General features: G+C 49.1%; 1 protein-coding gene across 3 annotated transcripts; it reads left to right on the forward strand.

The window, feature by feature from the left end:
• Positions 1-14149: 14149 nt before the first annotated feature.
• LOC137564253 (aldose reductase-related protein 2-like) lies at positions 14150-90363 on the forward strand. 3 transcript variants are annotated; one of them, XM_068277898.1, is made up of 10 exons: positions 14150-14240; positions 25546-25713; positions 41705-41821; positions 51834-51911; positions 53333-53455; positions 53559-53665; positions 56199-56280; positions 58471-58554; positions 66458-66540; positions 87191-90363. In XM_068277898.1, exons 1-10 carry the CDS (start codon positions 14169-14171, stop codon positions 87231-87233), a joined length of 957 nt encoding a protein of 318 aa, XP_068133999.1. In that variant the 5' UTR covers positions 14150-14168; the 3' UTR covers positions 87234-90363. The 3 variants fall into 3 exon arrangements, with proteins under 3 accessions (XP_068133999.1, XP_068133998.1, XP_068134000.1); XM_068277897.1 differs by lacking the exon at positions 14150-14240 and adding an exon at positions 17181-17255; XM_068277899.1 differs by lacking the exons at positions 14150-14240; positions 25546-25713; positions 41705-41821 and adding an exon at positions 49861-49961.
• Positions 90364-144179: the final 53816 nt, after the last annotated feature.

Here is a 144179-nt window from a genome sequence, read left to right on the forward strand (position 1 = left end):
TTTTGAAGCATTTGTTTTCTAGACTACTCCTCGCGGTTTAGGGCCCCTAAAATGCCAGGGCAGTATAGGAACCCCACAAGTGACCCCATTTTAGAAAGAAGACACCCCAAGGTATTCCGTTAGGTGTATGGCGAGTTCATAGAAGATTTTATTTTTTGTCACAAGTTAGTGAAAAATGACACTTTGTGAAAAAAAACCAATAAAAATTAATTTCCGCTAACTTTTGACAAAAAATAAAATCTTCTATGAACTCGTCATACACCTAACATAATACCTTGGGGTGTCTTTTTTTTCTAAAATGGGGTCACTTGTGGGGTTCCTATACCGCCCTGGCATTTTACAGGCCCAAAACCGTGAGTAGTCTGGAAACCAAATGTCTCAAAATGACTGTTCAGGGGTATAAGCATCTGCAAATTTTGATGACAGGTGGTCTATGAGGGGGCGAATTTTGTGGAACCGGTCATAAGCAGGGTGGCCTTTTAGATGACAGGTTGTATTGGGCCTGATCTGATGGATAGGAGTGCTAGGGGGGTGACAGGAGGTGATTGATGGGTGTCTCTGGGGGTGGTTAGAGGGGAAAATAGATGCAATCCATGCACTGGGGAGGTGATCGGAAGGGGGTCTGAGGGTTTGGCCGAGTGATCAGGAGCCCACACGGGGCAAATTGGGGCCTGATCTGATGGGTAGGTGTGCTAGGGGGTGACAGGAGGTGATTGATGGGTGTCTCAAGGTGTGATTAGAGGGGGGAATGGATGCAAGCAATGCACTGGCGAGGTGATCAGGGCTGGGGTCTGAGGGCATTCTGAGGGTGTGGGCGGGTGATTGAGTGCCCTAGGGGCAGATAGGGGTCTAATCTGATAGGTAGCAGTGACAGGGGGTGATTGATGGGTAATTAGTGGGTGTTTAGGGTAGAGAATAGATGGAAACACTGCGCTTGGGTGGTGATCTGATGTCGGATCTGCGGGCGATCTATTGGTGTGGGTGGGTGATCAGTTTGCCCGCAAGGGGCAGGTTAGGGGCTGATTGATGGGTGGCAGTGACAGCGGGTGATTGATGGGTGGCAGTGACAGGGGGTGATTGATGGGTGGCAGTGACAGGGGGTGATTGATAGGTGATTGACAGGTAATCAGTGGGTTATTACAGGGGAGAACAGATGTAAATATTGCACTGGCGAATTGATAAGGGGGGGTCTGAGGGCAATCTGAGCGTGTAGGCGGTCGATTGGGTGCCCGCAAGGGGCAGATTAGGGTCTGATCTGATAGGTAACAGTGACAGGTGGTGATAGGGAGTGATTGATGGGTGATTGATGGGTAATTAGTGGGTGTTTAGAGGAGAGAATAGATGGAAACACTGCGCTTGGGTGGTGATCTGATGTCGGATCTGCGGGCGATCTATTGGTGTGGGTGGGTGATCAGATTGCCCGCAAGGGGCAGGTTAGGGGCTGATTGTTGGGTGGCAGTGACAGGGGGTGATTGATGGGTGATAGGTGATTGGCAGGTGATTGACAGGTGATCAGTGGGTTATTACAGGGAGGGACAGATGTAATTAATGCACTGGCGAATTGATAAGGGGGGGTCAGAGGGCAATCTGAGCGTGTGGGCGGGTGATTGGGTGCCCGCAAGGGGCAGATTAGGGTCTGATCTGATAGGTAACAGTGACAGGTGGTGATAGGGGGTGATTGATGGGTAATTAGTGGGTGTTTAGAGAAGATAACAGATGTAAACGATACATTTGGGAGGTAATCTGACGGCGGGTTTGCGGGCGATCTAATGGTGTGGGTGGGTGATCAGATTGCCCGCAAGGGGCAGGTTAGGGGCTGATTGATGGGTGGCAGTGACAGGGGGTGACAGGGGGTGATTGATGGGTGATAGGTGATTGGCAGGTGATTGACAGGTGATCAGTGGGTTATTACAGGGAAGAACAGATGTAATTAATGCACTGGTGAATTGATAAGGGGGGGTCAGAGGGCAATCTGAGCGTGTGGGCGGGTGATTGGGTGCCCGCAAGGGGCAGATTAGGGTCTGATCTGATAGGTAAAAGTGACAAGTGGTGATAGGGGGTGATTGATGGGTGATTGATGGGTAATTAGTGGGTGTTTAGAGGAGAGAATAGATGTAAACAATGGATTTGGGAGGTGATCTGATGTCGGATCTGTGGGCGATCTATTGGTGTGGGGGGGTGATCAGATTGCCCGCAAGGGGCAGGTTAGGGGCTGATTGATGGGTGGCAGTGACAGGGGGTGATTGACGGGTGATTGATGGGTGATTGACGGGTGATTGACAGGTGATTGACAGGTGATTGACAGGTGATCAGGGGGATAGATGCATACAGTAAACAGGGGGGGGGGGTCTGGGGGGGGGGTCTGGGGGGGGGGGTCTGGGGAGAATCTGAGGGGTGGGGGGTGATCAGGAGGGGGCAGGGAGCAGGGGGGGGATAAAAAAAAAATAGCGTTGACAGATAGTGACAGGGAGTGATTGATGGGTGATTAGGGGGGTGATTGGGTGCAAACAGGGGTCTGGGGGGTGGGCAGGGGGGGGGTCTGATGGGTGCTGTGGGCGATCTGGGGCAGGGGGGGGAGAAATCAGTGTGCTTGGGTGCAGACTAGGGTGGCTGCAGCCTGCCCTGGTGGTCCCTCGGACACTGGGACCACCAGGGCAGGAGGCAGCCTGTATAATACACTTTGTAAACATTACAAAGTGTATTATACACTTTGTATGCGGCGATCGCGGGGTTAACATCCCGCCGGCGCTTCCGTATAGCCGGCGGGATGTTGCGGCGAGCGAGCGGTGACAGGCGCCGGCGGAGGATCGCGTCACGGATGACGCGATCGCTCCGCCCATGCCCTTAAATGGACCGCCGCCTCTGTGGGTGAGGCCGTCCTGCAGGGCTCCACTTCCCCGCCGCCCCTGTGTAGTGGGCGGTCGGGAAGTGGTTAAAGTATTAGAGGCAGTGGATCAGAAGGATAGCCTCATTTATTTCATGATGGGGTTACCCTGTCCAAAAAGATTAGACAGGATGCTGTTGATTGTAGGTGTGTGTGTGTGTGTGTGTGTGTGTGTGTGTGTGGGGGGGGGGGGGGGGGGGCTGGGGGCGCAATTTTAGTATTTGCCATGGGCGCTGTCTTGCCTAGATACGCCACTGGCCACCACTCTCATATGAATGAAAGCAATGGAACATTTGCAGTGACAATTATAACATAATAAAAGTCTGACAACCTATTAAATATCAGTAGATAGGTACTGAGCTAGAAATATAATGCATTCTAACAACTGAGGTACACTGTACAAGAGAGAGGGTGTTAAATCTGGCCACAGAGATGCCAGCAGCGTAATGTTTAAAGTGCAGAGAGTGCCATAAATAAAAGTAAGTAAACAGCACTCTGAGATAAGGCTGAGGAATGTGTGAATGACAGAGCTGAATGGATGTGAGATCTTGTAACCTCCAGACCAGAAGCTTCTGCTGCTATCTCCGGGGACTGAGACATGGTCTGTATTAGGGAGTGAGGGAAAACTTCGGTGTTCACCTCTCAATAGCTTGTAATGTAGATATATGACAAAGGCTGAGAAGGGCAGGCTGCTGGATGATTGTTATTCCCTTAGACTCAGGAATGCTGTCAGCAGCACTGCGCCCCCCTGATGATTGAAGAGGGAGGTCGCCCCGGGCACGTGTCATGCCTGCATCCCTCCAGATACGCGTCTGGGCTTGAGAACAGGTGTGGGAACCACTGGACTAGAGTAGACCACTGCCACCTACTGGTAACATCAGACAGAAGCACCTCCCTTTCACCAAAGCCGCATCACTCCACATTCTGTTTTGTACTTAAATGTTTAACTTAAATGTTTAACTTTTGCATTTGTTGGTTTCAGAGGATTTTCTCTCTCTGCACTCCAGCCCACTGAATGTGCATAAAAAAGCACTTATTTGCAACACGCTGCTTATAAACACAGTTGTTTGTTTGCTTTTCTAATTATCTTTAATAAACCCATGTTTGCAGAAAAATGTGTTTGTCCAGCTTTGTGTTATTAAGTGAGCATTACTGAAAATGTATCTGGTGTAAGAGTGTTCTTTCCAGTTGCATCCAGGACCAGATTCTTCATAATTCCCACATATTGAAATGAAGGAGAGGTGATTACTGATCTGCAGGGTCTATGGAGGACAAAGAAAAAGTAACTGTAACAGTGTGTAACAACTAGGATCTAAGTACTGGTGATCTGCAGTATCACCAATAATACCGATACTATATCTGATTATCAGGTGATCTGCAGAATCACCGATAATACAGATATAGTGCAAAGTGTGATAAAGTTACCAACTTTATTGTACGTGTGTGGAGTGATTGGTGCACACAGTAGTACTCTGAATATTCCCACACTAACCTCCCAGGCGGGAGAGATCAGCTGAGGACCTCAGGAGTAACCTCACCAGTGGCAATCGGCCCACTGGTGAGTAGGAGAGTCAGGAAGAAAAAGGTCGGCAACATACAGGCAGATAAGATACAAAATTGGTTAGCAGAAATCGGAGTGAGGGGCAGGCGGAGACTCGGCAACAGAATCAGATGGCTGAAGTACAGAATCAGAAAGCAGGCTCAGAGTCAAAGGTCATGCAAGGTTCGGCAACAGTATCAGATTGGCGAATGTACAGAATCAGAGAGCGAGAGAATAGTCAGGAGCGAGCAAAGGTCAAACAGATAATAAATACAATACAATCAATATCCTAGACTAGGTGTGAAGTCCTTGGCATCAACACCTGGGATCTAGTCTATGGTCTGAGCGCTAACACACAAGTATTCACGACAACAGACAGCGAGCTACTGACAGCTCGCTGTCTTTATGCCGGCAGGGGAGCCCTCAGTCACGCCCCTGCCAGCCGGCCAATCAGGGGCGAGGAGTGCTCCCTGTGACGTCAGCTGACCTGCCGGCAGAAGATTTTATTTTTTGTCACAAGTTAGCGGAAATTGATTTTTATTGTTTTTTTTTTTCACGTGCCAATTTCCGCTAACTTGTGACAAAAAATAAAATCTTCTATGAACTCACCATACTCCTAACGGAATACCTTGGGGTGTCTTCTTTCTAAAATGGGGTCATTTGTGGGGTTCTTATACTGCCCTGGCATTCTAGGGGCCCTAAACCGTGAGGAGTAGTCTTGAAACCAAATGTCTCAAAATGACATGTGAAATCCTAAAGGTACTCATTGGACTTTGGGCCCCTTAGCGCAGTTAGAGTGCAAAAAAGTTCCACACATGTGGTACCGCCATACTCAGGAGAAGTAGTATACTCAGGAGAAGTAGCACCCCCCACATGCCAGGACAGTTAATAAACCCCACAAATGACCCCATTTTGGAAAGAAGACACCCCAAGGTATTCCATGAGGGGCATGGTGAGTTCATAGAAAATTGTATTTTTTGTCATAAGTTAGCGGAAAATGACACTTTGTGAAAAAAAAAAAAAAAAATTCTGCTAACTTGTGACAAAAAATAAAATCTTCTATGAACTCACCATGCACCTCACAGAATACTTTGTGATGTCTTCTTTCCAAAATGGCGTCATTCGTGGGGTCTGTCCTGGCATTTTAGGGTCTCCGCAATAATTACATGTATGGCCAGTATTAGGAGTTTCTGCTATACTCCTTATATTGGGCATACGGGTAATGCACTCTGGGCTGAAAGGAAAAATGAACTTCAAACAATCAATCAATCAATGTGGATGAAAAAATATCTACCAAAAAATGTGGAAGAAAAAAAAAGAGGGGAAGGCGTCTGCCAGGACATAGGAGCTGCCACCCAAAAACATCCACCCACTCAGCTCATATGCCCTGGCATACCCGATTTCTCTATTCACACCGAACGATGTGGATGAACAAATTATTGCCAGAGTTCTTTTTTGATACAAAGTGCTTGCCAAAGCATAGGAACTCCAACACCGTTACTCAGCTCATATGCCTCGGCAAACGTATTTTTTTACTGCGGAGGAGAAATCTCGTCCTGCAGCGCTGCATGCAACGACTTGTGTGTAATCTGACAGACGCACAATGCTTCTGTCAGGATGCACCATCAGTGCTGCAGCTGGTTGGTCAGTCGGTCCACCTGGAAGGGTAAAGGATGGAAAACAGAGAGAAGAAAAAAAATACAAAAAATGCAAGCAGCAAAGCAATAACTTCATTAACATTAACGTCAACTTTAATAAACTCTGTTGAACATTTTTAACTCAAACATTAACATTGGGAACCAAACATTAACTTTTTTGCTTACCTGTTTTTTTTTTCTTACCTTTTTTCAAACCTCTCCTCCCCATGGGACAATGTGCAAAGTGCAAATCGCACAGAGATGTGGCGAAGTACATTATGCGCTTTGTCCCAAGTGAAAGAAGAGGTTTCTGGCAGCACTGTGTATTAGGGTCTCTGGAAACCCGATGTCTGGGTCCACACTGCATATTGGCGTATCCGGTGAGTCGCGCGCACCGCATCGTCCAAGACAGACCTTCAGGAAATACCGCAAGAGAAGCATTCGACCTAGTACTCGCATTCGGCCTAGTAATTAAAGGACTTACGAGCCCAAACTGTCTAAAAAAGCAAAGTACCTGTAAGCTGTTTAAATGCACGGAGGACGCCGTCCGCGCCCTCCGTGCAGTTCCGCCGGGTCCCCTTCCTGAGATTGCCCCCCGCGCCGACCCCGACCCCCCAGGCCGGGTCGGGCTCTCGTGCCGCTCTCAATATGGCCGCTTCCATTGGCCGCGGCTGCGCAGTCCGCCTGGCCGCGAGTGCGGCTGCGCAGCTCTACGGCCAACCCCCCGAACCACGCACTGTAGCGTGGATCAGAGGGGTTGGCCGTAGAGCTGCGCAGCCGCACTCGCGGCCAGGCGGACTGCGCAGCCGCGGCCAATGGAAGCGGCCATATTGAGAGCGGCACGAGAGCCCGACCCGGCCTGGGGGGTCGGGGTCGGCGCGGGGGGCGATCTCAGGAAGGGGACCCGGCGGAACTGCACGGAGGGCGCGGACGGCGTCCTTGGTGCATTTAAACAGCTTACAGGTACTTTGCTTTTTTAGACATTTTGGGCTCGTAAGTCCTTTAACTGTGTCGCCGTAGACTAACATGACTTCCGGGTTGACCCAAATTGCCGCAGAAGCCACGCAGTAACGTAGGCATGCACTAGCGTTAAGTCAAGCACTTCCGGCGTAGGGGGGGGGGACCACAACGTGTGACTTTCGCTAGGCGATTTTCCCTAACACATCGCGTCAGTGTAAAATAGCACAGAGACCCTTGTGTGCCTATTGCTATGTCTGGAGTTCCCTACTCTCTAAAAGTGTATTTACTCATGATACCTCTGGAAACACTCCCCTAGGCATAGGCCAGGATGGTCAGGAGACATGGGACAGTAAACAGTGGTGTCACGCCTTATTCCAGCCCTGCTGCAGACACGACAACGTTTTCTTGGGATGCGTTGATTTAGGGCACTAGGAATGGGAAAGGCGTAGTGCCTTTCATGCAGCCAGCTAACTGCATTTTGGGGTTGGGCCCAGGGCCGGGCCGAGGCATAGGCTGGAGAGGCTCCAGCCTCGGGGCGCAGTGTAGGAGGGGGCGCACAATTCATTCAGCTGTCATTCCTAATTGTGTTTGAAGCAGAAAGAAATAAGAAAAGGGGATACATAGCAGTGACTGCAAGCCAGATAACTAGATATTAAGGTGTTGGGGAGGTTGTGGGCCCTGTGGCACCTCTTATTGTAATAGCAATGAGTGTGTGACAGCTGGGGTGGTAGGGATGGAGGGGCGCACTTTGGTGTCTCAGCCTTGGGTGCTGGAGGACCTTGTCCCGCCTCTGGCTTGGGCCACGGCACCTCCTGGATACAGGAGTTCCGAAACTATCTCTTCCTGGAATTTAAGGAAAGATCCAGTTCTCCCATCCTTACTGTAGAGAACAAAGCTGTTGTATATAGCCAATTGAATTAGATAAACAGACACTTTTTTATACCAGCGTCTGGTTTTGCAGGAAGCTAAATAGTGCCCTAACATTTGGTCATTGAAGTCCACCCCTCCCATGTTAGCATTATAGTCGCGGACGGCGAGGGGTTTTTCAGTGACCTCAGTTACCCTGTGAATTTGCACTGTCATGTCTGTGTGAATGGTGGACAGAAGGTAAACGTCCCTCTTGTCCTTCCATTTCACCGCGAGCAGGTCATCGGTACACAAGGCAGCCCTCTCCCCCCGTGCAAGTCGGGTACTAACAAGCCGTTGGGGGAAGCCCCGGCGACTAGGCCACACTGTGCCACAGCAGCGGATTCCTTCTATCTTTAAATGCTGATAGAGAGCCACACTTCTGTAAAAGTTGTCCACATAAAGATGGTACCCCTCCTGGAACAAAGGTGACACCAAGTCCCACACAATCTTGCCACTGCTCCCCAGGTAGTCAGGGCATCCGACCAGGGCCGGCGCTACCATAGAGGCAAAGGAGGCAGCTGCCCCAGGGCCCCAGAGGAAAGGAAAAAAAATACACATTTAAAAACCGGCCGACTTTAAAGGTTAATAGCAAATCCACCTTAAATGCTAGAAACTCTAAATTTGCAGGATATGTTAAGGAGATCATTAGGAATAAGAGGAAAAAAACAATTTTTCAAAAAGACCTTATAGTTTTTGAGAAAATCGATTTTAAAGTTTCAAAGGAAAAAAGTATACTTTTAAATGCGGTTAATGTCACTTTTAGTAGCAAACCTAACGGTAGTGTAATTTTACATGTATCAAACGAAAGCGCAATCAATTTCCTGACGGGGTTTCCAGGGGGTCTATAAGCAGCCGCATCGCTTTGGCCAGGGATCTCTATACAGCCGCAATATGGCTGTATGAAGATCCCTGGCATTTTCTCCTATTTTCCCAATTTTTTTTTTATGTTTAGAGTGTGGGAAATTTTTTTTTTAATTATATGGGGTCCCCCCTCCTGAAAGTTTTTAACCCCTTGTCCCCCATGCAGGCTGGGATAGCCAGAATGTGGAGCTCCGACCGATTGGGGCTTCACACCCTGACTAAACCAGCTGCAAAAAAGGTCCCCTAATGTCGATTTTTGTTCCGGGGTATATGTTGGGGGGGCCCCCCAGGTTTATTTTGCCCTGGGGCCCCATTGTTGCCTAAACCGGCCCTGCATCCGACCGACTCCAATTTTGAGTCTTTTCCCTCATAGACCCTAAAACCATAAGTATAGCCTGTGGCCCTTTCACAGAGCTTATACAGTTTCACCCCATACCAGGCGCGCTTGCATGGGATGTACCGTTTGATGCCAAGGCGCCCGGTACAATGTATGAGGGACTCGTCTACACAGATGTGCTTTTCAGGGGTATAAGTATCTGCAAATTTTGATGACATGTGGTCTATGAGGGGCCAAATTTTGTGGAGCCGGTCATAAGCAGGGTGGTCACTTTGATGACAGGTTGTGTTTTCATTGAAGTGCAGGAAGGGCAGGATCATCTCAAATCGTGTCCTGGACATGACAACAGAGAACATGGGCAGGTGATATATTGGGCGCGTAGACCAATAAAACTGCAATACATTCAATTTGACTAGAACCATGTTAAAGGGATACTTAAAGTGAACCTTAAGTGTCCCAAAAAAAATGAGTTTTACTCACCTGGGGCTTACCTCAGCCCCCTGCAGCTGATCGGTGCCCACGACGAGTCGCTCTGATGCTCCGGGTCCCGCTGGCGGCCACTTCCGGTTTCGCCGTCAGGACCCGTCAGGCTGGGGAACGCGGCTGATACTACGCGTTCCCAGCCAAAATAGCACCCCTATGCGGCCATATGTCCGCATACGGGTGCCTATGCGGACATATGGCCGCATAGGGGTGCTATTTTGGCTGGGAACGCGTAGTATCAGCCGCGTTCCCCAGCCTGACGGGTCCTGACGGCGAAACCGGAAGTGGCCGCCAGCGGGACCCGGAGCATCAGAGCGACTCGTCGTGGGCACCGATCAGCTGCAGGGGGCTGAGGTAAGCCCCAGGTGAGTAAAACTCATTTTTTTTGGAACACTTAAGGTTCACTTTAAGTCAAAGAAAAACAATGAGTTTTACTCACCTGGGGCTTCCCTCAGCCCTTTGCAGCTGTCCGGTGCCCTCGCAGCATCGCTCCGATCCTCCTGTCCCCGTCGGCGGCTGCTTCCGGTTTTGGCGACAGCCGCCGACAAGCTGGGAACGTGAGTGATTCTTCGCGTTCCCAGCCACAATAGCACCCTCTATGCTGTTTTTGAGGCCTTCTTGCCGCAGTAACAGCATAGAGGGCGCTATTGTGGCTGGGAACGCGAAGAATCACTCGCGTTCTCAGCCTGTCGGCAGCTGTCGCCGATACCGGAAGGAGCCGCCAGCGGGGTCAGGAGGATCGGAGCGATGCTGCGAGGGCACCGGACAGCTGCAAGGGGCTGAGGGAAGCCCCAGGTGAGTAAAACTCATTTTTTTTCTTTGACTTAAGTATCCCTTTAAGGAGAAGGCCCAAAAAAGTTTTAAGTTCGGAAACTTGGAGTGGTTTCCACCGGAAAGGCTGGGCATAGTACCTATCCGGGTTGTCGGTGATGTATTGTGTGGCATAACGGTTTGGTCTCAGCCACAATTAAGTCATAGAGATCCTCGGTGAAGAACAGGTGAAAAAAGTCTAGGGCCGTTCCTAGATTATCTATCTCCACCTGGACTCCAGACTGGGCGGTGAAAGGGGGCAGTACGGGTGCGGCGGAACCAGGGGATTGCCAATTGGGATTTGCCAGCACCTCTGGAAGACTATGGGTAGTACGGGCCCATTTTCTTGGTGGCTGCGACTCGGGTCCTAATGCACGTGCCACCGAACCAGTTTCAACTTCCATTCTGATGCTCACCACTTCACCAGGGTCTACGGAAGTACTGGTGCTAGGTCCAGGAGATGCTGTGCTGCTGGTGTATGCCTCACCATGAAACCTCAGACCAGCGCTAGCACCACTCTGCTGCCCTTGAGGCAGATCCTGCGCCACCTGCGGTCTAGTGACATGGGGTGTGGTACACCTGGCTCTAGCCGGGACCTCAACCTTGTCATTGCTATCGGTCAGCGAACCACTGCTGTCCACAGGTTCGTACTCTGACCCAGAAGATTTGATGGATGAGACATCCCAATCATCCTCATCCAACTGGGCCATGTACCTGTACACCTCATCATCGGAATACCCCTTTCTTGCCATGGTGGACTTCTAAATTTAGGGGGCATTCCTCTGAGACTACCCAGGAAAAAGAGCAGGGAGTACTTGTGGAGTAGAAAGAGAGGGAGTACTTGTGGAGTAGAAAGCTGTGGTCACTGAGTTTTGATAAAAAAAAAATAAAAACTGATCTTTACAGTGCCACAGCTATTGTACAGTGTTTTTAGCAGTTTTTAGCAGTGATCAGAAAAAAAATTTCTGTCACTGCGGTGGGCGGGCTGAACGCAAGTGCAGGCGAACGATCAGGCCTGATCGGGCAAACACTGCGTTTTTAGTGGATCCTAGTGACCCTAATATAGATCTGATTGCGATCAGTAATGATCACGCCACCTGACAATAACTGACAATAACACAGGGGCCTAGCTACCTGGCCTAACCGTTAACACTAGTGATACTAAAAAAGTGACAGTTTTCACTAATCACTGTTTTTAGATCACTAGGATAGTGACCCGGGGGGGGGGGGGGGTGGTGGTTAGGGGGCAATCAGCAATGGGGGCAATCAGAAACAATCACAGACAATCAAAGCCAATCAGAGGGCAATCAAGGAAATTACAACACAATTAGAGCCAATAAGAGTGATTATAGGCAATCAGACGGCAATCACAGCCAATCAGCGCAATCGAAGCCAATCACGGTACAATCAAAAACCAATCAAGGGACAATCAAAAACCAATCACGGTACAATCGAAAACCAATCACAGTACAATCGAAAACCAATCCCGGGACAATCAAAAACCAATCACGGGACAACCGAAGTCAATCACAGGGCAATTGAGCCAATCAGAGCCAATCAAAGCACAATCAAGCGTTACAGACCGGAGATTAGAGGTACACAATGGTGGGGGGGGGGGTGATCTCAGGGCAGGGGGGAGTGATCAGAGGGGGATCTAAGGGCAGGGGGGGGGATCAGGAGCCCGCAGTGACAGGTGGTGACGGGGTGATTGATAGGTGATCAGTAGGTAATTACAGAGGAGAATATATGCAAGCAATGCACTGGCGAAGTGATCAGGGGGCAGTTCTGTGGGCAATCTGAGGGTGTGGGCGGGTGATTGGGTGCAGGGCCGGAGCTACCATAGGAAAAAATGGGCAATTGCCCCAGGGCCCCAGAGCCTGTAGGGGCCCCCAAGGTGTCCCTCCCCCATCTTAACTGTTGCTCCCCAGGGACTCTGCAAAGTCTGTTAAGTTGGGAGGTGATTGGGGGAGGGTCATCAGCCAGCTCAGGGGCCTAGGAGGGAGATTTGGCTGCAAAAAAGGGCCTCTAATGACGCTTTTTGGTCGGGGGTGTCTGTTGGGGGGCCCCCAGGCTAATCTTGCCCTAGGGCCCAATTGTTACTTGAACCGGCCCTGCCCGCAAGGGGCAGATTAGGGTCTGATCTGATGGGTAGCAGTGACAGGTGGTGACAGGGGGTGACGGGGTGATTGATAGGTGAATACAGGGGAGAATATATGCAAGCAATGCACTGGCGAGTTGATCAGAGGGGGTCTCAGGGCAATCTGAGGGTGTGGGCGGGTGATTGGGTGCCTGCAAGGGGCAGATTAGGGTCTGATCTGATGGGTAGCAGTGACAGGTGGTGACAGTAAGTGTTTGGAGGAAAGAACAGATGTAAACAATGCACTTGGGAGGTGATCTGAGGGTGGGTGTGCAGGCGATCTGATGGTGTGGGTGGGTGATCAGATGCCCGCAAGGGGCAGGTTAGGGTCTGATCTGATGGGTGGCAGTGACAGGTGGTGACAGGGGGTGATTGATGGGTGATTGACAGGTGATCAGTGGGTGATTACAGAAGAGGATAGATGTATACAGTACACAGGGGGGAAGGGGTCTGGGGAGGATCTGAGATTATGGGGGGGTGTTCAGGAGCCCCCAGGGGGCAGATTAGGACCTGATCTAAAATATAGCGTTGACAGATAGTGACAGGGGGTGATTGATGGGTGATTATGGGGGTGATTGGGTGCAAATAGTGGTGTCAGGGGGTGATCAGGTGGGGGGTCTGATGGGTGCTGTGGGCGATCTATGAGCAGGGGGGGACAGGATCAGTGTGCTGTGTGCTTGCCTTACAGTGCTGCCTTCCTCTCTGGTGGTCGATCACACGCTGTGACCACCAGGGAGGAGGCAGTGTGTATAATTGTAGAATGTACTCTAGCTTATGAGACTTATTTCTATATTAATGACCAGACACTTGAGGTCGTTTCAAGGAGTTTAAATAAAAGGGGTTTTATTTACAAATATACATATGTACAAGTTAGAGCACACAAACTATGTGAGTCACATAATGGCTCTATATACCCTATGCACAGTCACACACTTTCATTAGCTGAGCCCCTTTCTGTCCCACAGTCCATGTCAGCATTCCAAGAGAGAGAGAGCTCCCCAAGCATTGTCTTATATCTGGATACCACAGGTATGTAGACCCCCCTCCTCTGTGTTATGCATCATAGTTCCTGCCCTTAGCAGCTGGGGGAGGAGAGGAACCTGTTGGGGTTGTTGTAGCCAGTCCACTTGCAGCAGTTAGCACAGCCCTTCGCCATTCCAGATTAACCAGCTCCTCAAACCTGGTTGTAGAAATTATTTGGTTTCAGTTGAAAGAGGACATGTCCTTCCCAGAAACTCTTGTGTTGACAAACCAGATAACTCAGTTTCCTCTCAGTTTGGGTAGCCATTTCCTCAATGGCCATTTGCAGGGGGCTGGGGTCAGTGTCTGAGGCCATTGACTTTGATTCGTGATACGTGTCATGAATACATGAATGTTTGGCATGATGTGTCACGATCTGGAAAAGGTTGGGAACCACTGCCATAGGTAATGCCAAGTCTCAGTAAACTCAAAAGCATAGCCACAGCCCAGAGCAGAGCAGAGCAGAGATGCCAGAGGCCACTTGTCTGAAACTCCGCCCACCTCAGCATGCCCCTCCCCGATCTCTGATGCAGTATATGAGTTGTGGCTGCATGCCAGGGAATCACAGTGACACAGGCACAGCTGCAGGGATGAAGGGACCAACTTACGTGGTGCTGAATACCGGAGCCCGCATGCCGAGCCTGGGCCTGGGGACATGGAAGGTGATGAGGGGGAATAGTTATATCCCTGTGTTTTATGTTATTTCTTTTTTTTTTTTTATGTCATTTCTGGTCTCCTCCCTCTGTGTGTTCTCTGTGTGCTCCTGTCACTGCCCTCTGAGGTGATCCAGATGGAAGCAGCAGATTTGGGCGCATGAGACATCTTAGGTTTAGGCACCAACAGGGAGGTCTTAGGTTTAGGCACCAACAGGGGGGTCTTAGGTTTAGGCACCAGCAGGGGGGTCTTAGGTTTAGGCACCAACAGGGGGGTCTTAGGTTTAGGCACCAACTGGGGGGTCTTAGGTTTAGGCACCAACAGGGGGGTCTTAGGTTTAGGCACCAACAGGGGGGTCTTAGGTTTAGGCACCAATAGGGGGGTCTTAGGTTTAGGCACCAACAGGGGGGTCTTAGGTTTAGGCACCAACAGGGGGGTCTTAGGTTTAGGCACCAACTGGGGGGTCTTAGGTTTAGGCACCAACAGGGGGGTCTTAGGTTTAGGCACCAATAGGGGGGTCTTAGGTTTAGGCACCAACAGGGGGGTCTTAGGTTTAGGCACCAACAGGGGGGTCTTAGGTTTAGGCACCAATAGGGGGGTCTTAGGTTTAGGCACCAACAGGGGGTCTAGGGGTTAGGGATAGGTACAGGGAGGGTTTTTAACAAACGTAAATATAAGTTTCAGTTTACAAACAGGGAAGATTAACGTTTTAAGAATTGCCGATCTCATACACATTATTTATTGATTTATAAATTTTTAAAACACTATTTCTAAACGAAATTTTACACAATATTTCTATAAACGATAATACTGTTTATCGTTTACACCACGCGCCCTTTTTTCCCGACGCCCTTTTTTGATGTACGCGATCCAGATAACTTTTCTCCTAGTTTTCTTAAAGTACCACTGTCGCGAAAAAAGTAGGCAGTTAAAATCTTACAGAACCGACAGGTTTTGGGCCAGTCCATCTCCTCTTGGTGGATTCTCAGGGTTTTCTTTGTTTTCCGCAGCGTTTCCTGAACAGCAGTTTAACTGCCAAAATAGTAGGATACCAGCCAGCCTCTCTACTCAATTGCACACTATTTTGTCAGTTAGACTTTGCAACTGCTGTTCAGAAATGCTGCTGAAAACAAAGATAACCCTGAGAATCCCCCATGAGAAGATGGACTGGCCCAAAACCTGTCGGTTCTGTCAGACTTTAACTGCCTAGTTTTTTTTTTTGCGATAGTGGTCCTTTAAGGCTTGTACACACGGGCAAAGTTTCCACTCAACCATTGTCCAAACTTGGTCTGTTGGATGATAGTGGGGCATGTGTGTGCGTGCCAAGTAGGGATGCTCATCACAAGTAATCATAAGTAACCATGAGTGGTTACTTGTGATTAGGGCTGTTCAAATCCGGATCCGGGAGATACCCGGATAGTTGCTATCCGGATATCTCCCAGTAAACCTGTGCGGGGTGGGGGTCAATCTTACCTGTCTGACGTCTTCTTCGTCCGTCCCTCGGCGCCTCCCACGATGCGCTCCACGCGCGTCACGTGATTGCAAACACTTCCTCCTTCAAGGAGGAAGTGTTTGTAATCAAGTGACCGCCGTTTGGACCGCATCTTGGGAGGCACCAAGGGACAGGCCGAAGAAGACGTCAGACAGGTAAGATAGTGTACAAGTCATTTGAACAACTTGTATTTGTTTTGAATTGCGCCCATATCGTGCAGTCTGTCGTTCCACTTGCATGCGCAGAATGGAGATGAGTTGGTGGTTCAGTTGGTTGGTCGTGTGATCAGGTGGGCCGTGCACTTTTGTTGGACGTGTGTATGAGCTTTCTTGTGGAATGTTTTCACACCTTTTGGAAGAATTTTTCAGCAAGTGAGTCCCTGTATGTGACCTCACAGTGTATCTGAGGGGGGGCGTTTGCAGAATGCGCAGCAGGAGTGGTTAAGTTAATTCACCTCTCTGGGATGCACATGCGCCATATCTCCTTCCCAGCCCTCAGTGTCCCGCTCACTGGTAACAGGGGGTGCTGTTACTAATGATAGGACGCCACGGACTAGGAAGGAGATGCAACACATGTGGATCCTGGAGAGGTAAGTTAACTTAAACACTCTTGCTGTGCGCCCTGCATGCGCTCCCCCCTCCATCGCTCTCTGGCTACCTAATCAGGGGTTCTCTGACTACATGGGGGCTCTCTGGCTACATGAGGTCTCTCTGGCTACATGGGAGCTCTCTGGCTACCTACATAGAGGACTCTCATGAAGCAAGGTGAAACTCTTGCATCAGGGGCAGAGATTACAGGGGCAGCATGTTTGTACTGTGTTTACACTTTCAGGATGCAGTCAGAGTAGGAAGAGAAGCGAGAGAAGAGTGAGCGAGGTGAAGAGGTTATCATTGGGGAAAAGTAGCTTGTTGTGCTGTGTGAGGACTCTGACAGCGTGTGTGTGTGTGTGGGGAGGGGGGGGGGGGGGAGAGCAGCAGTGTTTCATTTGACTTGCACAGCAGAAGGGAGGGGGTGGCGCTGCTGTCCTTACTGAGTACAGTATCCATTCCGCTTTTTAACGATAATGTGAACTGGGCCTAACCCATACTCAGGAGAAAAGTTATCTGGATCACATCAGAGAACAGTGACATACTGCGGGCAACTATACTGGCCACCTATACTGGGGGCACATATAACTGGCTTCCTACGCAGGGGCATCTATACCTGGTCACCAGCAGAGCAGCCACCAGGCCACTGCTCTGACATAACATCATCATTCTGACAGTGTGGTCTGTTTCTGCAGCCCTCTGTGCAGAAGTTTCCATAATTCCAAGTCTCAGTAAACTCAATAGCAGAGCCCCAGCCCAGAGTAGAGCTGCCAGAAGACACTTGTCACCTCAGCACGCCACTCCCCCGATCTCCAACACAGTATATGAGCTGAAGCTGCATGCCAGGGAATCACACAGTGACGGCTGCAGAGATGAAGGGTCCAACTTACGTGGTGCTGAATACCGCAGCCCGCATGCCAAGCCTGGGCCTGGGGACATGGAAGGTGATGAGGGGGAATAGTGAGATCCCTGTGTTTTATGTTATTTCTGGTCTCTCCTCCCTCTGTGAGTTCTCTGTGTGCCCGGTCACTGCTCTCTGATTTGATCCAGATAACTTTTCTCCTAGTTTTCTTAAAGTGGAAAAGAAAACTGTGTAAAAAATAAGAGTTTCACTCACCTGGGACTTCTGCCAGCCCCCTGCAGCCGACCTGTGCACGCGCAGTCTTGGACCGATCATCTGTCCCCCCGCCGTGGCTCACCATGCAGGCACAGTGCGCTCGAACTTTGCAAAGTGAAAGTGAGCCGCGGTGTAGGAGCAGAGCATCGGTGAGTGGCTGCATGGGAACAGGTCGGCTGCAGGGGGCTGGCAGAAGCCCCAGGTAAGTGAAACTCTTGTTTTTAAACAGTTTTCAGTTTTGCTTTAAGGCTCATACACACATGCAACTTTTCCATCCAAGCATTGTCCAAACTTGGTCTGTTGGACGATAGTTGGGTATGTGTATGCGTGACAAGTGTCTAGACGAGCAACTGATAACAGACGGGTTGCCTGATCTAACCGGTGTAATGAAAGATTTTGCAACCCATTATATTTTGCAATTTGCCATAGAGGACAATGTATAACTGCGTAGGCGTCGCTTCTCTCTGTTAACATGCCTGTAATTTTTTCCAACCACGGATCCCATTGAGCTAGAAGGGGGATTGTTCCCTCCAGGGGGGCTATTAGTGTTCAAATGATTTTGTTTTGAATTGTGGCTATATCGTGCAGTTGTTCCACTTGCGTGCGCACAATGGAAATGAGTTGGTGGTTCAGTTGGCTCGTCATATGATCAGGTTGGCCGTGCGCTTTTGTTGGACATGTGTATCAGGGCTGTGGAGTTGGAGCAATTTTTGGGTGCCTGGAGTCAATCTGGAAAAAAATGCACCGACTCCAACTCCTAATGAATTTAAACTGTAATTAAAATAGAAAACATTATAAAATGTTCTATTTCTCAGATAATAGTATTCATAAATTATATATACAGTAATAGCTGTGCTTAGCCCACAAAAATGAAATAAACAGATGAAAAATAGTTACTTGTGTTGCTTCAATAAATCAGTCCCCGTATTTTTTAAAGTCAGATATACGTATCTGATTGTGACTGTATGTATGATGTGTGCACAGGAATCTTTTATATATACTAAATAACATCTATGCTGTAAGAATAAAGCCTGATGTGTAGCTGTGTCACTAATAGAGAAATTCAATAAGATGCAAATAATTCTGCGTTGATGCTGGTTTATGCAAATGTATGCACTCTCTTTGCTCATGTAATCAAATAATTTGATATGTTAAAATTTGGTTTGGTGACTACAAATTAAAGGGTACTTGAGATGGATGAAAAGAAAAGTGTTATACATAACTGGGGCTTCTTCCAGCCTCCTTCAGGCTAATCAGTCCCTCGCTGTCCTCCTGGATCTTCTGCTATGAGTCTCGGTAATTCAGCCGCGTGCCGCTTCCACAGCCAGGAGCGTTCTGCACCTGCGCAACAGTGCTGTGCAGGTGTAGTATGTACCTGGCGGCGGAGTGTGTGCATGCGCACTACACCCGACTGGCTCAAGTACCTTGACCCATAGCAGAAGATCCAGGTGGCGGAGGAGGACAGCGAGGGACTGATTAGCCTGAAGGGGGCTGGAGGAAGCCCCAGGTATGTATAAAACTTTCATCTGTCTCAGGTTTATTTTAAGTTACACAGTAGTACTATACTGTACATATGCACTCCCCACAGAGCTGCAGGGAATCCACTGAGAATGTTGTGCACACAGAGGTGTTGTCTATTACCCATAAACCAGGTTCATATTGTACATGAAGAATGTGTAATAGAAGAAGAATCTCCTCATTCCCCCATCTTCCCTGTCAAATGCATATAAAATAATATAAATGTTAGCATAAACTACTGCCCAAAGAAAGCCTAGTTTGTCCCGCAAAAAATAATACCGTATATTCCGGCGTATAAGACGACTGGGCGTATAAGACGACCCTCCAACTTTTCCAGTTAAAATATAGAGTTTGGGATATACTCACCGTATAAGACTACCCCTCCTCCAATGCCCACCAAATAAAAATAAAAACATCATATACTGGTGCTATGTATGATTAACATATCTTGGTGCTGTACTGTATGTGGTTGCCAGTATATAACAGCATATAGGCGACTAGTTGTATTGGTCAACTCTCCCTAATGGTGCCCATACACGATACAATAAAAACGTTCGATTTTCCCGTTTATTCAATCTAAATGATCGAATTGAATGAAAGTTGAAAATATTTTTTTTTTCGATCAAGAAATTCGAACGATTATCCCGTTTTTTCGGGAAAAATGATCGGACATGCTGGAAAAATCTTTATATTCGATCTAACAGAATAATCAAACTAAATTATCTAATTGGAAAATTGTACCATGTATGGCCACCTTAAAGGGATACTGTAGGCGGGTCGGGGGAAAATGAGCTGAACTTACCCGGGGCTTCTAATGGTCCCCGCAGACATCCTTTGGCCACGCAGCCACTCACCGATGCTCCGGCCCCGCCTCCGGTTCACTTCTGGAATTTCTGACTTTAAAGTCAGAAAACCACTGCGCCTGCGTTGCCGTGTCCTCGCTCCCGCTGATGTCACCAGGAGTGTACTGCGCAGACACAGACCATACTGGGCCTGCGCTGTGCGCTCTTGATGACATCAGCGGGATCGAGGACACGGCAACGCAGGCGCAGTGGTTTTCTGACTTTAAAGTCAGAAATTCCAGAAGTGAACCGGAGGCGGGGCCAGAGCATCGGTGAACGGCTGCGCGGGCACAGGATGTCTGCGGGGGACCATTAGAAGCCCCGGGTAAGTTCAGCTCGTTTTCCCCCGACCCCCCTACAGTATCCCTTTAAGTGTATTGGTCAGCTCTCCTTGTCTACCTGTTTCTCAGAGCGGTATGGAAGAATAGATTGCGCTGTGCCCATAAACCACGCCTCTTTCACCCTTCTGGCCCACTTCTTGTATCCTATTTACCACCTTATCTGCCTCACAGATCTCGCACATGTGCGCCTGCACCGCTTTACTGCAGTCCTCAGCGGCGAGATCTGAGAGCCGGTAACAGGATAGGGCATATCACCCGGCATCAATGACACCCGGCGTATAAGACGACCCTTGACTTTTCAGAAGATTTTCAAGGGTTAAAAAGCAGTCTTATACGCCAGAATATACTGTATATAGATCTTTTCAGTGTGATAATTAGTGATAAAGTTATTACCGAATGAATGGGAAGAGCTTTTGAAGGGGAAAAAAACCTGTGGTAGAGAAGTGGCTTTAGGGGAAAAACCCTTGCAGGGAAATGGTTAAACTATGAAAATCATTTTCCTGAGGCTATGACTGACATGATCTATTGTGAACTGAAAGAAACCTGTATAACTAGCATCAAATCTTCTTCTGAAAAGTCAAATATTTTCTTGCAATTAGATTTGGAATCTGGTCAATGGTCAAGCAAAAGAATGGTGTACAATAACAACATGATCACAGACAGGCCATTAGCTACTGCTCAGGTAGTCCTGAAACATGAACTTTCCCACACATTACAAGGTCTTTCTATGAGAAATGGAATGGGCAGATGTGCCATTCTGTTAATAAAGAGAAACTTTAACCCAGAACTGAACTTCATCCCAATCAGTAGCCGATACCCCTTTCCCATGAGAAATCTTTACCTTTTGTCAAATAGATCATCAGGGGGTCTGTATGGCTGATATTGTGGTGAAACCCCTCCCACAGTGTGATGTCATGACCATGGTCCTGACAGTTTGCTGTCTGAACTCTGTTGCATTGTGGGAAATTACAGCTTTTTCCAAAACTGTCAAGCAAGCAATATCTCCCTTTGTGCATAGAACTCTCAGTAACGAACATTCCCTACAGATCACCCGGCAGAACTAAAGATGTCACCACCAGTGATAAATTCATGAATGTAAATCAGGTAGAGGAAAGGTTTTACAATGGGCAAACATTGTCTAATAATAATCTCTAAATGAATTTTGTAAACAATAAGCAATTTTATTCATGATGTCATTTTCATTACAGTTCCTCTTAAAGGGGAACTGAAGAGAGAGGTATATAGAGGCTGTCATGTTTATTTCCTTTTAATCAATACCAGTTACCTGGCAGCCCTGCTGGTCTATTTCTCTGCAGTAGTATCTGATTAAAACCAGAAACAAGCATGGAGCTAGTCTTGTCAGATCAGACTTATAAGTCTGAACCACTGAAACACCTGATCTGCTACATGCTTGTTCAGGGGCTATGGCTAATAGTATTAGAGGCAGAGGATCAGCAGGGCTGCCAGGCAACTGGTATTGTCTAAAAGGAAATAAACATGACAGCCTCCATATACCTCTCTCTTCAGTTCCCCTTTAAAGGAGGCACAGTCTATCATGTATGCTTCCAACAAATTCTGAGTAAAGACCAACAGGTGTTGGGACCCAATCCTGAGTGCTGCACAGACGCATATGTTGGTACGTAGAGGCAGGGCCTGGACCGAGGAAGAGGCTCATGAGGCATTAGCCTCTGGGCGCAGGTCTCTGGCCCAGGTTAGCCAGCCCAGCATCACCAGCAACCAGGCCAGCCAGCCCAGCATCACCAGCAACCAGGCCAGCCAGCCCAGCATCACCAGCAGCCAGGCCTGCCAGTCCAGCATCACCAGCAGGGAGGCCACAGCATTACTACCAGCCAGGCCACAGCATTACTACCAGCCAGGTCACAGCATTACCACCAGCCAGGCCACAGCATTACCACCAGTCAGGCAACAGCATTACCATCATCCAGGCCACAGCATCACCAGCAGCTAGACCAGCCGGCCCAGCATCACCTCCAGCCAGCCAAGCATCACCAGCAGCCAGGTAGCCCAGCATCACCAGCAGCCAGGCCAGCCAGCCAGCCAGTCCAGCTTCACATCCAGCCTGGCTAGCCAGCTCAGCATCACTGTAAGCAAGGCCAGCATGACCACTAGTCAGGGCAAAGCATTACCACCAGCCAGGCCATGACATATGCAGTGAGGTGGGTTCGCTGTACAATAAAGGTAGTTAGATGCAGTGAGGTGGGTTCACTCAACACAGAAGGTAGTTAGATGCAGTGAGGTGGGTTCACTCAACACAACAGGTAGTTAGATGCAGTGAGGTGGGTTCACTCAACACAAAGCTAGGTATATGCAGTGAGGTGGGTTCACTCAACAATAAAGGTAGTTAGATGCAGTGAGCTGGGTTCACTGAACAATAAAGGTAGTTATATGCAGTGAGGTACGTTCACTGAACAATAAAGGTAGTTAGATGCAGTGAGGTGGGTTCACTGAACAGTAAAGGTAGTTATATGCAGTGAGGTGGGTTCACTCAACAATAAAGGTAGTTATATGCAGTGAGGTGGGTTCACTCAACAATAAAGGTAGTTATATGCAGTGAGGTGGGTTCACTGAACAGTAAAGGTAGTTATATGCAGTGAGGTAGAGGCCTGCGCGGGTCCACTTTTTCATACCCGCACCCGACCCGCACCCGCGACTCGCTACCCGCATCCGACCCGCAACCGCATTCTGGTGAATTTTATACCCACAACCCGACCCGCACCCGCAGAACCGCTACCCGCACCCGACCCGCGACCCGGAGGCCCGCTATCCGACCCGCTACCCGTGACCCGCTTTTTTAGCTTTTCTTCTAAAGTGCAAATTTAAAGTAACATTGGGGAGCTGTAAAGTTAATAAAACTTATTTTTATACACAAACCAAAGCCAAAGAAGGTTTTTAGCTTGCTTTCATTACCCGCCACCTGCACCCGCAGACCGCTACCCGCAACCCTACCCGCACCCGCAACTTGCTACCCGCACCCGACCCGCACCCGCAGCATAAATCAATTCGGGTACCCGAACCAGACCCGCATTTCGGGTTACCCGCGGGTACCCGACCCGCTGCAGGTCTCTACAGTGAGGTGGGTTCACTGAACAATAAAGGTAGTTATAAGCAGTGAGGTGGGTTTACTCAACAGTAAAGGTAGTTATATGCAGTGAGGTGGGTTCACTCAACACAGAAGGTAAGATGCAGTGAGGTGTGTTCACTGAACAGTAAAGGTAATTAGATGCAGTGAGGTGGGTTCACTGAACAGTAAAGGTAGTTATATGCAGTGAGGTGGGTTCACTGAACAGTAAAGGTAGTTATATGCAGTGAGGTGGGTTCACTCAACACAGAAGGTAAGATGCAGTGAGGTGGGTTCACTGAACAGTAAAGGTAGTTAGATGCAGTGAGGTGGGTTCACTGAACAGTAAAGGTAGTTATATGCAGTGAGGTGGGTTCACTGAACAGTAAAGGTAGTTATATGCAGTGAGCTGGGTTCACTCAACACAAAGCTAGGTATATGCAGTGAGGTGGGTTCACTCAACAATAAAGGTAGTTAGATGCAGTGAGGTGGGTTCACTGAGCAGTAAAGGTAGTTATATGCAGTGAGGTGGGTTCACTGAACAGTAAAGGTAGTTATATGCAGTGAGGTGGGTTCACTGAACAATAAAGGTAATTAGATGCAGTGAGGTGGGTTCACTGAACAATAAAGGTAGTTAGATGCAGTGAGGTGGGTTCACTGAACAGTAAAGGTAGTTATATGCAGTGAGGTGGGTTCACTGAACAGTAAAGGTAGTTATATGCAGTGAGGTGGGTTCACTCAACAATAAAGGTAGTTAGATGCAGTGAGGTAGGTTCACTGAACAGTAAAGGTAGTTATATGCAGTGAGCTGGGTTCACTCAACACAAAGCTAGGTATATGCAGTGAGGTGGGTTCACTCAACAATAAAGGTAGTTAGATGCAGTGAGGTGGGTTCACTGAACAGTAAAGGTAGTTATATGCAGTGAGCTGGGTTCACTGAACAATAAAGGTAGTTATATGCAGTGAGGTGGGTTCACTGAACAGTAAAGGTAGTTATATGCAGTGAGGTGGGTTCACTGAACAATAAAGGTAATTAGATGCAGTGAGGTGGGTTCACTGAACAATAAAGGTAGTTAGATGCAGTGAGGTGGGTTCACTGAACAGTAAAGGTAGTTAGATGCAGTGAGGTGGGTTCACTCAACAATAAAGGTAGTTAGATGCAGTGAGGTGGGTTCACTGAACAGTAAAGGTAGTTTTATGCAGTGAGGTGGGTTCACCCAACAATAAAGGTAGTTATATGCAGTGAGGTGGGTTCACTAAACAATAAAGGTACTTAGATGCAGTGAGGTGGGTTCACTGAACAATAAAGGTAGTTAGATGTAGTGAGGTGGGTTCACTGAACAGTAAAGGTAGTTAGATGCAGTGAGGTGGGTTTACTCAACAATAAAGGTAGTTAGTTGCAGTGAGGTGGGTTCACTGAACAGTAAAGGTAGTTATATGCAGTGAGGTGGGTTCACTGAACAATAAAGGTAGTTATATGCAGTGAGGTGGGTTCACTCAACAATAAAGGTAGTTATATGCAGTGAGGTGGGTTCACTGAACAATAAAGGTGGTTAGATGCAGTGAGGTGGGTTCACTCAACACAAAAGGTAGTTATATGTAGTGAGGTGGGTTCACTGAACAGTAAAGGTAGTTATATGCAGTGAGGTGGGTTCACTGAACAATAAAGGTAGTTAGATGCAGTGAGGTGGGTTCACTGAACAATAAAGGTAGTTAGTTATATGCAGTGAGGTGGGTTCACTCAACACAACAGGTAGTTAGATGCAGTGAGAAGGATTAGCTCTGAAAAGAGCTGTTGAGGGGTGCTATAAAAGCAATAATAATCAGCCAGGAGCAAGCTAAGCAGCCAAGAACTTAACTAATCTTTCCCTAGGAGAACAATCTGCAGCAGTTCGCCCTAGTCTGTCTAATAGCAGGCAGACGAGTGAGCATAATGGCCGGCGAGCCTGCCTTATATAAGGGGGGGGGGGCTCCAGGGCTTAGTGTAGCCTGATTGGCTACAATGTGCCTGCTGACTGTGATGCAGAGGGTCAAAGTTGACCCTCATAGTGCATTATGGGGAGAATCGAACTTCCGCAAAAGTCCGCCTAGTCCAGGCAAACGCGAACCACCAAAGTTCGCCTGGAACCGTTCGCCGGCGAACCGTTCGCTACACCTCTAATGATGACCAGCAAATCAGAACCTTATAAATCTATCAGCTGATCAACCTGCTCACATGCTTCTCCGTTAGTTCTCCTAGGCAGGGCCATCCCTAGTTGTGAGTAAATCGTAAAAAATATGTAAAAAAAATAAAACAAGGTATAAATAGCTATTAATGACCATTGCACTCTCTTGCAGTCAGAGCCAGGCAAAGTAAAAGCTGCGGTGGAGATGGCTCTGGACGTGGGATACAGGCATATAGACTGCGCCTATGCCTATATGAATGAGGACGAGGTTGGCGAAGCCATTCAAAAGAAGATTAAAGAAGATGTGGCCAAGCGAGAGGACATATTCGTCACCAGCAAGGTAAAGATGTCTGCACAAGCATTTCAGTATTTTGAATACTGTATCAATTTGCTTATGAGCCCATTTTTTTGACTGTTCTGCATTTGTGTTAGTTTCTAACTTGCTCTTTCAAAGCAGCTGCAAATCTCAACCGTTAAACCGTGAACTCTTGCACATAGCAAGGGCTGTTTGTGAAGCAGCAGGGTGAGCCTTCACTTAGCTCATCCTGCACTGAAAAGCCCTGGGTGCCAGAAAGCATGTACACCTTGCACAGGACACAAGAAAAACAGAGAGAAATACACCGTGAGCCAGATTTATCAAAGCATTGCGGACAGTTTTTTCTTCTTAAAGTGAATGGGAACCGCATTTTTTAAAAAATGAAGCAAATACTTACCTAAGGAGAGGGAAGGCTCTGGGTCATATAGAGCCTTCTGTCTCCTCTCTCTGTGCTCTCTATTAGTGTTGGGCGAACACCTGGATGTTCAGGTTCGCGAACGTTCGCCGAACATGGCCGCGATGTTCGGGTGTTCGCGCCGAACTCCGAACATAATGGAAGTCAATGGGGACCCGAACTTTAGTGCTTTGTAAAGCCTCCTTACATGCTACATACCCCAAATTTACAGGGTATGTGCACCTTGGGAGTGGGTACAAGAGGGAAAAAAATTTAGCAAAAAGAGCTTATAGTTTTTGAGAAAATCGATTTTAAAATTTCAAAGGGAAAACTGTCTTTTAAATGCGGGAAATGTCTGTTTTCTTTGCACAGGTAGCATGCATTTTGCCGACATGCAGTCATAAATGTAATAAAGATAAGAGGTTCAATAAACAGGGACCGGCAACGCTAATTCAGCAGCAGCACACGTGATGGAACAGGAGGAGGCGCAGGAGGAGAAGGCCACGCTTTGAGACACAACAACCCAGGCCTTGCATGAGGACAAGAAGAAGCGTGCGGATAGCATGCTTTTTGCCGCCATGCAGTCATAAATGTAATAAAGATAAGAGGTTCCATAAACAGGGACCGGCAACGCTAACCCAGCAGCAGCACACGTGATGGAACAGGAGGAGGCGCAGGAGGAGAAGGCCACGCTTTCAGACACAACAACCCAGGCCTTGCATGAGGACAAGAAGAAGCGTGCGGATAGCATGCTTTTTGCCGCCATGCAGTCATAAATGTAATAAAGATAAGAGGTTCAATAAACAGGGACTGGCAACGCTAACCCAGCAGCAGCACACGTGATGGAACAGGAGGAGGCGCAGGAGGAGAAGGCCACGCTTTCAGACACAACAACCCAGGCCTTGCATGAGGACAAGAAGCGTGCGGATAGCATGCATTTTGCCGCCATGCAGTCATAAATGTAATAAAGATAAGAGGTTCCATAAACAGGGACCGGCAACGCTAACCCAGCAGCAGCACACGTGATGGAACAGGAGGAGGCACAGAAGGAGAAGGCCACGCTTTCAGACACAACAACCCAGGCCTTGCATGAGGACAAGAAGAAGCGTGCGGATAGCATGCTTTTTGCCGCCATGCAGTCATAAATGTAATAAAGATAAGAGGTTCAATAAACAGGGACCGGCAACGCTAACCCAGCAGCAGCACACGTGATGGAACAGGAGGAGGCGCAGGAGGAGAAGGCCACGCTTTCAGACACAACAACCCAGGCCTTGCATGAGGACAAGAAGCGTGCGGATAGCATGCTTTTTGCCGCCATGCAGTCATAAATGTAATAAAGATAAGAGGTTCAATAAACAGGGACCGGAAACGCTAACCCATCACAGATGGTCATTGTTCATGTTACTTGGTTGGGGTCCAGGAGTGTTGCATAGTCGTTTCCAATCCAGGATTGATTCATTTTAATTTGAGTCAGACGGTCTGCATTTTCTGTGGAGAGGCGGATATGCCGATCTGTGACGATGCCTCCGGCAGCACTGAAACAGCGTTCCGACATAACGCTGGCTGCCGGGCAAGCCAGCACCTCTATTGCGTACATTGCCAGTTCGTGCCAGGTGTCTAGCTTCGATACCCAATAGTTGAAGGGTGCAGATGGATTGTTCAACACAGCTACGCCATCTGACATGTAGTCCTTGACCATCTTCTCCAGGCGATCGGTGTTGGAGGTGGATCTGCACGCTTGCTGTTCTGTGGGCTGCTGCATGGGTGTCAGAAAATTTTCCCACTCCAAGCACACTGCCGATACCATTCCCTTTTGGGCACTAGCTGCGGCTTGTGTTGTTTGCTGCCCTCCTGGTTGTCCTGTGTTTGCGGAAGTCAGTATGTCGGCGTACAACTGGCTAGAGGAGGGGGAGGATGTCAATCTCCTCTCTAAAGTCTCCACAAGGGCCTGCTGGTATTCTTCCATTTTGACCTGTCTGACTCTTTCTTCAAGCAGTTTTGGAACATTGTGTTTGTACCGTGGATCCAGAAGGGTATAAACCCAGTAATTGGTGTTGTCCAGAATGCGCACAATGCGTGGGTCGCGTTCAATGCAGTCTAGCATGAATTGAGCCATGTGTGCCAGAGTCCTGCCAGAATCCTCATCATCCTCTTGTAAACGTTGTGATAGTTGTTGTGCTGCATCATAGTCGTCACCTTCTTCCTGGTCTGCTTCTGCTGACCATTCGCGCTAAATTGTGGAAGTCCAACGTGCACCGCTCTGGCCCTCGTCAGTGGTGGCATGAAATTCCTGCTCCAACTCCAGCTGTTCCTCCTCCTCTTCTTCGTCATAGCTGCTGGGGCCAGCGTTTCCAGAGGCGGATGGCCTGATGTTGGTACCATCACGCTGATTGTTTTCTCCTTCAGATTCCCATAGTTGCATCATGACAGCTGTTTCCTTGATTTTCAACATTGACTTCTTCAGTAAACACAGTAGTGGTATGGTAATGCTGACTGAAGAGTTGTCACTGCTCACAAGCAACGTGGATTGCTCAAAATTTTGGAGGACTTGGCAGAGGTCCAACATGTTGGCCCAATCGGATCCACAGAAGCTTGGCAGCTGTCCAGATGCGCCTCGGTACTGCGCCGTCATGTACTGGACCACTGCACTCTTCTGCTCGCAAAAGCGGGCTAGCATGTGCAGCGTAGAATTCCAGCGCGTAGGGACATCACACAGCAAGCGATGGTGGGGGAGATTGAAGCGCTCCTGCATCTTGGCGAGTGCCCCCGAAGCAGTACTGGAATTTCTGCAATGTTTGGCCACTCGTCGCACCTTCAACAAAAGATCGGCCACGCCTGGGTATGTCCTCAGGAACCGCTGAACTACTAGGTTCATCACGTGCGCCAGGCAAGGGATGTGTGTCAGCTTAGCCAACCTTAAAGCGCGAATGAGATTACTCCCATTATCACACACAACCATGCCCGGTTTCAGGTCCAGCGGTGCCAGCCACAAATCCGTCTGTTCCTTTATTCCCCTCCAAATTTCCTCCCCTGTGTGCTGCTTATCCCCAAGGCAGATCAGCTTCAGCAACGCTTGCTGACGCATGCCAACAGCTGTGCTGCACTGCTTCCACGATCCTACTGCTGCTGGGTTAGCGTTTCCGGATGAGGTACAGCTTTGAGATGCGTTGGAGGAGAAGGAGTCAGAGAGGTAGGTGCTGCTGTTGTTATCCAGTGGGAGGGACGGCGGTGCAGCTGTTTGCGGCGTGGGCAACACCCGCGCCGTAGCAGGTGAGGAATCGCTGCCAGGCTCCACAAGGTTCACCCAGTGCGTGGTAAGGGAGATGTATCGACCCTGGCCGAACGCACTCCTCCAGGTGTCAGTGGTGAGGTGATCCTTGCAGGCAACGGCATTCTTCAAGCTTCGGGTTATTTTGCTGACCACGTGCTCATGCAACTCAGGCACTGCAGAGCGCGCAAAGTGGTAGCGGCTGGGAACCACGTAACATGGGATGGCCACTGACATCATGCCTTTGAAGCTGTTTGTCTCCACCACTCGATATGGCAGCATTTCGCAGGCCAGAAGCTTGGCTATGCTGGCTGTTAGTGCCACGGCCCGGGGGTCATTTGCTGGCAATTTCCTCTTGCGCTCAAGCATCTCCGAGACAGACAACTGAACCGTAGGGCTGCACACTGAACGGCTGTTGGTTGTTGTGTTTGATGACTGGGAGACCTCAAGAGCACTATTCCGGAAAGTGACAGTGTCAGCGTCGTCTGATGTTTGTGAATGTTGTTGTGAACCACGCAATGGCTGGGCTACTGCTGCTGCTGAGGAGGGTCTGGTGGTGAGTCTGGTGACCCCAAGGGAGGCAGTGTTGCTGCTGGTACCCTGTCCTGGCGGCCACAGAGTGGGATGTTTGGATACCATGTGGCGAGTCATGCTGGTGGTGGAGAGGTTGTTAATATGTTTCCCCCTGCTCAGGCGGGTCTTGCACACCTTGCAAATCACCATGGTACCATCCTCACTGCAGTCTTCAAAGAAAGGCCAGACTTTGGAGCACCTGCCTTGCTGGCGATTTCTGTTTGCACCTCTTTTTTGTCTCACTTGAACGTCCACGCTTGTGGTGCCTGAAATTTCACGCCGCCTACCTTGTGGCACAAGTCGAACTCGTGCAGCAGTGGGTTCTTCAACAGACTCATCTGTGCTGCTGCTACGACGGCGATGTTCTCCTTCACATACAAAATCTGGGTCTCTGTCAACATTGTCCATACCCTCCTCCTCCTCTTCCATCTCCTCAAACTCGTCATATGTGATTGTGGGCCGCCGCCGTGGAGTAGAGCTCCCCACAACAACCTCTGCGCAGCACACTCCAACGTCGTCTTCAAGATCTTCTCGGCCGACCTCCTGCAACTGAAACCCCTCCTGCCCAACTTGCTCTGGGATTTGGGTTTCCGAGTCCTCCTCGGACTCGCCTTGCATTTCAGTGCGCGGTGCATTTCCCACAGTCAATGGTTGTGAATCCGGGCACAAAATTTCTGGCAGTTCCATTGACCTTTAAAAGGTGGAAGTTTGTTGGGCTGGGAATAGCTCCTGCAAATACCCCATTGTGTCCTGAGGAAATTCTTCGGACTGGTTATTTGGCAGTTGTGTGCGTGGTGTCGCTGCCGGTTGTGTCTGCTTTGTGCCCACTGGCTCCTTGTAACTGGCTGAGGACTCGGACCTCGTGTGTGATGTGCTGGTGCTGCTTAACCCACTGCTGGACGCTTGAGAGGTCATCCAATTAATTATCTGGTCCTGTTCTTTTGGATTTGTGAGGGTTGATTTCCTGGAAGACATGGGCGGTATTGAGTGGGTTTTCTTCGGTGCTCCACTGTGGCCTGTACGTGAACCGTCAGGGGGAACACCTCTTGCCTTGCCCCTCCCTCTTTCACAGGATTTCTTCTTCATTTCACTTATCCGTAAAAGTACACGCTGACTGGCAGCAGTACAGTGGCAGTACAGAAATGCTATACAGTGGCGGGTGAGCGGTGTACTACTATTCCCAGCAGCGACACAGAGCACAATGCTATACAGTGGTGGGTGAGCGGTGTACTACTGTTCCCAGCAGAGACACAGAGTGGCAGTAAACACAATGCTATATAGTGTGGCTGAGCGGTGTACTACTATTCCCAGCAGACACACAGAGTGGCAGTAAACACAATGCTATATAGTGTGGGTGAGCGGTGTACTACTATTCCCAGCAGCGACACAAAGCACAATGCTATACAAGGTGAGCGGTGTACTACTGTTCCCAGCAGACACACAGAGTGGCAGTAAACACAATGCTATATAGTGTGGCTGAGCGGTGTACTACTATTCCCAGCAGACACACAGAGTGGCAGTAAACACAATGCTATATAGTGTGGGTGAGCGGTGTACTACTATTCCCAGCAGCGACACAGAGCACAATGCTATACAGGGTGAGCGGTGTACTACTGTTCCCAGAAGACACACAGAGTGGCAGTAAACACAATGCTATATAGTGTGGGTGAGTGGTGTACTACTATTCCCAGCAGCGACACAGAGCACAATGCTATACAGGGTGAGCGGTGTACTACTGTTCCCGGCAGACACACAGAGTGGCAGTAAACACAATGCTATATAGTGTGGCTGAGCGGTGTACTACTGTTCCCAGCAGACACACAGAGTGGCAGTAAACTCAATGCTATATAGTGTGGGTGAGCGGTGTACTACTATTCCCAGCAGCGACACAGAGCACAATGCTATACAGGGTGAGCAGTGTACTACTGTTCCCAGCAGACACACAGAGTGGCAGTAAACTCAATGCTATAGTGTGGGTGAGCGGTGTACTACTATTCCCAGCAGCGACACAGAGCACAATGCTATACAGGGTGAGCGGTGTACTACTGTTCCCAGCAGACACACAGAGTGGCAGTAAACACAGTGCTATATAGTGTGGCTGAGCGGTGTACTACTGTTCCCAGCAGACACACAGAGTGGCAGTAAACTCAATGCTATATAGTGTGGGTGAGCGGTGTACTACTATTCCCAGCAGCGACACAGAGCACAATGCTATATAGGGTGATTGGTGTACTACTGTTCCCAGATGACACACAGAGTGGCAGTAAACACAATGCTATATAGTGTGGCTGAGCGGTGTACTACTATTCCCAGCAGACACACAGAGTGGCAGTAAACACAATGCTATATAGTGTGGGTGAGCGGTGTACTACTATTCCCAGCAGCGACACAGAGCACAATGCTATACAGGGTGAGCGGTGTACTACTGTTCCCAGCAGAGAGACACAGAGTGGCAGTAAACACAATGCTATATAGTGTGGGTGAGCGGTGTACTACTATTCCCAGCAGCGACACAATGACCGGGGGACCCTGGCTAGCCTGGCTGGAGAGAGAACTACCCTGCCTGCCTACCCAAAGCTAAACCCACAGACAAATGGCGGAGAAATGACGTGGATCGGGTATTTATTTACCCGAACCACGTGACCCGTTCGGCCAATCAGAGCGCGTTTGGGTCCGAACCACGTGACACGTTCGGCCAATCACAGCGCTAGCCGAACGTTCGGGGAATGTTCGGCCATGCGCTCTTAGTTCGGCCATATGGCCGAACAGTTTGGCCGAACACCATCAGGTGCTCGGCCGAACTCGAACATCACCCAAACAGGGTGATGTTCTGCAGAACCCGAACAGTGGCGAACACTGTTCGCCCAACACTACTCTCTATCCTCGGCACTTCCCCCCCCCCCCCCCCCCCCCGTTTCAATCCCCCGCCGAAAGGGTATTTGGAAGTCTTCGGGAGCCGCGTCCTCCCGAAGACGTGCGGCTCCATACTGCACACACGTGAGCGTGCAAGAGAGAGTGCTTGCGCAGGTGCAGTACAGGGCTACCCTTCTTCAGGAGCACTCAGGCTCCCTGAAGACTTCTGAAGCCTCCTTTGGCCGGATAAAGCAGTATTTGACTAATTTCGTCAAATTCTGCTACCAGGCGAGCCAGCACTGGATCGAGGGGACCAGGAAAGGAGCCGGAAGGCTCTATAGGACCCAGAGCCTTCCCTCTCCTTGGGTAAGTATCTGTCTCATTTTTTTAAATGCGGTTCCCATTCACTTTAAACTGTTCTAACCAGCAGAGGAACTGTTCTGCATGATAATAAGGAACTTCTTAAATACTACTTAATAGCGGCAGTTTAGCGTGGATTTCTAGAACTGCATTACAGTTAAGAAAAGTGCAAATCCATTCCTAAATTGCTGCATATTAAGAAGTGCTTAAAGGAATACTTAAGTCAAAATAAAAAAATGATTTTTACTCAACTGGGGCATCCCTCAGCCCCCTGAAGCTGTATGGTGCCCTCGCAGCCTGGCTCCGATCCTCCTGTCCCCGCCGGCGGCTACTTCCGGGTTTGGCGACAGCCGCCAACAGGCTGGGAACGCGAGTGATTCTCCGCGTTCCCAGCCGCTATATCACCCTCTATGCTGCTATAGTGTATAACATATACGCTATAGCAGCATAGAGGGTGATATAGCGGCTGGGAACGCAGAGAATCACTCGCGTTCCCAGCCTGTCGGCGGCTGTCGCCAAACCCGGAAGTAGCCGCCGGCGGGGACAGGAGGATCGGAGCCAGGCTGCGAGGGCACCATACAGCTTCAGGGGGCTGAGGGATGCCCCAGGTGAGTAAAAATCATTTTTTTTATTTTGACTTAAGTATTCCTTTAATAGCAGATCTACAGATAGTGCAGCAGTGAAGGCTAGGCTTGATTTGTGAAGTGGTCCTCCCCCTGCTGCCAGGTGTCCTGTGAAGCTGTTCTGTGCTTAACCCTTGCAGTGCTGGGCATTGATTGCAATACAAAAGATGTATTGTTACCTCGGCAACAGCAATTTCCCTCATACACTGCACTGTCTGAGACCTTCCTAACTCCTATATATAGTATATATAGTGATGGAGGCTGATTTGGATGTGCTTTTGTGAAATGATGCTTTTATGAGGATAAGGTCCAGGCCTCGTCAGTACTGGGTGCATACCATGAATGTCAGCAGAGATTTGAAGGCTTAATTTTACTCCATTTACCTTACATTTGCGTGCTGACCAAGGGAATATCTTTGCATATACCAGGATCAGGGGCGTTTCTAGGTTCCTGGATGATCCGGGGCTCCCCTGGGCACCAAGAGGGAATGAGTGTGCAGCGCGCTACGCCAAGCAAAAAATGGGCGTGGCCATGCTCTGTAAAGTGGGTTTGGTCATAGGTGGGGCCAAATGTACATGAACATAGCAGCGGTGTAACTTAAATATATTCAATAGGCAGTATTTCACATACAGTATATAAGCCCCTCACCTTGCTTCTGTCTTGCCTTCGGCTAGCTTGCCTGTGCGCTGTACTCGGCTGGCGGTTATGCTGTGCTGGCCTGACTGACAGTGATGCTGTGCCAGCTTGGCTGGCGGTGATGTTGAGCCGGCCTGGCTTTGCCAGGCGACTTGCTGGGGCTTTGCTGGGCTGGGCAATTTGCTGGGGGCTTTGCTGGGCTGTGCAATTTGCTGGGGGCTTTGCTGGGCTGGGGGTTTTACTAGGCTTTGCTTGGTTATATGCTTTTCTGAGCTGGGACCAGGAGGCTCAGCTAGGCTGGGAGGTTTGCTTTGCTGAGGGCTCTGCTTTGGTTAGATAGACAGCTTCCCCCAGCATAGGTTAGATAGGCAGCTTCCCCCAGTATAGATTAGATAGGCAGCTTCCCCCAGTGTAGATTAAATAGGCAGCTTCCCCCAGTATAGATTCGATAGGCAGCTTCCCCCAGTGTAGATTAGATAGGCAGCTTCCCCCAGTGTAGATTAGATAGGCAGCTTCCCCCAGTGTAGATTAGCTAGGTAGGTTCCCCCAGTATATATTAGATAGGCAGCTTCCCCCAGTGTAGATTAGATAGGCAGCTTCCGCCAGTATAGATTAGATAGGCAGCTTCCCGCAGTGTAGATTAGATAGGCAGCTTCCTCCAGTATAGATTAGATAGGAAGCTTCCCCAATATAGATTAGAAAGGCAGCTTCCCCCAGCGTAGGTTGGATAGGTAGCTTCCCCTAGTGTAGGAGGGGGCACTGGGCGGAGCCCCCTCCTTCTGCATCTTTCCTCCTTCTCCTTCTGCGTCTTTCGCATTGGTAACAGCGTCCCCTGTGATGTCATCACAGGGTGCGCTGTAACCAAGGCACCGGACGCTGGGGAGAGGGAGTCAGAAGCACATGGAAGCTGTGCCTGCATCGATCTGAACGAAGGCGAGTTTTTAACTGCCCACTCTCCCCGCTGCTCCGCCCAGTGCCCCCTCCTGCCACTCAATTGATCCGGGGCACCATGGCAACAGGTTCCAGGCCGGTGCCCCGGATCAATGGCCCTAGCGATGCCGATGACCAGGATGATTATAGGCAGTTGATTTATAATGTTTATTTGGCATGTATTTCTCAAATACAATGTGTGAGATATTTAATGTTCCTTCAAAGGCATTTTACCTTCATATATGTTTTTGAAGTGAAATGTCCCCATATTTGACCCCAATGTCCTTAGCAACAGCAATAGGCTAACACTTTGCGTCCACTATATCCAAAGTTCAACAAATGTGTAAGGCACATTGATCAGCCTCTGCAACAAAACATCAACCTGCAATAGTTTAACGTATGTATTAAAAAAGAGAGGTTGTTTTCTATTTAAATTTTTATTTTTGGCAGTAAGTGTCCATTTTTTATTTTTTGTAAGGCTGCCATTTTTTCACATGTAAAAAAATGTTTAAAATATGCACTGTTATATTTGTAAAATCAAATGACAGTGGTACACTTATCAAATTATAATTACATTCTCTTCTTGACTAATTGTGGCCCACACTTCCAAACTCAACTACAGTGTTGAGGCTGGCTTTACAATATGTCCCACCCAGACACTTATAATACTAAGTGACAGTGTAATAAAAAAAATGCAATTTCAATGTACATTTAAAAAACAACTGTCACAACTTCGCAACATACAATGTCAATAATAACAGTAAAAGTTCTTAACTCTTAGGTCAATGGTAGGAGGCCTCATTAAGTTTCGTCAACTAACAGTAATGGTGACATGCAGTGTGTCTCACTGTCAGGTAAAGGTTGTTGTGGCTTGTACTGCCCACTACCTTGATCACTTAGGTCTGTATAGACTGGTGAGTCAGGAGAGGGTTCTTGTGGACTTGCTGATCTTGAAGGCATAGGTGGTTGCATGGGTGGATAGTAGGGATATGCAGACCTATGAGCATAAGGTGGCATACTTGGCATGGAGTAATGGTGAGGCTCATATACAGGTTGACCATAATAAGGTTGCTGTACTGGGTGCCTGTATGGTTCATGAGTGTGACCCATATGAGTATGGCCATAATATGATGTATTTTGGTTTTGCTTAGGTGGGTCTGGGGAAAGATATTTGTTCACAACCTCAATGATATCATGTTTGGCTAAGAACAACTTTTCCTCAGTGATTTTTTGCAAAGATGGTACTAGACTGAGGAGGAACTGAGAAAGGGCTAATTCAATGCATGCAAGTTTTAATCTCTTTTTTTTCCATCTGGGTTACTGCTTTCTCAAGGGAAATGATCATTTTCATATCATATTCAGACCTAGTCATGCCTCTTCCTGATCTTCTCATATTAATGCTGGGTCTGTATGAGACAGTGGTGATACATGAGTCAATGGACTGTGTGGGGAGTGCATAGGGATGTTGTCCTCTCCTTCCTGCACAGATGTTGTACTAGTTTTCTGTGATGAAAAGTCACTGATATCCAAATCTGTCTCTTGAGTTCCTGGGGGATCTTCATCAGGAAAACTGTCTTCAGTACTGTTTAGAAAGGATAATAGTAATAAATCTTACCTTCATCACAATAAGTACCATGGCTTAGTCATTCATCACTACCAATACAGTACTTACATTCCAGTATGCATGTGGCTTGAGAAATTCCAGAAATTTGGCATATTTGTATGGCTTGCGTTTGCTAGCCCCAGCACCACTACTCTGTTCATTTATTTCCTTAAAGAGGAACTTCAGCCTAAACAAACATACTGTCATTACGTTACATTAGTTATGGTAATTAAAATAGACAAGTAATATAATCTCTTACCCACCCTGTTTTAAAAGAACTGGCAAAATGTTGTGATTTCACAGGGCAGCCATCTTTTTGGTTGGAAGGAGGTGACAGGGAGCATGAGACACAGTTCCAATTGTCCTGTGTCCTGATCACTCATCACAGCTGCTAGGCAATAAAAACAACAACAACAACATCAGAAATCCCATCATGCTTTGTGCAGCATCAGGGGAAAAATGCCCGAGCAGTTTTCTTTGATGGGGTGGAGCTTAGCTTCTGTGCAGCTAAAAATTAGGCTTAGGGAAGAAAAATAAAGTTCTGATGCTGTGAAACTGTTAAAGAAACACCAAGCCTTTTCAGTGCTACTGAGTAGATTTTTAATCTGGAGGTTCACTTTAACCAAATCTTTCTTATAGATATCCCAAACAGATTTCCATCTGGTCCTCAACTGTTCAACTGAAAAAAGAAAAACCAATACTGTACATTAAAGTAATTTAGAAAGCATGCCTGTTCAAAACACACCACAGTTGAAGACACACACGTGTTTGTAGTTCTGAGGCCTATTGCATTAGTTATGCATATAATAGCGTGATAAGTACTGCCTACTTCACAATCACAAATAAAAAACATTACATATGTATATAAAAAAAAAAAGCATCAGAGGTTACTTACTTTTATCTGCTTTGCTTTTTGGAGATAATTCATCTCATACTTCTTCAATAAAATAAGCAGTGATATCAGACCAGGCCTGATTGGTCTTGCAGTTGTCTTTGTAGTCAGAATGCTGATTGTCATAAACATAGGGGTCGTTTTCTACTTGAGCGATAAGCTCTTCCGTGTTGAACCAGGCCATCACTCATGTTTGATTTTTCTCCTGCGCCAGCCAACCAAACAGGAAGTGGGGACTGACCCAGAAAGACTTCATATTTAATTCCGCAAACGCAATCGTCTTATTTTGTGCGCATTTTTCCTATACCTTCCATTGAGGCAGAATTGCCCCCAAAAAAGAACACGCACCACTTTGCTACCCGCACAGCGCATGACCCGCGCTGTTATGAAACTTCTCATAGACATTCATTGCACAAGCGTTTGGGGTGGGGGGGGGGGGGGCGTTTTTAACCACTTAAGCTCTCAGTCGTTTTCACTTTATGCATCCGAGCAATGTTCACCTCCCATTCATTAGCCTATAACTTTATCACTACTTATCACAATGAACTGATCTATATCTTGTTTTTTCCGCCACCAATTAGGCTTTCTTTGGGGGGTACATTTTGCTAAGAGCTACCTTACTGTAAATGCATTTTAACAGTAAGAATAAGAAAAAAATGAAAAAATTCATTATTTGTCAGTTTTCGGCCATTATAGTTTTAAAATAATACATGCCTCCATAATTAAAACCCACATATTGTATTTGCCCATTTGTCACGGTTATTTCACCATGTAAATTATGTCCCTATCACACTGTATCGCGACAATATTTTATTTGGAAATAAAAGAGCATTTTTTCCGTTTTGCATCCATCACTATTTACAAGCTTACAAAAAAAAAATAAAGAGAAATATTTCATCTTTACATAGATATTTAAAAAGTTTAGACCCTTAGGTAAATATTTATGTGGTTTTTTTTATAGTAATGTTTTGTTTTTTTTATTAAACATTTTATGTGGGCATTTTTGGGAGGGTGGGATATAAAAAAAGTGTTTTATTTGGGGAAATATTTGTGTATTGTAATGACTTTTTACTTTTACTTGTAGTTTTACTTTTTGGCCCCAAGATGGCAATCTTGAGTTTGTTTACATGACGTCACTCTAAGGGTACAATGTACGCTTAGAGGGACATAGCTTCAGAAAAAGCGTAGCTTCCGAGAGAAGCTGTCGCTTTTTCAGCGGGGGAGAGGAATCAGTGATCGGGCTCCATAGCCCGATACATTGATTCCTGGGCTACCGAATCCGCGGCCGGTAGTGCGCGTGCACGCGCGCGATCGGCCGCGGGAGCGCGCATGTCCTCCTTGACGTTTTTATACGTTCTGCACGGATTTCTAAACTCTTACCAATATTTTGTCACAGACGCTCTTGATAAATGTCCCCCTGTGTGTTTTTAGAGAGAAGCCTGTCTTAATTCCTCCTCATGTTCAAGTAGTCACAAGTAATTAGGAGCTGCATAATATGCTGGCTTTATAAATACAATACATAAATAATAAATCTCTCAGCTGTATCAGCACAGAAATTCGGCAGGATGTTAACCCTTTGTCTGCTTCCATGAAAGCAGGAAGTAGACACACTTCAGATGTGTTGGAGGAGTTCTGTAAGCTGTAGAAAAGAAAGGTTTTTCTTTAAAGAGAGTCTGAACCTCTTTTTAATAGCCGGTCCTCTTCAGCATTAATGGCATAGCTGAAGGGCCACATCCCTGCAGCAGAACAAGGTTTTACCCCACCGAAATCCCGGGGCAAAAATTCATGACCTTCCAGGTCGTGGATTTTGCTGCCCGAGGGAGGCAGTCGCATCAATCTCTGCGGATCTCCGCCTCTCCCCGCCCCTCTCACTGAAAGAAGACTGAGAGGGGTGGGAGGAGGTGGAGATCTGTGAAGATTGATGTGAGTAGAGGTAGAGCTACTGCGCAAGGCTCTGCCTCTACCCGGAAGGAGCCTCGAATTTTGCCCTGAGGATTTTGTGGTGATTCTGTCCCAGGGATGCAGCGTTTCAGCTATGACATTAATGCTGAAGAGGACTGGCTATTAAAAACAGGTAATATGTAGGCTTCAGTCTATCTTTAAAGGGACTCCGAGCTCTGAAAAAAAAGGAAAGTTGTACTCACCAGGGGCTTTTTCCAGCCCAGTGCTGGTCGGGAGGTCCCACGCCGGCGTCCTGGCTCCTCTCCTTCTCCCCGCTCCGGAATGGCTGGCAGGCCGCAGCCCGGGCGACACTCTCCCGAGTGTCGGGCTGCTTCTTCCGCATATGACGCGGATTACGTCACACGCCGGCCGCCTCGCGCCATCACGGCGGCCGGCGTGAAAGTACTGCGCATGCGCGCTTTGTTCGCGCATGCGCAGTACTTTCACGCCGGCCGCCGTGATGACGCGAGGCGGCCGGCGTGTGACGTAATCCGCGTCATATGCGGAAGAAGCAGCCCGACACTCGGGAGAGTGTCGCCCGGGCTGCGGCCTGCCAGCCATTCCGGAGCGGGGAGAAGGAGAGGAGCCAGGACGCCGGCGTGGGACCTCCCGACCAGCACTGGGCTGGAAAAAGCCCCTGGTGAGTACAACTTTCCTTTTTTTTCAGAGCTCGGAGTCCCTTTAAAGGTTATGCTGTTGCTTATGCTGTAGAGCAGTTCAGGTCCATTTGAAAGGTGAACTGAGGGTGGATAAAATATGTTTACCCCAGAGTTTGTCCTAATCTCATCATGGTGCTGCTGGAATAGTCTTTGTTAAAATAAAATAATGAAAGCTAAACTTTGGGTTTCAAGAACTTTGAACAACATTGACTCAGGCTGGCTATTGTGGAAACCCTGTGATCCTGTGTATTGGTCAACTGCTTGAGAAAGCATCCTTCTCTACATTCATCAGCAGTTTGCGTTTGGCACACCAGGCATGGTATTTGTTTTGTCTCTCTAACCCAGTCTCGTGAACAGGAAGATCACAACCTACAGTACATCCATTATTTATTTATTTTTTGTGGGCACCAATAAGCAATGGATAGTTTGCATCGAAGTAATGTTGTTCCTCAAAATAAAACGATAAAGGATACACAAATTATTACAAGGCCATATACATCTAACTGGCCCAAAGTTATTGAACCCATATAACAAACCCTTCCAAAAAAAGTGCCCATGTAGGTGTTAAAATTATTACCATCTATCCCTTAGTGGAACTAGCAGCTGACTATAAAAATTAGACTGCCCAGTTGTGCTTGCTTTAGGGCAGGGCTAGAATAAGGGCTTCTTGCAGTTGGTAGAGAGGAGGAGAGAGAGGACACAAATGTCGCCCCTACGTTGGTTTATTTCCTGTATTAACCTTCCTGGTGGTATCCCCAAGTCGGGCTCAGGGTGGAAAAAAAGCCAGGAGTGGTAATCCCGAGCCTGACTCGGGTTAGCAGCCGGGAGATCCACAAAGAGCCTGAAGGACAGCAAGTGTTTCAGCTCACCTCCCACGGGATCCAGATGCTGGCAGCCATTCTTCTTCCAGTCCTCGGAGGCTCTGTATCCCCTGGGTGAGATCGCTATTTGTCATCATGACCAACGTCAGACAGGAATCTCACTATAGGGTTTCAGCGCCACCCGGAGGATGCAGGGAAAATTACAGAGCTGGATCACAGGGAGGAAACTGCAGGGGTTTCAGATTTCACTGTGGTATGATTTTTTTCCTGGGTTTAGAGTCTAAAAGCTCATAAAAAAAATTGCACCACTTTTAGGCCCTAAAATCTGGAAATAATCACACCACCAGGGAGGCTAAGGAAAGAACACAAATCTGTATCCTGCACCAACCCATGTATGGCTCTGATAACTATCAATTAACCTTGAAATAGTTCACTTGGTGTTTTCTCTTGTGTGCACTTTAGCTGTGGTCCACCTTTCATGCCAAATCCATGGTGAAGGACGTTTTCCTCAAGACGCTGTCTGCTCTGAAGCTGGATTACCTGGACCTGTACCTGATCCACTCTCCAGCAGGAATGAAGGTATGATTGATGTATATTAGAAGCAAATAGCTGATTGTATAGTAGTGCTCCTAATGCTGGCTTTTCCTTGACTCTGTGTTCTATGTGGATATATTTTTTCCATCCTGTTTAGTCAAGCCTGGTGCAGATAGTGTTGCTTGTTTTCTTTTGGGGCACATGGGCAGACACAGGAGGGTAGGCTATAGTCACCTGAAGGTAGAAACAAATGAGAAATAATCTGACTGTCATGTCAAAACCCTAGTTCAGTCTGCTAGATTGCTGGCCAGGACAGCAAACACCTATCTGTGTGAGCTCAGATCACCTGACCTCCCAACCTCGCCACCAAAATTTGAACGAATCCCCCCTCCTTGATGTAAAGAGGAACTGTAATGACCCAACCCCCCGACAACCCGCCCCCCCTCCCCCGGGATACTTTCCTCGGTTGGGGGAAGCCTCTGGATCCTATTGAAACTTCCACCATCCTCCTAAGCCTAAGGGATCCAGCACTGGCAGCCCCCGAATTACAGCCGACACAATTGTGCAGTAGCGCCTGCAATGTTTATTTTCCCCGGTCCTGCAAAGGCGCAGTAGCGGCTTTCCGATGAGCTCCGGTGGAAATAGCCGAGTCCGATCAGGTCCACTCTACTGCACAGGTGCAAATCGCCTGCTTAGTAGAGCAGACCGGATTAGGCGTGGCTGTTTCCGCCTTAGCCCGATTGGAAAGCCACTACTGCACCTGGGCTGGATGGCGGTAGGTAATTATTTACCTCACCGGTGTTCAGGGGCTGCCAACGCTGGATGAAGAGGATGGAGGAAGATTTGTTAGGATCCAGGGGCTTCAACCTCCCGAGATAAGTACCCTCTTGGTGGAGGGGGGATTGTTAGTAGTTACGGATTTTCGTTAAGAAAAAAAACATCGCCCCTAGTTGCCATACAAACATCCATACGAGATGTAATAAAATTAACATCCACTTCTTATTAGGCAGCATGTTACAATTGCATGTTACAATTAGGCAGCATGTAACCCCAAAACGCACAGTTTAGCAACGTGTGCACCAAACATCATAACTAGCATGTCTGTTCTAATCAACATAATAAGGACCTGGGCACACTATCACATTGGTCTGCAATGCACTTGGCCTTGCATTCTGTACAAACACTTTGTTATGAAGTGATGGTAGATAATTTGTCTATCTCCTCCATTTGCTGCCGCCAAGGAGTTCTGGCTGGTCGTGCTGGTGCATGTGCAAGTCAGTGTTCTAAAAGGAAGCAATCACATTAATTAGTCTAATGATTCCACCTCCTACCAAGAGGAGCATCGCAGGCAGCCATGTGCAACGCTGCCTGCACAGCTGAAGGCCCAAATAACATGGTGGTGGCAGGGACGGTTCAAGACCAAGTTACGCCTGGGGCAAGGTCAGGTTTTGGTGCCTAAAAGTCAGGTTTTGGTGCCTAAACCGCCATTCATTTTGCCGCCTTTTTAAGAATTCAACAAACTGCGCCTGGGGCAAGATACCTGCTTGCCCCTCTCCCCTAGATCCGTCCCTGGGTGGTGGAGGGCACTGCTTAGTAAAAGATTAGCCCAGCTTTGAGACACAGGAAGGAGAAAGAGGGGATATTCTTTTTATAGCCAGACCACCAGAATGACAGACAGCACAGCACACACACACACACACACACACACACACACACATCCATGAACCATTTGAGCTATGTGGATGAATTTGGGTGACTGCTGAAAGAGACAATGGCCCATATGCAATTAACTTTTTCTCCTGAGTTCTCACCTGGGTGATATTTTTAAACTTGTAAATAAGTGCCTTTTAAGCCACCAGAAAGCAAGAAAATACTCAAAATAATTTTGATAGTACTTTTGCACCTACTTTTTGGCACTTTTTTAGTTGAAAAGTGCTAGAAAGTTATTTAAATCAAAAATGAAAAATTATCTCCTAGGAGAAAACTCAGGGGAAAAAGTGAATTGCATATGTCCCAATGGGGGCACTAAGACAAGAGATTCAGGGCACGTGCCCCAAAACTCAGCCACTAGCAACTCTCCTGGTGCTGGCCACAGAGAGTTAATTTTTTTACCAACAGAGGGAGGAGCAGAAGAGTAAAAGCGGTTCAATGGGTAGGAACTGTCGGATCCTTGTTTTTTAGAGGGGTCTCTGGGTCACATTAGTGACTTTTCCAAAAGAAATTTCTCTGTCATGACTGCACCAAATATGAAAACTGGCTGTGGAAGCGGCCGGACTGCGCTGACTGGCTGAATTACCGGGACTCATAGCAGAAGTACTAGCAGACCCGTGGCGTAGCATAATCCGCATAAGAGGGTAGCGGGCAGGAAGAGGGTATTGGGCACAGCGGCCGGGATGGGGGTTGGACCCCTCCCTCCCTCACCTGGGTCCCTCATCTGCGCCCCCCCCTCCAGCTTAAGCGGCAGGGAGGGGGGGTCGGACCCCCCCCCCTCACCTGGGTCCCCCATCTGCACTCCCCCTCCAGCTTAAGCGGTGGGGAGGGGGGTCGGACCCCCCCTCCCTCACCTGGGTCCCCCATCTGCGCTCCCCATCCAGCTTAAGCTCAGCAGCAGCAGCCGCCGCTATTAGTAAGAGGCAGTTGGCGGGGATGACTCGCCTCTTCCGTGTTCCAGCGTGCGTTCCACTGTCATCACTTCCTGCAATGCCGGCCACTGTATTGTAAGTGGACGGCATTGCAGGAAGTGACGGCAGTGTAACGCACGCTGGAACGCGGAAGAGGTGGGTCATCCCTGCCCACTGCCTCTTACTAATAGCAGCGGCTGCTGCTGAACTTAAGCTAGAGGGGGAGCGCAGAGGGGGGACTCAGGTGGGGGGGTCCGACCCCCTCCCCGCCGCTGTGCCCAATACCCCCTTCCTGCCCGTTACCCCCTCCAGCTCGGCGGCAAGTGTAGGACAGCCCCTGGGGGCAGGGCGCTACTTCTTCTTGATCGGGCCTGCCCCTTCTTCTTGCCTGGACCCAGTGGCGTACCTAGGGCATCTGACACCCGGTGCTGAGTATTATAAGACACCCCACCCCCCCCAAAAAAAAGGATAGGAGCGAGCGTGGCATACTGAGCGCGCCACGACAGGTAATGCCAGGTATAGGTGCCCCCTGTATAGGTAATATAGTTGCCCCAGTATACATAATGAATTTGCCCTCAGTATAGGTAGTATAGCTGCTGCCCCCAGTGTAAGTGGTATAGCTACTGCCCCCAGTGTAGGTGGTATAGTGGTCCCCAGTATAGCTAGTATAGTGGCCCCCAGTGTAAGTAGTATAGCTGCACCCAGTGTAGGTAGCATAGTTGCCCCCAGTGTAGGTAGTATAGCTGCCCCCAGCATACCTGCCCCCAGTGTAGCTAGTATATTAGCTCCCAGTATAGCTGCCCCCAGTGTAGGTAAATATAGTGGCCCCCAGTATAGCTAGTATAGTTGCCCCCAGCATAGCTGCCCCTAGTGTAAGTAGTATAGTGGCCCCCATTATAGCTGCCTCCAGCATAGCGGCCCCCAGTATAGTGGCCCCCAGTATACAGGATCTTCTAAAAAAATTAGCATATTGTGATAAAGTTCATTATTTTCTGTAATGTACTGATAAACATATATTTTAGATTCAAATACAGACAACTGAAGTAGTTCAAGCCTTTTATTGTTTTAATATTGATGATTTTGGCATACAGCTCATGAAAACCCAAAATTCCTATCTCAAAAAATTAGCATATTTCATCCGACCAATAAAAGAAAAGTGTTTTTAAAACAAAAAAAGTCAACCTTCAAATAATTATGTTCAGTTATGCACTCAATACTTGGTTGGGAATCCTTTTACAGAAATGACTGCTTTAGTGCGGCGTGGCATGGAGGCAATCAGTCTGTGGCACTGCTCAGGTGTTATGGAGGCCCAGGATGCTTCGATAGCGGCCTTAAGCTCATCCAGAGTGTTGGGTCTTGCGTCTCTCAACTTTCTCTTCACAATATCCCACAGATTTTCTATGGGGTTCAGGTCAGGAGAGTTGGCAGGCCAATTGAGCACAGTAATACCATGGTCAGTAAACCATTTACCAGTGGTTTTGGCACTGTGAGCAGGTGCCAGGTCGTGCTGAAAAATGAAATCTTCATCTCCATAAAGCTTTTCAGCAGATGGAAGCATGAAGTGCTCCAAAATCTCCTGATAGCTAGCTGCATTGACCCTGCCCTTGATAAAACACAGTGGACCAACACTAGCAGCTGACATGGCACCCTGGACCATCACTGACTGTGGGTACTTGACACTGGACTTCAGGCATTTTGGCATTTCCCTCTCCCCAGTCTTCCTCCAGACTCTGGCACCTTGATTTCCAAATGACATGTAAAAGTTGCTTTCATCCGAAAAAAGTATTTTGGAGCACTGAGCAACAGTCCAGTGCTGCTTCTCTGTAGCCCAGGTCAGGCGCTTCTGCCGCTGTTTCTGGTTCAAAAGTGGGTTCATGCTTCCATCTGCTGAAAAGCTTTATAGAGATGAAGATTTCATTCATGAGCGGAAGCACAGTGACCGGCATTAAAGGTGGAGATGTGGCACATGACAGCGACGCAGCGAAATATCCCCCCCCTCCCTCACCTGGGTCCCCTCCTTCAGAGCTCTCTATCTCCAAAATGCGGCAAACAGGCAGGGCGGGCGGGCTAGGAGAAAAATAACTCACCTCACTTCCGCGTTCCAGCCGTTGGAATGCTGCGTCGCCGTCACATGTCACATCTCCGCCTTCAATGCCGGTCATTGTGCTTCCGCTCATAAGGAAGCATAGTGGGCGGCATTGAAGACGCAGAAGTAGCACGTGACGGCAACGCATCGTTCCAATGGCTGGAATGCGGAAGTGAGGTGAGTTATTCTCCCCCTAGCCCGCCCGCCCTGCCTGCCTTTTTGCCGCATTTTGGAGGTAGAGAGCGCTGAAGGAGGGGACCCAGATGAGGGAGGGGGGATATTTTCCCCCCTCCCTGCCGCTGCCCCTCCTTATAGCGCTACTTTACCTCCTGCTCTGCCTACCACGGGGGTCGTGGCGACACCCCCTGGCTGTCAATCACCTGGTGTGCCACGCCCCCCTGCGCCCAATGGTAGGAATGCCACTGCTTGGACCGGCCCAGGGGGCAGGGCGCTACTTCTTCTTCTTGCTTGAAGGTTGAGGTACGTAGCCTATTATATATATATAGATAGATAGATAGATAGATAGATAGATAGATAGATAGATAGATAGATAGATAGATAGATAGATAGATAGATAGATAGATAAAAGATTCCTGTCTACACATCATATATACAGTCACAATCCGATATGTATAGCCAAAATACGGGTTCTAACAAAATAAAAAGGAAAGGAGCACTCTCTGGTGCATTAACTTATTAATTTGCTTTTCTCAAAGAGTAAAATTGCACTTACAAGATCCAAGTAAAATCAAAGCTCATCACACCAATAGGTGTACACATCCGTCTCCCTCAGATGGTCAACAACGCTTTGGGTCTCCTCCATGCTGTGGCCAGTAGCGTGGGTTTCCAAAGGAATCAGAGCTGATGTTGACCATCTGAGGGAGACGGATGTGTACAGTACACCTATCGGTGTGATGAGCTTTGATTTTACTTGGATCTTGTAAGTGCAATTTTACTCTTTGATAGAAGCAAATTAAAAAGTGAATGCACCAGAGAGTGCTCCTTTCTTTTTTATTTTGTTAGAACACTTGCTTTTTTTCCACAAGTCAAAAAAGGAGCAGCTCGATCTGGAGGCATAACTTGACCCCATAAGTGATTTCATCTGATTGAGCGAAGTGTAAATAATGAAGTAAAAATTGCTCCAACTCCTTGACTCCGACACCACAGCCCTGGTATGTGAACATGTGACAAATGACTAGACGAGCAACAGATAACAGGCAGTTTGCACGATCCATCCGGCAGATCGACTACAGCGACTGTTGGGCTGATATCGTGCAGTCGGCCGCAAATACGACTTGTACTTGTTTTAAGTGCTATCGTATCATGCAGTCCGTCGTTCGGCTTGCGCACGCTGTATGCAAATGAGTTGGCCTTTTAGTTTGTTGTGGCGTGGGAAATACAAGTTGTGCATGCGATCAGTCATGTCATCGGGTTGGCCGTGCGGACAAGTTGCACGTGTGAGCCTTAAAGGTACATACAAATTTTTAAATATCTGTTCAATTTAAAAATTGCAATCAATTTTTCTGACAGATTGTAACATTTCAAAAATATGTAACTGTTCACACTATGGGTCTAAAGTATCAGGTCAAGGTGCTTCCTAAAGTCTAAGACTTAAAATATACATACTACTCACTTGTGAAAAAGTAAGGAAAACAGGTATATAAAAATATATATATCATTTATTATAAATCACCATATAAAATATAAATTCCATTAAAAACCAGAGCCCTATCTCCTAGCAACCAAGGGAATGGAACCTGACCAATGCAAACCATATAGCAACAGATGTTCAAAAAAACATTTTAGCTGGAGCTCTCAGCATAAAAATTCAATTCCATGTGGGTCATAGTTTCAAAAATATGATCAATGTATCACACACATACTGTATGTTATAGGGCCACTGTCATGGACGGTTGCAGGGCCGCAGACATGTCCTGGAACCGCCCATGAAGAAAAAGCGATCGCACTCGATTCTCTGCATCAATTGCGCTTCAGATCAATAGAATCTGGATTGATTGTGTAAGAGGATCTACAGTCTTTTCTTAGCTGAGAGAATCTCTGTAAAAGCCTGGGGGGAGGTGTTAATTAGCTTGGACATATTCCCTGTGGAAGGCAGAATAACATGGAGGCATGAATTCCCTTTTCTGTTCTGGGAACCAGGTGACACCTAGCTGATCTCATGTAGGTGTTAATTAACCAAAGGGTGATAAGGAGGCCTAGGTTCACCCAGGCAGGCTACAAATCCCCGGGAGGTCTTGACCTGTACCGTTCTGTGAGATAGAGCCCATGTATGGTTAGATATGATTTCTGGTCCCCAGGACAAGGGGAGGGCTCATCTCATCTTCTAAGGGGGTGTGTGGCTCCCCGCCCTCACTCCCTCCTACTGAATCAGGGGCATAAGAATGGCAGAGGACCCAAACTCAGTGTCCTCCACCCTGAAACATCATCTTGATTTCATCTGTGCCAGCTTCAGGATATGCTGGCATCCACCTGGTCTGAACTCTGAACTTTGATTGAAACCAAGAACTTTACAAGTTTTCCCACTAAAGGACATCTTTCCAGGAACTAAGTTTTTTTTCTCCCTTCTTTTATTTTTCATACTGGCTATTACTGTTTTAATAATTGTTGATTTTAATAATTGTCTGTATATATTAATTATTTATATTGCTTTCAATAAACCGACGCTATCGTCAGTTGTTGTTCTAGCTACCCTACTATTCAACACGCACAGAACTGATCCTGGGTCTCTGAAGAGACGCTACTATTGGTTGTTGTTGGCTAGACAGAATAGAGTGTGTTTAACCGTTTTTATTCGCAGGACTAGTCAGTCAGCGGGCTCCTCGGGCCCATGGTAACCGAGGTGGTGGCAGTTATACCCTGAATTAGTGTGTATTTTGTAATTACCATACCTCACAGGCTCCCTTCTGGTCGGGCTGCTGCCCAAATTTCTGTTGGTTTCTACGCAAAGATCGCGGCCAAAGCTTGCATGGTCTGTGTGCTGAAACCGATTGGAAGGCAATTTGAGGTCTGACCACTAGGGCCTCCTGTGGCAGCCACTATCGCAAAAATCGTAAAAATTTTAAGTACATGTATACATATACCAATAAGCAGTACATTTTTCCAGAGTAAAATGACACATAAATTACTTTTCTCCTATGTTACTGTCACAGTAGGTAATAGAAATCTGACAGAACCATCAGGTTTTAGACCAGCTAATCTCCTGATGGGGGTTTCTCAGGGTTTTCTTTATTTTTAAAAGCACTTAGTGAATGGCAGTTGCTCCGTCCAACTGCCAAAAAAGTTTACAGCGAGCAGGGAGGCTGGCCAGCATCTTTGTACTAATCGTTTTCAGGGAATGTCTTTATAAAGTATAAAGGCCATGCTGAGAATCCCCTATGGAGAGATGGACTAACCCAAAACCTGTCGGTAATGTCAGATTTCCACTACCTACTGTAAGAGACAGCAACATAGGAGAAAGGTAGTTTATGGCTCATTTTACGCTGCAGGAAATGTACTTCTTATTTGTATATGTTTACATGTATTTTAAATTTTACACTTTTTCGTGATAGTGGTCCCATATTCTTTCCCATTTATGATAAAAATGATTGGAAACTCTGAGAAAATTGCTAGGGTGTGTATATTAATAAACTGACATCTAACACACACCATACAATCTTTAGAAAAATTGAAGAAAAATTTTCAGCATTTCGAAAAAACTGTAACGTTTTTTTTTTTTTCCGGGAGATACGATCATATTTATTGAATTGTTGTAAAATCGGATCATTTTTGTGAGAGATCGCGGAAAAGCCGCCACGTGCTACTGGGCAGGCGGCTGATTCCGCGTCCAGTGCGGTGGTTTGCACGAGGAAGCGTGTGTTTGGTAGCAGGGCAGAACGCGGAAAGGCCGCCGCATGCAGCAACAGTAAGGCGGCTGGTTCCGCGTCCAGCGCGGCGGTTTGCATGCGGCAGCGTGTGTCTGGTGTGGCTGGGTCTGTTAGTGCACATAGACTTAGGAATACACACGTGCGCGCTGAGAGGCAGAATTCCTATACTAAGCAGGAAGAGTCAGCTGACCACGCTGATCAGCTGACTCCTGAGCGGGATACTATTGGTTGAGCAATTAGGGGTGGTGCTGGAGAGCACTACTCCATATATAGTTCCTGCTGGTCATTTGCAAGTTGTCTGCCATTGCGATCACTACGTGGAAGCACTCAGACCTAGTCAGATCCTTCAGTGTGTTTAAACCAGGTGGACCTGGGAATTCACACTTAGCCAGATTTTTGAATTGTATTCTGTTTATACTCCAGACTAGTTCCAGGGTGCTGAGACCACGGACCTCGCACTCAGATTAGGGAACTGTAATATCATCTGTGTTATACTTCAGACTAGTTCCAGGGTGCTGAGACCACGGACCTCACACTCAGATTAGGGAACTGTAATATCATCTGTGTTATACTTCAGACTAGTTCCAGGGTGCTGAGACCCCGGACCTCGCACTCAGATTAGGGAACTGTAATATCATCTGTGTTATACTTCAGACTAGTTCCAGGGTGCTGAGACCACGGACCTCGCACTCAGATTAGGGAACTGTATTATCATCTGTATTATACTTCAGACTAGTTCCGGGGTGTGGAGACCAAGGACCTCACACTCAGACTAGGCATTGTTTGATATCTGTTATGACTTATTGCTTTCCTGACTACTCTTCTGTCATCTGATTCGGTACCTCGTATATCTGTTACTCCGTTGCCAGACCCTGCTTGCCTTGGATACCGAATCAGCCTTCTGTCTTTGTACTTTATCTGTCAGTGTGTTGCCGACCCGGCGTGCCCGACCTCGAGAGCTATCTCTCCCCTAAGAGATAGTCTCCAGATCAGATAGTGACATCCACCGTAGGTGTCACTCACTCTCTGACCCCTCCTGTCTCCAGCCTGACTCCTCCCCTTGGAGAGCCTCAGGCTGCTGGAGGGTTCCTATGCTCCCCGAGCAGTGTCTCTTTACTGTATATCTCCTGCTCAGCAGGTGCATCACTCAAAGTATTACTGTTACACCAAACACTCACTTATCCATAGGTGTCCAGAGGTTAGCAATATATCTGATTATCTGTGATACTGCAGATCATCAATAATGGAGTATATATCTGCATTCTTGGTGATACTGCAGATCGCCAATAGTCAGATTCTCTCTGCATGCTGACACCAATCGTTACAATTTTATTGTATCGTGTGTGGGTACCTTTGGTGGGGTGGAAGTCATTGGGAATAGAAGCTATGCAGCAGTCCCTTGTTGGAAAATGATATCCATATTTCTAGAGGCATTGCTTATTATTGACGCCCTGTCTTTTTTCCAGGCTGGAGGTTCCTTTTTCCCCACTGATGAACAAGGCCATTGTTACCCTAGTGACACTGACTACTTGGACACCTGGGAGGTGAGTACAAATGTCTTTCTCAGTGAGATGTACTATGTGTATTTAAAGAGACTCTGTGATAAAAAAAAAAAAAGATCCCCTAAGGGGGTACTTACCTCAGTAGGGGGAAGCCTCTGGACCCCATCAAGGCTTCCCCGGTCCTCCTGTGTCCCACGGCGGTCTCGCTGCAGCCCACTGAACGCACAGGCGACAATTTACCTTTCCTTGTTCCAGCGGGGGCGCTGTTGCGGCTCTCCACTCGAAAATAGGCAGAAATAGCCAATCTCAGTTGGGTCCGCTCTACTGCGCAGGAGACGTGCGCCTGTGCAGTAGAGCGGACCCGACTGCGAACGGCTATTTCCGCCTATTTCCGAATGGAGAGCTGCTACTGCACCAGCGTTGGAGCCGGGAAGGTAAACATTGACATGCCCTCTGTTCAGTGGGCTGCAGCGAGACCACCGTGGGACACAGGAGGACGGGGAAGCCTCAATAGGATTCAGAGGCTTCCCCCTCCCGAAGTGAGTACCCCCCAGGGGGATTTTTAAAGTTATAGATCCTCTTTAAAGTGGTTTTTCAGCAGCTAAAAGTGGCTGCTTGGGTTCCAATCCCTGTGGTCCTGACTTTGAACAACAACCCTGCCCGATACTCCTTGAGCCCATGGATCCAGTGCTGGGTGCTTCTAAGCATATTCCACAAGGTCTTGCCGAGTATGCTTTTCATCACGGCGTTCCCATCAGAGAATGGGCTGCTTGCGCACGGCTTTTTCTTTCATGCATAAGTGGCTTTGTTCTACTTGGCATGTGCATTTCACACTAATGCATGCTCGGTACGGAGAAGTTTGTATTCAGGCGGGAACCTAGCCACAAGAAGAAGACAATCCATAGCCATAGTGGTTAGCTCGAGGAGAATCTGGGAAACCTCTGGACCATTCCGATGCTTCCCACAACAATAGATTTGTACGTCTTCGGTCCACAAGCAGTTGAGTAAAAAAAAATAACACAATACGTTTCATTAACTTGGAGCGTCTTGCAGCCCCCACAGTCATACTGTGCCCATGCTGTCCTTTTGCGACCCTCCAGCCAGCAGCAGTGAACCCCTCAAAGCTGGCCGGTCATGGCCAGTTGAAGGCTACTGCGCAGGCCCGGCCCCGAGTCGTGCATACCCTGATCATGCTCCCATTGTCGGGAGTATTCTGCGCATGCTCAGTAGCGCTTTTCCCATACTGGGCATGCACAGAACACTGCCGTGTATGGAGACACGATGAGGAGGTGCATACCCTGCCAACATTGAGGGGGTCGCTGCTGCTTGCCAGAGGGTCGTGGAAGGACGGCGCTGGCACAGGATGACTCCAGGGGGCTGCAAGAAGCTCCAGGTCAGTTAAACTGCTTTTTCATTTTTACTTAATATTTCCTTGAAGTGTTACATTATGCCCATCTCCGCAGGGTATGGAAGAGCTGATGGACGCCGGGCTGGTGAAAGCCATAGGAATCTCTAACTTCAATAGCAGGCAAATCGAGCGCTTGCTGAACAAGCCGGGTTTGAAGCACAAGCCGGCTGTCAACCAGGTAACCTCCAGCTCCATGATCTATACATGTTCTCCTCTCCTTCCTGCAGAGTCACCCAGCCACACTAACACAGCATTATCTGTATTCTTCTCTTCACTACTAGATTGAGTGTCATCCTTACCTAACACAAGAGAAGCTCATTGACTATTGCCATTCAAAAGGCATTGCAGTGACCGCATACAGCCCACTGGGCTCCCCAGACCGGCCCTGGTAAGACCACTTTCAGTTTAGTCCCCATCAAAAATTGTGCACAATACCACATTGTGTAAAGTGGCAAGAACAAATTTGCTAGACACAGAGTGCAGCATGGCTGAATTGCTCCCACAGTCTAAACTTTCATGCAAGGAAAGATATCTCACTAAACACTACTTGTATTAGTACATTTTTAGAGTATCTAGTATTAAAGGGACTCCGAGCAGTGCAGAAACTATGGAAAGATGCATATCATTTTAAAGCTCTCTTTCTCCTCTTTCCAATGATATATGAACCGCCGCCCTACGCCTTTTAGTTTTCGCTATTATCGCGACTGAAATTGCCGCGGCCGCGATTTCAATCGCGAAAATAGAGAAAACTAAAAGGCGTAGGGCAATGATTTAGGTGTCGCCAGAAAGAGGAGAAAGAGAGCTTTAAAATGATATCCATCTTTCCATAGTAACTTGTATTACACAGGACGACACTTTCCCCAGTGTCAGCAGCTCCATTCAGCAGAATGCAGCTGCTTTTAGGAAAAAGTCGCCCTGTGTAATACAATGTAACTATGGAAAGATGGATATCATCTTCATCTTTCTCCTCTTTCTGGCGACACCTAAATCGTCGCCCTACGCCTTTTAGTTTTCTCTATTTTCGCGATTGAAATCGCGGTCGTGGCAATTTCAGTCGCGAAAATAGCGAAAACTAAAAGGCGTAGGGCGGCGATTTATATATCATTGGAAAGAGGAGAAAGAGAGCTTTAAAATGATATGCATCTTTCCATAGTTTCTGCACTGCTCGGAGTCCCTTTAACATATTGCCTTGGATCCATTTTAAAGGACATCCGAGGTGACATGTGACACGATGAGATAGATGTGTATGTACTGTGCCAAGCACACAAATAACTATGCTGTGTTCCTTTTTTTCTTTCTTTGCCTGAAAGAGTTAAACATTAGGTATGAAAGTGATAGTTTCTGTGCAGGTTGGGGCTGGGTTTGGACTATAGCTCACTGATGAGCAATTACAGTCATAAAACTTTTTCCTGGCAGTAAATGGCTTCTGGGAGCAGGAAAGAGATAAAAAAAAAAGGGTCAATAGTTCATAGATTTGAGCTCTGACATACTTCACTACTTGTGTCATTGAGCAGAGACAGTGAAACAGTTAAAACTTAAAAAGTATATTTAAATATAAAATAAAACTGGGATATCTTAAAATATTATTTTTTAGAATAAGGGGGATAGACACAATTGTTTATCTCTTCACTCTGTCTTTTTTTAGAGTGTGGTGAAAGTTTACAACCTTTGTCCGGTTTTCTTCTTCTTGTCCAAGGCTAAGAGCTGAGATCAAATCAAATATTTTCCTCCACGCAGTGGCGTACCTACCATAGGGCTGCAGATGCTTTCAGCACCGGGTGTAGCCATGGATAGAGGTGCCGCTGTGTTCTTCCACCTGGGACCTTTTCTCATAGTTTGGGCAACATTTGGGGAAGATAGCAGCAGGCAGTGCAGGGGGCTGTACTACTTCTTGCACTAGATGTAGCACCCCTACCTCTTCCTGTCCGGTGGGCAATGTGTCTCTTCGCTCGCTACACACAGCCTGCAGTGAGTGAATGTGCAGAGCAGCAGGGTAAGTAGAGAGAATGATTGCTGTGCTGCAGCTGGGACATTAGCAGGGAGAGGTGGCATGATGTGTTTAGTGCTTTAGAAGTTGCCTGTCATCAGTAGCCATGTGTCAATAATGCAGTGCAGTCTGCTGTTGCAGAAGCCAGTGATACAGGCCTTCTGTAGTGAGCAGTGAAGCAAGATCCAGGCAATTTAGATTAGCTTGATTGCAGGTAGTCTTATCTCTTTTCCCAGCTCCCCCTCCCACCCTGTTGTCTTCCCACGACCCCTTCCTCTTTTCAGATTTTAGTGGCTTCTTTTAACAGCATGTCCCTGCCAAACAAGACTGGTGACATCTGCAGTCCTGGTGAGAGGTCTTCCTGCCATTTCTCCTCTCCCACCATACTCTCTGTCTTGTGACTTGTGCCTCTACCTCATTATCCCCCCTCCTTGTATGCACCCCCTTTTTTTCGTATGTACCCCTTTTCTGACTGTCCTCAGGTGAGCTCACAGTCTACTCGTATCATAACCATAGTCTAATGTCCTACCATATTATTGTGTATTTATAGCACTGACATCTTCTGCACCACTGTATAGAGTCCAGAGTTTCATAGCAGTTAGCTCTGTCCACATCCTGACGACTCCTTGTCCCCAAAAATCCCCCAAAATTTGCATCGACACGCTTGGCCTCCCAACCCGTTAACTCTCCCATCAAAAAAAAAAATTGTGTTTTTTTTTTGGGGGGGGGGAAGTGTTGTGTTGTCTGTAAATAATCAGCACCGGGTGTCAAATTCCCTAGGTACGCCACTGCCTCCACGTGGGGAGGTTTTCTTTAATTTCTTTAGTGACCCCAGTGACCACACAGTTATAAAACCAATAGAGGATGTCTTTTGCCTTCTCTGTCCAGAGGCTGGGAGTTTACTGCTCACTGTTTTCTACATAATGTATTTCAGGGCCAAGCCAGAGGATCCATCCCTTTTAAATGACCCAAATATCAAAGAGATTGCCAAGCGGCACAACAAGACGTCTGCCCAGGTAAGTAGAGAGATGCCCATTTACTAAAACTGATTGATTGATATGATTTAGATGTAGCATCCGTTGGCACCGGCCACACGTTACGATTTCTGCACACCTCCAGATCCTGAGTTCACTCCAACTGATTCTTTGGGGGTCTCTTGGTTCCTTCTACACAAGATGTCCTCAGCTCTCCCAACTTGTCACTAAACCCACAGCTGATCAGTGTCTGAGCTTCATTAGTGCATACAGGAACACTTATTTGACTTCATAGAGAATTCCATAAGTTGAAATTGGATACAGCAATGCAAAGTGATTTGGCTGCCTGAGTGATATGATTCAGTAGGCTTTATGGTAGTATTATCCTGGTGGTGACAAAGCAACTGGTTGAAAAAATCTGGTCCAGATGCACAAAGCTACTGATATCTGTATAGACATCAGACTGTGGTTCAAAATAATGTTTCGCCCATCAATTCACTGTCTGTATGGGGCTTATGCTGCTTGCTTTGGTGATTCAGAGATAATTTTTTCCTTGAGGCATAACTTAAATGGTTTTAAAACTCTTACCTGAGATGAGAAGCGTCTCAGGTTCCATACTTACCTGGGGCTTCCTTAAGCCCCCTAAAGGCAGCTCGTCCCTTGTTATCTCCTCGGGTGGCTCCAGTTCCCCGTAATTCATCCTGAAAGTCTGGTTGAGTCACGCTTCATCACGCATGCCGGGCCAGACACGCTCCCCCGTTGTGTTCCTGGGACCAATCTGCGCCTGCGCAGTACTATTGTGCAACTGCAGAATGCTCCCAGCTGCGGGAGCGAGACAGGGGAGCATGCCTTGCCACGCATGCGTGCCGAAGAGCGCCACTGGGCCAGTCTTTCGGCTAAATTACGGAGGACCAGAGCCACCCAGGGAGAAGGTGAGTGACTAACAGCCTTAAAGGGGCTTAAGGAAGCCCCAGGTAAGTATGATATCCGAGACGCCTTTCATCTCAGGTACACTTTAAAGGATACTGGAGGTGAACTTCTGTGAACAAATGTTTTTTCATGCCCCCACCCTGTCTACCTCCGTCTCCCTCTGCTCCATTGTAAAAGCCCTGGTAAGTGTGTCATGCCAGCCATGTCAGCCAGCATTACTGTGCAAACGCTGATCCGGCATTGCAAACATGTCCGCACTCCCATGGCCAAGAGTGCTCTGCACCTGCACTCCACAAGTTGTTTCATAGTGCGTATAGGCCAGCGCTTGTGCAGTAGTGCGTATTTTACACTGGAACGTAAGGGACTGGATTGGCCCCAAAAGCAATTATTTATGTATATAGCGCTGCGATCTAGCGCAGCGCTGTACAGGGGGACAGACCTGTCACTTAACTGTCCCTAGCAACGGCTCACAATCAAATCCCATACATAGGCTGATGCCTATGTGTGGGTAGCATAGTGTATGTATCGCCATCTAAGGCTAATTTTTCTGGAGCCTACAGGTGTTCACCTCTGGTATCCTTTAGGCTGGTTTCACACTTAGATGTGTTGCGTTGAATTGTGTCGTATCCCATTTGGCAAATGGCACTCACCTTTTTAGTTAGAAGCACTATTTTTAATGATTCAAAGCTAATTTTTTGGGAAGGCAAAGGGGTTTTCTTTTACGTAACTTAACCACTTAATGACAAGCTGACTTATAAAAACTTTTTATAAGTCAGACAGTGCTGCTGCCGCTGTGCACGTGCGCGTGTATTCCTGTGCACGTGAAAATAGTGACAAAAAACTCACCAAAGAATAAATACACCTTTATTTCCAAATACTATATTGTCACCATACTTTGTACTAGGGACATAATTAAAGTCTTGTGATAACCAGAACAAATAGGCAGATAAAATGTGTGGGTTTTATGTACAGTAGCAGTGTTTATATTAAAACTATAGGGGATGAAATTGGAGAAATAGTGTATTTTTTCATTTTTTCCATGTTTTTGCCTTTAAAATGCATAGAAAATAAAGTAATTACTGAAAACAAACATCAACCCCAAATAGCCCAATTGGTGGTGAAAAAAACAAGATATAGATCATTTCATTGTGATTAGTAGTGAGTAAGCTATTGGCAAATGAAAGGGATGAGCACTGAAAGGTGAAAATCACTCTTGTCCGTTAGGGTAAAAACCGCTTTGGGGTGAAGTCTAATGATAATGGTTTCATACCAAAGTGCTAAACATTTTTTACTGTATTTCAGATTTTGCTTCGCTTCCATATTCAGAGGAATGTGGTGGTCATCCCAAAATCTGTGACCCCTCAGCGTGTGAAAGAAAACTTCCAGGTACGGCAAAAGAAAATAGTCAAACTACTGGTTCTGTAGACAGTCAATATGAAAAAGAATCACACACCTGTAAAGAGCAGTTGCTGGTGCTTAATCCCTAAGGCCATGATCATCCATACAATCAAAAAAGGGGTCCACACACAATCTTCAATTTGGAACAGTTCCAGTTTATTGCCCCATCACACACATAAAGACATCTGACCATATACCGACGATTGTTATGGGGCCAATCTGGTCCACATGTATGTTTCTCTGCCCTTGCCCTGACAAAGGGGACCGGATTGGCCCCAAAACGATCAACAGTGTACGGTCAGATGTCTATATGTGTATGATGAGACAAGAAACTTGAACTGTTCCAGATTGAAGCCTGGGTGCAGATGAAATGGGCAGATCGACCAAGAGAGAGATCTCTCTCTGATCGAATCTGATTGGAGAGAGATCTGTTGCCTGCCCATGCCCGAATCAGCCTTGTGATGCCACATCGGCCGCCCCCTGCTGTTGTCACCCAAAGTAAAATGTGCCCCCTTCCCCGGTGCAGTATACTGTTACTGTCTGTGTCTGCCACTGGCTCCGCCCCCAATCCGCATACATGGGTCCCACGTGATTGCCGGCATAACTGGGGGGGTGTGTCAGACGTCACACATGTACTCAGGTTATGCCGGCAATTGTGTGGGGCGTGTGTATGCAGATTGCAGGCGCAGCCCGGAGCCAGCGGTGGAGATGAACAGGTAAAGTATACTGCACGGGGGGCTTTTTACATTAGGAAGGACAGCACCGGAGGACTCCGTCACATTCGCCACTTGTCCCGACGTCGCATGCCACTACCGCTATGCACCCGATTGAGCAGGTCGGGCCTACATCTTGCAGCATGTCCCTTCGAAACATGCAGTCAATTTTGGCCCAAAATTGGTTGCTCTTGGCAGCACTGATTTTCTTCCTATCCAATTATATTAATCGGATGGTCATCTGATGTATGGCCAACTCTACTTAAAGTGAGTCTGAACTGAAAATAAACTGATGAGATAATTCATTATATCTGTTTCAATAACCTTAACCACTTCCCGATTGCCTCACGCAGATCGGTGTTGGGAGTGTGGCGCTGTCAGGACCACGTAATGCCGATTGGCGTTGTCTTGGGCCTCGCAAGATTAGCTCCAAGGAACAAGCTCTCGTGGGAGTGTGCATTCCCTGCAGGGGACACAGGGGACCGACACGAACAGCCTGCCAGCCACAATCGGAGCTGGCAGGCTGAAATAAACAAAAAAAGCATTATTTATGTGTACAGCGCTACTGTACAGGGGACAGACCAGTCACTTAACTGTCCATAGCAACAGCTCACAATCAAATCCCATACATAGGCTGATGCCTAATGTATGTATCGCCATCTAAGGCTAATTTGGAGGGTCAGGGGGTAATAAAAGATATCGTTTTTTTTAAAGCAGTAGGATTAGCCATACTATGCCATGGAAAAAAAACTCATATATAAGTAGATAAATACTTGATCTACTTACATAACACATGTATTGTCCTGTCCACATTTTGATTTCAGTGAATGTTGTATAGTAAATTAAGAGAATTCTGTTCCTGGTGGGTGCCATGTCTTTTGCCCACAGCTGAGGCTAAATCCTGATGTCATTTCTGCCCTTATCTTTTTTTTTTCTTTTATCCTCCAATCACTGAGTCACCTCAGCTTTGCTTGTAAACACAAGTGAGCAGGGGTCAGGTTTCAGATAAACAGTTCGGCAGGGAAATAAATGGAAGAGGAGGAATATATTATAGATAAAAAGAACCCCCAGCATGCACTGACTACTAAAGGGCCAATGCTCCTAAAGTATGTGATAACTCTAAACCATAACAGCAGTAAAAGTTTTGAAAGTTTTGAATGCAGGATTAGGATCTTTATCACTTAGTACACTCAGACCAGTTGCTGTTGAAATGTTATCTATATGGTGACAATCCCGCTTTAAACTAAAAACACTTCTTTTTTTATTAATAAGAAAAAGCGCAGCAGCAATCAGAGACCAGCAAAAGAAAGCTGTATTAGGCCCCCTGCACACTGCAAATCCGATTTGCGATTCTGATTTACACTGGATGCTATCAAAAGAAAACCGCTGAAAAAAATGCAGCATGCAGTGCCGATTAAAAAACGGAAACGCATGTAGTATGCAAGAGGCCTGAGTGACAAGAAAAGGAAGTAACATTTATTTGGGTGCTAAGTTCTATGAGTGAGCCATAAACTGTTAAATCTAAGTGTTGAATTGTAAAATATGGCCTGGTCACTAGGGGGGTATAAACCTCTAGACCACAAGAGGTGAAATTGTACTTTCCTGGATTCCCATTCTTTAAAGGATACATCTGGGGTTAAAAAAAAAAAACAAGATCTACTTACCTGGGCATTCCCCCAGCCCCTGGCAGCCGCTATGTCCCATGCCGCAGCTTCACTCCCAGCCGGGGTACTGAAGTCGGCATCTTCTGTGCCTACGCAGCCGCACCACTCACGATTGCGCTCACATAGCCTGGAGCGTTCTGTACAGTCGCAGAAGAACACAGGCGAGGAGGGCATCTGCAGCGGAGGGGACCCCGGTACACTGACTGGGAGCGGAGCTGCGGCAAAGGAACAGATAGGCTGTCAGGGGCTCCTACCCACTGTATATGCATATAAGCATATAGCTCAAATCAGGGTCTAAGGTGCACAAATCAAGCCTAGTTCAACACCTCGGACAATACCAACAAGCAATAACCAAGAAAAAATCAGACTTTATCTCGCACAAAATATCTGCAGCCAACAACAGAGCTGCTCAACTCTTCCACACAGTGGAATCACTCTGCAATCCTTCCTGCCTAAAAGCCCCAACCACATTCTCCGGGGAAAGGTTTGAAGAATTCTCTGCCTTCTTCACAAACAAGGTGTCTGCCATCCGTGCCAGCATTACACCAACAACATCAACTGACCGCTGGACTTTGCATCTGCCTACTACCGTACCACCATGGCAAGTCTTTGACACTCTGAGTGAAGAAGATTTTGGAATTCTCATTCAAAGTTTCCGCCCCACTACCTGCGACCTGGATCCTGGCCCAACTGGATCCTTAATGCAGTGCCACACACTACTCTAATCCAGTGCCACTTGCCTATGGAATTCCACAGGGTTCTGTACTATCACTATTACTCTTTGCAGTCTACATGCTCCCACTGGGCAAAATAATCCAGAACTATGGCCTAGGATACCATTGTTATGCACATGACACACAACTGTATCTGTCCTTCAAGCCAGGCACCCAAGACCCATTAGCATCCATAATTGCGTGTCTAGTTGATTTACAAAATTGGATGAACACCAGCTGGCTGAGGCTGAACTCTGATAAAACAGAGGTGTTGGTGGTAGGTGGTCCACACATGATGGATAAAGTTCAAAACGCTCACCACCTCAAACTAGCTATTGGGGGAGATACTGTACAGTATAAAGACTCTGTGTGAAACCTTGGGGTGATCCTGGGGGTCCATCTGAAAATGGCGCCTGCGAATAATGGCGCATGGTGTTGCCACTAATCCGTTTGACGCTTATCGCTATTTAACGTTAAAGCCTTTTCGCTATTTAACGTTAAAGCCTTATTGTTATTTAGCGTTAACACACAGAACCCCCTCTGTACCTATCCCTAACCCTAAGACCCCCCTGGTGGTGCCTAACCCTAACCACCCCCCTGGTGGTGCCTAACCCTAACTACCCCGGTGGTGCCTAACCCTAAATCTCCCCTGGTGGTGCCTAACCCTAACCTTGACAGTGTTACATTAAATCCATTCACTGTTTTGTAGTTAAACAACTTCTGCATTTTGGCTTATATAGGGGACTATTGATAAATAACGTTACTGTGCTCAATAACGTCTGCTGTTTGGCATATGAACGGCACTATTGATAAATAACGTTACTGTGCACAATAACGTCTGCTGTTTGGCATATGAACGGCACTATTAATAAATAACGTTACTGTGTGCCGTTTTTCTTCTTTTATCCCTGTGCGCCATTATTATGCAGTACTAACGATAAATAGCGATAAGCGTATCTTTTTAATCCGGCGCCATTTTTATGCATAGGCGCTGTCCGCCATTATTCACTGATCCGGATCCTGGATGTAAATTTAAAATTCAGACAGCAGGTATCAGCTGTCGTCAAGTCTTCCTTCTTCCATCTAAGAAATATAGCGAAAATCAAACACCTTATCCCAGCTGAAATCCTACCTACCCTGGTTCATGCATTTGTATCCTTCCGCCTAGACTACTGCAACGCCCTGTTCGTCGGATCTACATATAAGGTTCTGCGCCCCTTACATCTAGTACAGAATGCTGCAGCCAGACTCCTAGCCAATGCCCCCCGCAGCTCACACATCACCCCAGTACAGCAAACTCTTCACTGGTTGCCAGTAAAATGGAGAATCAATTTTAATATCTGCCTGCTGACATTCAGGCTAATTTCACACCAGGACATTGCGTTAGAGGGGGCGTTAAGGTCGCATAACGTCCCCCTAACTCAACGCCTGGTGGTGCTGGATCTGGACGTCAGAGTGAGCCGCGTTGTGCAGCTCACTCTGACGTCAGTGATGCCGTGATGCGCACTCTTGTGCGCATGCGGCATCACGTGGTCCCGCCGGCCAATCGCCGCACAGAGCGGCTGCTCCAGGAAGTAAACACTGCACGTCATAACGTGCAGTGCATATTAATTAGCCATGTGCCTGGCCGCTCTCCGCTCCTCCCCAACATTACTGAGCATGTGCAAGCAGTCTAACGCGGCTCAGCCGCGTCCAAAGTACTGCATGCAGTACGTTGCCTTGTGACGCAGCGTTACAATGTAACGCAACGTCCGCACTGTGAACAGCCCCATTGATTTTTCATTACTGTGCGGTGGGCTGCGTTACAGGCTGCTCTAACGTGCGCCTGTAACGTCCCACTGTGAAACCAGCCTCAAGGCTCTAAACCACATGGGACCCAAATACATAGAGGATCTATTGGAACTTTATGCCCCTCCACACACCCTCCGCTCTGCCAACAAGATGAAGCTGGTTATTCCCAGGATACACTTAAAGGATACCCCAACTGAAATGTGACATAATGAGATAGACATGGGTATGTACAGTGCCTAGCACACAAATAACTATGCTGTGTTCCTTTTTTTATTTTTCTGCCTGAAAGAGTTAAATATAAGGTATGCAAGGGGCTGACTCAGTCCTGACTCAGACAGGAAGTGAATACAGTGTGACCCTCACTGATAAGAAATTCCAACTATAAAACACTTTCCTAGCAGAAAATGGCTTCTGAGAGCAAGAACGAGGTAAAAAAGGGGAATTTCTTATCAGTGAGGGTCACACTGTAGTCACTTCCTGTCTGAGTCAGGATTGAGTCAGCCACTTACATACCTGATATTTAACTCTTTCAGGCAGAGAAAGGAGAAAAGGAACACAGCATAGTTATCTGTGTGCTAGGCACTGTACATACACATGTCTATCTCATTATGTCACATTTCAGTTGGGGTATCCTTTAACATTTGGTGCTCGGGCCTTTTCCTATGCAGCCCCTACTCTATGGAACTCACTTCCACAATCAGTACGAGAGGCTCCTTCTCTGGACAGCTTTAAAACAAGGCTAAAAACTCACCTCTTTTCCCTAGCCTTTGAGATGCAAGGTCACAGCGCTTTGAGTCCCCAGGGAGAAAAGCACTATAAAAATATTATTGTTATTGTTGTTGTTATATAGCGTGTAATACGACTTCAGACGTGCATAGATTGTATAGTACATGGGCACGTGTGTTCCATAATGGGTATGAAGGCTTATTTTAGCTACTGAAACTACATGAAACTCATCCAAGGCAGGCAATAACATTTAGTCTGCCGAGAATCTAGAGTGTGTATAGCGCCCCCCCACCACTTCACACAGCATATTGCACATTGCAGTGGACCAATGGACATGCAGAATGGACCCTGCTTATAAGCAGTGGATTATTAAAAAAAATCTGTAATGAAAAAAACTCCCCTGGGGGGTACTCACCTCGGGTGGGGGAAGCCTCCGGATCCTATTGAGGCCTCCCTCGTCCTCCTCGGTCCCACGGCGGCGGCGGTGGAAATCCCCCCGGAGCGTCGGCGATGTAAATATTTACCTCCTTGGCTCCAGCGCATGCGCAGTATCCGCTTTTCCCACGGAGATAGGCGAAAGTAGCCGATCTCCGTCGGGCCACTCTACTGCGCAGGCGCAAGTCTCCTGCACCTGCGCAGTAGAGCGGACCCGACGGAGATTGGCTATTTCCGCCTATCTCCGTCAGAAGAGCCACTGGAGCCAGAAAAGGTAAATATTGCACAGGCCGACAAATTGTCGCCTGTGCATTCCGTGGGCTGCAGCAAGACCGCCGTGGGACACAGGAGGACGGGGGAAGCCTCGATAGGGTCCCCCTACTGAGGTGAGTACCCCCCAGGAGAACTTTTTTGCAGTACAGGATTTCTTTAAGCCTGAGGCTAGGTGCAAACATAGCAGAAACGCTAGTCGTTTTTGCCGCTAATGGAAATCTATGGGCCGCAGGAAAAAACGCATATAAAAATGTATATGCATTTTCTATGTGTTTTCAAACATGCGTTTTTAAAGACACGTTTTGTTGCATATTTATTCAAAAACACATCAAAAACTCGCATAATGAAAGTCAATGGAAACGGAATGGTATGCATTTTTCATGCGTTTTCCATGCATTTTTCTATGCGTTTTTGCTTTAAAAAATTGTTTTGTGATGTATTTCCGCTTCCTGTTGTCTTTCTAGCGATTTGCATAAAATGCAACAGAAAAAGGCATACAAAACGCATATGTGTTTTGTATATGCGGACCGCAAATGCATTAAAACGCATGCAAAATGCTTGAAAAACGCATCTGCTGTCAAAAAAACGCTGATGCAAATGCAGCAAAAACACAGTAAAAATGCAGCAAAAACGCACACAACATAAAATGAAACATTACATAAAACGCAGTTTTTCATGCTATGTTATGTGTGCACCTAGCCTTATAGTGGAAACATAAAAAGAACCCAGGCAAGTTCTAAGTGACGGGTCAAACGAATTGTACTAAACATACATATTTTTATTTTCACGCTACATGACTGTACAAGTACACATTAAGGATCCAGACCGTATACTGTACAAACGGAACGTACGTTCTGCATAGCAATGCAAAGGCTATGCGGACATTCACACGTGTCCGTTCCGTTCATTACGGAGCCGGACCGGATCCGGACTCCGGACACTTTTCCAACATGCGCTATTTTTTGGGTCCGGATCTCCGGCCCACGCTCCCGGACCGGAGCCGGACCTGAGCCTGACAGCACCATCTGGAACACAGAAACCAATGGGAAACAGAAGGCACAGAACACACTGCCTACAAACACCTGACGTTCTACCCCACTTCCTATGCGTACCCAAGCGGCCATTTTGGATGGGGACACATGGGCCAAGCATGTCTGGAGTGGAGCAGCAGTGACAGACGTGCTGGAGCTGTTTGGCAGAATGTCGGAGGTGGAGGTGAGGCCTACAGTGGAGGAACCTGATTCTACAGGTGCACCAGGTGCACCTTCTGCTGACCCCAACATTTTTTTATTTAAATTTCGCTATTTTTTGCCGGATGGCAGCCTGATGCATGCCTGATGCAAACGGACCGGATCCGGATCGGATCCTGATCGGAACCGTACGGTTCCTATCCGGATCAGGTCCTGATCCGATCAGGATCCGATCAGGATCCGGTCCGTTTGCATGACAAAACGCAAGTGTGAACGGGGCCTTAAGTCATAGGTTCAACAAAATCACTTAAAGGCGCCGTAGCTGGAGAGATCTATATTTTCTCCATATTACTGATCATCTCCTGTCTGTAATCTGCTTTATTCAGGTGTTTGACTTTGAATTAACCGAGGAAGAAATGAAAACTATAATGGGCTTCAACCGGAACTGGAGAGCCTGTACATTCGACTTGTAAGTATAAATGATATACGGTGAAGCCAATACCTGGTGATGAGGATCAGGACAGTAGCCCGAAGTTCAAGCAAATTAATAACTAGACCTTTCTAACTGGAAACCTGAATTTAACTTAGTTCAATGTTTTTTATTATATCTGTTACAAACTGAACCCTAAATCTGGCCAATACCCAAACTGGCCAAGTGGTTGTTGCCAGGATCTAACATTATAACATTATGCGAAGTCTGCTCCCCAGCTTCCCATGTGTCACCAAGGGCGGACTGACAACTCATGGGGCCCCCGGGCAATAGAAGATTATGGGGCCCCCATACCATTGTTTCCTACTTTTCACGTTATATTTTTACAGACTAAATAATTTACTGACAACAGATATTTTATACTAAAGAAAACCCCTGCGCTGCGCGTGTGTGGTCACGCAACAGAATGTGGGCGTGGTCACGGGTGGGGCAAAATATACATGACCTTAGCAGTGGTGTAAAAGGTCTGCCGGGGAAGTTTGAACTCTGCCATAGTGTTTCCCCCCAAAATACATGTAATCTGACAGCATTTCACCAAAAATCCTTGCAATTTGGCAGAGGTTCCTCCAAAATACAGATAATATGGCAGTCGTTACCCCAAAATAGATGTAATCTGGCAGCAGCGGTTCCCCCAAATACACATAATTTGGCGGCAGCTCCCCAAAATATGCATAATCTGGCAGCGGATCACCCAAAATACATGTAGCAGCAGTGGTTCCCCCAAAATACACATAGGGCCTGATTCACAAAGCGGTGCTAACAGTTAGCACGCTGGTGAAAAGCCCTTTATCACACCTAAACTCAGTTTAGGCATGATAAGTTTAGGTGTGATAAGTTTAGGTGTGATAAGTTTAGGCATGATAAGTTTAGGTGTGATAAGTTTAAGCACCAACTGCGTTAGCACCGCAGTGCACAGCTGATCAAAAGTTTTGCGCTAGCAAAGTCTGGTGCACTTCGCATAGAGTTTAATGGCGCTGCTTTGCGTGCGGGACTTTGCACGCTATCTACACTTATCTAAACTTAGCATGCCTAAACTTATCACACCTAAACTTATCACACCTAAACTGGCTTTTCACCAGCGTGGTGCAATGGTTATCACGCCTAAAGTCTCTAACTGGGTTAGCAGCACCGCTTTGTGAATCGAGCCCATAATCTGGAAGCAGCGGTTCCCCAAAAATACACCTAATCTGGCAGCTGTTTCCCAAAATACACGTAATCTGGCAGCAGCAGTTCCCCAAAAATAGTTAATCTGGCAGCAGTTCCCCCAAAATAGGTGCCCCCAGTATAGGTAACCAGGTCAAAAGGTATCCCCAGTGGAAGTAACCAGCTCTATAGGTTTTCCCAGTGCAGGTATCCAGGTCTATAGGTGTCCCCATTATAAGTATCCAGGTCTATAGGTGTCCCCAGAATAGATAACCAGGTCTATAGATGTCCCCAGTTTAGATAGCCAGGTCTATAGGTGTCCCCAGAATAGGTAGCCAGGACTATAGGTGTCCCCAGAATAGGTAGCCAGGTCTATGGGTGTCACCAGTATAGATAGTCAGGTCTACAAGTGTCTCCAGCATAGGTAGCCAGGCCTATAGGTGTCTCCAGTACAGATAGCCAGGTCTATAGGTGTCCCCAGTATATGTAGCCAGCTGTATAGGTGTTCCCAGTATATGTAGCCAGGTCTATAGGTGTCCCCAGTATAGCCAGGTCTATAGGTGTCCCCAGTATAGCCAGGTCTATAGGTGTCCCCGGTATATGTAGCCAGCTGTATAGGTGTTCCCAGTATATGTAGCCAGGTCTGTAGGTGTCCCCAGGAAGGGAGGCATCCAGCGAAAGGGAGCTGTGGGCAAAGTGATGGGAAAAGGGGAACATCTCCCCCCCCCCCCTTCCCTCACCTTGAAGCCCCCCTTCCTGGCTCTCCCCTTCGGAATATTTATGTGTCGGTGCAGCGGCTGAAAGCGGGCGGGGACTTACCGCTGTTCTTTCAGCCGCCAGAGAGAGCTCTGATCTGTGCGCCGCTAGTCTGGTCTTGAGTAGACCAGACTAGTGGCACACAGATCAAAGCTCCCCCCGGTGGCTGTAACAGCGGTAAGTCCCCGCCCGCTGTCAGCCGCTGCGCCGACACTTACATATTCCGGAGGGGAGAGCCAGGAAGGGGGCATTAAGGTGAGGAAAGGGGGGGAGATGTCCCTCCTTCCCCATCGCTCTGCCCACAGCTCCCTTTCACTGGCTGCCTCCCCTCCTGTTCAGGGTGCTCTAGCGGGGCCCCCCTGACCACGGGCCATTGGTCCGTGCCCAAGTGCCCGAATGGTCAGTCCGCCCCTGTGTGTCACCTTCCTACTGCCCCCTCTGTATCCCCTCTGCTTTCCATGTCACTTGTCCCCTCCCTCCTGTCTGTATCCCCACGGGCTCTCCATGTCATGTCCACTTGTCACCACTGTATACCTCTCTGCTGTACATTTCCCCTCTTCTCATCACCTCTGTCTCCCTCTGCTCTGTGTGTCATGTCTGCTCGTCACCTCCATCCCCCTCCTCTCATCTGTGTCCCCCCACCGCTTTGTGTGTCATGTCTGCTCGTCACCTCTGCCCCCTCCTCTCATTTGTGTCCCCCACCGCTCTGTGTGTCATGTCTGCTCGTCACCTTTGCCGCCCTCCTCTCTTCTGTGTCCCCCACCGCTCTGTGCATCATCTTCTCATTACCTCCATCCCCTCCCGTCATCTGTGTCCCCCACCGCTCTGTGTGTCATGTCTGCTCATCACCTCCATCCCCCTCTCATCTGTGTCCCCCACCGCTCTGTGTCATGTCTGCTCATCACCTCCATCCCCCTCCTCTCATCTGTGTCCTCCCACTGCTCTGTGTGTCATGTTTGCTTGTCACCTCTGCCCCCTCCTCTCCATCTGTGTCCCCCACCGCTCTGTGTGTCATGTCTGCTCGTCACCTCCATCCCCCTCCTCTCATCTGTGTCCCCCACCGCTCTGTGTCATGTCTGCCCGTCACCTCCATCCCCCTCCTCTCATCTGTGTCCCCCACCGCTCTGTATGTCATGTCTGCACATCACCTCCATCCCCCTCCTCTCATCTGTGTCCCCCCACCGATCTGTGTGTCATGTCTGTTCGTCACCTTTGCCGCCCTCCTCTCATCTGTGTCCCCCACCGCTCTGTGCGTCGTGTCTTCTCATCACCTCCATCCCCCTCCCGTCATCTGTGTCCCCCACCGCTCTGTGTGTCATGTCTGCTCGTCACCTCCATCCTCCTCTCATCTGTGTCCCCCACCGCTCTGTGTGTCAAGTCTGCTCGTCACCTCTGCCCCCTCCTCTCATCTGTGTCCCCCACCGCTCTGTGCGTCATGTCTTCTCATCACCTCCATCCCCCTCCTGTCATCTGTGTCCCCCACCGCTCTGTGTGTCATGTCTGCTCGTCACCTCCATCCCCCTCTCATCTGTGTCCCCCACCGCTCTGTGTCATGTCTGATCGTCACCTCTGCACCCTCCTCTCATCTGTGTCCCCCACCACTCTGTGTGTCATGTCTGCTCGCCACCTTTGCCGCCCTCCTCTCATCTGGTTCCCCACCGCTCTGTGCGTCATGTCTTCTCATCACCTCTCTCCCCCTCCCGTCATCTGTGTCCCCCACCGCTCTGTGTGTCATGTCTGCTCGTCACCTCCATCCCCCTCCTCTCATCTGTGTCCCCCACCACTATGTGCGTCATGTCTGCTCGTCACCTCTGCCGCCCTCCTCTCATCTGTGTCCCCCCACCGCTCTGTGTCATGTCTGCTCGTCACCTCTGCCCCCTCCTCTCATCTGTGTCCTCCCCCCCCCCCCGCTCTGTGCGTCATGTCTGCTCATCACCTCCACCCCCCTCCTCTCATCTGTGTCCCCCACCACTCTGTGTGTCATGTCTGCTCGTCATCTTTGCCGACCTCCTCTCATCTGTGTCCCCCACCGCTCTGTGCATCATCTTCTCATCACCTCCATCCCCCTCCCGTCATCTGTGTCCCCCACCGCTCTGTGTGTCATGTCTGCTCGTCACCTCCATCCCCCTCTCATCTGTGTCCCCCACCGCTCTGTGTCATGACTGCTCGTCACCTCCATCCCCCTTCTCTCATCTGTGTCCCCCCACTGCTCTGTGTGTCATGTCTGCTTGTCACCTCTGCTCCCTCCTCTCATCTGTGTCCCCCACCGCTTTGTGTGTCATGTCTGCTCATCACCTTTGCCGCCCTCCTCTCATCTGTGTGCCCCACCGCTCTGTGTGTCATGTCTGCTCGTCACCTCCATCCCCCTCCTCTCATCTGTGTCCCCCCACCGCTCTGTGTGTCATGTCTGCTCGTCACCTTTGCCGCCCTCCTCTCATCTGTGTCCCCCACCGCTCTGTGCGTCATGTCTTCTCATCACCTCCATCTCCCTCCCGTCATCTTTGCCACCCTCCTCTCATCTGTGTCCCCCCACCGCTCTGTGTGTCATGTCTGCACGTCACTTTTGCCCCCTACTCTCATCTGTGTCCCCCACCACTCTGTGTGTCATGTCTGCTCATCACCTTTGCCTCCCTCCTCTCATCTGTGTCCCCCACCGCTCTGTGCGTCAAGTCTTCTCATCACCTCCATCCCCCTCCCGTCATCTGTGTCCCCCACCGCTATGTGTGTCATGTCTGCTCGTCACCTCCATCCCCCTCTCATCTGTGTCCCCCACCGCTCTGTGTCATGTCTGCTCGTCACCTCCATCCCCCTCCTCTCATCTGTGTCCCCCCACTGCTCTGTGTGTCATGTCTGCTCATCACCACTGCCCCCTCCTCTCATCTGTGTCCCCCACCGCTCTGTGCGTCATGTCTTCTCATCACCTCTCTCCCCCTCCCGTCATCTGTGTCCCCCACCGCTCTGTGTGTCATGTCTGCTCGTCACCTCCATCCCCCTCCTCTCATCTGTGTCCCCCACCACTCTGTGTCATGCCTGCTTGTCACCTCTGCCCCCTCCTCTCATCTGTGTCCCCCACCGCTATGTGTGTCATGTCATGTCTGCTCGTCACCTCTGCCGCCCTCCTCTCATCTGTGTCCCCCCACCGCTCTGTGTCATGTCTGCTCGTCACCTCTGCCCCCTCCTCTCATCTGTGTCCTCCCCCCCCCCCCCCGCTCTGTGCGTCATGTCTGCTCGTCACCTCCACCCCCTCCTCTCATCTGTGTCCCCCCACCGCTCTGTGTGTCATGTCTGCTCATCACCTCCATCCCCCTCTCATCTGTGTCCCCCACCGCTCTGTGTCATGTCTGCTCATCACCTCCATCCCCCTCCTCTCATCTGTGTCCTCCCACTGCTCTGTGTGTCATGTTTGCTTGTCACCTCTGCCCCCTCCTCTCCATCTGTGTCCCCCACCGCTCTGTGTGTCATGTCTGCTCGTCACCTCCATCCCCCTCCTCTCATCTGTGTCCCCCACCGCTCTGTGTCATGTCTGCCCGTCACCTCCATCCCCCTCCTCTCATCTGTGTCCCCCACCGCTCTGTATGTCATGTCTGCACATCACCTCCATCCCCCTCCTCTCATCTGTGTCCCCCCACCGATCTGTGTGTCATGTCTGTTCGTCACCTTTGCCGCCCTCCTCTCATCTGTGTCCCCCACCGCTCTGTGCGTCGTGTCTTCTCATCACCTCCATCCCCCTCCCGTCATCTGTGTCCCCCACCGCTCTGTGTGTCATGTCTGCTCGTCACCTCCATCCTCCTCTCATCTGTGTCCCCCACCGCTCTGTGTGTCAAGTCTGCTCGTCACCTCTGCCCCCTCCTCTCATCTGTGTCCCCCACCGCTCTGTGCGTCATGTCTTCTCATCACCTCCATCCCCCTCCTGTCATCTGTGTCCCCCACCGCTCTGTGTGTCATGTCTGCTCGTCACCTCCATCCCCCTCTCATCTGTGTCCCCCACCGCTCTGTGTCATGTCTGATCGTCACCTCTGCACCCTCCTCTCATCTGTGTCCCCCACCACTCTGTGTGTCATGTCTGCTCGCCACCTTTGCCGCCCTCCTCTCATCTGGTTCCCCACCGCTCTGTGCGTCATGTCTTCTCATCACCTCTCTCCCCCTCCCGTCATCTGTGTCCCCCACCGCTCTGTGTGTCATGTCTGCTCGTCACCTCCATCCCCCTCCTCTCATCTGTGTCCCCCACCACTATGTGCGTCATGTCTGCTCGTCACCTCTGCCGCCCTCCTCTCATCTGTGTCCCCCCACCGCTCTGTGTCATGTCTGCTCGTCACCTCTGCCCCCTCCTCTCATCTGTGTCCTCCCCCCCCCCCCCCGCTCTGTGCGTCATGTCTGCTCATCACCTCCACCCCCCTCCTCTCATCTGTGTCCCCCACCACTCTGTGTGTCATGTCTGCTCGTCATCTTTGCCGACCTCCTCTCATCTGTGTCCCCCACCGCTCTGTGCATCATCTTCTCATCACCTCCATCCCCCTCCCGTCATCTGTGTCCCCCACCGCTCTGTGTGTCATGTCTGCTCGTCACCTCCATCCCCCTCTCATCTGTGTCCCCCACCGCTCTGTGTCATGACTGCTCGTCACCTCCATCCCCCTTCTCTCATCTGTGTCCCCCCACTGCTCTGTGTGTCATGTCTGCTTGTCACCTCTGCTCCCTCCTCTCATCTGTGTCCCCCACCGCTTTGTGTGTCATGTCTGCTCATCACCTTTGCCGCCCTCCTCTCATCTGTGTGCCCCACCGCTCTGTGTGTCATGTCTGCTCGTCACCTCCATCCCCCTCCTCTCATCTGTGTCCCCCCACCGCTCTGTGTGTCATGTCTGCTCGTCACCTTTGCCGCCCTCCTCTCATCTGTGTCCCCCACCGCTCTGTGCGTCATGTCTTCTCATCACCTCCATCTCCCTCCCGTCATCTTTGCCACCCTCCTCTCATCTGTGTCCCCCCACCGCTCTGTGTGTCATGTCTGCACGTCACTTTTGCCCCCTACTCTCATCTGTGTCCCCCACCACTCTGTGTGTCATGTCTGCTCATCACCTTTGCCTCCCTCCTCTCATCTGTGTCCCCCACCGCTCTGTGCGTCAAGTCTTCTCATCACCTCCATCCCCCTCCCGTCATCTGTGTCCCCCACCGCTATGTGTGTCATGTCTGCTCGTCACCTCCATCCCCCTCTCATCTGTGTCCCCCACCGCTCTGTGTCATGTCTGCTCGTCACCTCCATCCCCCTCCTCTCATCTGTGTCCCCCCACTGCTCTGTGTGTCATGTCTGCTCGTCACCACTGCCCCCTCCTCTCATCTGTGTCCCCCACCGCTCTGTGTGTCATGTCTGCTCGTCACCTTTGCCACCCTCCTCTCATCTGTGTTCCCCACCGCTCTGTGCGTCATGTCTTCTCATCACCTCTCTCCCCCTCCCGTCATCTGTGTCCCCCACCGCTCTGTGTGTCATGTCTGCTCGTCACCTCCATCCCCCTCCTCTCATCTGTGTCCCCCACCACTCTGTGTCATGCCTGCTTGTCACCTCTGCCCCCTCCTCTCATCTGTGTCCCCCACCGCTATGTGTGTCATGTCATGTCTGCTCGTCACCTCTGCCGCCCTCCTCTCATCTGTGTCCCCCCACCGCTCTGTGTCATGTCTGCTCGTCACCTCTGCCCCCTCCTCTCATCTGTGTCCTCCCCCCCCCCCGCTCTGTGCGTCATGTCTGCTCGTCACCTCCACCCCCTCCTCTCATCTGTGTCCCCCCACCGCTCTGTGTGTCATGTCTGCTCGTCACCTCCATCTCCCTCCTCTCATCTGTGTCCCCCCACCACTCTGTGTGTCACGTCTTCTCGTCGCCTCCATCCCCCTCCTCTCATCTGTGTCCCCCCACCGCTCTGTGTGTCATGTCTGCTCGTCACCTCCATCCCCCTCCTCTCATCTGTGTCCCCATGCGGCTCTGTGCGTCATGTCTGCTCGTCACCTCTGCCCCCTCCTCTCATCTGTGTCCCCCACCGCTCTGTGTGTCATGTCTGCTCGTCATCTTTGCCGCCCTCCTCTCATCTGTGTTCCCCACCGCTCTGTGCATCATGTCTTCTCATCAGCTCTCTCCCCCTCCCGTCATCTGTGTCCCCCACCGCTCTGTGTGTCATGTCTGCTCGTCACCTCCTCCTCTCATCTGTGTCCCCCACCGCTATGTGTGTCATGTCTGCTCGTCACCTCTGCCGTCCTCCTCTCATCTGTGTACCCCCCCGTGCGTCATGTCTGCTCGTCACCTCCATCCCCCTCCTCTCATCTGTGTCCCCCCAAAGCTCTGTGTCATGTCTGCTCATCACCTCTGCCTCCTCCTCTCATCTGTGTCCCCCACCGCTCTGTGTGTCATGTCTGCTTGTCACCTCCATCCCCTCCTCTCATCTGTGTCCCCCCACCGCTCTGTGTGTCATGTCTGCTCATCGCCTCCATCCCCCTCCTCTCATCTGTGTCCCCCACCGCTTTGTGTCATCTGCTCGTCACCTCTGCCCCCTCCTCTCATTTGTGTCCTCCACCGCTCTGTGTGTTATGTCTGCTCATCACCTCTATCCCTCTCCTCTTATCTGTGTCCCCCACCGCTCTGTGTCATGTCTGCTCGTCACCTCCATCCCCCTCCTCTCATCTGTGTCCCCCACCACTCTGTGTCATGCCTGCTGGTTACCTCTGCCCCCTCCTCTCATCTGTGTCCTCCCCCCACCCCCCTGCTCTGTGCGTCATGTCTGCTCGTCACCTCCACCCCCCTCCTCTCATCTGTGTCCCCCCACCGCTCTGTGTGTCATGTCTGCTCGTCACCTCCATCTCCCTCCTCTCATCTGTGTCCCCCCACCACTCTGTGTGTCATGTCTTCTCGTCGCCTCCATCCCCCTCCTCTCATCTGTGTCCCCCCACCGCTCTGTGTGTCATGTCTGCTCGTCACCTCTGCCCCCTCCTCTCATCTGTGTCCCCCCACCGCTCTGTGTCATCTCTGCTCGTCACCTCCATCCCCCTCCTCTCATCTGTGTCCGCCCACGGCTCTGTGCGTCATGTCTGCTCGTCACCTCTGCCCCCTCCTCTCATCTGTGTCCCCCACCGCTCTGTGTGTCATGTCTGCTCGTCACCTTTGCCGCCCTCCTCTCATCTGTGTTCCCCACCGCTCTGTGCATCATGTCTTCTCATCAGCTCTCTCCCCCTCCCGTCATCTGTGTCCCCCACCGCTCTGTGTGTCATGTCTGCTCGTCACCTCCATCCTCCTCCTCTCATCTGTGTCCCCCACCACTATGTGTGTCATGTCTGCTCGTCACCTCTGCCGTCCTCCTCTCATCTGTGTACCCCCCCCCCCCCTCCCCCCATGCGTCATGTCTGCTCGTCACCTCCATCCCCCTACTCTCATCTGTGTCCCCCCAAAGCTCTGTGTCATGTCTGCTCATCACCTCTGCCCCCTCCTCTCATCTGTGTCCCCCACCGCTCTGTGTGTCATGTCTGCTCGTCACCTCCATCCCCCTCCTCTCATCTGTGTCCCCCCGCCGCTCTGTGTGTCATGTCTGCTCATCGCCTCCATCCCCCTCCTCTCATCTGTGTCCCCCACCGCTCTGTGTCATCTGCTCGTCACCTCTGCCCCCTCCTCTCATCTGTGTCCTCCACCGCTCTGTGTTTCATGTCTGCTCATCACCTCCATCCCCCTCCTCTCATCTGTGTCCCCCACCGCTCTGTGTCATGTCTGCTCATCACCTCTGCCCCCTCCTCTCATCTGTGTCCCCCACCGCTCTGTGTGTCATGTCTGCTCGTCACCTCTGCCCCCTCCTCTCATCTGTGTCCCCCACCGCTCTGTGTTCCATGTCTGCTCATCACCTCTATCCCCCTCCTCTTATCTGTGTCCCCCACCGCTCTGTGTCATGTCTGCTCGTCACCTCCATCCCCCTCCTCTCATCTGTGTCCCCCACCGCTCTGCGTCATGTCTGCTCGTCACCTCCATCCCCCTCCTCTCATCTGTGTCCCCCACCACTCTGTGTCATGACTGCTCGTCACCTCCATCCCCCTCCTTTCATCTGTGTGCCCCACCGCTCTGTGTCATGTCTGCTTGTCACCTCCATCCCCTCTCCTCTCATCTGTGTCCCCCACCGCTCTGTGTCATGTCTGCTCGTCACCTCCATCCCCCTCTTTTCATCTGTGTCCCGCACCACTCTGTGTCATGTCTGCTCGTCACCTCCATCCCCCTCCTCTCATCTGTGTCTCCCCACCGCTCTGTGTGTCACGTCTGCTCGTCACCTCCATCCCCCTCCTCTCATCTGTGTCCCCCCACCGCTCTGTGTGTCATGTCTGCTCGTCACCTCTTCCCCCTCCTCTCATCTGTGTCTCCCACCGCTCTTGGTGTCATGTCTGCTCGTCACCTCTGCCCCCTCCTCTCATCTGTGTCCCCCACCACTCTGTGTCATGTCTGCTCGTCACCTCCATCCCCCTCCTCTCATCTGTGTCCCCCACCGCTCTGTGTCATGTCTGCTTGTCACCTCCATCCCCCTCCTCTCATCTGTGTCCCCCACCGCTTTGTGTCATGTCTGCTCGTCACCTCCATCCCCCTCTTTTCATCTGTGTCCCGCACCATTCTGTGTCATGTCTGCTCGTCACCTCCATCCCCCTCCTCTCATCTGTGTCTCCCCACCGCTCTGTGTGTCATGTCTGCTCGTCACCTCCATCCCCCTCCTCTCATCTGTGTCCCCCCACCGCTCTGTGTGTCATGTCTGCTCGTCACCTCTGCCCCCTCCTCTCATCTGTGTCTCCCACCGCTCTGTGTGTCATGTTTGCTCGTCACCTCTGCCCCCTCCTCTCATCTTTGTCCCCCACCGCTCTGTGTGATTTCTGCTCGTCACCTCCATCCCCCTCCTCTCATCTGTGTCCCCCCACCGCTCTGTGTGTCATGTCTGCTCGTCACCTCCATCCCCCTCCTCTCATCTGTGTCCCCCCACCGCTCTGTGTGTCATGTCTGCTCGTCGCCTCCATCCCCCTCCTCTCATCTGTGTCCCCCACCGCTCTGTGTCATCTGCTCGTCACCTCTGCCCCCTCCTCTCATCTGTGCCCTCCACCGCTCTGTGTTTCATGTCTGCTCATCACCTCCATCCCCCTCCTCTCATCTGTGTCCCCCACCGCTCTGTGTCATGTCTGCTCGTCACCTCTGCCCCCTCCTCTCATCTGTGTCCCCCACCGCTCTGTGTGTCATGTCTGCTCATCACCTCTACCCCCTCCTCTCATCTGTGTCCCCCACCGCTCTGTGTTCCATGTCTGCTCATCACCTCCATCCCCCTCCTCTCATCTGTGTCCCCCACCGCCCTGTGTCATGTCTGCTCGTCACCTCCATCCCCCTACTCTCATCTGTGTCCCCCACCGCTCTGTGTAATGTCTGCTCGTCACCTCCATCCCCCTCCTCTCATCTGTGTCCCCCACCACTCTGTGTCATGTCTGCTCATCACCTCCATCCCCCTCCTCTCATCTGTGTCCCCCACCGCTCTGTGTCATGTCTGCTTGTCACCTACATCCTCCTCCTCTCATGTGTATCCCCCCACCACTCTGTGTGTCATGTCTGCTTGTCACCTCCATCCCCCTCCTCTCATCTGTGTCCCCCACCGCTCTGTGTCATGTCTGCTCGTCACCTCTATCCCCCTCTTCTCATCTGTGACCCGCACCGCTCTGTGTCATGTCTGCTCGTCACCTCCACCCCCCTCCTCTCATCTGTGTCCCCCCACCACTCTATGTGTCATGTCTGCTCGTCACCTCTGCCCCCTCCTCTCATCTGTGTCTCCCACCGCTCTGTGTGTCATGTGTGCTCGTCATCTTTGCCGCCCTCCTCTCATCTGTGTCCCCCACCGCTCTGTGTCATGTCTGCTCGTCACCTCTGCCCACTCCTCTCATCTGTGTCCCCCACCGCTCTCTGTCATGTCTGCTCGTCACCTCTGCCCCCTCCTCATCTGTGTCCCCCACCTCTCTGTGTGTCATGTCTGCTCGTCACCTCTGCCCCCTCCTCTCATCTGTGTCCCCCACAGCTCTGTGTCATGTCTGCTCGTCACCTCTATTCCCCCTCCCGTCATCTGTGTCCCCCCACCGCTCTGTGTGTCATGTCTGCACGTCACCTCCATCCCCCTCCTCTCATCTGTGTCCCCCACCGCTCTGTGTCATGTCTGCTCGTCACCTCCATCTTCCTCCTCTCATCTGTGTCCCCCCACCGCTCTGTGTGTCATGTCTGCTCGTCACCTCCATCCCCCTCCTCTCATCTGTGTCCCCCACCGCTCTGTGTGTCATGTCTGCTTGTCACCTCCATCCCCCTCCTCTCATCTGTGTCCCCCACCGCTCTGTGTCATGTCTGCTCGTCACCTCCATCCCCCTCTTCTCATCTGTGACCCGCACCGCTTTGTGTCATGTCTGCTCGTCACCTCCATCCCCATCTTTTCATCTGTGTCCCGCACCACTCTGTGTCATGTCTGCTCGTCACCTCCATCCCCCTCCTCTCATCTGTGTCTCCCCACCGCTCTGTGTGTCATGTCTGCTCGTCACCTCCATCCCCCTCCTCTCATCTGTGTCCCTCCACCGCTCTGTGTGTCATGTCTGCTCGTCACCTCTGCCCCCTCCTCTCATCTGTGTCTCCCACCGCTCTGTGTGTCATGTCTGCTCGTCACCTCTGCCCCCTCCTCTCATCTTTGTCCCCCACCGCTCTGTGTCATGTCTGCTCGTCATCTCCATCCCCCTCCTCTCATCTGTGTCCCCCCACCGCTCTGTGTGTCATGTCTGCTCGTCGCCTCCATCCCCCTCCTCTCATCTGTGTCCCTCACCGCTCTGTGTCATCTGCTCGTCACCTCTGCCCCCTCCTCTCATCTGTGTCCCCCCACCGCTATGTGTGTCATGTCTGCTCGTCGCATCCATCCCCCTCCTCTCATCTGTGTCCCCCACCGCTCTGTGTCATCTGCTCGTCACCTCTGCCCCCTCCTCTCATCTGTGCCCTCCACCGCTCTGTGTTTCATGTCTGCTCATCACCTCCATCCCCCTCCTCTCATCTGTGTCCCCCACCGCTCTGTGTCATGTCTGCTCGTCACCTCTGCCCCCTCCTCTCATCTGTGTCCCCCACCGCTCTGTGTGTCATGTCTGCTCATCACCTCTGCCCCCTCCTCTCATCTGTGTCCCCCACCGCTCTGTGTTCCATGTCTGCTCATCACCTCCATCCCCCTCCTCTCATCTGTGTCCCCCACTGCTCTGTGTTCCATGTCTGCTCATCACCTCCATCCCCCTACTCTCATCTGTGTCCCCCACCGCTCTGTGTCATGTCTGCTCGTCACCTCCATCCCCCTCCTCTCATCTGTGTCCCCCACCACACTGTGTCATGTCTGCTCATCACCTCCATCCCCCTCCTCTCATCTGTGTCCCCCACCGCTCTGTGTCATGTCTGCTTGTCACCTACATCCTCCTCCTCTCATCTGTATCCCTCACCGCTCTGTGTGTCATGTCTGCTCGTCACCTCCATCCCCCTCTTCTCATCTGTGACCCGCACCGCTCTATGTCATGTCTGCTCGTCACCTCCACCCCCCTCCTCTCATCTGTGTCCCCCCACCACTCTATGTGTCATGTCTGCTCGTCACCTCTGCCCCCTCCTCTCATCTGTGTCTCCCACCGCTCTGTGTGTCATGTCTGTTCGTCATCTTTGCCGCCCTCCTCTCATCTGTGTTCCCCACCGCTCTGTGTCATGTCTGCTCGCCACCTCTGCCCACTCCTCTCATCTGTGTCCCCCACCGCTCTCTGTCATGTCTGCTCGTCACCTTTGCCCCCTCCTCATCTGTGTCCCCCACCTCTCTGTGTGTCATGTCTGCTCGTCACCTCTGCCCCCTCCTCTCATCTGTGTCCCCCACAGCTCTGTGTCATGTCTGCTCGTCACCTCTATTCCCCCTCCAGTCATCTGTGTCCCCCCACCGCTCTGTGTGTCATGTCTGCACGTCACCTCCATCCCCCTCCTCTCATCTGTGTCCCCCACCACTCTGTGTCATGTCTGCTCGTCACCTCCATCTTCCTCCTCTCATCTGTGTCCCCCCACCGCTCTGTGTGTCATGTCTGCTCGTCACCTCCATCCTCCTCCTCTCATCTGTGTCCCCCACCGCTCTGTGTGTCATGTCTGCTTGTCACCTCCATCCCCCTCCTCTCATCTGTGTCCCCCACCGCTCTGTGTCATGTCTGCTCGTCACCTCCATCCCCCTCTTCTCATCTGTGACCCGCACCGCTCTGTGTCATGTCTGCTCGTCACCTCCACCCCCCTCCTCTCATCTGTGTCCCCCCACCACTCTATGTGTCATGTCTGCTCGTCACCTCTGCCCCCTCCTCTCATCTGTGTATCCCACCACTCTGTGTGTCATGTCTGCTTGTCATCTTTGCCGCCCTCCTCTCATCTGTGTCCCCCACCGCTCTGTGTCATGTCTGCTCGTCACCTCTGCCCCCTCCTCTCATCTGTGTCCCCCACCGCTCTGTGTTCCATGTCTGCTCATCACCTCCATCCCCCTCCTCTCATCTGTGTCCCCCACTGCTCTGTGTTCCATGTCTGCTCATCACCTCCATCCCCCTACTCTCATCTGTGTCCCCCACCGCTCTGTGTCATGTCTGCTCGTCACCTCCATCCCCCTCCTCTCATCTGTGTCCCCCACCACACTGTGTCATGTCTGCTCATCACCTCTATCCCCCTCCTCTCATCTGTGTCCCCCACCGCTCTGTGTCATGTCTGCTTGTCACCTACATCCTCCTCCTCTCATCTGTATCCCCCCACCACTCTGTGTGTCATGTCTGCTTGTCACCTCCATCCCCCTCCTCTCATCTGTGTCCCCCACCGCTCTGTGTGTCATGTCTGCTCGTCACCTCCATCCCCCTCTTCTCATCTGTGACCCGCACCGCTCTATGTCATGTCTGCTCGTCACCTCCACCCCCCTCCTCTCATCCGTGTCCCCCCACCACTCTATGGCCCTGATTCACAAAACGGTGATAACTCAGTTATCACGCCTAAAAGACTTTAGGCGTGATAAGCCGTGCAAAGCTGAGTTATCACCGATTTGTGCTGCTCTTCGCGCAAAGCTCCCGCGCGCAAAGTTTTGCGCGCGTAGCGCACCGCGCTGCGCACGCAAAGTCCCATAGGGCTCAATGGACGCTGCGCGCGAAGCATGGTACACTGCGCGCGCAGCGCGGTGCGCTACGCGCGCAAAACTTTGCGCGCGGGAGATCGCGCGAGTTTCTTCTTATCACGCCTAAACTGAGTTTAGGCGTGATAAAGGGCTTTTCACAGGCGTGCAAACACTTTGCACCGCTTTGTGAATCAAGCCCTATGTGTCATGTCTGCTCGTCACCTCTGCCCCCTCCTCTCATCTGTGTCTCCCACCGCTCTGTGTGTCATGTCTGCTCGTCATCTTTGCCGCCCTCCTCTCATCTGTGTCCCCCACCGCTCTCTGTCATGTCTGCTCGTCACCTTTGCCCCCTCCTCATCTGTGTCCCCCACCTCTCTGTGTGTCATGTCTGCTCGTCACCTCTGCCCCCTCCTCTCATCTGTGTCCCCCACAGCTCTGTGTCATGTCTGCTCGTCACCTCTATTCCCCCTCCCGTCATCTGTGTCCCCCCACCGCTCTGTGTGTCATGTCTGCACGTCACCTCCATCCCCCTCCTCTCATCTGTGTCCCCCACCACTCTGTGTCATGTCTGCTCGTCACCTCCATCTTCCTCCTCTCATCTGTGTCCCCCCACCGCTCTGTGTGTCATGTCTGCTCGTCACCTCCATCCTCCTCCTCTCATCTGTGTCCCCCACCGCTCTGTGTGTCATGTCTGCTTGTCACCTCCATCCCCCTCCTCTCATCTGTGTCCCCCACCGCTCTGTGTCATGTCTGCTCGTCACCTCCATCCCCCTCTTCTCATCTGTGACCCGCACCGCTCTGTGTCATGTCTGCTCGTCACCTCCACCCCCCTCCTCTCATCTGTGTCCCCCCACCACTCTATGTGTCATGTCTGCTCGTCACCTCTGCCCCCTCCTCTCATCTGTGTATCCCACCGCTCTGTGTGTCATGTCTGCTTGTCATCTTTGCCGCCCTCCTCTCATCTGTGTCCCCCACCGCTCTGTGTCATGTCTGCTCGTCACCTCTGCCCCCTCCTCTCATCTGTGTCCTCCACCTCTCTGTGTGTCATGTCTGCTCGTCACCTCTGCCACCTCCTCTCATCTGTGTCCCCCACCGCTCTGTGTCAGGTCTGCTCGTCACCTCTATTCCCCCTCCAGTCATCTGTTTCCCCCCACCGCTCTGTGTGTCATGTCTGCACGTCACCTCCATCCCCCTCCTCTCATCTGTGTCCCCCACCGCTCTGTGTCATGTCTGCTCGTCACCTCCATCTTCCTCCTCTCATCTGTGTCCCCCCACCGCTCTGTGTGTCATGTCTGCTCGTCACCTCCATCCCCCTCCTCTCATCTATGTCCCCCACCGCTCTGTGTCATGTCTGCTTGTCACCTCCATCCCCCTCCTCTCATCTGTGTGCCCCCACTGCTCTGTGTGTCATATCTGCTTGTCACCTCCATCCCCCTCCTCTCATCTGTGTCCCCCACCGCTCTGTGTCATATCTGCTTGTCACCTCTGCCCCCTACTCTCATCTGTGTCCCCCACCGCTCTGTGTGCCATGTCTGCTCGTCACCTCTGCCCCCTCCTCTCATCTGTCCCCCACCGCTCTGTGTTCCATGTCTGCTCGTCACCTCCATCCCTCTCCTCTCATCTGTGTCCCCCACCGCTCTTTGTCATGTCTGCTCGTCACCTCCATCCCCCTCCTCTCATCTGTGTCCCCCACCGCTCTGCGTCATGTCTGCTCGTCACCTCCATCCCCCTCCTCTCATCTGTGTCCCCCACCGCTCTGCGTCATGTCTGCTCGTCACCTCCATCCCCCTTCTCTCATCTGTGTCCCCCACCGCTCTGTGTGTCATGTCTGCTCGTTACCTCCATCCCCCTCCTCTCATCTGTGTCCCCCACCGCTCTGTGTCATGTCTGCTCGTCCCCTCTGCCCCCTCCTTTCATCTGTGTCCCCCACCGCTCTGTGTCATGTCTGCTCGTCACCTCTGCCCCCTCCTCTCATCTGTGTCCCCCACCTCTCTGTGTGTCATGTCTGCCCGTCACCTCCATCCCCCTCCTCTCATCTGTGTCCCCCCACCGCTCTGTGTGTCATGTCTGCTCGTTACCTCCATCCCCCTCCTCTCATCTGTGTCCCCCACCGCTCTGTGTCATGTCTGCTCGTCCCCTCTGCCCCCTCCTTTCATCTGTTTCCCCCACCGCTCTGTGTCATGTCTGCTCGTCACCTCTGCCCCCTCCTCTCATCTGTGTCCCCCACCTCTCTGTGTGTCATGTCTGCCCGTCACCTCCATCCCCCTCCTCTCATCTGTGTCCCCCCACCGCTCTGTGTGTCATGTCTGCTTGTTACATGTGTCCACCCTTCGCTTATCTGTGTCCCCTTCCACTCTCCATGTCATGTCTGCTCGTCACCTCCATCCTCCTCCCGTCATCTGTGTCCCCCTCTGCTCACTGTCATGTCTGCTCATCACCTCTGCCCCCTCCTCTCATCTATATCCCCCTCCACTCTCTGTGTCATGTCTGCTCATCATCTCTGTCCCCCTCCCGTCATCTGTGTCCCCCTCCGCTCTCCATGTCATGTCTGCTCGTCACCTCTGTCCCCCTACTGTCATCTGTGTCCCGCTCCGCTCTCCATGTCATGTCTGCTCATCACCTCTGCCCCCTCCTCTCATCTATATCCCCCTCCACTCTCTGTGTCATGTCTGCTCATCATCTCTGTCCCCCTCCCGTCATCTGTGTTCCCCTCCGCTCTCCATATCATGTCTGCTTATCACCTCTGTCCCCCTACTGTCATCTGTGTCCTCCTCCGCTCTCTATGTCATGTCTGCTCATCACCTCTGCCCCCTCCTCTCATCTATGTCCCCCTTCACTCTCTGCATCATGTCTGCTCGTCACCTCTGTCCCCCTTTTGTCATCTGTGTCCCCCTCCACTGTCTGTGTCATGTCTGCTTATCATCTCTGTGTCCCCCTCCACTGTCACCTCTGTCCTCTTCCTCTCATCTGTGTACCTCTCTGCTTTTCGTGTCAGTGCACTTGTCACCTCTGTGTCTTCCTACACTCTCCGTATCCCCTCCACTCATCACCTCTCTCCCCCTCTTCTCATCTATGTCACCCTCTGCTCTTCGTGTCATGGTCGCTCGCCATTTCTGTGTCCCCCTCCACTCTCCATGTCCCCTCCACTCATCACCTTTGTCCCCCTCGCCCTATGACCCTATGTCACCCTTTACTGTTACTTTCATGTGCGTTCACCATCACTGTGTCCCCCCTGTGTCTCTGTGTCCCACTTCCACTCTCCGTGTCCGCTCCGCTCTACTTGCCATCTTGGTCTTCCTCCGCTCATCTTTGTCCCTCTCCACTCTGTATAGATCATTACAGATGGTCCAATCAGACTTCGTCCGGCACATAACAAGTAGTTCCCGAAATGTCACTTTGGCTGCGTTTCGTGTTCTGGCCGTAACACATCAAACCTCTAATTGATGGAGGCAGGGGTGCCTCTAGTCATTTTGTCACTCCAGGCGAGAAAACCTGTGGCGCCCCCCCAGGAAAATAATCATAATGCAGCATCGTTTCACCAGAAAATAATCATAATGCGGCAGTGTTTCATCAGAAAATAATAGTAATTATCGTAATTCAGAATCGTAATTCACCAGAAAATAATCGTAATGTGGTAGTGTTTCACCAGAAAATACACTTATTGCAGCAGCATTTCACCAGAAATTAATCATAGGGCAGCAGCGTTTCACCAGAAAATAATCGTAATGGGGCAGCGTTGTCAGAAAATAATCGTAATGTGGAAGCGTTTCACCAGAAAATACACGTAAACAAACATAAAGCCGAGCATAAAATGGAAGAGAGTGCAGAGGAACAGAGAGGGGTAGAGACAGCATAAGATGGAAGAGGGGGCAGAGGAACAGAGAGGGGAGAGGGAGAGACAGCACAGCACTAAAGCACAGGTTTACAGCTTTACCAGCCTACAGCCTAACCAGCTTTCAAAGAAAACTCTAGTATCAAAAGAGCAGGGCACATTCTAGCAGTTATAACAGTACTGGGAGTCTGCACACAGGACAGGAAGTGTTCTTAGCAGCCTGCCTGCATACCTTCTCTTCTACCTGTGCATGCAGCTTATCATCTCTGGAGTAGTGATGGGTCGTTCACGAATGACAAGAGCCGGTTCTCAGTTTTGAAAGAGCCGATGCCTCAGCCGCCCCACAGAGCTCTGCAATAAAGGGCGCTGAGGCATGTTGGGAGATGTAGTCCTCCTCTTGCAGCTTGTAGGAGTGTATGGGGCGGAGCAGAGCAGTAGCAGGAGGGATTGCCCCAGTCAGAGAAGCAGTCTGGAATTGTCATGGAGACGGGGGCGGGGCTTTTACTCCGATTCTGAGTGGTGTTTAGTGATATTTAATGAAGAGCCGATTCAGAGCTGTAAGAGCCGGCTCTTTAATGGGAGCCGATTCTCTGAAAAGAGCCGGAATTCCCATCACTACTCTGGAGCAGAAACTTCCCTTCTCCCGGGCTGTGTTGCTGTCTTGTGCGGGGGCGGAGCTCCAACACGGACACATCACATTCTTCTCTCTGTGACTGCATCTGTCCCCTGGCTGTCTCGCTCCAGTGTCTGTGTGCAGCCAGTGACACAGGTGGGGGGTCAGACTGTCGGGGGCATAAGCTGGCTGGCCGCTGGCTCCTGGTTTGACTGGCGTGGGGAGGGTGGGTTACTATACAGTATATCATGTAGCCAGCATTAAAAACCCCACTGATCTAGTCGTCAGGAAGGCTAAAGCAGCCACAGCTATGGTGTTGGCAGTGAACACATTTCGGGGGGGGTTGTAAGTTGTAGGAAGCCCATAAGTAGGCAGATCTCTGTGGGTTGTGGCATGGCAAAAAAAGGAAAATCAGAAACGTAGTGATTAATTATTGGTTAGGGCCCGTTGACACTGGGGCGGTGCCCACCCCACCGCAGCCTAATATAAGTCTGTGGCGTAGTTCACACTCCCCACGTTGCAGTACTCTGTGCCAGAAGGGCCCTATCTAACGCGCCGACATACCTATGTTGCCATGCGGCTCCTGCAGCGATTTGCGTTGAACCAGACGTCATGTAAGTCTAAGGTAACGTGCGCAAATTTAAAAAAACCTGCTGCAGTTTTTAGTGCCGCACATACGCGGAAGTGTATTTGAGCAAAACGCTTACGCGCACGTCATCGGTTGCCCAACAGGAAGTGAGCGTCACTTCCTGCTTGGCCGGATGCCAGACGGATATTACCGCCTACTAACACGGTAATACCCGAAGGCCTGTTTTTGGCGGTGCGGTGTGGACCCCGGACCACACCACTGCCGCCAATTTGCGGCCTGAGGGTGCAATTCTAGGTTGATATAGCATATTTATGTGTTACATTAACTTACTTAAAAGAGAACTCCACCAACAGCTAATCAGCAGCATGGGTAGAAGTGAGAGTGGGTATGAGATATACATATTCATCAGATGCTAAATCTTCTTTGTTGCAGGGATTGTTTCTTTGTTAGTGCAGGAGTAAAGCTCAAGAGGCTGATGGAGTTGTTGTTTTCTGTTTTGTGGTGTCACTGACCTGTAATACATTTTCTTTCTTCCATTTGTATTGCAGTTGCAGGAATCACAAGGATTTCCCCTTCAATGAGGAGTATTAAGGCTGACTGTTTCATCCTCCAGTCTGGTTGTGGTTTTCTGACTTTCTGCATTCTGTAGCACTTTTTGTTTGGCCTTTTTAGCCTTTATTGTATACTTTATAGATGGTAAAGTTGAGCAGTCAGAATTTGGGGTAAACAATGAGGGGACCTCACCAGCAGATTGCTCCATCCAATGACACAAAGTGCCTGACCAGGGATGAGACTGTGGGTTGGCAGCCTGGCATGTCCCTGGCCCAACCATAGTGGTCTACACCAATGTTTCCCCACCATCAGTATGTGCTTTGCAGGAAGTCGCACCTATATGCAGGTGGGATATTCAGCATCTCACCAATGTGGAATAACCCTCAAAACATGCGATGTGGGTGGAACCCGAGAACAATCTTTTTTAGAAAATTGCTAGTCTATCTCTGTGCTTCTCAAACTTCTCCTCAGGCCTCACCAACAGTACATCCCATGTGGAGTTCCTCAGAATCGTTTTATTTCGCCAAGCATGACTGGGTCATCTCCGGAATTGGGTTTGGCACAATACAGAGAGGTACATATACAGAAAGGCAGGGAATAGAAGAAAAAAACGTCAGAATATGACAGTAATACAAAAAGAGTCGTACTCAAATATGTACATACACAATATACATTCAGCATCAAATCAAATATACGAATGTGCATTCAGCATCAGTATGCATCCTTCTGAAACACTGCTGAGGTCAAAACGTATTGTTTTCCAGTCTGCTACTATGCAGGTGGTACTGGTAGTAGGGCACTGATAGAGGGTGGGAGAATGTTAAGAGAGTTTAGGAGGCTAACGGCCAAAGGGAAGAAAGAGTTCTGGTGGTCTTGGTGGGGATAGCCCGGAGTCTCCGGCCCAATGGAAGTGGGGAGAAAAAGCAGTGGCCCGGGTGTGAGGGGTCACTTGCTATCCTCAGTGCCCTGGCACGCAGTCTTGTATTATGCAGGAGGTCAAGTGGAGGCAGAGGTCTCCCAATGATCCTCTCCGCCGATCTGATGATCCTCTGTAGTTTGCGCCTGCCCCTTGCGGTGGCTCTTGCATACCAGACCAAGATGGCGGAGCAGAGGATCGATTCAATGGTGACAGAGTAGAAACATGTTAGAATCTCCTGCGCCATGCGAAGTTCCGCAGTTGACGGAGGAAGAAGAGTCTCTGCTGGGCTTTCCGCTGGGTTGACGTGATATTGGCACTCCAACTGAGATCGCTGGAGATGGTAATACCCAGAAGGCGGGCACAGGGCACTCTGGCCACCTCGGTGCCATCGATGTAGATAGGAGGTGGGGTGGGAGCAGACTTCCTAAAGTCAATTATTACCCCGACGGTTTTTGCCGTGTTGAGCACCAGTCTTCCTCATCATAGCATGGGTGGGGTTTCTTACGGCTCAAACAAATTGGCTAGACTTTAACGTGTGTCTCTGTGGAAATCCACAAAACTGAATCTGGTGAGTAGTAATGTGTGAAAAAAAAGCCTGTAGGAGAGGGATGGCTTGATTTGCACATTGCTTAACAGTTTATTGCTGTAGCTTAAAGGACCATTAGCGCAAAAATCACTGAGTAAAATGCACTATAAATTATTTTTTTCCTATGTTCCTTTCACTTGCAGCAGAAATGTGACTTTTGGACAAATCTATCCCCTCATGGGGATTGTCGGGAATTAATTTGTATGCAAAAGCACTCCCTGGATGTTAGTGGCACAATCCAACTGCCAGAATAGTGTGCATAGGAGGAGACTGGCTTACCAGCACCATTGTAAAGGTCCCTTCCAGGCGATGCTTATGAAAAGAATAAAAATAATACCATAAGTCCCCCACAAGGAGATGGACTAGTCCAAAACCTGTCAGAATTTTGCTAGTTACTGTAAGTGACAGTTACATAGGAAAAAAAAACGTATAGCTCATTTTAATCTGGGGCAATACTACTAATACAAGTCACAAAGAAAAAGTAAGTGCACACCAATTCTTATGCCTGTATGCCACTACTATGGGTTAACAACAGCTTGTAATTCCATAGGCCACACTGCGGTGCAACATCTGGACAAGACACAGCAGATTAATTGATATACAGTATTTTAAAGTAGAGAGAAACTCCAGAAGCAACACACAGACTTTTACCAGCACACCACTTCTCAAAAAACTTGAATCAATAAATCTTCAAAAGGCAATTCAGCAATTAAAAGCCAGTATACTTATCAGCACATGCAGAATGATGAGGAGGTGCACAGGAGAGTTTTCTCAGGACCTTCTTGATGAAGCCTATATTGCAGGGCGAAACAATCATCATCGTGTTTCTCCTGGAGTTCTTCTCTACTTGAACATATCCAATACAACTAATACACACGTATGTTAAATTTAACAAATCGTGCAAATGCAACTGAACATTCCCCATTTTCAAAGCATGCCTGGTATCAGAATTAGGGACTGTTGCTAATGGAGATGCCATATTCATGTAATAAAACACATACATACTGGTGAAAAGTCATAGGAGTGGCCATCCATCCCTTTATTGCAGTCCCATCAATCTCTTCTCCCCGTGATGTGTGTGCTGCCCCTACTGCATATTGGTGGGAAGGGCATTGCAGAAGTACTGAAACAGTCTGGCAGACTCGGCAGTTGCTGGACGGATGTGCTTGATGGCTTCATCACAAGTGCAGAAAGAAGGGGAACGGGGTTATGGCAGAGGGGGCTGGGGAGCAGCAGTATGGAGGATAAGAGCCAGTAGGGCTGTTCAGTCCAGCCTTACTGGAAAGGGAAATATTTGGAGCATTAGGGCTTCACTTTTCTTGGATCACCTGCAAGCTCATCCCAATTTTTGGTTTTTAGTGGGACTTATTTGGCGTATTAGGAGTATCTTAGGCTGATCACTTTTGGTGAGGCTTGAAAACAGGTGTGGGAACCACTGGACTAGAGTAGACCACTGCCACCTACTGGTAACATGGGACAAAGGCACCTCCCTTTCACCAAAGCGGCATCACTCCACATTCTATTGTGTACTTAAATGTTTAACTTTAGCATTTGTTGAACTCAGAGGATTTTCTGTCTCTGCACTCCAGCCCACTGCATGTGCATCAAAAAGCACTTCTTTGCAACACGCTGCTTATAAACACTGTTGTATGTTTTCTAATTATCTTTAATAAAATGGTGTTTGCAGAAAAATTTGCTTGTCCATCTTTGTGCTATTATCTAACAAGTGAGCATTACTGAAAATGTATCTGGTGTAAGAGTGTTCTTTCCAGTTGCATCCAGAATCTACATAATTTCCACATATTGAAATGAAGGAGAGGTGATTACTGATCTGCAGGGTCTATAGAGGACAAAGAAAAAGTAACTCTGCTCTTTAAAGGATCTCTATTGCAAAAAAACGTAAATTTAAGATACATATAAACACATACAAATAAGTCAATTTCTTCCAGAGTAAAATGAGCCATACATGATTTATCTCCCATGTTGCTGTCACTTACAGTCGGAACTATTAATCTGACAGAACCGACAGGTTTTGGACTAGCCAATTTCCCCATGGGGGGTTCTCAGGGTTTACTTTTTTTTTCAAAAGCACTTAGTGAATGGCAGTTGCTGTGTTCAACTGCCAACAAAGTGTTCAGTGAGCAGGGAGGCTGGCCAGCATCTTTGTATAAATACTTTTCAGGGAGTATCATTATAAACAATAAAGTCCAAACGGCAAATCTTCCATGAAGAGATGGACAGCTCGGTTCTGTCAGATTTCTACTACCGATACCTACTGTAAGTGACAGCAACATAGGGGAAAAGTAATTTATGGCTCATTTTACTCTGGAAGAAATATATTTCGTAGTATAAAAACGTTGTTAAACGTTTTCATACTACGTTGGTGCCTCTGTTATACATCCTAGTATAATGCATGCGCAGCTATGATAACACGTTTTACCACAGTAATACACACGTTAAACTGGTAATGTGTGTGTGGCGCTAATGGGTACAGCTGATGTCCCCCCTGCACTAGTAATGGTAACATTGCCGTTCACTCCCTGCGCACGGCAACTTTACTGGAGTTTAGCGCATCAGTCCCCAGATGTGCAAAGTTGTTATGAACTGTCCATAAGGCAAAATAAACTTCTGGCTGAAATAACTGTGAGAGTTATATAACAAGTGCAGGGCCGGTTTAAGCAACAATGGGGCCCCAGGGCAAAATAAACCTGGGGGGCCCCCCCAACATATACCCCGGAACAAAAATCGGCATTAGGGGACCTTTTTTGCAGCTGGTATAGTCAGGGTGTGAAGTCCCAATCGGTCGGAGCTCCACATTCTGGCTATCCCAGCCTGCATGGGGGACAAGGGGTTAAAAAGTTTCAGGAGGGGGAACCCCACATAATTTAAAAAAAAAAAAACATTCCCAATTGGGAAAATAGGAAAAAATGCCAGGGATCTTCATACAGCCATATTGCGGCTGTATAGCGATCCCTGGCCAAAGCACTGCGGCTGCGTATAAACCCCCTGGAAACCCCATCAGGAAATTTATTGCGCTTTCGTTTGATGCATGTAAAATTACACTACCATTAGGTTTGCTACTAAAAGTTACATTTACCACATTTAAAAGTATTCTTTTTTCCTTCGAAACTTTAAAATCGATTTTCTCAAAAACTATAAGGTCTTTTTGAAAAATTGTTTTTTCCTCTTATTCCTAATGATCTCCTTAACATATCCTGCAAATTTCTAGCATTTAAGGTGGATTTGCTATTAACCATTAAAGTCGGCAGGTTTTTAAATGTGTATTTTTTTTCCTTTGAAACTTTAAAATCAATTTTCTCAAAAACTATAAGGCCGATTTGAGAAATTTTTTTTTCCTCTTGTAGCTACTGGGAGCCCCTACAAGCTCTGGGGCCCTGGGGCAGCTGCCTCCTTTGCCTCTATGGTAGCGCCGGCCCTGAACAAGTGAGATGCTTCTTGTTACCATCTATCAGTCTCTGACATCGGTCTGAGGAAAGTTTGCATCACACTCCAACGCAAAATTCTTTCAGCTGTGAGATGTTTGAGGGGTTTCTTGCCCGTTTCAAGTGACCCTGCAACATCTCAAAGGGATTAAGAACTGAGCTTTGGCTATGTTTCTTTGTTTTCAGCCAATCCTTGGTGGGTTTACTGGTATGTTGTAGGGTATTCTCATGTTGCAGGATTTAGGTCCCTGAGGTCTAGTGGCCACAGCTCTGAAGAGCTTTGAATCTGACAGGAGAAAAGCACTATACAAATATTATTATTATTATTAACCTACAGACAAAGTATATTACATACCTTGGAGTAAAAAATTCTTCTAACCCATTACAATTACTGTATTCCGATAAAATAATAAGGCCCATATAAATAAGTTTAGACAGGACCTTGTCTCCGGTTTATACTCACCTGGGACTTCCTCCAGCTTCCTTGAGGCCACTTGGTCTCTTGCCATCTCCCTGGGCCACTCCTGTCTCCTGCTGGACAGCCCAGTAATATGGCCGAGTCATGCATGCACAGGCGCAGAACGCTCAAGGGAGCACGACGGGGGTGTGACTTGGCCACAGTACTGGTCCTTCCAACGGGTCCTGTCTAAGCTTATTTATAAGGGGCTTTTTGGTCTCAGGTTTCCTTTAACCTCTTGAGGACTGCAGTGCTAAACCCCCCTAGTGACCAGGCCATTTTTAGTAAAATAGGCCACTGCAGTTTTAAGGCCAAGCTGCAGGGCTGCACAACACATGACAGCACACAAGTGATTCCCCCCCCCCCCCCCCCCTTTTCTCCCCACCAACAGAGCTCTCTGTTGCTGGGGTCTGATCACTCCCCCATGTTTATTTTTTTTTAAATAAACATTATTGTTACTATTTTTTATTTAAAAAAAAACAGTTTCTTTAAATATCTACCCTCCCTCCCTCCCTCCCCACAGCCAGCCAATTATGGAGATCGGCTGTCATAGGCTTCTTCCTATGAGAGCCGATCGCTCTCTTGTCCCCCAGGGGGACAGCCGTGGCACACGGCTGTCCCCAGTACAGCGCTGCTGCCGATCGCAGCGCTGTACATGTAAACAGACGGCGATCACGACGTCTAACAGTCTCCCGAGCGGCAATAGCCGCTCGGAGACTGAAGAGGGGGCGGAGCACCACCCCTTAAGCAGGAGATGCAGGCTGCGCGCGATCTCCTGCAAAACAGAGCCCCAGGACTTTAGGCCAATCGGCGTTAGGCAGTCCTGGGGCTGCTGCCGCGGCCACGCCCATAGGCATGACGCGGTCGGCAAGAGGTTAAGTTACTTTGTAATGGCAAGAAGAGTAGGCATCAGAGGAAGGTTATGTTTCTAAATAAGGCTAGGGACTACCGTCTTTCCCCGAATATAAGACACTGTCTTATATTCTTTTTGTGGAGGAAATGTGTGCTAGGGCTTATTTTCGGGGGTGGGAGGGGCTAGACGCTTTGTGTATGGGCAGGTGCGTGGTCTCTTACCGCACCTCCCTTGTGGCTGCGTCCCCCTCCGTTCCAAGCAATTCCTCCGGCGGCGGCGGCATTGTAATCGATCTGTGAGGGCGCCCTTTGACCTTCACGCAGTACGCCAGGCCGACTCTGCGCTGGCGCTCTCTTCCTGTCATCATGTGCGCCCGGCAGATGCGTCCCAGGCGCACATTGATTAATCAATGTGCATTTGGGACGCATCAGCAGGGCGCACATGATGACAGGAAGAGAGCGCCAGCGCAGAGTCGGCCTGGCGTACTGCGTGAAGGTCAAAGGGCGCCCTCACAGATCGATTACAATGCCGCCGCCGCCGGAGGAATTGCTTGGAACGGAGGGGGACGCAGCCACAAGGGAGGTGCGGTAAGAGTCCACGCACCTTCCCATACACACAGCGCCCCCCCCCCCCCCCCCCCCCCAGCTAGGCCTTATTTTCGGGGTAGGCCTTATATTTCAAGCATGCTTGAAATATAAGGGAGGCCTTACTTTCGGGGTAGGTCTTAAATTAGGGGAAAGACGGTAGCTATTTTAGGGGTCCCAGATCTCTTTAACTATTAAGCTGCACAGTAAATTACCGTGCAGCTTAAAATGCCTAAATTGCTCAGCCCCAATTAACGCAAGTCAGAATGCACCCCCGTGGATTAAAATTGAAGACTATGTGCTTGATTCACAAAGCGGTGCTAACCTACTTAGCACGCCTAAAGACTTTTGGGCGTGATAAGCATTGCACTAAGTAGGTTAGCACCGCTTTGAGGGAAAAACTTGCGCGCAAAGTTTTGCGCTTAAAATTTTGTGCACGCAAAGATCCGGTGCGCACGAAACGTTGCATAGGGTTTAATGGCGTTGCGCACGTAAACTTTGCGTGCGTAAAAGTTTGGCGTGCGAGTTTTTTTTATCACGCCTAAACTGAGTTTAGGCGTGATAATGGGCTTTTCACCAGCGTGCTAACAGTTAGCCCGGCTTTGTGAATAAAGCCCTTTTTGTTCGCTCCATTTAGTATCTCTGCTCTAGTATGGTCCTCAGGATGTACTTAGGCCAGGGAGTCAGAATAACGCATTCATCGCCCATTTCATGTCACTCTCTGGCAGTGTGTCATAGATTAAGATTTGTGAAAGGCCTTCAGTGCAAATTGCCTCAGTTAGCTCCTCTGTTTGGGAATCCTGGTTTCTGGCCTGGTCTAAAGTTAGGGACTTTCCTGTGGTGGAGCTCCAGCATTTTTTGTTTTTGCTTCTCAAGCATCTTTTACTTGAAGGAAGGACACCTACTTGGGATCAGTGTAACCTCTTCCCGACTGCCTAATGCGGAATGGCGGCGGGACATTGCCTCTCTCGTTCCTCCGTGACGCATATATGTGTCATCTCACGAAGGAACGAGATTTGACGGGAGCGAGCGCTCGCTCCCATCAGCCTGCACAGTGGAACCCAGCGATCGGCGCTGGCAGGCTGTTTATTTTTTATTTAATAAAAACAGATTTATATAGTGCTGACATCTTACGCAGTGCTGCACAGAATAAATTGTCTTGTCAATTTCGGAGGGCCTCACAATCTAATCCTACCAGGGTCAGGCAGAGGCAGAGGCGAGAGAGGCTCCAGCCTCAGGGTGCAGTGTAGGAGGGGGCGCACAACTCACTCAGCTATCATTCCCCTATTGTGTTAGAAGCAGAGAGAAATAAGAAAAGGGGATACATAGCAGTGACTGCAAGCCAGATAACTAGAGATTAAGGTGTTGGGGGCCCTGGGGAGCCTCTTATGGCCCATACTCATGGGCTACAATTGTCGCCGCAACACGCGGCGCGCGCGTGTTGCGGCGACAGGTCGCCTGTGAGTATGGGCCGTTGCACGCACGCGCACCCCCGAACCGTCGCTCGTCGCTGCTGTCGCCGGGCGATTGGCGCGGTCAATCGCCTGGCGACAGTTGCCGCCGCAGCTGTTGCTAGTCCGCGTGAGTATGCGAACTAGCGATAGCAACCTCTTACTCCAATACGGCGCTTCCGGCGGCGGGGGAGGAACGTCGGCGACAGCTTCCGTCGCAGAGCTGGTCCCTCTTCCGCGTGTGTACGCGGAGGGACCTGGCGACGAGCTGTCGTTGGCCTGTCGCGCACACGCTCACGTGTGCTGGCAACAGGCCACTTTTGCAGCCCGTGAGTACGGGCCATTAGTCTAATAGCAATCAGTGTGTGACGGCTGGGGTGGGCGGAATGGAGGGGCGCACTTTGGTGTCTCAGCCTTGGGTGCTGGGGGACCTTGTCCCGGCTCTGAATCCTACCATAGTCATATGTCTATGTATGTATCGTGTAGAGCACATGTGTCGAACTCCAGGCCTGGAGGGCCAGATCCATGCCAGTGTTTAGGATGGACTGAGAAAGAAAGGAATGTGTTCTACCTGATGGACCACACTTTTCCTGATTCAGACCCATCAATTCATTTGAGCTGTATCAAAAATGTGTGAGGATCTCGGCCCTTGTAGGACCGGTTTGACATACCTGGTGTAGAGTATGTATCATAGTCTAGGGCCAATTTAGGGGGAAGCCAAATTTAACTTTTTTAACCAAATTTCTGTCTTATTTCATTAATTAAAAAAAAAAACTAAAAATAGCAGCAATCAAATAGCACCAAAAGAAAGCTCTATTTGTGAGAAGAAAATGAGGTAAAATTCATTTGGATGCTAAGTTGTATGACTGAGCAATAGACCGTTAAAGTTGAGAAGTGCCGAATTGTAAAAAATGGCCTAGTTACTAGGGGGGTATAAACCTCTGGGGCTCAAGAGTTTAAGAAACAGACATTTTTCCCAACCTTTGAGTTCTTTCCAGCTGTGCCATTGTACTGTTGTGCAGTAGCACGGAGGTGCTTGGGCTTGGCTTTTTTTTACCGAACACAAGCGGCTCTGTGCTACTGCATGAGGTGTCCAGCACACGGACATTGCTCCAGGCAGTGCTCTGAAGGAGAACAATGGAAGCCTCTGGATCCAGAGACTCCCCTCTACCAAGGTATCTGATTTTTCTAAATTTTCAATGTACAGGCTTGCTTTAAAAAGAATTGGATGTAACTGTAACTAGAACCTATTAGGCCCAGTTCACACTTGCGGTGGCCCTCCGGAATCGCCGTGCCGGAGCCGCACCGCCTGCAGAACGGACGGAACGGACGCACGGCATAGCAATTAAAGCCTATGCGTCCGTTCACATGGGTCCGTTCTGCAGAACCGGAGCCGGACCGGATCCGGGCCGGATCCGGACTCCGGCCTCCGTTCCAACATGCGCTATTTTTTCATCCGGCCCCTCCGGCAGCCGTATCCGGGGCGGAGCCGGACTGCACCATCCGGCCAATACAAACAAATGGGAACCGGAGGCCGCACAACACACTGGCTGAGAAATCCGGATGTTCTACCCCACTTCCTATGCGGATTGTTGCGGCGATATTGGCTGGGGACACATGGGCAAGCATTTTGGAGTGGAGCAGCACGAGCTGGAGGTGTTGGCAGGATGTTGGCAGCATGTCGGAGGTGGAGGTGAGTGCTAAACAGCAGAGGGCCTGATTCCACAGGTCCCCCTTCTGCTGACCTCCCAGACCCCAACATTTTTTTTTTTTTTTTACGTTACTTTGCCAAACGGATCCGGATCGCATCCTGATTACCACCTGATGCAACCTGACCGGATCCGGATCGGATCCGGATCAGAACCGTACGGTTCCGATCCGAATCCGGTCCGGATCCGGTCAGGTCATCCGGTCCGTTTGGCAAACAACCGCTAATGTGAACCGGGCCTTAGTGATATCCATATAGATAGAAGCATTTCTTGCTGTTGATGCTGTGTCTTTCTGAAGCCTGGAGAGGAGGAGACGTCTTATTGCCCACAGACGTATAAGGACTGGCATACCTAAATGACACTGGTTACTTGGACACCTTGGATGCACAAATGTCGGTCTCAATCAGCTGTATTATGTGTATTTAAAGGAGACCAGAGGTGAAAATAAAAATTGTTATTTTACTTTCCTTAGACTTGTATGTGCCTCACGATCCTCCTCCTCACTCAGCTGTTCCTCCTGTTTCTAGTAGTGCACACATGCAGAACACTCCTGGCCCCAAGAGCGTGGTCAACGATGCATGCAACCGGGACAATGCATGAACTCTTCTGTGCGATTCTGCTGCAGGAGCAAGATGAACAACTGAGCAAGGAGAAGGACCGGGAGGACGTTGAGGGACATACAAGCCTATTAAGACTGCAAGAAGTCACAGGTAAGTAAAAGGACATTTTTATTTTCACCTCGGTATCCTTTAAAACAGTTCTCCGGGTAGAAATAGGAATTTTTCCCAGTTCCGGATCTTACGTCAGAGTGAGCGAGGATGCAGGCCGGAGCGGAGGGGATCTACGATCGCCGGGGGAACGTCAGGAAGGTGAGTGGATCCTCTTCTTCCCCCTTTCCACCGCTGCAGCTGTAACAGTGATCACTATGATCCCCCGGCAATCATAGTGATCAAGTGATCAGAAGCCATACGCGATGGCCAGGGGCAGACATACGGCCGTGCAGGACGTGCCACCGCACCAGGGCCCCTGAAGTTCTGTTGCTTCAGGGGCTCATTAAGTATTGCTGTCTTTTTTTTTTATTCTTTTTTTTTTCTTGGGGGCCCCGACGCCTATCCCCCCCTCACCTCGGGCCCCCCCCCTCATGCGGTGGGAGAGCAGCAAATATAGGAAGGCTCTAGCGGTTCCAGCAGGCGCTAGAGGTTCAGCCGCCTGGCCTACACTGTCTCCTCTCCTCTGTATATCGCTCGCAAAAAAACAGGAAGTAGCGAGCAGCATACAGAAGAGAGGAGACAACGTGGGCCAGGCGGCTGAACCTCTAGTGCCTGCTGGAACCGCCGGAGCCTTCCTATATCTGCCGACTGCCACTCTTCCGCCGCGCACACCGGGATGAGGCCCCCCCCCCCCCCGAGGTGAAGGAGGGAGGATAGGAGGTAGGCCCGGCTAGCTACCTATTAGTCCACCAGCTACCCACCCAGCTACCCACCCACCAGGCTACCTACCTATCCACCCACCCACCAGGCTACCTACTTTCCCACCAGGCTACCTACCTACCCACCCACCAGGCTACCTACCTACCTACCCACCCGGCTACCTACCTACCTACCCACCCACCAGGCTACCTATCCAAAGGCTACCTACCTACCTACCCACCCACCAGGCTACATACCTACCCTCCCACCCACTCACCCGGCTACCCACCCACCCGGCTACCTACACAACCAACCACCCACCCACCCACCCGGCTACCCACAGACCAACCCACCCGGCTACCTACCCAACCACCCACCCAGCCGGCTACCTACCCACCCACCCACCCACCCGGCTACCTACCTACCCACCCATCCACCAGGATACCTAGCTACCTACCTACCCACCCACCCAACTACCTACCCACCCACCAGGCTACCTACCTACCCACCCACCAGGCTACCTACCTACCCACCGGCTACCTACCTACCCACCCACCAGGCTACCTACCTACCCACCCACCAGGCTACCTACCTACCCAACCACCCACCAGGCTACCTACCCACCCACCCATGGGAGCTGCGCGACCGACGGAGGCTGGGACAGGAGGTCTGCTGCTGCAGGTGAGTAAATGGGCTTTTTTTATTTATATTAGCAGGTGTATGTTCTGGTCAGGTCTGCCACATGATTGCATGTATTTTCTGGTCAAATCTGCTACATAATTGTCAGAATCCGCTCTGCTGGCCTTGATTCCCTAGACTGTTTTGTTTCCTATGCAGGTTGCATAGTTCAGTCCAGGGAAAAGAGGCCTTTTTGTCAGTTTGCAAGGCTGACTGATTTGCATCTACTTATCTTGCAATCTGCTTGTCTGCTTCCTTTGAAGGTTTCCAGTATAAATGTCACTTCCTCCCAGAATTCCTTGCTCGTCATAGGTTTTGTTTGGTGAAGACTGACTTTAGAGCCGCAGCCTCTTTGTACCTTATTGCGAATGTTCTAGTGTAGTTAATTCTTGGGGAGTGCATTTTGCACTCCTCCTACTGCAGTCAGGTTGTATATTATTTGTACTGCCTAAGTCTTGTTTTGTCTTGTCCTGTTCTTGCGATTTTACTATCTCCTGCGGTGGCAGATAGTAAATCGTCCTGTCCTGTTCCTAAATCTCATTCGCCCTAGCGTTAGAGGCGGTGGATCTCCCTTGTCTGAATCTTGGAGTATAACCTTAGCTGCGGTTGCTACTGGTTACTCCTTCAGTCTGTTTTGTCTGGAACGAATGCTTGCTGTTGTCTGGTGTGAGACAACCGATTTGCAAGCGTTACCACTGTTTGTCGTTGTTCTCCGTTTTAGTCAGAGTTGGTAAGTTTTGTTACTGTTGCGCTTAACGTGCGGTGACCCCGTTTAGCCAGTTCATTTGTTATTTTCCTTGGCGTTCAGATTGTAGCTATTTGCTGTGTCTTCCTTACTCAATTCATGCTCTGTCTTTGCTCAGTCTTGTGTTGCTGATGGCAATCGCCTCTCTTGCGATTAGCTTTCTTACTCTGGTCTGTTCTGATGTGATATGTCTACCGTCGCTGGGTGGCGACTGGTTTGGTGGACATTCACATGGTCTGTCTCTGTTCTTGCTTTCTTCTGAGTTGCTACTTTGTTGCCCGGTCTTGCTTGGTCGTGCAATTTCCGTCTGGCATCTGTGGCTGTACCGAGGACTTGTTCCTCTGTGCTCCACAGCTCCATCTGCTGGTTGGAATTCTCCTCTACAAATATATACTGGGTACTTTGCTTCTGTGACTGTGGGGATTTCCTTCTGCTTCAGCGCACGTGTTGTGTGCTGACTGGAAGTCGCCCAGAGATCATTACAATGATTGCATGTATTTTCTGTGCGCCAAAAAAAAATGGGCGTGGCCACGCAACAGAGCGTGGGCGTGGTCATGGGTGGAGCCAAATATACATGATTTTAATATTGCTGTGAAAGGTCTGCCAGGGAAGTTTGAGCTCTGCCATAGTGTTTCCCCCCTTTCCCCCAAAATACATGTAATCTTACAGCATTTCACCAAAAATCCACGTAATCTGGCAGAGGTTCCTCTAAAATACAGATAATATGGCAGTGGTTCCCAAAAAATAGATGTAATCTGGCAGCAGCGATTCCCCTCAACATACACATAATCTGGCAGCAGTTCCCCAAAATACATTTAATCTGACAGCAGTGGTTCCCCAAAAATAGGTAGCCCCTTGTCTATAGGTGTCCCCAGAATAGGTGGCCAGGGGTATAGATGTCCCCAGAACAGGTAGCCAGGGGGGGAGATGTCCCCAGAACAGGTAGCCAGGGGTATATGTGCCCAGTATATGTAAGCAGGGGTACAGGGCCGGTTCTAGACTGGCACATATGAGGGGGCAGTCAAATGGGTAGGGGGCAACATGTTCAAGGAAATTTGCGGCAACTAAAGTGGGCATGGCAAGTAAATACACATAATGAGAGACAGCGATTCACCAGTAAATGCACGTAATGACAGACAGCTTTTCACCAGTAAATGCACATAAGAGACCGCCTTTCACCAGTAAATGCACGTAATGACAGACAGCTTTTCACCAGTGAATGCACGTAATGAGACAGCTTTTCACCAGTAAATGCACGTAATGAGAGACAGCTTTTCACCAGTAAATGCACGTAATTAGAGACAGCTTTTCACCAGTAAATGAACATAAGAGACAGCTTTTCACCAGTAAATGCACATAATAAGAGACAGCTTTGCACCAGTAAATGCACATAATAAGAGACAGCTTTGCACCAGTAAATACACATAATAAGAGACAGCTTTGCACCAGTAAATGCACATAATAAGAGACAGCATTTCACCAGTAAATGCACATAATGGCAAACAGCCAGTGTCCTCAGCATATGTAGCCAGCAGATATATGTGCCCAGTATATGTAGCCAGAGGTATATGTCCCCAGTATATGTAGGCAGGGGTATATGTGCCCAGTATATGTAGCCAGGGTTATATGTGCCCAGTAGATGTAGCCAGGGTTATATGTGCCCAGTAGATGTAGCCAGGGTTATATGTGCCCAGTAGATGTAGCCAGGGTTATATGTGCCCAGTAGATGTAGCCAGAGGTATATGTGCCCAGTAGATGTAGCCAGGGTTATATGTGCCCAGTAGATGTAGCCAGAGGTATATGTGCCCAGTAGATGTAGCCAGAGGTATATGTGCCCAGTAGATGTAGCCAGAGGTATATGTGCCCAGTAGATGTAGCCAGAGGTATATGTGCCCAGTAGATGTAGCCAGAGGTATTTGTGCCCAGTAGATGTAGCCAGGGTTATATGTGCCCAGTAGATGTAGCCAGGGTTATATGTGCCCAGTAGATGTAGCCAGAGGTATATGTGCCCAGTAGATGTAGCCAGAGGTATATGTGCCCAGTAGATGTAGCCAGAGGTATATGTGCCCAGTAGATGTAGCCAGAGGTATATGTGCCCAGTAGATGTAGCCAGGGTTATATGTGCCCAGTAGATGTAGCCAGAGGTATATGTGCCCAGTAGATGTAGCCAGGGTTATATGTGCCCAGTAGATGTAGCCAGAGGTATATGTGCCCAGTAGATGTAGCCAGAGGTATATGTGCCCAGTAGATGTAGCCAGAGGTATATGTGCCCAGTAGATGTAGCCAGAGGTATATGTGCCCAGTAGATGTAGCCAGGGTTATATGTGCCCAGTAGATGTAGCCAGAGGTATATGTGCCCAGTAGATGTAGCCAGGGTTATATGTGCCCAGTAGATGTAACCAGGGGGTATATGTGCCCAGTAGATGTAGCCAGATGTATATGTGCCCAGTAGATGTAGCCAGATGTATATGTGCCCAGTAGATGTAGCCAGAGGTATATATGTGCCCAGTAGATGTAGCCAGAAGTATATGCCCCAGTAGATGTAGCGCAGTGGCAGGCGGCAGTGAGCGGAACTTACCTGCGTCTTCTCTCGTCGCCGGCGCGGGATGATCTGCCGCTACTCTGGTCTGGTCCAGACCAGAGCAGCAGAACTTCCGGCGCAGGAGCGAGACGGAAAGTAAGTCCCGCCTGCTGCCAAGCGCCACTCCGCACTTAGGAGGGGGACAGTCAGCGAGGGAGGGAGAGCACTAAGGTGAGAGAAAGGGGGGGGGGGGAGATTGCCCCCCTTCTCCACCGCTGCCCACAGCTCTTCCTCCACTGCGCCGCTGTCCTCCTGAAACAGGGCGGGCGGCCAATCGGCCGCCCTTTTACGGACGCTGCTGAATTCCTTACGGAATTCACGGGCAGCTTAATTTGTATAAAAAATTACGGGCTGCCCGTAAATTTACGGGCGGTTGGCAACACTGGCTGGTCCTCTGCCTCTTATTCTTTCAACCATAGACCCTGAACAAGCATGCAGCAGGTCAGGTTTCTGACAATATTGTCGGAGAAGATTAGCTGCATGCTTGTTTCTGGTGTAATTCAGTTCATTACTGCAGCCAAATAGATCAGCAGGGCTGCCAGGCAACTAGTATTGTTTAAAAGGAAATAAATATGGCAGCCTCCATATCACTCTCACCCTGAGTTCACTTTAAATTACAGTTAGCTCCGCCCTCATCCGGTCATTGCCATATTGCCATGCCCATTTTTTGCCGCGGCGGGTCATGGGGGCCCGCAATTGGAATTTTGCACAGGGGCCCCCTGCTGGCTGTGTCAGCCACTGGCGATGGCTTCTGATCACTGAGGGGAGATGTCAGCTGTCAATCTTCATCTCCCATATCGGGTAGGCATGTTTACGTCAGGAGCGGAAACAGCGGGCGGCGTAAGTCCTACGCCGCATCGGGGTAGAACAGCCACAACTGCAGCGTAGGTTTTACTACGGACAGTCCCCAGTAGGTTAAGCAGACCACCATTTTCAAGCACTATGGGAAAGAAAGGGAATCTCTCTGCTGAAGAAAATGGGTGACATAGTTGGATGCCTTGGACAAGGTGTGAAAAGCTTAGATACAGCTTAGTCCCTAGTATCCGGCACCGGGTGGGGGGGGACCGCCTGATGCCGGGTGGGGGAGGGGACCGCCTGATGCTTGAGCAACCGGCCTAAAAAGCACAACCCCCACCTAAATTCTAACCGAGCCTCCAGCAACGTCTAGCAGACGTCCTACAGCACCTAGCTGGCTACTAGTGGCTTTCCGGCTTCCCCTGAGCACGGAAGCCAGCGTGTCAGCTGACCTACAGTTAGCTCCGCCCTCATCCGGTCATTGCCATGTCCATTTTTTTGCCGCGGCGGGTCATGGGGGCCCGCAATTGGAATTTTGCACAGGGGCCCGCTGCTGGCTGTGTCCGCCACTGGCGATGGCTTCTGATCACTGAGGGGAGATGTCAGCTGTCAATCTTAATCTCCCATATCGGGTAAGCATGATCACGTCAGGAGTGGAAACAGCGGGCGGCCTAAGTCCTACGTCGCATCGGGGTAGAACAGCCACAACTGCAGCGTAGGTTTTACTACGGACAGTCCCCAGTATCCGGCACCGGGTGGGGGGGACCGCCTGATGCCGGATACATGTGCTTGCTGGTTGCTTGAGCAACCGACCTAAAAAGCAAAACCCCCACCTAAATTCTAACCGAGCCTCCAGCAACATCTAGCAGACGTCCTACAGCACCTAGCTGGCTACTAGTGGCTTTCCGGCTTCCCCTGTGCACGGAAGCCAGCGTGTCAGCTGACCTACAGTTAGCTCCGCCCTCATCCGGTCATTGCCATGCCCATTTTTTGCCGCAGCGGGTCATGGGGGCCCGCAATTGGAATTTTGCACAGGGGCCCGCTGCTGGCTGTGTCCTCCACTGGCGATGGCTTCTGATCACTGAGGGGAGATGTCAGCTGTCAATCTTAATCTCCCATATCGGGTAAGCATGATCACGTCAGGAGCGGAAACAGCGGGCGGCGTAAGTCCTACGTCGCATCGGGGTAGAACAGCCACAACTGCAGCGTAGGTTTTACTACGGACAGTCCCCAGTATCCGGCACCGGGTGGGGGGGACCGCCTGATGCCGGATACATGTGCTTGCTGGTTACTTGAGCAACCGGCCTAAAAAGCACAACCCCCACCTAAATTCTAACCGAGCCTCCAGCAACATCTAGCAGACGTCCTACAGCACCTAGCTGGCTACTAGTGGCTTTCCGGCTTCCCCTGTGCATGGAAGCCAGCGTGTCAGCTGACCCGCATCGGGTCGGGTGATAAGCCGACTTGCATGCATGGACACAGGAAGCCGCGATGTGCTGCAGGAAAGCTGCTAGACAAAGCTGTAGGCTCGGTAAGTATTTAAAATGCCTCAAAACTCGCCAGAAGCAAAGTCCCCATTATCCCTCCGGCATGCCTGTTAGTTGAGACTTCCGGTTGCCTGAGTTCCAGATAATGGGGACTTTGCTGTATTTCACGAAAACTCAAGCATGATCATCATTCTGGTAAAAGATTTTTGGGTGACTCACACTGGGGGATAGTTCAAAGTGCTCAGCAGAGGTGTATCTAGAGGGGTGCAGGCATGGCACCACAGCACCATGGGCGTCATGCCTGCCTCTGTGCTGCACCCCATCATGTATGTAGGGTGCACTTGGCTTAGTGTTAGAAAAAAGGATAGAACGGGAGGGAATAAGAAGAGATATTTCCAAAAGAGTAACTTCAGCAATATCCTGAGCCAAAAACCACCTGCAACCATAACACATACTGTATACACGAGAAAAGATGCTGTGTTTATAGGGGAAGGGTCTCTAACCGGGGTGGGAGTGGGAGCGCAATTTCAATGTTTGCCATAGGCTCCATTTTACCCAGATACGCCCCTGGTGCTCAGTTGCATTGCAGAATAATTCTGCATGTCACCTCACTGCACATACAATTCTACGGGTCTGTTCACAGCACAGCGTTGTAACTGATGGAGTTATTCTAACTTGCTGCATGCAGGTTTTGTATTAAAGTCTATGTCCAGCTTCCATTGCAGTACACACTCATTATAACGCAAGTTATGCTACTGACCACGGTGAACATAGCCTCACACATGGCTTTGTGCAGATAAAGGCAAAATGCGAAAGGTTTCTGACAAATACATTGGATTTCGAGCTTGTAAAATGCCATTACAAAGCAGCAAACAGGTATTTGAAGCTGCTGGTGCCTCTGGACTCCTGTGAACATCAAGTTGCAAGATCCTCCAGAGGATTGCAGTTATGCCTAAACCTTCTATTCAGCCACCCCTAACCAAAGTTCAATATCAGAAATGGCTGCAATGGGCCCAGAACTACATGAAGACTTATTTTCATACAGTCTTGTTTGCTAATAAGTGCCGTTCAACCCTGGATAGTGCAGATGGATGGAGTGGTGGATGGTTGGTGGACAGCCACCATGTCCCAACAAGGCTGTGATGTCAGCAAAGAGGTGGCGGAGTCATGTTTTGGGCCGGAATCATGGGGAGAGAGCTGATTTTTTGTTCTTTACAACCTATAAAATGTTTTGAAACTCTGTTGTTGGAACGGTGTGTAAACGATTTGTGGTGGACTATTTTATTTTTTCCTAGTAACAATGATGTTGCATTTTAACCCAAGGCTTCTGTTTTCCATTTTGATTTCCTGGATGTCGCATTTCCACCACAAAGGCAGCATCTGACATCTGGTAGCGGCTGTAGCCTTGTCCTCACTGGTCATGATTACTCAGCATGTCGCATTTACTTAACCCTCAACGTCCTTCACTACTAAAGATAGATTTGCAGCAGTCCTTGAAAGAGTGGAAAAGAGATCAAGATTGCGATATGCGTATCACTGTAACAGAGTGTTAATATAAGCAGCCTGCAGACCCGTGTACCCAAGATACACAGAGGCCCCGATATATAAAGGTTGGACAGAAGAATGTCTCAATCTCCTGTGACTGGTCAAGGTAGAAGACGATTGTCCAGCACTACTGCTGCGCCCACAGCCAGGGACATAACTACAGTTTATGGGGCCCCCAGCAAAACTTTGACGAGGCTCCAATCCCCAGTATCCAACTCACCACCCCCTGATACAGCCCTGAAGCCCCAGCATGGCCACTGCCCCCAGTATTCAAATCGCTACACAGATTGATGTTGGATACCTGAAGGATTTGTTGTAACTGTGCTACATCTCCAACAATCTCAAATCAACAGGATCTACAGTGGGATGCGAAGGTTTGGGCAACGTTGTTAATGATCATACATTTCCCGTATAAATCGTTGGTTGTTATGATAAAAAAAAGTCAGTTAAATATATCATATAGGAGACACACACAGAGAAACTTAAAAGAGGAGGGAAACTTACAACTGACCCCCCCTAAATACGCTTTCTCATAATTGGATTCACCTGAGTATGTAGGTCAGGGGTCACTGAGCTTACCAAGCCAATTTGAGTTCCAATAATCAGTTCTAAAGATTTTGGAATCAATAAAATTACAAAATGTATGCACCTGCCTAATTCTATTTAACCACTTGAGGACCACAGTGGTAAACCCCCCTGTGACGGTTCTGAGACCACAGAGCCCAGAGACACAGTGTATAGTGGCAGGTGAGATACACCAGTCCACAGTCCAGGGCCTCAGGACACTAAGTTCAGCACACTCTCTTTGGGTCCTAGCCGCATGGGGAATTCTCCTGGCTCACAACAGATCCAGTGAGCTGCTCTCCCTTCCCCAGACACAATCCAATTCCCTTCCATGAGGTACAAGCATGATACCAGCTCTGCTCTGAGGTGCCTAGCTGTCTGCCTCCTGCGGAGAGCCAGCCACTCAGCAGCCTAGATAGTGAATGGCTTTATGCTGATAAGATGTATCTCTGATGTCTCCAGAGCGTGGGGGAAAGGTGAGTTTTCTATGGGACAACAAATACAGTACTGTACATTAGTCTGCAGTCCTAATCCAATCATCCATTGTCACAACTTCTCCCCCTCCCCTCTTAGGCATGTACCAGGGAAGACCTTCACAGGTCGCAGTGCTGGTACATGCCCCTGTGTGGGCTCTGACTTCTTGTAACTGTACCAACAAAGTAGCAACGGAGATCACCACAGAGCCGGATTAAGGCTAAATGGGGCCCTAAGCAAAGTAACTGATTTGGGCCCCCCATCATGTCGTAATATAATCAGAAGATGCAGCTGCACAGCAACATGCCGCACACACCGGGGCAGCCGAGCTACTGGTTGCTATGGGCAACAGCCCGCTTTCCTCTGTGGGTGCACAATGCAGGGAATAGCAGCGGCAAAATGCAGAGTGAGAGATGATTGGCTGGGACATTTCCACTCAGGGGCTGGGGCACCCCTGTGAAGAGGGCACCAGATATCACAGCAGCAGCACTTTCCCCCTGCATCTCCAGCCTGGCAATAGCAGAAAGCTCTGGACACCGCCAAACCGGAAGCCGTTCCCCAGACAGAATTACATAACCACCCCACCCCCCACCCCCACCACCACCACCGAACAACCGATTTCCTCCCAAACTAGATAGCCACCATGCAGCCTCCATCCCAGTGAATACGATAGTCCAGCAGAGAAGGCAGCCGCAGCGGGGGAGAATGACAGCACCAGATGACTTACATTCACCTATTGCGATCCAAGCAATCGAGGTCCCATCATCCGGAGCCCATCTGTCTCCTAGAGTGCTGCCGCTCTGTTACTACTACTATTACTACTTCCTACTTCCTGTCTGATCTGAGAATCAGGAAGTTCAGAGCGAGCGGCTGCACTGTAGAAGAGACAGATGGGTTTCAGATGACGGGATCTCTATCGCTTGGATCATGGATAGGTGAGTGAGCGTTTGCCATCTGCTGCTATCATTCTTGCTGCAGCTGTGGTTCTCTGTGGGAAGGGAGGGCGGAGTGGGCAGTGGCAGAGCGCACAGTAGCAGGAGGGGGACCTAGGAGGAGAGCCTGGCTCTGAAGACAATCAGCAACGCACGGCATCATTTGACAAAGACAAGACAAATAACATTTATATCGCGCTTTTCTCCTGGCGGACTCAAAGCGCCAGAGCTGCAGCCACTAGGACACGCCCTATAGGCAGTAGCAGTGTTAGAGAGACTTGACTAAGGTCTCCTACTGAATAGGTGCTGGCTTACTGAACAGGCAGAGCCGAGATTCAAACCCTGGTCTCCTGTGTCAGAAGCAGAGCCCTTAAAGGGACTCCGAGCAGTGCCTGTGGGTATGCCTTTAAGCATACCCCCAACTAATTAATTACATCCTCACACCTACCAGCATGATGTTTGTAATTATATCCCCCTGGGTTCTTTATATTTCATTGCATTGTGCTGAATCGAGCTGCCGACTTTGGAGAAAAGTCGTCCTGTGGCTGCGATTTCGATCGCAAAAATAGTGAAAACTAAAAGGCATAGGGTGGCCGTTTATATATCATTGGAAAGAGGAGAAAGAGAGCTTTAAAATGATATGCATCTTTCCATAGTTACTGCACTGCTCAGAGTCCCTTTAACCATTATACCATCCAGCCACCGCTGACAGAATGGCGATGGCTGGTTTATGTGCTGATGGGGCCCCTTTGACTCTGAATGGGGCCCAAGCGACTGCTTTTGTTGCCTGGTTGGTAATCCGGCCCTGGATCACCAACATCATTTCCCAGAAGTACATCTGCAGGCAGGCCACTCATCACACCTACAATACAATTCTGGGGCCCAAAGCCATAGTCCAAAGTGACCCGAGCCCTTGGTATAGATTGTTGGGCGCTTCCAGCCAGTTGAATCACCAAGTTCTTCCCAGCCTGGATGGCCTCAGGCTGCACTAGTTTAGGTGTGATGAATAGCGGAAAAGCCGCCGCATGTGCTGACAGCAAGGCGGCTGATTCCGCGTCTGATGCGGCGGTTTGTCCGCGTCAGCATGCGTCTGGAACTAATGGTGCGCATGGGAAGAATGGCGTGGGGGATGCCGCGTGTTCCAGCGGTGAGGAGGCGGATTCCGCGTTCAGTGCAGCGGTATCCCCGCAGCAACATGCCTCTGGGGTTTCTGGACCTAGTAGTGCACACAGATGGAGAGCTACGCGCGCACGCGCTGCAAGACAGGCTCTTTATACCAATAGGAGGAAGATCAGCTGATCAGGGCGGTCAGCTGACTCCTGCTCAGCTAATGATTGGTTGATGGGAGCTGGGCGGCGCTGGAGAGCGCTCCACTATATATATCTCTTGCTGTTCAGTTGCTGGTTGTCTGGCGTTGCGAATGCCTATGTGTTAGCACTCAGACCTAGTCAGATCTTTCAGTGTGGTGGAACCAGGAGGACCTGGGAATCCACACTTAGCCAGCTTACTGTATATTATCTGTGTTATTCTCTAGTATAGTTCCAGGGTGTTGAGATCACGGCCCTCACACCCCAGACTAGGAATACTGTATATCATCTGTGTTATTCTCTAGTATAGTTCCAGGGTGTTGAGATCACGGCCCTCACACCCCAGACTAGGAATACTGTATATCATCTGTGTTATTCTCTAGTATAGTTCCAGGGTGCTGAGATCACGGCCCTCACACCCCAGACTAGGAATACTGTATATCATCTGTGTTATACATCAGACTAGTTCCAGGGTGTAGAGACCACGGACCTCACACCCAGACTATGCATTGTTTGATATCTGTTATGACGTATTGCTTTCCTGACCACTCCTCTGATCTCTGATTCGGTACCTTGCACTTTTGATATTCCGTTGCCAAACCCTGCTTGCCTTGGATACCGAATCAGCTTCCTGTTTTTGTACTTTATCTGTCAGTGTGTTGCCGACCCGGCCTGCCCGACCTTTCTGGCTGTCACCCACCCCTTTGGTGCTCAGCCGTCCTGCAGGGGCCCTCTGCTTCTCAGAGGGGGCACTGCTGCAAAACCAGTCTGGGTCTCCTTCTCCTGGAGTCCTTGACTGCAGTAGAGTCTGTCTCTACTTATTGGACCACCAGCTACCCCGGTGGTCCAATTTCTACTGTTACACCAAACACTCACACACTCAGGTGTCTAGAGGTTAGACATATCTGATTATTGGCGATACTGCAGATCCTCAATAATCAGTATATATCTGTATTTTTGGGAATACTGCAGATCGCCAAGAATCAGATTGTCTCTCTAGTTGCTGACACCTATCGTTACATTAGGATCCACAATTGTAAGAAATGCCCCAGAATCCCGAAAGCCAACAGCTCTATTACCATCCACAAAGACTTCCTAAAGGTACTTTTGGTGGACTTTAATGGATGGAGAGACCAGGGGTTGCACCCCATAGAGGCCAGGGGTTGAATCCTGGAGCCATTCAGCTTGCAGAGGTGGCAGTCCCGCTGTGTTCTGAGGTACTTCCACATAATCACTAGTCCTTGGGGCCCCAGGTGATGCATTCCTCCTTCCCAGGTGACAGTAAGCCTGGTCATGCCCAGTTGTCCACAGCCAAAGCAGGTACGCTGTGGAGGGTGTCGGGGCAACTGAAGTCATAGAGTACAGGGCAAAGGGGGTGTGGTAACTGCAGGATGGGTGGATGGGCTTGGCCCTGGAGAAGACTGTGTTCTGTGATCTAAAGCTGCACCCTCATCTAGTATGACTGGATACCTGTCTCGTTCCTCTGAGTTCTGTGGTACTTCCACATAATGAATAGCCCTTGGGACCCCAGGTGATGCATTTTTCCTTCTCAGGGGACAGTTAGCCTGAAAGTGCCCCAGCTGTACACAACCAAAGCAGTGACACTGTAGAGGGTTTGGGGCAGATCGAGATTGTGGCATATAGGGCAAAGAAGGTGAGGTAACCACAGGATGGGTAGAGGGGGTTAGGGCTGAAGAAGTCTGTGTTCGGTGATGTGGAGGGCAGTACAGTTGGGCTCCCTGGGGAGGTGTGTTACCTGTTCTGGGCGCCTCTGCTGACATCTTTCTCCAGTGTGGCTTGATAGTCAGTGCCTCATCTGCTAAGGCTGCAGCCTCATCCAGGGTACCTGGTTTCCTCTCTCGCACCCACTCACAGACTTCAGCTGGACACTTGGAGAAGAATTGCTCCATTAGAAACACTTGAATAATCTGCTCTGCAGTAAAGACTTGCTCTCCTTCCAGCCAACGGCGGCATGCTTGTGAAATCTTATGAGCAAAAATTTTAAAAGAGTTTTCCAGGTTGCAAGGGGTGCTCCGAAACTGGCTCCTGAGAGCATCAGGCGTTATAGCATAATAATCCAATACTGCCTGCTTGATCGCCGCATAGTTGCGCTTTTCTCTTGGATCCAGCATGCGGTATGCTTCTGCAGCGCCCCCCTCCAGCAGCCCCACAATATGACAAGGCCAGTCCATAGAGGGAACATCCAGTAGTTCACACTGCAATTCAAAGTCCTGAAAGAACCCATCAACATCTCCCAATATTTCAACAAATGGTTTAAAGTCCTTGCGAGAGATTTTTGGGGTCTCTCTGCGCGCTGATATAGACACAGTGGCTAGCTCATGGTTCTGAGTAGCCTCTAGCTCCTGTCTCTGTTGGGCCTTACGGATAGCAGCAATTTTCATTTCTAGCGTTGCATCATCTCCTAGAATTGCCACCTCCTCCTCATACCATATGACCCACTTACTTTTTCCAGTCTGTGGAGGTGCCTCTGACCTGCTGGTCACTGGTGCTGCTGGGGTTGTCTCTGTAGCCTCACATCTCTGCTGTTCAGCTTTCTCCAGACTGGCCACCAGCTGGCCCTTTGTGAGTCCTCTGTAGCTCAGACCCAGCTCTCTGGCTTGATCTTGTAAACTGGCGACTGTCCAGTTTTGGTATTCAGATGAGCAATTATCCTCCATGATGATCAAGTCTTCGTCTGCCAACTACTGTGCTCTGACCCCACCACTTCCAACCAGTTGTGACGGTTCTGAGACCACTGAGCCCAGAGACACAGTGTATAGCGGCAGATTAAAAAAAAACCGACTGGCGGGGCATTTATTGGTCACACAGTTCACACAAAAAGTTCACAATATTACTATATAATCCACAAGGGAATGTCACAGATTTCCCCTACCAAGCAGTCACAATTCCCAGCTTCGCAGGCAAAGCAACATAAGTCCCAAAGTTCCAGTAACTCCACCAATAGAAGGTGTCCAAGAGGTGCACAACAGATCCCAACAGTCCCAATAGATGCAGTTCTCATCAGTCCCAATATCCAGTAGACATCCGACAAGTCTACACGACCAGATGCAGGTAAGATACACCAGTCCACAGTCCAGGGCCTCAGCAAACCCTCTCTGGGTCCTGGCATCATGGGGAATTCTCCTGGCTCACAACAGATCCAGTGAGCTGCTCTCCCTTCCCCAGACACAATCCAACTCCCTTCCATGAGGTACAAGCATGATACCAGCTCTGCTCTGAGGTGCCTAGCTGTCTGCCTCCTGCTGAGAGCCAGCCACTCAGCAGCCTAGATAGTGAATGGCTTTATGCTGATAAGATGTATCTCTGATGTCTCCAGAGCGTGGGGGAAAGGTGAGTTTTCTATGGGACAACAAATACAGTACTGTACATTAGAGTCTGCAGTCCTAATCCAATCATCCGTTGTCACACCCCCTAAAGACCAGGCTGTTTTTTTCATAATTGGCCACTGCAGCTTTAAGGCCAAGCTGCAGGGCCACACAACACAGCACATGAGTGATTCCCCCGTCCTTTTCTCCCCACCAACAGAGCTCTGTGTTGGTGGGGTCTGATTGCCCCCCTTGTGTTTATTTTTTTTTATAAATATTTAAGTTCTTATTTTTGTAATATTTTTTACTTTTTTCTTGTTTTTTTCCCCAATCCCCTCCCTCCCCCCAGCCGGCCAATCACGACGATCGGCTGTCATAGGCTTCTGCCTAAGGGCCTATGAGGGAAAAGTGGTTTACAAATGCTACTGTTGGCGTTTTCCCCATCAGTGCCATTCATCCCTTCTCCTCCTCATGCAGATGAGTGCACAGGGAAGTACTGGCATAAAGGCTATGGGTAAAGGAAGAGTGAGGCAGATGGGAGGAAGGAACTGCTGCATGCCCTGAGAGGAAGATATGGAATTGGTGCCAGTGTTTCTCTGCCTGTCAGCTACCAGAGCACATAGGAACATTGAATAAGAAGCCCAGGGGGGCCCAGGAGACCCAGTTACAGCTGGTCCTGTTACACTAATAGTTATATCACTGTCTGCAGCAGGGCACCCCTCATTCATTCTCACCCTCTTTCCGCCATAGAGCAAAACAAACAAAATCATCAAAACCATAATTGTGGGTAACAGTTACCCTAAGTGTGTTTTTAAAGGGACTCCGAGCTCAAGTAAAAAAAGAAAGTTGTTCTCACCCGGGGCTTTTTCCAGCCCAGTGCTGGTCGGGAGGTCCCATGACGGCGTCCTGGCTCCTCTCCATTAGAGTTGGGCCGAACGGTTCGCCTGCGAACGGTTCCATGCGAACTTCAGTGGTTCGCGTTCGCGTCCCGCAGGCGAACTTTTGCGGAAGTTCGGTTCGCCCCATAATGCACCATGAGGGTAACCTTTGACCCTCTACATCACAGTCAGCAGGCCCAGTGTAGCCAATTAGGCTACACTAGCCCCTGGAGCCACTCCCCCCCTAATAAAAGGCAAGCAGCGGCGGCCATTACGGTCACTCGTGTGCCTGCGTTAGTGAGAGTAGGGCGAGCTGCTGCACACTCTCTCTCATAGGGAAAGATTAGTTAGGCTTAGCTTGTTCCTGGCTGCATACCTGTTCTGTGAACCCACCACTGCATACCTGTACTGTGAACCCACCACTGCATTCCTGTTCAGTGAACCCACCACTGCATACCTGTTCAGTGAACCTGCCGCTGCATACCTGTTCTGTGAACCCACCACTGCATACCTGTTCTGTGAACCCACCACTGCATACCTGTTCAGTGAACCCACCACTGCATACCTGTTCAGTGAACCCACCACTGCATACCTGTTCAGTGAACCCACCACTGCATACCTGTTCTGTTCAGTGAACCCGCCACTGTATACCTGTTCAGTGAACCTGCCACTGCATACCTGTTCAGTGAACCCACCACTGCATACCTGTTCAATGAACCCACCACTGCATACCTGTTCAGTGAACCTGCCACTGCATACCTGTTCTGTTCAGTGAACCCGCCACTGCATACCTGTTCTGTTCAGTGAACCCGCCACTGTATACCTGTTCTGTTCTGTGAACCCACCACTGCATACCTGTTCTGTTCAGTGAACCCGCCACTGCATACCTGTTCTGTTCAGTGAACCCGCCACTGTATACCTGTTCAGTGAACCTGCCACTGCATACCTGTTCAGTGAACCCACCACTGCATACCTGTTCAATGAACCCACCACTGCATACCTGTTCAGTGAACCTGCCACTGCATACCTGTTCTGTTCAGTGAACCCGCCACTGCATACCTGTTCTGTTCAGTGAACCCGTCACTGTATACCTGTTCTGTTCTGTGAACCCACCACTGCATACCTGTTCTGTTCAGTGAACCCGCCACTGCATACCTGTTCTGTTCAGTGAACCCGCCACTGTATACCTGTTCAGTGAACCAGCCACTGCATACCTGTTCTGTGAACCCGCCACTGTATACCTGTTCTGTTCAGTGAACCCGCCACTGTACACCTGTTCTGTTCAGTGAACACGCCACTGTATACCTGTTCAGTTAACCTGCCACTGCATACCTGTTCTGTTCAGTGAACCCGCCACTGTATACCTGTTCTGTTCAGTGAACCCGCCACTGTATACCTGTTCAGTGAACCTGCCACTGCATACCTGTTCTGTTCAGTGAACCCGCCACTGTATACCTGTTCTGTTCAGTGAACAATTTGGTGTGTCAGTGTGAAGCAGTACCTTAATTACACTATCTGATTGATGTATACACATGCAAGATGTTTTAAAGCACTTTAGGCCTGTCATTTAGCATTCAATGTGATTTCTGCCCTTAAAACGCTGCTTTGCGTCAAATCCAGATTTTTCCCGGGGACTTTTGGCGTGTATCCCACTCCGCCATGCCCCCCTCCAGGTGTTAGACCCCTTGAAACATCTTTTCCATCACTTTTGTGGCCAGCATAATTTTTTTTTTTTTTCAAAGTTCGCATCCCCATTGAAGTCTATTGCGGTTTGCGAACTTTTCGACGAACCGAACTTTCCGCGAAGGTTCGTGAACCCGGTTCGCGAACCTAAAATCAGAGGTTCGGCCCAACTCTACACTCCATGTCCCCGCTCCGGAATGGCTGACCGGCCGCAGCCCGGGCGACACTCTGCTGAGTGTCGGGCTGTTCCTTCCGCGTATGACGCGGCTGACGTCACACGCAGGCCGCCTCGCGTCATCACGGCGGCCGGCGTGGCAGTACGGCGCATGCGCGCTTTAATCGCGCATGCGCCGTACTGCCACGCCAGCCGCCGTGATGACGCGTGTGACGTCAGCCGCGTCTTACGCGGAAGGAACAGCCCGACACTCAGCAGAGTGTCGCCCGGGCTGCGGCCGGTTAGCCATTCCGGAGCGGGGACATGGAGAGGAGCCAGGACGCCGCCGTGGGACCTCCCGACCAGCACTGGGCTGGAAAAAGCCCCGGGTGAGTACAACTTTCTTTTTTTACTTAAGCTCGGAGTCCCTTTAACTTTATTTAAAGAGGAGCTGTTAGGTATAAGGTCTCAGAGAAAAAAAACACATATATCAGTAGCTAAATATTGGCTGTACTTACATTACATATGCATTTCACTGTCCACGTTTGGATTTCACAGAATTTTTATATAGTATTTGCAGAGAATGATGCTCCTGACAGCTCATGGCAGGTTCCATGTTTGTTTGTCTCCTATGAAGCCAATTGTGTCGTCATGTCCTCCCTGCTTCCTGATGATTCCACTTATAAAAAAGATCGTAATGGACAACACTACTGTGCAGTGAATATTAATTAGCCATGTGGCTAGGAACAATAGCGGACTCATGCAGTATACTCTGCCCTGTGATTTTTCAGTGCTGTGGGCTGGGCTGCATTACAAGCTGCTGTAATATGAGCCTGTAACTTCTCACTAGAAGCCGAGGGGAGGGCCCCAGAATGCTTTGCAGTATGGTATGCGGCCTCTCGTACTTTTAAGAGCTTGGGAATAACAGCTTTGCTGTTCAGCACACATCAAAAGTAAGAGAGATTTTTAACTTCAGTATTGCCTTTTAGCTTCCTTCTAAACTGTTTAACACAGGATAATAGAGGTTTAAATTAGCTTTTGCAGCCTGACAGTTACTCTTTAACAAAGCAAAAAGTGCTCTGCAGGCAGGGGCGTTACTAGAAACAATTGGACCCCCTGCAAAACTTTGGATGGGACCCCCTCCCGCCAAAACAAATTTACAATCTTCGTCTGCAAACTTTGTATGATTCCTTTATCAGCGGCTGAGCAGATGCAGTCGTTAGAACAATTGTACGGAGAGCAGAAAGTTTTTTCTCTACTTGCCTTTAGTTGTCAGTCTCTCAGGACAGGGCCCCCTGTGGCTTATGCCCCCCCCCCCCTGCAGCTGCTTCCCTTGCAGGGTCTTTTGTTACGCCCCTGTCTGCAGGCCTCGGGAATCAAACGATAATGGGGGGAGTTCTGCTGGCACAGAGGGTCATCACACCTCTAAGCTTCCAGTCCATACAAATTCCCAATAAGAACTCAAAGGCCAGTGGATACTTTATCCAATGCTTGTATTTATTTCCATATTAAACAGCGGTTACACAGCATAAAGAACCAGCACAATGTTTCGGGCTAATTTCCCTTTGTCAAGTGCTTTTATTTATTATTACTCAAGTTAACTTTGTCACCTCAGATCATACTATGGATTGCTAAAAGTCCATCAAAACAGCAATCATGTCACTACCACCATGTGCAGCACCTGCAGAGTACAATATTGACCTGTGATGGACAACCCACCAGCAGGTGGCCTTCTCCGGCCTATAGACCAACACTGCATTTCTTTGTTTCACCTGCAGGTGGTATCTGGAGCTCCATACATTTGTATGATGAATTAGTCAGCTGGTGTAGGCTGCCTACTTTGGGCTTGATTCACAAAGCGGTGCTAACTGTTAGCATGCCTGTAAAAACCCCTTTAGCACGTCTAAACAAGTTTTTCGCGCATAAAAACTTTACGCGTGCAAAACTTTACGCGCGCAAAACTTTACGCGCGTACTGCACAGAGAGCAGGGCGCTCCACGCGAAGTGCCCATTAAAGCCTATGGGACTGAGCGCGCGTAAAACTTTGCGTGCGTAAAACTTTGCGCGCACAAAGTTAGCGCGCGATCTGATTGAGAAATCCGGTGCTAACCTACTTAGCACCCTGGTTAGCGTGTCTAAAGACTTTAGACGTGCTAAGTAGGTTAGCACCGCTTTGTGAATCAAGCCCAATATGGGTAGACCTGTACTTAGGTCTAGTCAGAATATTTGGTTGTTAGGCCAGAGCACTGGGAAGTTTCTGCACGCTTTGTTTCAGTAAACCTGTGCCTATTTTTTTGGTTCTGACATTTGCTTTTGGCCACTGACTTGGAACGGTGTGCACCATTGCATTATATTTGTGTATACTGTGCTTGTTCTTGTTTTGGTTAATAAGCTTAGCTAGGTGTGTGGTGTTTGCTAATTGCTATGTAATATAGTTTACCTTGTACTTGCAGTGTTTTCACATGTATATAGTGCACTACTTTTTAATAATATTTTTACTTTGTTCTGTTGTATAGTCTTGAGTTTGTTACTACAAAGAGTGGTCATGTATTTGTGTAGGCCCATAACAAAAGGCCAAGTAATAAGCAGAGGGAAGCCAAGCCTACGACATCCCCTAAAGCTATGTACCCACGTCACGATTTTACTGACGATTTTCCTAATAACCGGCTATTTTTCTGAGCGCCGGTCGGTCGTGTCCACGATATCCTGATGTGGGTACAGGCGGATGACCAAGCAAACCTTGCTTAGCGTCGCACAGCAATAACGACCGTCACGGCAGATCGGATCTTTAAGATCCCCGACGACTCCCGCACATAGCACAGCGATCGCTTGAAGTCTCGTTCGTGCCCATTATGTAACATCGAGTGACGTTGTACATACCGGCAGCAAGAAGCGTTGTCAAGGGGACGTCACTGGACCTGTCAGGTGGTGAGTACGAAGGCAGCACAGTGGTGTTTGTATACAGATCATTTAATTGGCTGCCTCCTAAAAAATTGGCTCTAGAATAAGATGGACACATTACTGCAGTAGAGATTCGATGGTAAGATTTTTTTGAGGGACAGTTAGTGACAAGACTATACTCTGTAAAGCACTGCAGAGGATGTCAGCGCTATATAAATACTAGGTAATAATTCCTAGAGGCCCCAATTCACTTTATTTCATCTCTGGATAGTTTTAATGCCAGTGAAATGATTCAAGTAGCTTTAGAGAAAGAAAAAAAAAAAATACTTTAGACTCAACTATGAAATGTGATACAAATCCATGTAATAATAGACATACTGCGCCCAAAGCTTTAACAAAACATGGATTACGTCCAATCTTATCTTTCTATGTACCGCACTGTAATTAAGAAACCACAACCACACATGCCATACAACCTACCCAACCACAGGGCACAGACCAAGTCACAGACCAACCCAACCACAGGGCATTCAGTCTTGCCAACAACTCACAGACCGACCCTATCACAGGGTATTCAGGCCTGACAAGTCACAGACCGACCCTAACACAGGGTATTCAGGCCTGACAAGTCACAGGCCGACCCTATCACAGGGTATTCAGGCCTGACAAGTCACAGACCGACCCTATCACAGGGTATTCAGGCCTGACAAGTCACAGGCCGACCCTATCACAGGGTATTCAGGCCTGACAAGTCACAGGCCGACCCTATCACAGGGTATTCAGTCCTGACAAGTCACAGACCGACCCAACACAAGGGCAGTCAATCTTGCCAAGTCACAGAAGTTTGGCTAAATACATTTGTGTTGTAATAACTGGGTTTGATTCCATTAGCTTGACAAAAAGAAACACATTTCTAATGGTAAATGCCCTCGTTCCCCTCGTAAAATGTGCTCTTAATGTTCCAGCCACGGTGGCAGACTATACTAATAGAGAGCCATAGGGTATGAGTACGCTGGGTTGTAAATAATGTAATTAAAGCGGAAAAGCATTACACAGAAGATGTCCAGTAGTCGATACTCGATACGCTGAAATATTAACGGACCACTACAGTGATACATTCACCATGATAAAAGATCCCATATACAATTCACTTTTTCTCCTGACTTTTCTCCTAGGAGATTAATTTTCATCTTCTATTTAAAATAACTTTCCAGCACTTTGCAATTTAAAAAGTACCAAAAGAGCAGGTGGAAAAGTATTATCAAAATTATTTTGAGAATTTCCTCGCCTACTGTTGGCTTAAAAGTAGGGATGGGACGACGAATCCCCGCACAACTGCCCCTCCCCCGCATACTAAACCCCAAGCCCCCCCCCCCCCATACTAAACCCCCAGCCCCAAGCCCAACCCCCTGACCCCCCCAACCCCACGCCAGCACTAGCACCTCCTCCGCAGAGCTCGGATCGACAGACCAATCGCTGCCTTCTGTGTTGCTCCTAGTGACCGGCTTGTACTATTACGTCATCAGTAACAATCCAGTCTGGCCACTAGGGGGAACAGGGAAGTAAAGGGAGAGGTCTGCCGCTCTGTGCTCCACGCTGGAGGTGAGCGGATAATTATTTATGCAGGGGGGGGGAGAGCGAAGGAGATGGGGAGCACGGGACTACCTATACCGAAGGCCCCTATGCCCTGCTACCTAAAGGCACATATACCTCGCTACCTATACTGATGCTCATATACCTTGCTACCTACACTGAAGGACCCTATGCCCTACTACCTATACTGAAGGCACATATACCTTGCTATCTATACTGAAGGCACATATACCCTGCTACCTATACTGAAGGCACATATACAGGTAGTCCCTGGGTTACGAACGCCCGATGTATGAACGACCCACCGATACGAACGACGACTTGCCGTGATGACGTCGCGCCGCCGGGGACTACCTCTTGTGCCCACTTTCCTAATGCAGAGTATGCGCAGCGGAAAGCGCAAGAAGTCTCACCTGCTTCCACGGCGGCTCCGGGCCAATCAGCGGCGTCCTCTCACCCCCCTCAATGTTCCTCCCAGCGGCTTCACTAGCGTCGCGTAATGACGCAATCAGAAGGAGACCCTGCGGCTCCTTCTGAGTGCGTCATTACGCGACACTAGTGAAGCCGCCGGGAGGAACATTGAGGGGTGAGAGGACACCGCTGATTGGCCCGCAATTCATCAGTCAAGGGACGTTCCACCCACCTCCTCAGCAATAGAGTCCCAACTATTGCCAAGGGCGGGCGTTACCTGTCTAATGATCTCTTTGGCCGCAGTAGTGTCTGGATCACACACCTGGAACAAGCATGCAGCTAATCTTGTTAGACTTCAGTCAGAAACAACTCATCTGCATGCTTGATCAGAGTCTAGGGCTAGAGGTGCGTACACACATGCGACTATAGTCGTTTGAAACAATCGTTCCCCGATCATTTCAAACGACGATCGTTTAAAAGAAAAAGAGCCAAAGACCATTAAGTCTAATGACGGACGAGCTAGATCGTTAAAAACGAACGATCTATCTTGGCGGATTTTTTCCAACGACGATTGTTTGCAAAAGCAGTACATCGTTGGAAAACGGTCGTTCGTACTAGGCTTCTCATGCGCATTTCACTATTTCTCCATGGAACTTTTAATTTTTATACGCAAGCGCAATAGTTGCTTTACGTGATGTAACGTTCGTTCTAACGATCAGATCGTTACACAACTTTAAAAACTAACTTTACTTAGGCTGTTCTTTCATCAATTAAAAGTTCGTTCGTCGTTCACAACGAACGATCGTTGTCGCATGTGTGTACGTAGCTTAAGGGTGCATACACACATTCAATTTTGATTGGGCAATCACTGACCGATCTTACCACCTCCGTGTAGTATGAGGGCCAAAAGAATTTGATTACTATGAAAAGATTGTGTAGGTAAGCACTCAATTACCATGGAAGTGGTAAAATTGGCCAATCATAATTGGATGTGTGTACCAGGCTTAAAGAGACTCTGTAACAACAAAAACCTCCCCTGGGGGGTACTCACCTCGGGTGGGGGAAGCCTCCGGATCCTAATGAGGCTTCCCACGCCGTCCTCTGTCCCACGGGGGTCTCGCCGCAGCCCTCCGAACAGCCGGCGACTGTGCCGACTGTCAGTTCAATATTTACCTTTGCTGGCTCCAGCGGGGGCGCTGTGGCGACTTTCGGCACGGAAATAGACGGAAATACCCGATCTCCGTCGGGTCCGCTCTACTGCGCAGGCGCCGGAAACTTGCGCCTGCGCAGTAGAGCAGACCCGACGGCGATCGGGTATTTCCACCTACTTCGGCGCCGAGAGGCATCAGAGCGCCTGCGCAGGAGCCAGGAAGGTAAATATTGCGTCACGGCTGTACGGAGGGCTACAGCGAGACCCCCGAGGGACGCAGGACGGCGTGGGAAGCCTCATTAGGATCCTGAGGCTTCCCCCACCCGAGGTGAGTACCCCCCAGGGGCCGTTTTGTCGTTACAGTTCCTCTTTAAAGGAAACCAGAGATCAAGGTATAGACACATCAAATAAGTCTTTGGAAAATGAAAGATCACCGACCAATTTTACCCCCTTCCATGTAGTATGAGAACCAGACCTACACAGTCTATTCTATGGAGCTGAACTCACCATCAGATAGAAATCTTTGCAAGATGCTACACACACAGATGCTGTACACATTCAAAAGATCAGTATCTGCAAAAGATCTGTTCCTGCAAATTGCATTCATAGTATATGATATCTGCAGATCCTCAAACACACCTTGTTTAACAGACATTCATCTGCAGATCAGATCCACCAGGATGGATCTTCAGATCTGCAGATGATTGTCTGATCTGCAGATGAATGTCTGTTAAACAAGGTGTGTATGAGGATCTGCAGATATCATAGGGCTCGTTTCCACTAGTGCGGTGCGGAATCGCCTGCATTCCACCGCGGACGAAATCGCATGCGGGTGCGATTCCGCATGCGTTTTTGCCGCGATTTCGCATGCGATTCCGCATAGGTAAGGCTGTATGCGAATTTAACCATGTCACTGCCTGTGTAAATTAACATTATTACCTATGCGAAATCGCATGCGATTTCGCGTCAAAAAACGCATGGTCACCCCGCATGCGATTTCCCTATTAGTTACATTAGCAGCGATTCGCGCACATTCCTTCTGCACGCGAAATCTGACGGCCCTGCCGTGCAGATTTCTGCCGCACCAAAAAACGTTGCCGCAGCCGCACAAGTGGAAACAGCCCCATACACTTACATTGCCTATGCGAATCCGCGTGCAGTGCCCGCATGCGGATTCGCTATAGTGGAAACGAGCCCATAGACTATGAATGCATTTTGCAGAAACTGATCTTTTTTCAGGAACTGATATTTTGCAGATACTGATCTTTTGCATGTGTGCAGCATCTTGCAAATATTTGTAACTGATGGGGAGTTCAGCTCCATAGAATAGACCAGGGGTGCCCAATAGGTCGATCGCGATCTACCGGTAGATCGCGACCGCCTGATCGGTACGTCCCATAGAATTTAGCAGCCAGCAGCTGTATATCGCAGTTTCTGCTGCTGGCCACTGGAGGAGAGAGCCTGGCCAATCAGGGGAGGGGAGGAGAGAGCCTGGCCAATCAGGGGAGGGGAGGAGCGCAGCCAATCAGGAGAGGAGAGGCGCGCAGCCAATCAGGAGAGGAGAGGCGCGCAGCCATTCAGGAGAGGAGAGGCGCGCAGCCATCCAGGAGAGGAGAGGCGCGCAGCCAATCAGGAGAGGAGAGGCGCGCAGCCATCCAGGAGAGGAGAGGCGCGCAGCCAATCGGGACTCGGAGAGGCGCGCAGCCAATCGGTTGGAGAGGCGGAAAACTTCCGAGTTCCGACTCCACTCACGCTGCCCACCGGAGCCAGGCCTTAAGACCTGGATGCCACCGGCCCTATATCCAGGTAACCTATACTGAAGGGACCTATACCCAGCTAACCTATACTGAAGGGACCTATACCTGGCTAACCTATACAGAAGGGACCTATACCCGGCTAACCTATACTGAAGGGACCTATACCCAGCTAACCTATACTGAAGGGACCTATACCCTGCTAACCTATACTGAAGGGACCTATACCCTGCTAACCTATACTGAAGGGACCTATACCCGGCTAACCTATACTGAAGGGACCTATACCCTGCTAACCTATACTGAAGGGACCTATACCCTGCTAACCTATACTGAAGGGACCTATACCCTGCTAACCTATACTGAAGGGACCTATACCCAGCTAAACTATACTGAAGGGACCTATACCCGGCTAGCCTATACTGAAGGGACCTATACCTAACTACATTTCCGGGGGGGGAGATCTCTTGACCTCGGCGAATTTTAAAGTAGCTCGCGAGCCGAAAAAGTGTGGGCACCCCTGGAATAGACTGTGTAGGTATGGCTCTCATACTACATGGAAGGGGGTAAAATTGGTCTATGATCTTTCATTTTCCAAAGACTATGGTCTGATGTGTGTATGCACCCTAAGTCGCTCCCCAGTGCCACACAGCATCTCTGCCCACACGCCGCTTGACTGCCTTCTCCGCCACCACCAACAGGGTCCAGGACTCCAGGTGGATTCCTGAATTTTTAAGGCCGCTGCTAGCAGGGGCCGCTATAATAATTTTTCTGGTGTGTATACATGCCTGCCTAATTTTTCTGGCTGCCCTGCGGCTGCAACAACAACACAAAAGGCATGTACATGTGTCAATTCCCCTTTGTGATCAATACCTTGCCGTGGTGAAGGGGTTTGCGTATCACAATGAAGCAATGACCGCCGGCTATATGAGTGTCTCGGGAGGGGGGGGGGGCACACCAAATATAATAAGGTTGTTGCTTCATTGTGGTCAGACCAAATTTGATCAGCTGGACAGTCACTGTTGTTCTATCATTGAGCTACCACAGCCCAGCGACCATATGGGCTTGAAAACCGCCACGGCCTGCACTCTCGCCATGGTGCACACCAGTCCAGCACGGCTGTCACTACGCAAACAGCTGTTTGTGGTGCGTTACACAGTGAGTTTGGTGTGTCAGTGTGAAGCAGTACTCTACTTACACTCCCTAATTGATGTATACACATGCAAGATTTTTAGGGCTCGTTTCCACTATAGCAACTCTGCATGCGGGCACTGCATGCAGATTCGCATAGGCAATACAAGTGGATGGGATAGTTTCCACTTGTGCGTCGTGCAGGTGCGTTTTGGTGTGCGGGGGGAATCACAGATTTCGCGTGCGGCTGGAATGCGGGCGAATCACCCGCAATGCTTTTAATAGGGAAATTGCATGCGGTTTTCCTTGCGATTTCGTATGTAATGTTATGGAAATGTACACAGGCAGTGACATGGTTAAATTCGCCTGCCTCTTAGCCATGCGAAACCGCATGCGAAATCGCGGGGAAAACCGCATTCATCCGCGGTGGAATCCAGGCGATTCTGCACCGCAACAGTGGAAACGAGCCCTTAGGGCCCATTGCCACTTGTGTGATGCGAATCGCCGCGGAAAAAGTTTGCATGCGGATGCGAATTTTGCATGCCTTTGTATGCGAATTTTCATGCGAATTTTCATGAATGACGCTGTATGTGAATTTACCATGGCAGTGCCTGTGTGCTTTTCGATTGATTCCATGCAAATTCGCATATACCCGCATTGTGGTATGCGAATTCTGATAGCTCTGCCATGCAAATTTTTGACGCGGACGAAAACGCTCAGAAATCCTGACAAGTGGAAACAGTCCCATCCATTTGTATTGGCTAAGCGAATTCGCATGCGGCAAACGCATGCAAATTCGTGATAGTGGAAATGGGCCCTTAAAGCACTTTAGGCCTGCAATTTAGCATTTAATGTGATTTCTGCCCTTAAAACGCTGCTGTCAGGGGCGTAGCAATAGGGGGTGCAGCGGTAGCGACCGCATCGGGGCCCTTGGGCCAGAGGGGCCCCGAAGGGCCCTCCCTCAACTACAGTATTAGCTCTCTATTGGTCCTGTGCTCATAATAATCACTTCTATAGATACTTTGAATAGTGGTAATCATTAACAAGCTGATCCCCATCCCATTCTTGCACCTCTGACACTGTAGTTACCATTGGCAGGTTTTGGTGCGCCGTATCAATTGTTATGTATAGAGTGCTTGAGGGGCCCCATTGTAAGACTTGCATCGGGGCCCACAGCTCCTTAGCTACGCCACTGGCTGCTGTGCATCAAATCCAGATTTTCCCCGGGACTTTTGGCATCTATCCCACTCCGCCATGCCCCCCTCCAGGTGTTAGACTCCTTGAAACATCTTTTCCATCACTTTTCTGGCCAGCATAAGTGTTTCTAGTTTTCAAAGTTCGCCACCCCATTGAAGTCTATTGCGGTTCGCTAAGGACTAAGGCCACCAAACTGACGCCTTTGCCACCGCATCCGATCGTCACGGGCGCACAGGCTGGGGTTAATGGTCTGCCACATGCTCAGCTAGTAATAAAATATGGCATATCGGATATCGTTTTAACTGGGAAGTGCCCAAAAAATTGTTTGTGTGTTTTACAACTGTGGGACGTGTCATGTGAAAATTAGGAAGCATGAAAAATGAAGAATTGGTATTTTCTGAATTTATGCCTAATTTTTCCCCATGAAAGAACTATAAAATAAAATAGTTTGGGGAAAAAAATATTACCTAAAGAAAGCCTAGATTGTACTGAAAAAACAAGATATATATCACTAAGATGGCATAAGTAATTACAAAGTTACTGCTGTATCAAAAGGAAACAGCTAAAGTGTCAAAAATATCAGGAACCTAAGGGCTGGTTCAGACGGACGCTTGCGGAGTGTTTACCGCAAGTGTTCGGAACGTCGCGGTAAACGCTCCCATTCAAGCGAATGGGAGCGTTTACCCCGAGCTTTTGCACGCTTTTACCCGAACGCGGCATTCGGATCCCGATGTTAGTTAGCGTTCGAGCTGCCCCTGAAAGCGACCTGTAGCTTCCAGGGAGCGGCCAACCGCGACGGCTAATGTTCCCCTAGGGAAAGAAAAAAACGCGACCGCATCGGAACGCAACCGAAGGCTACTGAAAGCCTGACCGCGCAGCCGCCGCAACGCCCCCAGACGCAACGCCACGCAGACGTCCGTCTGAACCAGCCCTTAAAGTGGTCTGATATTCTGACATAACATTCAATAAAAATGTGTTTTCCTACTTTTTATTACTCATACAGTTATCATATTTGATTTTGTGCAGAAGTTAATTGTCTGTTTACAAATTACAAGTTTCCAAAGTGTAGTTAATCTTGCCCTGAAAGCTGCCATTGCGTTTTATTCCAACTGCTTTTTATGATATATTAAAATCTTGTAATGAGCTGTTCTGAACTGTGTGTGCGCCTGAAGCAGAGACAGCTTCGCAGAGAGGCTGGGTGCACACATAACAGAGCGTGAAAGGTCCCGTTTTCTGTCATGTGCGTTTTTTGTGTGTGCGGTTTTAGTGCGTTTGCGTTTTTTCCGCATACGCATTTTTCTAGCGTTTTGATGCGTTTAATATTTTGATTTATGCAAATCACTAGGACGACAACAAGAAGCAGAAATACATCACAAAAAAAAAAAAAAAAAAAACGCATTTAAAAAAGCATGGAAAACGCATAAACCGCGTTCCCATTTACTTCATTATGTGCGTTTTTGATGTGTTTATGAATGCTATGCAACAAGGCCAGCATTTTTAAAAATGCACGCATACAAAACACATATGCGTTTTTTCATGCGGCCCATAGACTTCCATTAGCGGCAAAAGGGTATAATTTTCCGCAACACTCGCGTTTCTGTAAAGTGAGCACCTAGCCAGTTTTTTTTTACATGTTACACACAAATGTATCAACATTGGAATGTAAACAAAGATACTGTTATCTCCAGTCTGGATGCGGATTTGAAGCTGAATAGCCTTTACATAGCAGGACAAAGTGCTGTGTTTAACAATTTCAGTGATGTTCTGCTACAATTTTTTTCTGGGATAGTAGCTTTTAAGCTGTAAGGAATCTTTTAGGCTTCTTTCACAGTGGGACGTTGCGTTTGATGCGACGGTCAAGTCGCACAACGTGCCCCTAACGCAGCGCATGTAGGTTATAAAAAGGGTATAATTTTCCGCAACACTCGCGTTTCTGTAAAGTGAGCACCTAGCCAGTTTTTTTTTACATGTTACACACAAATGTATCAACATTGGAATGTAAACAAAGATACTGTTATCTCCAGTCTGGATGCGGATTTGAAGCTGAATAGCCTTTACATAGCAGGACAAAGTGCTGTGTTTAACAATTTCAGTGATGTTCTGCTACAATTTTTTTCTGGGATAGTAGCTTTTAAGCTGTAAGGAATCTTTTAGGCTTCTTTCACAGTGGGACGTTGCGTTTGATGCGACGGTCAAGTCGCACAACGTGCCCCTAACGCAGCGCATGTAGGTTATAAAAAGGGTATAATTTTCCGCAACACTCGCGTTTCTGTAAAGTGAGCACCTAGCCAGTTTTTTTTACATGTTACACACAAATGTATCAACATTGGAATGTAAACAAAGATACTGTTATCTCCAGTCTGGATGCGGATTTGAAGCTGAATAGCCTTTGCATAGCAGGACAAAGTGCTGTGTTTAACAATTTCAGTGATGTTCTGCTACAATTTTTTTCTGGGATAGTAGCTTTTAAGCTGTAAGGAATCTTTTAGGCTTCTTTCACAGTGGGACGTTGCGTTTGATGCGACGGTCAAGTCGCACAACGTGCCCCTAACGCAGCGCATGTAGGTTATAAAAAGGACGTTATTTTGCATAGTGTTATGTGTCTCGGGGCACCGTTTTCGTTGAATACCTTACTGAGCATGTGCAACACACATAACGCAGCAAATGTATTGCTAAACGCACAGCATGCAGCACTTTCTAAATATTGCTACACGTTACACACAACGCAACATGAGCACTGTGAATGTCGCACAGACTTTGTATTGCTGTGCGTTAGTCTGCGTTGGAACATTTTCTAACGTGCGACTTTAACATCGCACTGTGAAAGAGGCCTTAGAGCAGTGGCGTACCTAGGGCATTTGGCACCTGGTGCTGGGTATTAAAAGACACCCCCCTAAAAAAATGGGCGTGGCCACAACCTGCGGCGTGCTTCGCGGCAAAAAATGGGCGTGGTCATGACCGGATGAGGGCGGAGCTAACTGTAATTTAAAGTATTAGCTAGTATAGTTGCCCTAGTATAGCTAGTAGTTTCCCCCAGTATAGTTGCCCCCAGTGAAGCTAGTATAGTTGCCCCCAGTATAGCTAGTATAGTTGCCCCCAGTATAGCTGGTTTAGTTGCCCCAGTATAGCTAGTTTAGTTGCCCCCAGTATAGCTAGTATAGTTGCCCCCAGTATAGCTAGTATAGTTGCCCCCAGTATAGCTGCCCCCAGTATAGCTAGTATACCTGCCCTCAGTATAGCTAGTTTAGTTGCCCCCCAGTATAGCTAGTTTAGTTGCCCCCCAGTATAGCTAGTTTAGTTGCCCCCAGTATAGCTAGTTTAGTTGCCCCCAGTATAGCTGCCCCCCGTATAGCTAGTATACCTGCCCCCAGTATAGCTGCCCCCAGTATAGCTAGTATACCTGCCCCCAGTATAGCTAGTTTAGTTGCCCCCAGTATAGCTAGTTTAGTTGCCCCCAGTATAGCTGCCCCCAGTATAGCTGGTATAGTTGCCCCCAGTATAGCTGGTATAGTTGCCCCCAGTATAGCTGGTATAGTTGCCCCAGTATAGATGGTATAGTTGCCCCCAGTATAGCTGGTATAGTTGCCCCCAGTATAGCTGGTATAGTTGCCCCCAGTATAGCTGGTATAGTTGCCCCCAGTATAGCTGGTATAGTTGCCCCCAGTATAGCTAGTTTAGTTGCCCCCCAGTATAGCTAGTTTAGTTGCCCCCCCAGTATAGCTAGTTTAGTTGCCCCCAGTATAGCTGCCCCCAGTATAGTTGCCTCCAGTATAGTTGCCCCCAGTATAGCTGCCCCCAGTATAGCTGGTATAGTTGCCCCCAGTATAGCTGGTATAGTTGCCCCCAGTATAGCTGGTATAGTTGCCCCCAGTATAGCTGGTATAGTTGCCCCCAGTATAGTTGCCCCCAGTATAGCTGGTATAGTTGCCCCCAGTATAGCTGGTATAGTTGCCCCCAGTATAGCTGCCCCCAGTATAGCTAGTACAGTTCCCCCCCCCCCCCCAGTAAAGATGCCCAGGAGGGGGAGAAGCAGCGCTAGAAGAAGGGGCAGTGGGGGCAGCGGTGGGGAGGGGGGAAATATCCCCCCCCTCCCTCACCTGGGACCCCTCCTTCTGCCTCTCTCCCCCTCCAGAATAGCTGCGACAAGTGCGGGGCGGCCGGAGGCGTATAGACAATTACTCACCTAATCTCCGCGTTCCCAGCGTCATGACGTTACAGGTCTCCGCCTCCAATGCCGCCCACTGTGCTTCCACTAATCAGGAAGCACAGTGGGCGGCATTGAAGACAGAGACCTGTGACGTCATGACGCTGCGCTCCACGCTTGGAACGCGGAAATCAGGTGAGTAATTGTTCATACGCCTCCGGCCGCCCCGCACTTGTCACCGCTATTCTGGAGGGGGAGAGAGGCAGAAGGAGGGGTCCCAGGTGAGGGAGGGGGGGATATTTCCCCCCTCCCCACCACTGCCCCCACTGCCCCTCTTTCTAGCCCTGCTTCTCCCTCCTGCTGTGCTGCTGTGGGGGGTCGTGGTGACACCCCCCTGGGTGTCTGACACCCGGTGCGCCCCGCCCCCCTGCGCACTATGGTAGGGACGCCACTGCCTTAGAGCAAAGTAGAAATACTGACTTTCAGACCACTTTAAGGGTTAAAAAACGTGGAACACAAACCAGTTAAATGTAATAACCAGGTGAAATGGGCAAATAAAATGTGTGGGTTTTACTCACAGTAGCACGTTTTATATTAAAACTATAAAGGCTGAAAACTGAGAAATAATAATTGTTTCCAATGTTTTCTTATAATTCCCGTTAAAGTGCATTTAGAATAAAATGATTCTTAGCAAAAAGTACTACCCAAAAAAAGCCTAATTGGTGGCGATAAAAAACAAGATATAGATAATTTTGGTGTGATAAGTAGTGATACAGTTATTGGAGAACAAATGGGAGGAGCACTGAAAGGTGAAAATTGTTCTGGTCCATAAGGGGACCACCACCACCTGTAATGGTTAAGTGCCCATTCACAATGGAGGATTTCCTGCACGATTTCTGCATCGAATTCAATTTCCGGCATTTTGTAAAGCGTTATTGCCATGTAAAGTATATAGCAGGTATCTCACTGTAATGTATACAAATCCAATCCGGACTCGAGCAATGAAGTGGGAATATATTTTCAGCGGTTATTCAACACATAAGACCAGCACAACGTTTCGGCCACACACCCTTTGTCAAGTGCATTGGGCTTCCAGGATTTTACTCTGCTGCTGCAGTAGAATCTTGTTGTAGTAAACTCCAAAGGACCAGGAAAAGTGGTTTACTGTATCTGAAGTTTACTATATCAGAAATTGTCATTTTCATGCACATAAAATAAAGTGCTGTATTTTAAATCAGTTAATAATTGAGTCATTTTTTTATTTTCTAATGGCATTTTATTGAAAATGCAAACCAAAAACAACTGTTTTACAAACTTTCTTTTTTTTAATGGCAAAAATGCACCCCCAGCAAGTGGGTCAGTCAGACCACACATAGACACACCCAGGCGCAGCCAGAGTATACGGCGGCCACTGCAGTCAGTCACGGCCATTTTGGACTGGCAAAGAGGTTTCCCTTTGCCTTACTTGCAGCATACAATAGCATATAGCGCCGCTGTTACTCTTTAGCAGTGTTGCCAACTCATCCCTTTAAATATGGACACTTATCAATTATACATGTCTTGTGGCTAGTTAGAGGCAGTTTAGGCACTGATTATGTGTGAGAAGCCCCAGAACCAGTATAATTTAGATGTGTCAGTATTTAAGGACATGAGTTGGAAACCCTGCTCTTTAGCAAGGATGCACATTTGGTGGAAGGACTACAATGTCTAGAATACCTTAGCACTGCTTAGCCAGGCAACACGAATACCAGGCTGGACAAAAGGCACCATGCGTTTTGTAACTGGGTAAGCAGTCCAACCCGTGCTAAGTCCCACCCGCGGAAGTATCAGAGCTCCAATACCTCCGCGGGCTGGACTTAACACATATTGGAATGAATGATGATTGGCTGAATTTTGGAGAGAGGCTGCATGATTGGCCCAATTGTGTATGGGAAGTTTTCTCTTACCCAGTTACAGGTTGTCACAGGAGCCCTGGTGGCTGACTGCAAATGGCCTTCCAAACGGTGCCAGCGCACGGATCGTGCGAACTCTGGTCGCAGTCAATGCGCAGGAACCGTTGGGAATTAGCCGCAGACAAACCAGAAAGGAGCCTGTGAGATACGGGTAATTACAACTCACACACGATTCAGGGTATAACTGCCACCACCTCGGTTACCATGGGCCCGAGGAGCCTGCTGACTGACTAGTCCTGCGAATAAAAACGGTTAAACACACTCTATTCTGTCTAGCCAACAACAAACAATAGTAGTAGCGTCTCTCCAGAAGTCTAGTTCAGTTGTGCGGCTGATAAGCAGGGTAGCGGAACAGTGAATGACTTGGAGGAAGTCTTTTATTCACAGCAATATAAATAATTAATATATACAGACAATTATTAAAATCAACAATTATTAAAACAGTAATAGCCAGTATGAAAAAAGAAAGGGAGAAAATACTTAGGGTTTGTGGAAATATGTCCTTTTGTGGGAAAATCATCAAGTCCAAGCAAAACGGTTTCAAGTTCTCACAGTTCTTTGTTCCAGAGATAAATTCAAAGTTCAGTAAGATTTAAAATCCAAACAAAATGGAGGATGTCCTTTGTTTCAATTCAGACAAGATGGCCGCTAGCCATGTGCCCTTTGTTTCAGCTCTGGCAAGATGGCCACCACTTGTTCCTCACGGTGGCCGTGTGTTCATGAAGATGGAAAATGGAGGAATGCCTCAGGGGTTCCTTCCAAAAAGACTTTTGAACAATGCCCACCTTTGGGTGGAGCCTCAAGTACAGCCCAGGGGTTGGACAGGGGCGGTGAGCCCCCTGGCTGGGTGCTCTCTGCCCACCAAATATGACATTTGTCATATTTCGGCTTACGCTTTCCTCACACACATGACCATCATATATTCATATTTCTCAGACTAGGCCAGTTCATATGATACCAGACTTGGGCATGTTTGCATGCCCGGTTAAAAAACAGTGGAATCCCCCGAGTTCTCCCGACCCGCAGGCGATCAAGCGAAATCTTCCGCACGGACAGATGGACGGGATCGTTCCATTTGGGGCGGAAATTTGTCGTTCGGTCAGTGTTCGATTTCACAGCAGATTCGATCACAGTGATCGAAGCTGCTGTCTATCGGCGGGAAATCGTGTAAGTGTATGGGCACCTTAAACCTTGTAGTCCATCGACCAAATGTGCATCCTTTCTAAAGGGTAACAGCGGCGCTATCCATTGCACCCGATCAGGCATTAGCTCACCTGCCAGCGTGAAGAGAGCAACAGAGATCATTGGTTTCACACTGAGACATGCACCGCCCACTTTTTACTATATCCGGAGTCAGAATCACATAGGGTGTCATAAAACTAGTTTATTATACCCAAATTTTTATTATATCCAAGTTTACTATACGTTGCTCCAATAAACTTATCATGGAGATTGTCCGTGACCTGGAGAGGTAGTTTACTATATCCGAATGCTTACTATACAGCTATACATGAGTTTATTATAACCAGACTATACTGTATTATATAAATGACTTTTGAGGTAGTAGAATGTCAAACTCTTTGACTATTCTGTGGACCCTCAGAAGCAGATCTATTCCTTTCACACTTGGGTGTGGTTGCCCAGCTGATCATGAATCACTATGAAAGTATTATTTCAGCTGCCCACAAACTGAATAGCTTTTATGTGTGTAATATGCCATGAACCTAAATCTGTGTGACCAAGATAAATGATTACAAAATCAATTTTATATTGGATTAAGCTTGGTTTGAACAAGGCCATAAACAGTACTTGGCATGACTGTCTTCATATCTCAAGGCAGAAATGTGAATTGCATTCTGACAGGAAGTGAGGTACTATCACACAGCGACAACCAGCGTGTAATTTCTCATTCACTAAGGGCCAGTGCACACCAAAAACCGCTAGCATATCCACAAACGCCAGCATTTTTTTTCAGAGTGTTTCTAGGCATGTGCAGAGCGATTGTCTGCACATGCCTAGCGGTTTTTGGAGTGTTTTGGTGTAGCATATTTTATATTTTGTTACAGTAAAGCTAGAACCAAACAGCTTCCGTAACAAAAACGCTTGGATCTAGCGCTTTTCAGAGCGATTTTCCACTTTCCTATACTTTACACTGAGGCAGATCGACTCAGAAATCCGCAAAAATGTTGCAAGACCCGAGTTTGCGTTTGGGGAAAAACGAATCGCTCTGGTGTGCACCATCCCATTAAAATACATTAGCCAAGTGGTTTTCAAACCGCAAGCGAAATGCTCAGAACCGCGCTTGGTGTGCACCAGCCCTCATACAGTGTCGGACTGGGAGCTGGAAAAGCTGAGGAAATCCACTTGCTGGCCAAGCAGAAGTAATCAGGTGTTGCTGCTCACAGGCCTAGTGCATACCAGAGCGGTTCTGCTGCGGTTTGCGATCCGCTTGCGGATCCGCTAGGGTAATGCACTTCAATGGGGTGGTGCACACCAGAGCGGGAGGAGTTTTGCAGAAACGCATACTCCCGGGCTGCTGCAGATTTTGGATTGCGGATGCGTTTCTGCCTCAATGTTAAGTATAGGAAAAACGCAAACCGCTCTGAAAAACGACACTTCAGAGCGGTTTGCCAGGCGTTTTTGTTACAGTAGCTGTTCAGTAACAGCTTTACTGTAACAATACATGAAATCTACTACACCAAAAACGCTTCACAAAACCGCAAAATGCTAGCTGAAGCGCTACAGAAAAAGAAGAAAAAGCGTTTCAAAATCTGCTAGCATTTTGCGGATCTGCTAGCGGTTTTTGGTGTGCACCAGGCCACAGTGAAGACTTGCTACAGGTTTCTATTGGGAGTGATAACACAGGATTTCTGCTGCTTGACTAGCAGGTGGATTTCCTCAGATTTTCCACCTCCCAGTCCGATACTGAACTTATGCTACATACACACTTGAGATAATGAAAGATATCAGACCAATTTTACCCCCTTCCATGTAGTATGAGAGCCATACTCTACAGTCTCATCTATGGAGCTGCACTCCCCATTAGATAAAATCTTTGCAAAATGCTGCACACAAAGATGCCCATACATATTCAAAAGATCATTATCTGCAAAAGATCTGGGTACTGAAGGCTCATACACACATCAGACTATAGTCTTTGGAAAATGAAAGATCACAGACCAATCTTACCACCCTTCATGTAGTATGAGAGCCATACTCTACACAGTCTTTTCTATGGAGCTGAACTCCACATCAGAAAAAAATCTTTGCAAGATGCTGCACACACAGATGCTGTACAGACACAAAAGATCATTATCTGCAAAAGATCTGTTCCTGCCAAAAATCCATTCCTGCAAATTGCAATGATAGTCTATGAGATCTGCAGATCATCATACACACATGATTTAACTGACATTCATCTGCAGATCAAGCAATCATCTGCAGATCTGAAAATCCATCCTGGTGGATCTGATCTGCAGATGAATGTCAGTTAAATCATGTGTGTATGATGATCTGCAGATCTCATAGACTATCATTGCAATTTGCAGGAATGGATTTTTGGCAGGAACAGATCTTTTGCAGATAATGATCTTTTGTGTCTGTACAGCATCTGTGTGTGCAGCATCTTGCAAAGATTTTTTTCTGATGTGGAGTTCAGCTCCATAGAAAAGACTGTGTAGAGTATGGCTCTCATACTACATGAAGGGTGGTAAGATTGGTCTGTGATCTTTCATTTTCAAAAGACTATGGTCTGATGTGTGTATGTGGTCTTATCCATTAGCCGGGCGCATCCGGCAGGTGGCGACAAAACTCCATCAGAGTTATGCTGCATACACACTTGAGATAAAAGTCTTTGGAAAAGGCAAGATCACAGACCAATTTTACCCCATGCCATGTAGTATGAGAGCCATACTCTACACAGTCTATTCTATGGAGCTGCACTCCCTATCAGGTACAATCTTTGCAAGATGCTGCACACAAAGATGCTGTACACATTCAAAAGATCAGTATCTGCAAAAGATCTCTTCCTGCAATAGATCCATTCCTGCAAAATGCATTCATAGTCTATGAGATCTGCAGATCCTCATACACACCTTGTTTAACAGACTTCATCTGCATATCTGGCAATCATCTGCAGATCTGAAAATCCATCCTGGTGGATCTGATCTGCAGATGATCTGCAGATGATTGCCTGTTAAACAAGGTGTGTATGATGATCTGCAGATCTCATAGACTATGAATGCATTTTGCAGGAATGGATCTATTGCAGGAAGAGATCTTTTGCAGATAATGATCTTTTGAATGTGTACGGGCATCTTTGTGTGCAGCATCTTGCAAAGATTTTATCTGATGGGGAGTGCAGCTCCATAGAATAGACTGTGTAGAGTATGGCTCTCATACTACATGGAATGGGGTACAATTGGTCTGTGATCTTGCCTTTTCCAAAAACTTTTATCTCAAGTGTGTATGCAGCATTACATCTTTCCCTACTATCCATGACGGCCTGGAGGGGGAATAGTAATTAGCGCCACCTGCCGGATGCGCCCGGCTAACGGATAAGTACCAAGATCTGTTCCTGCAAAAGATCCATTCCTGAAAAATGCATTCATAGTCTATGATATCTGCAGATCCTCATACACACCTTGTTTAACAGACAATCATCTGCAGATCAGATCCACCAGGATGGATTTTCAGATCTGCAGATGATTGTCAGATATGCAGATGAATGTCTGTTAAACAAGGTGTGTATGATGATCTGCAGATATCATAGACTATGAATGCATTTTGCAGGAATGGATCTTTTGCAGGAACAGATCTTTTGCAGATAATGATCTTTTGAATGTGTACGGGCATCTTTGTGTGCAGCATCTTGCAAAGATTTTATCTAATGGGGAGTGCAGCTCCATAGAATAGACTGTGTAGAGTATGGCTCATATACTACAAGGAAGGGGGTAAAATTGGTCTGATATCTTTCATTTATCTTTCAAATGTGTATGTAGCATTAAGGTCCGTACACACGTCGGACTGGAGGCAACGACGGGTCCGTCGCTGCCTCCCGCTGTGTGGGCGTTCCAACGACAGTCCGACGTGTGTACGCACTGTCGGCGGACTGATACGGCTGTTTCTGAGCGATCCGCCTGCCCACCCAGCGGGAGGCAACGACGGACCCGTCGTTGCCTCTAGTCCGACGTGTGTACGGACCTTTAGGCTCGGTTCACATTAGTGTTTTATGGAACCTGACATACGGATCAGGCCAGCTGGATCCGGTGAAAACGATCCGTTTTACAGCCAGTGTGTTGTAAAACGTCTGTTTTCATTGGTTCCTATATGCTGCAAAACCTTCCGGTTCTGTTCGGCTGAGCGAAACGGTCCAGAAAAGTGGGTCCTGCAGCATTTTTTTTGTCCGTTCAGCGGAACGGACCACGGATCCGTACGGCCGGTTCAGTTGGCAAATGCTAATGTGAACCGGGCCTAACATAAAACTGCCCTGACCAGCGCTGGACTTCTGGAAAGGCCACAAGGGCCCAGGTCTGGGGTGGTGACTGGACATGAAAGGGTTGCTGCATTTGGAAGTGGATATGGAAATGAGGACCAAAACATATGGTAACACATTTGCATTACTCAGCAATGTAAATTTTTGTGCATTGCACATCTGTACTTGTTGCAATAAATATACTAAAAGCAACAGAGAGAATGCAGCCAGCATCTCTATATTGCTAGTAGAGTGAGAGTTTCTACCCCAGCACAGTAGAGATCACCTGCCCCGGCCCATCTCCTCCCACTGCACATATGGCTCAGCATTTCCTTCCTGCACAGTGTGTAATAAAGCCTGTAAGGCCCCGTTCACATCTGAGCGTTTTGCCAGCGATTTTGGGAAAACGCTCAATAATAATAGTGCAATAATAACCTATGGACCGTTCTCACTTGGGCGATTTGCGTTAATCGACAAATTGTATCCTGCACCATTTTCCAGCAATTACGTTTAGTGCTATAGAAGCGCTAATCGCAAAAAATCGCCTCAAGTGTGAATGACGATTTTTCACGTTAATCGCAAAAAACCACCACAACAAAACGCTAGCAAAAGTGCTCGCGTTTCAGATTTACAAGTGTGAATGGGCCCTTACTCTTGCAGCACCCTCCCGTGTTGTAGCTACTCCCTGACTACCTCATGTGAGTGTATATGGCATAAAGGGAGGAGTTTAAAGTGTATCTGAGGTTAATCTCTGGTACAAAAAAACACATACTTGAGAAAACGTGAGAAAACGCGGAAAAGCCGCCGTGAGTACTCTGAGTAAGGCGGCTAATTCCACGTCCCGCATGGCAGCTTGCGCACATAGGCCTGCATCCACCAGCCTGACGGAGCGCGGAGTAGCCGCCGTATGCCCAGTGAACAGGGCGGCGGATTCCGCGTCCGACGCGTCGGTTTGCACGCATGGGCCTACCACTAGCAGCGAGGCTGAATGCGGGGAAACCGCCGCATGGTCTGACAGCGGTGCGGCTGGCCCCGCGTTCAAGCCAGCAGGTACATTACAACACATGTCTGGTGTGGCTGGGACTGATAGTTCACACAGGTTCAGAAGGACGCGTGCACGCGTTGAGAGGCAGTGCCTTTATGACAGTCAGAAGGGTGTCAGCTGATCCAGCCGGTCAGCTGACAATTCCTCCAGGTTTCATTGGTCCAGCACTTAGGGGAGGCGCTGGAGAGCGCTGGGGCATATATACTGGGTGCTGGTCATTTCTCTGGTGTCTGGCGTTGCGATCACTATGTGGTAGCACTCAGACCTTGTCAGTATCTGTGATATGATCTGTTATTACTTCAGAATAGTTCCAGGGTGTTGATGATCAAGGAACTCACACCCAAGACTAGGGAACTGTATTACCATTCTGTTATTACTTCAGACTAGTTCCAGGGTGTTGATGATCAAGGAACTCACACCCAAGTCTAGGGAGCTGTATTACCATTCTGTTATTACTTCAGACTAGTTCCAGGGTGTTGAGGATCACGGAGCTCACACCTAAGATTAGGCATTGTTATTATCTGTTATGACTTTCTGCTATCCTGACCACTCTCTTGATCTCTGATTTGGTACTTCGCTACATCTGATACTCTGTTGCTGAACCCTGCTTGTCTTAAGATTCCGTATCTGTCTCCTGTATCTGTATCTGTCTGTTGCCGACCTGGCCTGTCCGACCTCGAGAATTATCTTCCCTGTTGGGAGATAGTTCACAGACCTGTCAGTGACACTTCACCATTGGTGTCACTCACTCTCTGGTCCTTACCACTCTCGGCCTGGCTCCGCCCCTTGGGGAGCATCAGACCATTAGAAGGAACCTGATCTCTGAGCAGAATCTCGTACTGCCTAGCACCCTCTATCAGGAAGCTCTCCTCAAAGTATTACTGTTGCACCAAACACTCATATTACTCAGGTGTTCAGAGGTTAGTAATATATCTGATTATCGGTGGTACTGCAGATCATCAATAATCGGGTATATATCTGTATTCTCAGTGATACTGCAGATCACCGGTAATCAGACCCTCTCTGTGTTACAACGATCGTTACAGAACGCCAGACCCAAATGCAAATGGACGCAACCACCGACCGTCTGGGCACACTTACCACTTCGGTGGATACCATCAAGAAAGTGCTGGGTAATCACCGGGCGTTAATGGACGCTTTGTCCGGGTCTTTACAAACCCTCCAGACGGCTGTAGATGAAGTGCGATCTCCTCCTAGCACAGACATACGTATGCCTGTACCTGAAAAATTTTCTGGTCACAGATCTGATTTCCGAAATTTTAGGAGTAGAGTGTTATCATACTTTGAGTTGAGACCTAGATCTTCAGGAACTATGGCCCAAAAGGTCACATTTATTAAGACTTTATTATCAGGCGATTCTCAGACCTGGGCATACAGTCTACCCGCTGGAGACTTAGCCCTAACCTCTGTAGATGAATTTTTTAAAGCTATGGCAATCATTTACGACAATCCAGACATTGCCTCGACTTCTGAGCGGAAGTTCAAGTTATTACATCAAGGCAAGAGTCTGGTCGAGGAGTATGCTGCTGAATTTAGAAGGTGGTCAGTATCAGCCAGGTGGGACACCTTTGCTGTTAGATTGTTTTTTATCAGGATTGTCAGATGAGGTCTCTGATCTTATGTTAAGTCAGCCTGAACCTAAGACCTTTGATGAGGCCATTTCATCGGCCATCAGGATTGACCGTAGGCTACGCTATCAGAGACAGACCCGGGGTAGAAATCATGTTAAGTTGGTGTCCTACGCTGCGCCTCCTGTGACTCCACCTCCTCCCGTCTTGCCTCCACCCGAGCCAATGCAGATTGGCCGATCAAAGTTATCTTAGGTGGAGCGAAGACGCAGGATTTCAGAGCAGTTGTGTCTTTATTGTGCAGAGGGGGGTCATAGAGTACAGAATTGCCCTAAGAAATTGGGAAACGCTACTGCCTAGGAGTAGTTGGGGGTAATACCCTAGGCGTACAACTTTTACCCCTAGATGATAAAAGGTTGCTTCTTCCTTGTACGATTACATGGGATGATAAATCTGAAGTCACTGAAGCCTTTGTTGATTCGGGCTCAGCAGCTAATTTTATGGATTACGAATTTGCTAAAAGATTGGGTATTCCGCTCACCCCGGTAACACCACCTATCCAGGTTACGGCAGTGGATGACTCCCCTCTGCAACGTAGCCGTCCCCTGTCTCAGACACCAGAGGTGGGAGTCACTTTAGGGGTGCTGCATAGGGAGAAGTTGCACTTTTTTGTGTTACACATGACAACCTCCACCATTATCCTCGGCATGCCTTGGTTACACCTTCACTCTCCTCAGATTAACTGGGCTACTGGTCAGCTAACTAGCTGGTCAGCCCATTGCTTCCATCATTGTTTAGTGAAGGTGACCTTGGGTCAGACCAGGATTCAGGTGGAGGGAGTACCCGAACAATATTTCGAATTTTCAGATGTGTTTTGTCCCAAGGCTGCAGATAAACTACCTCCACATCGCCCTTTCGATTGCCCCATCGATCTCCGATCTGGTTGTATGCCCCCTAGAGGTCATCTCTACAATTTGTCTGGGCCAGAGAAAGTGGCCATGCGAGAATATATTCGTGAAAACTTAGCTAAGGGTTTCATTCGCCCTTCCCGGTCGCCTGCCGTAGCAGGTTTCTTTTTTGTAAAGAAAAAAGACTGAGGCCTTCGGCCATGCATTGATTACCGGGGCCTGAATAAAATCACGGTAAAAAAAAAAATCGCTATCCATTGCCTTTGATGGACGATTTGTTCACTCAGGTCACCAATGCTAAGATTTTTTCGAAATTGGTTTTGCGGGGCGCATACAATCTGGTACGGATCAGAAAGGGCGATGAGTGGAAGACGGCCTTTAACACACCCGACAGGCATTACGAGTACCTGGTGATGCCCTTCGGGTTGTGTAACGCCCCGGCCGTCTTTCAGGAACTCATTAATGAGGTATTCAGGGAGGTGTTGGGTAGATTTGTCCTGGTATATCTGGATGATATACTAATCTTCTCAGATAACCTCTCTGAGCACAGGGGTCATGTCAAATTTGTGCTGCAAAAGTTAAGACAAAACATGCTTTATGCTAAATTGGAGAAATGCATTTTTGAGGTAACATCTGTCACTTTTCTGGGATACATAATTTCCACCTCGGGCCTTTCTATAGATCCTGCCAAAGTCTCTGCTGTCCTGGAATGGCCTCAGCCAGTGGGACTAAAATCTCTCCAGAGATTTTTAGGATTCGCTAATTACTATAGAAGGTTCATAAAGGGGTACTCCACTGTCATAGCACCCCTCACCAGTCTCACAAAGAAAGGGCCAGATACCAACCACTGGTCCCCCGAAGCCCTAGCTGCTTTCTCCACTTTGAAAGATTTGTTTTGCTCTGCACCCATTTTGAGACACGTCGACACCTCCTATCCCTTTATTGTGGAGGTGGACGCCTCGGAGGTCGGGGTAGGGGCTGTGCTGTCTCAGCGTTCTGGGTTGCAGGGAAGATTACACCCGTGTGCCTATTTCTCTCGTAGGTTTTCACCAGCAGAGAAAAACTACGATATAGGCAACAGGGAGCTCCTAGCCATTAAATTGGCCTTCGAAGAATGGCGTTATTGGCTAGAAGGAGCAGAACATACGATTACCGTTTACACGGATCACAAGAATTTGGAATACATTGAGGGGGCTAAGAGATTGAGTCCCCGTCAGGCTCGGTGGTCACTGTTTTTCTCGAGATTCAGATTTGTAATTACGTACACTCCGGGTAGTAGAAATGTTAAAGCAGACGCTTTGTCCCGATGCTTTGAGCCAGAGACTGCACAGCCCTCAGACCCAGAGACTATTATCCCACAGAGAGTAGTATTGGCAGCCACAGAGACCTGGAAAGACTGGATGGAGACTTTAAGTCCCTTCCAGCAGGATGTCCCTGAAGGAAAGCCTGAAGGGGTGATGTTTGTACCACTGCCTTTTCGTCTCCAGGTATTGCAGATGTTCCACTCCCACAAAAATGCTGGACATCCTGGGGCCACTAGAACACAGGACCTTGTTGCTAGGTGTGCTTGGTGGCCTTCATTGGCAACTGACTGCAAGGAGTACGTTAGAGAATGTGCAGTATGTGCAAAAAGCAAACCCTCCCGTCTGGCACCTGTGGGAACGTTGCAGCCTTTGCCCACCCCGAGTGAACCATGGACCCATTTGTCCATGGATTTTGTGGGTGAGCTTCCGAGGTCTGAGGGCATGTCGGTCATTTGGGTGGTAGTTGACCGTTTCAGTAAAATGGCCCATTTTGTGCCCTTGAAAGGACTCCCCTTGGCCCAAGAGTTGGCCGATCTTTTCATCATCCACATTTTCCAGCTGCATGGCATTCCGGAAAACATTGTGTCAGATCGGGGAGTCCAATTTGTTTCCAGATTTTGGAGGGCATTTTGTCATCAAATGGGCATGGAACTGTCATTCTCGTCGGGCTACCACCCACAGACCAATGGTCAGACTGAGAGAATTAATCAGTCATTGGAGCAGTTTTAAGATGTTATGTTGCAGATGCGCAAAATGATTGGGTCAAATTCTTGCCGTTTGCAGAATTTGCGCACAATAATTTGAAAAGCTCTTCCTTTGGATTTTCTCCGTTTCAGGTGGTGACTGGAAAGTTGCCTAAGTTCTCTCCACTGCCAGTAGCTTCCACTCCGTTTCCAGCTTTGGAGGCTTGGCAGAAGTCATTTAAGAACATTTGGGGGATCGTGAAAAAAAAATTTGGAGAAGGCTTTTCAAAGTCAGAAGGGTCAAGCTGACAAAAAACGTTCCATAGAGTGGAAGTTCCGGCCAGGAGATTTGGTCTGGGTGTCCACACGTCATTTGACCCTGAAACAGCCCTCGCCCAAGTTAGGACCCAGATTTGTGGGCCCTTTTCCAGTGACCAGGAAGATCAACAATGTTACTTATGCCATTGATCTCCCTGCCAGCATGCGTGGTGTAAGATCCTTTCAGGTGTCCTTGCTTAAGCCAGCAGTTCATGTAGGTTCCACTCCTCCTCCTCCTGTGATGGTAGATGACCAACCTGAGTACGAAGTAGAAAAGATTTTAGACTCACGTGTTGTACAAAACTCAGTTCAGTATCTAGTTCACTGAAAAGGGTATGGTATTGAGGAGAGAACATGGGTACCTGAGTGTCGCATGCATGCGGATACATTAAGGAGAGAGTTCTACGCTTTATATCCTGAGAAACCGGGTAGGAGCTGTCCGGAGTCCACTCCTCAGGGGGGGGTACTGTGAGAAAACACGGAAAAGCCGCCGCGAGTACTCTGAGTAAGGCGGCTAATTCTGCGTCCCGCATGGCAGCTTGCGCACATAGGCCTGCATCCACCAGCCTGACGGAGCGCGGAGTAGCCGCCGTATGCCCAGTGAACAGGGCGGCGGATTCCACATCCGACGCGGCGGTTTGCAGGCATGGGCCTACCACTAGCAGCAAGGCTGAACGCGGGGAAACCGCCGCATGCTCTGACAGCGGTGCGGCTGGCCCCGCTTTCAAGCCAGCAGGTACATTACAACACGTCTGGTGTGGCTGGGACTGATAGTCCACACAGGTTCAGAAGGGTGTCAGCTGATCCAGCCGGTCAGCTGACAATTCCTCCAGGTTTCATTGGTCCAGCACTTAGGGGAGGCGCTGGAGAGC

Source organism: Hyperolius riggenbachi, chromosome 3, assembly GCF_040937935.1.
Source record: "Hyperolius riggenbachi isolate aHypRig1 chromosome 3, aHypRig1.pri, whole genome shotgun sequence".
In the NCBI taxonomy this organism is placed as follows: domain Eukaryota; kingdom Metazoa; phylum Chordata; class Amphibia; order Anura; family Hyperoliidae; genus Hyperolius; species Hyperolius riggenbachi.

Excerpts from the sequence above, each read along its gene's own strand:
- LOC137564253 (XM_068277898.1), top strand. The coding sequence starts at position 14,169 with ATGAAGGGACCAACTTACGTGGTGCTGAATACCGGAGCCCGCATGCCG. Across the intron at positions 25,714-41,704 it reads ACATATTCGTCACCAGCAAG|CTGTGGTCCACCTTTCATGC; the intron begins GTAAAGATGTCT and ends TGTGCACTTTAG. Across the intron at positions 56,281-58,470 it reads ACAACAAGACGTCTGCCCAG|ATTTTGCTTCGCTTCCATAT; the intron begins GTAAGTAGAGAG and ends ACTGTATTTCAG.